This window comes from Cucurbita moschata, unplaced genomic scaffold (assembly GCF_002738365.1).
Source record: "Cucurbita moschata cultivar Rifu unplaced genomic scaffold, Cmos_1.0 Cmo_Scf00016, whole genome shotgun sequence".
NCBI lineage: Eukaryota > Viridiplantae > Streptophyta > Magnoliopsida > Cucurbitales > Cucurbitaceae > Cucurbita > Cucurbita moschata.
Window position 1 is genome coordinate 2,326,019 of NW_019268532.1, and position 136,618 is coordinate 2,462,636.

A 136,618-nucleotide genomic window follows, 5' to 3' on the forward strand; every position below is an offset into this window, starting at 1 on the left:
ATCGGTTGGAGAGGGGAATGAAGTATTCTTGGGTCTCCAAGGGGGTGGATTATGAGATTCCACATCGGTTGGAGAGGGGAACGAAGTATTCTTGGGTCCCTAAGGGGTGGATTATGAGATTCCACATCGGTTGGAGAGGGGAACGAAGTATTTCTGGGTCCTCAAGGGGTGGATTGTGAGATCCCACGTCGGTTGGAGAGGGGAATGAAGTATTCTTGGGTCCCCAAGGGGGTGGATTATGAGATTCCGGTTGGAGAGGGGAACGAAGTATTCCTGGGTCCTTAAGGGTGTGGATTGCGAGATCCCACATCGGTTGGAGAGGGGAATGAAGTATTCCTGGATCTCTAAGGGGTGGATTGTGAGATCTCACATCGGTTGGAGAGAGGAACGGAGTATTCCTTATAAAGTTGTGAAAACCTCTTCCTTTCCTTGCAAACATGTTTTAAAATTTTGAGTGAAGTCTTTGAAGTAAAAGCCCAAAAAGGACCATATCTACTAACAATGAACTTGATCTGTTACATGAACTATGCCTATCTCTTGTCTCTATCATCCATGTTATCGGTGCAAGTGACATGAAACATTCTTAGATCTACTTGATAATTGGGTAAGAAATTAGAGTTCAAGAAGAATGGTTAGTTTGTCTTTTCTCAATCAAAGTCCACATGATGATATATAAGTATTTAGTTGAAGTTTTTAAAAATTCATCGGAGTTAATAGACTCAATGTCAGACTCAATGTCAAAATTATGAATGTATGGTTTATTTGTTTTAAATTCTAAGTTTAATACATGAACGGAAGTTTGCGTTTATTTAATCTCTAAACTTTTAAAGTTACTAATTTTATCTCTAAACTTTTAAAGTTACTAATTTTATCCCTTATATTTTAAAATAAACTTTTTCAGTAAAATTTAAATTGGTATCTTATAGTTTTATTAAATTTAATTTTTTTTTAATTTGTCATGGATTTATTAATGATGATATATTTAGCTAATAGATTAATATTTGAACTTTATTGAACTAAAAAAATGTATATTTTGGAAAAATTAATAACAATCCTACAAAATTCTTTTGAAATTATAGTCAAATATTAAAAATTTATAAATATATATTTCTAGCCAAAAGTAGCCGAAAATATTTTCGAGGTTAATTGTTAGAATCAGTTACTTACCAAGAAAATAAAGCATATTTGTTTTTTCTTTTAAAAAATATTTTAATTTTAAATGTATTTTAACCTTTATTTTTATTTATTTATTTATGAAACTAAGAAAATTATTTTTCTAAAAACATGTTTTAAAATAAAAAGAATAATTTATTTCCACGCAACGTCACTGCGGATGTGTAAGCGTCTAAAGGGATCTAGAAGCCCCCAAGGAGCGGATGTAACAAAAAAATCCCAATTTTGTATTCTTCCACGCCTCTGCAGCCAGTAATCACCGCCGCGGGAGTGGAAATAACAAATTAATTTGTTAAAAAAAAAAAAACAAAAACAAAAATTGTTTATTTTTATTTTCAATTTTATTTTAAAAAAATTAATTTGCTTCCTCACCAAGGCGGCGGAGTCTATTGGCGGGCGAGGACCGTGCAGTATTTTATAGGACGGAAGTTGAATCGCAGAAGAATGGTTGAATTTTCATTCGTTCATGACCGTAAATCGATTGCGGATTTCGAGCTAAATTGCTAAAATGGCGGAAGAAATCAGTAAGGCCGACCTCGGAATTTCCACTTCTATCGCAGACAGCGCGAAATCGAGATCTTTTTGGCCCTCTAGTCTCCGTTGGATTCCCACTTCTACCGATCATATCATCGCCGCCGAGAAGCGGCTTCTCTCTCTTGTCAAGTAATGCTGTTTTCTCTCTCTCTCTTTTCTTCTCCTGAAACCCTAGTTAATTCTTAATTTGGTGTTTGGAATTGTGGCTGGGACCAGATTCTTAAGATGTGATTGAATTTTAGTTGCCTTGCACCTGTTAGAATTTTGGATATTTGCGGTGTAATTTGTTGTGATTTTTTAAAAACGTATGGAGTGAATTGCAAATTTCGAGTTTTCGAAGACGACATTTCTCATCTCTTTGAATTTGAAGTTCATCTCTTACATTTGATGCACTTTGGAAATTTGGATCAAATACTGATTAGTTATCATTTAGTAGCTTCACTTGGAATGGAAATAAATATGATTTGCAGTCCATTTCGTGACAATTTATTCTCTCTTTATTTATGATATTAAATTTTGTTCAATTTCAGGACTCCGTATGTCCAAGAACGTGTTAACATTGGTTCTGGTCCACCAGGATCGAAAGTTAGATGGTTTCGTTCTGCGAGTAACGAGCCTAGATTTATCAACACCGTGACATTCGACAGCAAAGCTGATTCTCCGACACTTGTAATGATCCATGGTTATGCTGCTTCTCAAGGATTCTTCTTCCGGAATTTTGATGCTCTTGCCAGTCGCTTCCGGGTCATCGCCATCGATCAACTAGGGTGAGCTCAATCTTTTAAGATAAATCTCATAGTTAGATGGTTTAATTTGATAAGATATACCCATGTTGTATTCCTTCGCTGTATTCTGTGCCCATCTTTTGTTTCATCTGCACATTTGTTCTTCAAATGACTCCTTGAATATCAGGTTCTTGGCCGTCAATAAGGGCTGTCTATTTCATTAAATTTTTTAATGTCTGAGCAGAGCATAACTTTGTTCTGAAGTTTCTTTACTTGCGTGTTTGTAGGTGGGGAGGATCTAGCAGGCCTGATTTTACATGCAAAAGCACAGAAGGTTGAGTAATTACTTCCATTCGTATCTCCTATTGCTTGTAATTATTATTACTTGGAAGTGAAATAAGCTTTATACCTTTCATTTATAATGATTTATGTTCTACTAAGGTTCTGATTATTATATTGGTGATGCAGAAACTGAAGCATGGTTTATTGACTCTTTTGAGGAATGGCGAAAAGCAAAAAACATCAGCAATTTTATTTTACTTGGGCATTCATTTGGTGGATACGTTGCGGCTAAATATGCTCTCAAGGTGATTGCGTTTTCTATTCAACTTTTGAAAATGAAGTATTTATGATCGCATTTGTGATTTCTGAGGTCTCTTTCATTGTCTTGTTCAGCATCCTGAGCACATCAAACACCTGATTTTAGTAGGACCTGCTGGATTTTCTTCAGAGTCAGATGCTAAGTCTGATGAGACGATTACCCGGTTTAGAGCTACTTGGAAAGGAGCGATTTTGAGTCATTTGTGGGAGTCAAATTTTACTCCACAGAAGCTTGTGAGGTATTTTATATTTTTATTTATATTTTAAGTTTCCAGTTTATTAACTACTTTGACTAGATCCGTTGCCATACTTTTAAGTGTTGGGATCTTTTCTATGAGATCCCACATCGATTGGAGAGAGGATGAGTGTCAACAAGGACACTGGATCGAAGGGGGGTGGATTTTGAGATCCCCACATTGGTTGGGGAGGAGAATGAAACACTCTTTATAAGGGTGTGGAAACCTCTTCCTAGCAGACACGTTTTAAAAACCTTAAGGGAAAGCCCAAAGAGGATAATATCTGCTAGCGGTGGGCTTTCCTTCAAGGTTTTTAAAATGCGTCTGCTAGAGAGAGGTTTCCACACCCTTATAAAGAATACTTTCGTTCTCCTCCTCAACCGACGTGAGATCTCACAATTTCTTGGTTTGTTCATACCAAACAAAATAAGAGCTCACGGTTTCTAAGGTCATCATCTGACCTTGTAAACTCAACAGTATTCAGTAGACTTAATGAAGTTTGTCTTTCAATCAATTTCAATTTTGGTGTAGGTAGTTGGTACATTTTGGGTGAAAGTATTATAAGGGGAAATTTTAGACTCATTCTTAGAATCTCAAGAAAAGAAAAAAAGAAACTAGCCTTATACTGTTGTTCTGTGTCATTATTTGGTATATTCACAATATTGAACAATAATTTTTAGGCCGTGCCACTATATTACCTTGCTTTTAGCATATTCAAGTTACGACTGCTAATCTCATGCACTCTAAATTTCTCAGAGGTTTGGGCCCTTGGGGTCCTAATCTTGTTCACAAATATACAAGTGCTAGATTCGGGACATACTCAATTGGGGACATATTGAATGATGAAGAATCCAGATTGTTATCAGGTAATGGATTGATGAAGAGTTGAGTATTTGGCACAAACATATGATTTGTTTTGACATTCCTTTTTTCCAAATGAAGATTATGTCTACCACACGTTAGCAGCCAAGGCTAGTGGAGAATTGTGCTTGAAATACATATTTGCTTTTGGTGCATTTGCTCGGATGCCTCTTTTACAAAGGTTTGATAATATTAATTCATTTCTTTAATTTAAAATTGTTTTATACCCCTTTTGGTTGAAATTGTGTGGAGTAATTTTTCTTTCTGGTCCAATTCTTTGCAAAAAAGTATGATTATATTCATGAGAAATAAATACCATTGATGTGTTGAAATACACAAACAAAAAGGGAAATTCGAGCGGTAGAAGTTACAAAAGGCCCGCCTTAAACCATAACTAGAAAAAGAGGAGAAAAATGTGAAATCCCATGTTAGATAGGTTGGGGAGGAGAACGAAACATTCTTTATAAAAGTGTGAAAACCTCTCCCTAACAAACGCGTTTTAAAGACCTTGAGGGAAAGCTCGAAAGGGAAAGCCCAAAGAGGACAATATCTACTAGCGGTGGGCTTGAGCCGTTACAGATTGTGTACTCTAAACCTCGATTTTTGGATTTGAATTGTGTTGGATTATCCGATTGTTCAGTTTTTTAATTATACTACATACATGTTTGGTTAATAACTAAAATCTCATAAACCTCAAATATCAAATATAATTTTTTTCAGTGCATCGGAATGGAAAGTTCCTACAACATTTATATACGGTTCTGAAGATTGGATGAAATATCAAGGTGCTCAAGAAGCTCGGAAGAGTATGAAGACACCGTGCGAAATACTACGGGTCCCTCAGGTTTTCCCATCCTTTCCTTCTTGCTCTCTTTACATACATGACTGTTGTCTGTATTTTAGGCTCCATCTTAAGGGACTATTCTGCTGTGGTTATGAGTGCAGGCTGGGCACTTTGTGTTCATAGACAACCCTACAAGTTTTCACTCAACAGTGTTCTACGCATGCCGGAGATTCCTCTCCTCTGACCCTCATAAAGACTCCTTGCCTGAAGGTATAATATCTGCCTGAAATCTTCACCATACATTTTGCACACAAAATTCAGTTATGCATGTATTATTTGTAGTTGTCTATGGTCATTTACATAATGAGTATAAATGAAATGTAATATTTTCTGTTCACATCCTTCTGTATACCAACAATATTTAAAATTTTTTCTTGGTCTTCTTTTTACCCGGTCGAACTAATCTCGAAGGTGAATGATGATCTGAATGTCTTAGGACGACACGACCGCTGTGTTTAATATTTCTCAATTGTTGTTTTAGTAACAAATCATAAATCTTTCATCCTATTATGTTTCTGTCTGAACGGACATATTCTTGTTATAGTACGATCCAATATTCTCCATGTATGTCATACACAATTATTTATTTATTTATATATATATATATATATATATATATATATATATATAAAAGTTTACAAATTGAGTTGTCGTTATATGTATAACACAAAGATAACTTTACTATGTTTACGAACTGAACCAATTCTGACGTTGCTGTTATTGTCAAACAATGAAATGAGACCAAGCTTAATTTGTATATACACCTCCATATCATTATATTTCCACGATAGAGTATTATGAAAATGATCACCGATATTGTCTCTTTTGTCCACGCAAAGAGAAAGAAGTGAGTTTTGTAGCCCACGGTAAGTTGACTTAATTAGCTCATGGACAACTTATTTATGTGTTTCGAGATCATGAGTTTCTAGATTGGTTCTTGCCTTTAAATTTTTATGACGTAAAACATACCATTGTTGAGGATAGAGTTTTTTACGAGATGAATTATTTTAAAAATAATAATAAATAAGACCATAATATTTGAAACACGTAAAGGACATACTGTATTAAAATGACGTTAATCAATATAACACAGTATATATCGGTATAATGCTGAACAAAACATAAACAAAGCGGAAGCAAACTAATTTTCATGTTAATATTAATATTGATATTGATATCAATGATATGACAAAATAGTTTTAAAAATATACTATTAGGAATAAAAGAAATACTAAGAGAACTTAATCCGTTTGGGAGAAATTATTTTTTAAAAAAATTGAAAAAACATTCCGTTTCCGGGATTCGAACTGGGGTCTTCCGAGTGAGAGCCGAATATTTAATCTAAAATTATATTCAATTGAACTGAGCCATTTGCAGAGGCAGAGACTGAGTTATTCACCGGCGCTCACTGACGGACAAGAGGAGGCCTTAAGTTTGCTCCGCCATAAAATACTCTCTCCGGCGGAAACAATGTTGAGCCAATCAACCACCGGTCTCCATAGCCGCTCACTCTTCACATTTCCACGACGGGTCAATCACTCCGGCAGCGGTAGAGCCTCCGTGACGTGCGCCGCTAGCAAATGGGCCGAGCGACTACTCGGGGACTTTCAATTCCTCTCCGATTCCTCCTCCTCCGACCATTCCCATTCTCTCTCCTCTTCCACTGTCACTCTCTCTCCTTCTTTCCCTCCCCCAATTGCCTCCCCCGAGCGCCAAGTTACCATCCCCATCGATTTCTTTCGGGTTCTTGGAGCTGAGATGCATTTTCTTGGGGATGGGATTAGGAGAGCGTATGAAGCTAGAGTTTCGAAGCCGCCGCAGTACGGGTTTAGCCAGGAGACTCTAATAAATCGCCGGCAGATTCTTCAGGCGGCTTGCGAAACCTTGGCGGACCATACTTCGCGAAGAGAGTACAATCAAGGCCTGTCGGAAGATGAAGATGCTACCATTCTCACGCAAGTCCCTTTCGATAAGGTAACATTTAGTTTTGGTTTTTGCTATGTTATAATCAATTTAAAACTCGATAATGGTTGGTTTGAATTGAATTGACCTCTTAAAACGAATCTGAATTGGAAATGTTTGATATGTGAGCAGATTTTTTTAGATTGGAATTGTTAATTTGTAGGTTCCTGGAGCTTTGTGCGTGTTGCAAGAAGCTGGAGAGACAGCCCTGGTTCTTGAAATTGGAGAGAGGTTGCTCAGAGAGAGGTTGCCAAAGTCATTCAAGCAAGATATTGTCCTGGCCGTGGCTCTTGCTTATGTTGACATATCAAGGGATGCTATGGCATTAACTCCACCTGATTTTATTCAGGGTTGCGAAGTGCTCGAGAGGGCCTTGAAATTGTTGCAGGTAAATGTTTGATTGCAACTCTTCAATCTCTCCATTGAAAATTTTCAGATGCCCTTCTAATTGCTTGCACAGATTAGCAATCAATAGTTTTGGATGATGTTCACATCTGGAGTATAAATTAAATTATGAAATGGTTAACGTAAATAAAGATGATGATTGATCACCAATGTATTGTACTGAGTTGTGAAATGAGGAGAAAAAGGCATAAAATCATGCACGGAATATAGTTTATATTATGCTGATTGATGAATACCTTCGGAAACGTAGGAGGAGGGTGCCAGTAGCCTTGCACCAGATTTGCTTGCACAAATTGATGAGACATTGGAAGAGATCACACCTCGATGTGTTCTCGAACTCTTGACTTTACCTCTTGGTGACGAGTGGCGAACGAGAAGGGAAGAGGGTCTTCATGGAGTGCGGAATATTCTGTGGGCTGTTGGAGGAGGAGGAGCAACAGCTATTGCTGGTGGATTCACCCGTGAAGATTTTATGAATGAGGCATTTGAAAGAATGACAGCATCTGAGCAGGTTTTTGCAGAGTTGAAATGTTCCTAAATTGTAATCCTTGCCTTTTTCTTGTTACATTAAGCGTATCATCTCTTTTTCTTGTTGAAAGGTTGATCTCTTTGTAGCTACACCAACAAATATTCCAGCAGAAAGTTTTGAAGTCTATGGAGTCGCACTCGCACTCGTGGCACAAGCCTTTGTTGGTAAAAAACCGCACCTTATCCAAGATGCTGACAACCTCTTCCAACAGCTTCAGCAAACGAAAGAAGCTGTTGTTGGGACTGCTGGGACAGCATATGCACCTTGCGAGGTTGATTTTGCTCTTGAGAGGGGGCTATGTTCCCTACTTAGTGGTGACCTCGATGGGTGTCGATCATGGCTGGGCTTAACCAGTGAAAGTTCACCTTATAGAAATCCAGCTATTGTAGATTTTATCCTCGAGAATTCAAAGGGTGATTATGAAAATGATCTTCCAGGGCTATGTAAACTGTTGGAGACATGGTTGGCAGAAGTGGTGTTCTCCAGATTTAGAGAGACAAAAAATATTTATTTTACTCTTGGAGATTACTATGATGATCCTACTGTTCTGAAGCACTTAGAGAAACTGGAAGGAGTTAATGGCTCACCCCTAGCTGCTGCAGCAGCTATAGTGAAGATTGGTGCTGAGGCTACTGCAGTTCTAGACCATGTGAAGTCCAGTGCAATTCAGGCACTGCGGAAGGTGTTTCCGCTCGGTCAGAACAGTTCTAGGCGTGAGGCCGATGCAGAAATGGAATATCCTTTTCCTGCTGTTAGTAGTCAGGTGCCTTTAGTGAGCTTTGATGAGAATGAACATACTAACTTACCTGAGGTTTCTGAGAGTGCTAAAGCTGGTGAAAAACCTATTGCTGATGAAATTAAAGATGCAAGTGTGAAGATCATGTGTGCTGGTGTGGCAGTTGGGTTGCTGACTTTGGCTTGTTTGAAATTTTTTCCTGCTAGAAACAGCACAACTGCTGTACTTAATGAAGCTGGGGCATCCACTACCAGTATGGGTATGATCTAAATACTCAAATATAACAAATAAAAAAGACTAGTTTCAGTTTCCTTCGTTTGGAGTTTCTAGATACTAATCTTATATTATAAGGTATTTTCATGTAATGTTAATGTGAGATCCCACGTCTAGTTGGGAGGAGAACGAAACATTCTTTATAAGAGTGTGGAAACTCTCCCTAACCGATGCGTTTTAGAAACTTTGAGGGGAAGCCCAAAAGGGAAAGCCCAAAGAGGACAATATCTGTTAGCGGTTGGCTTGGGCCGTTACAAATGGTATCAGAGCCAGACACCGGGCGATGTGCCAGTGAGGAGACCGAGCTCCAAAGGGGGGTGGATTGTGAGATCCCACATCCGATTGGGGTGGAAAACGGAACATTTTTTATAAGGGTGTGGAAATCTCTCCCTAGCATACGTGTTTTAAATATCTTGAGGGGAAGCCTGTAAGGGAAAGCCCAAAGAGGACAATATCGGCTAGCAATGGGCTTGGTCCAGTTAAAATCATTAGTTGCAAATGGTTTTATGCTTTGGAGAATTCTTGGAGGATTGTAGTTAGGCACAATCATTCTTGTTTGGATCCATGGTTTGTATCATCTTCTTCCAATGGGCATTATCTCGATTTGACTAAGTCACAAGCACAAAGCACTTCATACTTCTATTTTATGAAATCATGTTGGATCTAGGCTTGTTCTGGTTGATTTATGGCGTACTTGATGTCTTTTAAATTCCAGTTTTAATTTAAATTTACAACTTTAATTGGATATCTATATCCTAGATGAGGTCTTATAAATTTTCCTCGTTAAGTGAGGTTTATATTGTTTTTTTTAGATGCTGTTCTGTAATAATTCCGGCAGATTTAAAGTGTAATAGAAGTTTGATGATTTTCCAGCGGATATTTTCTGAAATGATTGTGACACAAGTATAAGGTCTAACTGTTTAAGTGGATTCATATGGTGTTTTTGTGGATTCTATAACTTATTTTCTGTCGTTTTGCTGTTTTTTTTCACTATAACTAGTGATACTCAATCTGATTTCAGATATCAATAGCTAACTTGTTCCAATGTTATACGAACTGCCCTCCTGTGTTACTTTCATGGGAGGAAACCTGCTCTTTGAGTTTCATACCATGATTTATAATTGTGCAGCACCTGAAGTTGAGTCCAGCGAGGAACCATCCAGAATGGATGCACGGATTGCAGAAGCTCTTGTTCGCAAATGGCAGAGCATTAAGTCTCTGGCTTTTGGACCTGATCATTGCCTAACGAAACTATCAGAGGTAAGAATGTTCCATTCATACATAAAAGATTATCTATTTTTGTTGTTTCATTACTAGTTGAGAAATGTGAGATCCCACGTCGGTTGGAGAGGGGAACAAAGCATTCCTTATGAAGGTGTGGAAACGTTTTAAAACTGTGAGGCTGACGGCAATACGTAACGGATCAAAGCTGACAATATCTGCTAGCGGTGGGCTTGGGCTGTTACAAATGGTATCAGAGCTAGACACCGAACGGTGTGCCAACGAGGATGTTGGGTCCCATAAAGGATGGATTGTGAGATCCCACGTCGATCGGAGAGGAGAACGAAATATTCCTTACCAGGGTGTGGAAACCTGTCCCTAGCAGACACGTTTTACAATTGTGAGGTTGATAGCGATACATCAGGTCAAAACGAACAATATCTGTTAGTGGTGGGCTTGGGCTTGGGGTCTACCCCCTCCCCTTCCACGTAAAATAAAAACAAAATAGAATAGAAACCCTTTTTAAGTTTGGTCATAAATGTACAAGATTGACTTGTTAACATGGTTGATCATAAATCTTAATTCTTTTGCTAGGCTGTTTTATCTTTCCAAATGGGTTCCCACGGTTAGGAATCACGAACCTCATAGTATCCACTTTGAGCATAAGCTCTCGTAGCTTTGCTTTTGGTTTCCCCAAAAGACCTCGTACTAGTAGAGATACATTCCTTACTTAAAACTATGATCATCCTCTTAATTAGCCAACGTAGGACTCCCTCCCAACAATTCTCAACTCCCACCAGCATCAATTTGCTGTGGTAGTTCATGATTTTTAAAAAATAAACTATTTTAAATCAGACATATATAACTTGAATGACTTTCTAAACACCTTAAACTAATTTTAAGTGTATAAACGTATTTTCAAACACCTACAAGTTTGCGCTACTTATTTATTCTTTTAGGTGATTACAATGAATTGAGTTCATTAAATTTCTGAGCATTGTTTCTCACACAATTATGTGTAGCCTCTTATCATCCAATGAATTCAAACTTGCTCGTCTTGTTTTCGACTGAATGCATCAGCAAGTTGATTTAGATTGAATGGATTGTTTCTCTCACGTTATGTTTCCACATGCAGCAAACATGATAATCTTATATGTTTTCCAGATTTTAGATGGTGAGATGTTGAAGATTTGGACAGATCGTGCAACCGAAATTGCAGAACTCGGTTGGTTCTATGACTACACCCTCTCAAATCTGACCATTGACAGTGTAACGGTATCTTTGGATGGTCGGCGTGCCGTGGTCGAAGCAACTCTCGATGAATTAGCCCATCTCATTGATGTAGGCCACCCAGAACACAACGATTCCAACAGAAAAACCTATACAACAAGGTATGAGATGTCATATTCCAATTCTGGATGGAAGATTACCAAAGGTGCTGTTCTTGAATCATAATTGGATAGTTGTAATATATGAATTAGCCTGTAAATGCATCATTCCTTCTGGACTGTTGTTTAGCGTAGCTTTTTTGGTGTCTGTGATGAGGAAGAGACGCTTTGTCAATGCTTATGGAATTTATTGTGTTAATAATCCATTTTTAACTTTGTTTTGAGCAGTTCAATTCTTGTTTAGGAGAAATATTGAACTCCGGAGTGTTCTTGAGGAACTACATTTCAAGCAAGGATTTACTACTATTTTTTTTGTTGCAAATTTTCAATCTTGAAGTTTGATAGATGGATGATAGGAGTATAGAATCAAAGTGTGAGATCTCACGTCGATTGGAGACAGGAACGAGTGCTAGCAAGGACGCTGGACCTTAAAAGAAGTGGATTTTGAGATCTCACATCGATTGGAGAGGGAAACGAAACATTCTTTATAAGGGTGTGGAAACATCTTCTTAATAGACACATTTTAAAAAGAGGGGAAAGCTCGAAAGGATCTCAGGCCTGAAAGGATCTCAAAATCGGGAACAAAACATTCTTTATAAGGGTGTGGAAACATCTTCTTAATAAATAGTTTTAAGTAGACAATTATCCGTTAGCTATTACACAGATTTAAATCGGGAACAAAACATTATTTATAAGGGTGTGGAAACATCTTCTTAATAAATAGTTTTAAGTAGACAATTATTCGTTAGCTATTACACAGATTTAACCGGCAGCTAATTCATGTTAGCTATTACATAGATTTAACCGGCGGCTAATTCATGTTAGCTGTTACACAGATTTAACCGGCGGCTAATTCATGTTAGCTGTTACACAGATTTAACCGGCGGCTAATTCATGTTAGCTGTCACACAGATTTAACCGGCGGCTAATTCATGTTAGCTCTTGCACAGATTTAACGGGCGGCTAATTCATGTTAGTTGTTACACAGATTTAACCGGCAGCTAATTCATGAATTCCATCAATTCTCTTTAGGATAACCTCAAATCTTTGTACTAAAAAGAGAGACAGAAAATAGCCACCTTTATGAACATGAAAATTAAAATTCAAACAAATGATAAAAATAGAAACTCAATTATTGAAATAGAATAGAATGAAGCCCTTAAATACATGAACTAAAATAATATTTTAATAAATTTTTTTACCCATAATTGAGTGGTTCATAATCCTTCAATCCTTCACCTATAAAAGTTCCTCTCACTCCCCCATCACAGGAGGGGAAAAAAAATGGTCCTCTTTCCAAGTTTTTATATACACATGAACAAGAAGAAGTCAAACAAATAGATTGACAATAATACATCATCAACAAAGATGAACACAACACAACATTGTCCATCTTCTAGAAAAATTTTCATTACATAGTTGGATTCTACAGATGAGTAGAGACACGTCAAAATATGTACTAATAAAATAATGGTTCAAACCTCAAAATGGAAGAGACATATTCCTTTTCCATGGAAAAGATCTCTGATCCAATGATTGTAGCGAGAACGACAGCCCAAACATCTCCCTTGACACCTGCGACGGTTCCACAAATCCAAGCAGCTTGGCCACAAGGGCTGCACTCTCGTGTATATGGTCGAAGTCCTTTGTTCTTGTCCATAGCTTTTTTGCCAATTGTATGCTTCTTTGCTTTGTCTTTAAGTCTATTCCCCACTTCTTGTAAAGGGTGTCTCTTTCTTTCGCTGAGAACTTCTTCTTCATTCGCTTCGCCAACATCTCTCTCTCGCGGTTTAGAGTCTTCAAGCTTCATTGTTTAACAAAGTATTTTAGTGTACTAAGGGAGTGAGTCCCACATTGTCTACTTTAGGGAATGATCATGGGTTTATAAGTAAAGGAATACATCGTCATTGGTATGAGGCCTTTTGGGAAAAGCCCAAAGCAAAACAATGAGAGCTTATGTTCAGAGTGGATAATATCATACCTTTGTGGATGGTCGTGATTCCTAACATGGATATTGGTTGGTCAAAGGGTTTTTTCTTTTATTCTGCAAATAAGAACATACCTTGAAGCTTGTGTGATGGCGTCATTCCTTCCTGATCCATTGGTTGATCGAGAAATGGCTTCCCTTATAAAGAACAACCTTCTAAGCTCTACTTCCATGTATACTGCGTCTGAAGGGTCTCCTTTGAAAAGGATGAAGAAATAAGATCTGTGAACCAATGGTACGTTGCATGCATCCCAAAGCTCAATTATGTCTCTCTGTTGACCTTGGAACTCCAAAAGCCAATCTGAATGCGATTGAAAATCTTGTTCCTCCTCCAATTCAAGATCTTGTGTGGTTTCTTTAGCTTCTTCCCTCTTGGGGGTCCTCCCCAGCCGCTGTCATGCACATACATTATGATAGTAAGATACAAAAATCCCGAAAAGAGTTCAAACCCCACATTTCTTGTTGAGAATTGTTGGGAGGAAGTCCCACGTCGACAAATGAAGGGAATAATCATGGATTTATAGGTAAGGAATACATCTCCATTGGTATCAGGCCTTTTGGAGAAACCAAAAGCAAAGCCACAAGAGCTTATGCTCAAAGTGGATAATATCGTACCATTGTGGAGGTTCGTGATTCTTAACATGGTATCAAAGCAATGCCCTTAACTTAGTCATGTTAATTAAATCCTCAAGTGTCGAACAAATAAGTTACTACTCTCAAAGGTGTAGTCAAAATTGACTCAAGTGTCGAACAAATGGTGTATTTTGTTCCAAGGCTCCAAAGAAAGGAGTCGAGTCTTGATTAAGGGGAGGTTGTTCGAGGGCTACATAGGCCTCAAGGGAGGCTCTATGGTGTACTTTGTTCGAGGGGAAGATTATTGAGAATTGTTGGGAGGGAGTCCTACATCGTCTAATTAAAGGGATGATCATGGGTTCAAGTAAGGAATACAACTCCATTGGTAGGAGGCCTTTTGGAGAAACCAAAAGCAAGGCCACAAGAGCTTATGCTCAAAGTGGACAATGTTTTACCATTGTGTTGGGTCGTGTTTCCTAACATGATTCTTCAAGGAAAAATGTAAAATACAAAAGAAATGAAAACTCACCGAACCGTGGTTTGATCGCTTCCTTAACCGATTTTTGCTCTTTCCTTTTTTCCCAGTAGCGAAGTTGAGAACACTGGTATTATCATCGTCATCTTCTTCTATTATTTCCAAAGCCTTATCTTCCAAAGGACGATTACATACCGATTGTGACTCCTCGGTTTCTAAATTTCCGCAGCTTAAACCGCGCTTTCTCCTACTACCTTCTGCTAGTCCAGAGAAGTTTATTTCAGATCCATTGTGCTGAGCTTTCTTATCCGGCTCTGGCTTCTCAACCCAAGTAGAAGGTGGGAGTTCCATTAGAACAGTCAAACAACTTTTGCTTCTGGTCAACTTTAAGTTTTGAAATCGATCTTTTGCTGCTTCAATTGAGCTGAATGATTGCTCAGCAGGATAAAAATTTACAATACAATTTAATGTTCTCTTCGGCTCCGCAGTGTTCGGCATAAAACCACCGCTAACATAATCTTTGTTGATTGTAACTATCTCCTTGTTCTTCCTTTGTGGGGATGTCACTTGATTAGTGCGAGAACTACTGATCATCTGTCCTTCATTGTCTTCCAATCTAGCTAAAGCCAACTCAATATTTTGATTTGGTGTTTGGTTTGATTCCTCCAGCTCAATGCATTGAACATCCTTATAACTATCTTCGGAATTTGCTCGAACACGTTGAGCAACCTCTTCCCAGTTGTTATAAGGATCAGGTCCAGCCAACTCAGGAGTGCTGCTATCTAATAGAAAATCATCATCATGACTCGTAGAAAATAGAGGATTAACCTTGTGAGGGCTATTCTCTTCTTGTCCTTCTTGTCCATTAAATGTGTCAAAAGTCTTGAGACTTGAGTCATCAGAACGTAGATCTAGATCTAGCTCAACCAGATCCGGCACTGTTTCCGGCACTGTTTCTGGCACTGTTTCCGACATTGTTTCCGACATTGTTTCCGGCACTATTTGGACTGTGCTTTCACTTCGCTTAAATATCCTATCTTCTCCAACCGAATGCAATAAATTCTCGATTCGATACTGAGCAAGATCACGCTGCCGAGTCAATTCCTTGATCTCTTTGTCCATCTGAGTAGTTGTAAATGAAATAAAATAAGACACAATTACAAGAGTGACCACATAATCACATAAATCAGATGATCAAGAAAAAGCTTCTATCTTCTACTTGGTTTTGACTGTTCTACTCCAAATTGTTGGCTCTAGAACCATTCCATTTCATTTAAGCGCTCTCCTAAAGCATCATTTTCTTTAGAGTCAACAATTTGAAACAAACAGAGCTGATTTCTTGTTTCATTGTTTTCTGTTGTTCCATGTTTGAAATTACATACGAGGCTCTTTAACCAAATTTCGATGCAGAGAATGTAGTATACTCTGTTCTGCCTGATTCAATTTACTTTTCTTTTTGTGGAGAGAAATAGTTTCAATTAGATTTCATGTATAAAAAGAACATCTACTATCTACTTGAATAGCAAATGGAATAGTAGTTGGAGCCAAATCCTCACCTGCTCAATTAGAATTTCCTTCTCTTTCAACAAGGAATTAGAATCACCTTTGACAGGAAGTGGTTTTATGTTCTTCATCTCACTCTCAAGTCTAGCCAATTCCTTTTGCAACTGCTTCACCAATGCCTTATCTGACACTACCACATTTACATGTGCGTTTGTACTCACCTCCTTTGCACAAGTAGCAAATAGCAATGTGTTTCTTGATTGTTCAACATGGCTACGTGCAGGACTCATAGTACAAATGATAGCTGTTCGACCATTCCCACCTAGAGAATTCTGCAGTATGCGTGTTAACTTGGAATCTCTATAAGGTACGTGCCCAGTCCTTCCTTTGCTGCATTTCATTCATAACAGAGAATAAAGGATTACATGTTGAAGATAGACCACGCATTTGATTACTATTTTTTGTTTCTTGCTATATATTTCTAAGAAATATTCCCAAAATCTGTGGAAACAAATCTTTGGCCTCATTTCATGGTGATTTTGTTGAAATTTTCTATTTCTTCTTCTTCTACTTGATAGTGTGATGGGTAATTAAAGACGAAAGGGAAAGAAAAGAAAACCTTAATTTGCGAATAACAGTTCCCAGAGACAGCAAACTCCGGTTAATATGGCAACCTTCTTTGAGCCTTGTACCAGCCGACATTGTTTGGGAAGCCCGTTCACTTCCCGCAAGATCAACAAAATTCTGTACAAACAAGAAACAAATATGAAACCCCAAGTCCAGATTATTATCCCTTCATCTTGCCCTTCCCTACAGGGCTTCACTTCCAAGAATGCACCCATATTTACCACTGTAGCCGTCAGGCTGCTCCCACTTTCAGACTTCTTAAATTTCCGAGCTGAGCTTTCAATTGTCTGTAAAAAAAAAGAAAAAAAACATAACCATAAGCTTTAACACATGAAATATTGTTTGTTTATTGTTTCATGTTTCTTAAGATAAGGTTCGATTCCCTATCTATATTTTTTTGGTATTTTTTATTTGAAGGAAAAGAAAATGAGTAAATTTAGTGGCATGCTTACTAGTCTTAAGATTTGATGGGATCTGGAGCTAGCTTCATTCAAAGTCGTCTCCCCAATCTTTCTTTGAACTGCATAAAATGTAATCTTAAAATTGTTCACAAATGCTCGTGGGATGACTAATAATAATAATAATAATATATTAAAAAAAACTATATTAAAAAATTTCAATTACGGTTGACTAGTAGAAATTTGAAAGACAAAAACGTTCAAATTTCTATCAATTTATGTAACAGTCCAAGCTCACCACTAGCAGATATTGTCCTCTTTGGACTTTCTCTTTTGGGTTTCCCCTCAAGATTTTTAAAACGCGTATATTAGAGAGAGGTTTGCTACACTCTTATAAAGAATGCTTCATTCCCCTCAAGAAAACGCATATATTAGAGAGAGGTTTTCTACACTCTTATAAAAAAATGTTTTGTTCCCCTCTCTAACGATATGGGATCTTACAATCCACCCCCCTTCGGGGCTCAGCGTCCTCGTTGGCACTCGTTTCTCTCTCTAATCGATGTGGGATTTCACAATCTTTGGGTCCCAGCATCCTCATTGACACTCATTCCTCTCCCCAATCAATGTGGGATCTCACAATTTCTCTCTTAAATGTCTTTTTTCTTTTCTCTTTTAAAACTTCATCAATTCTCTTAATATTATGTCACACAAATTTATCATCAACTATCATGATGATAAACTAAATTTAAAAAAGCATAAGATAATTAAATGTAACTATTCGAACATTAGAAATTTAAAAAGGTTAACTATTCGAGACTAAATTTACCATTTAACAAAAAAAAAATGATTGTATGATACTAGTAAAGGAAGAGTTACAAATTATTTTCACCTTCACAAAAGGAAAGAAGCTCTTGGAGATGGTTCCTATCTTTCAATGTCTCCTCCGTAAGTTTCTCAACAACTGTTCCTTTCTGTAACATATCAAGGCCATGCCATTAGAATCTCAACGATTGTTCTATATCAACAAAAGGGAAAAAAACGCAAGCTATGCACCTCAGGATCATCAAGAAGTCTAAGTGGGACATTTTCAAAGCTAAGGAGATCTCTCACAGCTTCATTGTATATCTCAATCGCTGAGAACTTGAGCACATATTCTCTTTCTTGGTGCTACCGTCCATAAATTTGGATATTAAATTTGATTCAACATCAACAAATTGATAAACTGAGATGTATCTAAAGTAAACTTACCGTCTCCATGTAATTATAAATGTCTGCCACAGAATACTCCGTGATTCCATTCATGGTGTATGTCTTTCCACTGCTTGTTTGCCCATATGCAAAAATTGTTGCTGAAAGTAAGAACCATAGCTAAATATTTTGATGATGTTATAATATGAAAGGCATATCCAGAAACAGAAAGAGAAGAGTTGTTGTTTTACAGTTAATGCCATTGACGACTGAAAGAACAACTTCCTTAGCCCCTTCTTCATAAACTTGCTTTGTCGTACTGTCACATCCAAATACTCTATCTAAACCACCAAATGTATAATCAATCAGAAATTTGGAATTCAGATCTCAAAAATTCATAAATCAGCCAAACAAGCATTTATGTTCTTACCAAATGTGTAAGATTGGGGATACATAGCGCGGTCTGGTAAAGTGCTTCTAAATATGATGGAGTTGTTGTTGAGACATGCCCAATCGGACGAATCGTTCTTCGTCAATTCCTTTTCGTTCAAAGGCCTTAACCTAATAGAAACACGAATCGTCTCTTCTAGACCATTGGAGGCTTGAATAACTCCTTGTACTGGCTCCTTGGCTTCCATTATCGTTCTAGGATGCTCAAAGCCTCAAGAATCTTGAAACAGAAAACGAGATTGATAGAGAAATGTACCAGAAAGTCGGATCGAGCGGGGAAAAACGAGAAGGAAATTAGGCTTCGTCCCGCCTTCTCGTCCTTGTTTTCTCCAGAAGAAGATCTGAAAAGGAAAAACAGAGGAAAAGGAGAGGAAGAGGGGGAGGAGAAACAAAAATGGCGGAACACCTACAGAGGTTTTGCCTCCATTCCCGTCTCTCTCCGCTTCCCTCCTTCCTTCCCTCTTTTTCTCTTCTCCCCTCTCCCTAACTTTGGATTGCAACTGACCGTTGAAGAATAACAACCATCTCCAACTGTATCTATTGTCTATTTACCTTTTTGCCCTCCATCTTCGTTATATTTTCGCATCTTCATTATATTTTCGAACCTCTGACATTTTGGTCGAGAACATATTCATTTAGTCAATCGACCATTTTCCTTAATTAATATTGCTTCGGTTTAGGTTTAGTTTTAATTTAGTAAATATGTATTTTTGAAATATAAATTCAACTCGAACATGTTTTCAATTTTAAAGATCACAACTAGATAGGATCTAAATATTACCGAACTAAAATTAAGGGTTAAATTGGTAATTTAGTTTGAATATATCAGATAGACTAAATTTTACCTCGAGCTGTTCTTTGTTGTTGTATAGCTGTAAGAGAGAAGAAAATTTGATAGTTTTGATATAAAATTATTAAATAATGAAAAAATATTAAAACGTTAGATAAAAAGTCAACGTATTTAAATGACATTCTTACAAACTCTAGGTAGGTGTTTTTTTCATCACCGGGTTGGTCGAGGTCTTTAATTTTTTTTTTAAATAATAATTATTATAAAAACCAAATTTTCGTAGAAAAAAAATGGAAGAATACAAAGGTATACAAAAAGAGGAACTGCGAAAACGGAAGGTAAATTATAAAAATCACCTCCGATTACGAGAAATAAGACCTAACGAATAATTTCAAAAAGGGTTTGGGTTAGAAAAGCAGACCATACATAAAATCTAACAAAGGACTAAACTTTGCTCATCAGCGCCTGACCCTAAGATGTGGCGAGTAATGCGTAAGAACCTGCCCTTGAGAGGGGAACAATAGCTGGAAATGGCTGGCTAATACCCTGTATGCTGAGGAGCAAAAGGAAGAATCCACCAGGGGCTCGCGTCTGATTAGCCACTCCGAGATCTCCCAGCCCAAAGACCGTATTCTAATGTTCTTCGGACTCCAAAGATCCCACATAATGTCGCACTTCAGTGCTTTTCACAAAAACTTGGAGAAGGAAGTATTCGATCCTCGCTTGCAGCTCCTATGCGATTGCACCAGTCTTTCTTGTATGCCATATTTATGCAGGTGGCATACCCGACCTTAAGGATATAAAAAGACAATGTAACAAAGGTCCAAGCGTACCTCCTTGGGGTTATCCACTGAGAATTATGGTAGAGCAGTTCATGAATATCTATACCGTGGACTTGATTTCACCAAAGATGATGAAAATGTGAACTCTCACCTATTTTGTGCAGAAACCATTTATAAATCACATACTGAAACAGGTGAAATCCAAAGGCATTACTTGAATGCAGCTGTCGTAAAGTTTCGTTGTTCGTTCTGGCAACGCCTAAGCCAAACTCTACTACCAAGAACAAAATAATGTAGGAATCAAAATTACCAGTAATTACCGCACGAGCATTCGCCGTTCTTGAAATGGTGGAACCTCTTTCCATCTCTCACAACTATCTCCCTCCGCACCACTTTAGACATGAACTTGAATGCATTATGGCAATCCCCACAGATCCTAAGGTTCTTGAACACCCTGACCGTGGCGCCTGGAGGGAGCTTCATTAGCCCAAACCCAACCGCAAGCCTCTCGCTATGAGTAGCCAACGCATACTCTTTGTGCTCAGATTCCATATCATGTAACACATACTTTGTGTCTGGAACATATCCTGCTTTCTTCATTTCAAGGCTCAATTCCTCTAGATAATTGTACACAGACAGCACCTCAGGGTGCACTGTATCATCCACCAAGAACACATGAACCTTGTTTTCAACCTCAGTCCAACTACAAGCAGGCTCCTTTTTAACCCCTCGGTCCCTCATTAGTTTTCGCACCCGAGCGACATCGTTCCACCGGCCAACATTGGCGTACATGTTCGACAAAAGTACATACGTCCCGTCGTGTTGTGGCATTAGCTCGAAAAGCTTTTCAGCAGCTTCTACTCCTAAATCCATGTTCCCATGAATTCGACAACCAGCAAGAAGAGCCTCCCATATTGGTGCCCCGGGTTTGCAAGGCATGGAGTCGATGACATTCTTTGCATCAGAGAACTTCCCCGCTCGACAAAACAAATCGATCATCCGAGCATAATGATCCTCACCAGGAGTGATACCATAATTTTCGAACATTGAGTTAAAATAGCGGCGTCCTTCTTCGACCAAACCTGAATGACTACACGCAGAGAGAACTGTAAGAAATGTTATTCTATCAGGAAGTATACCCTCTTTCAACATTTGTTCATATAGTTCTGTTGCTTTTACGCCATGGCCATGTTGTCCAAGTGCTGCAATCATTGCATTCCACGAAACCGAGTCGACGAATGGCATGGTGAGGAACACAGATCTGGCAGCTTCAACGACTCCACATCTTGCATACATTGAGATCATTGCATTGCCAATAGAGAGGCTTGAATCATGGCCAAGATGGATAAGCTGAGCATGGAGCTGGCGGCCATTCTCCAATGATCCAAGCACAGAACAAGCTGTAATTGCTCCTGCAAAGGCATAATCACAGGGTTCATAACCATCTAACCTCATGCGGTTAAACAGATTCAAACCCTCTTCTCCAAATCCATTTTGAGCTAATCCTGAAATCATCACAGTCCATGTAAGAAGGTTTTTCTCTGGCATTTGAGCAAAGAAAGACTTCGCTTCTTCCATACGCCCTGCATTGACATACCCTGATAAGATTGCATTCCAAGAAACAATATCTTTAACAGGCATCTCATAAAAAATGTGCCGAGCCCCATCAACTTTACCATATTTCCAGTACAAAGTAATCAATGAATTACTCACAGACAATAAAAAATCATGATTTGGGTTCAGCTCATTTTTAAGAATGTAAGCATGCAACTCTTTTCCCAGTTGAAAAAAACCACCGTTGGCACAAGCACTGATTACACTCGTATAGGTGAACTCATCGAGCTCGACACCAAGAAAACGCATTTTCCTAAACAGTGTCAAGGCATCCTCGAAAAGACCATGATGCACATATCCAGAGATCATTGCATTCCAAGCTACCCCGAGCTTTTCAGTCATCGTGTCGAGAAGTTCACGAGCGCCATTCAAATCATCATTCCGCACATACCCAGTAATCAATGTTGTCCATGTTAACTCATCCCTTTGTGGCATTTCATCAAACAGTTTTCTAGCTGATGCCATCAGTGACGAAGATGACACCAATGGCGAAGAAGCACATTTAACATAAACAGATAGAAGAGCATTCAACACTGAAGAAACAAGCCCAGTTCCAGATTTCACCACCGCACCATGCATTTGGCCACACTGCTGCTCATTATCAACAATAAGCGCTAAAGCACTGAGCACGCTTGTAAATGTAAAGTCATCAGGCCGAAAATTGCTTCGTCTCATAGCATGAAACAGTCCAATAGCAGAATGACCATCAACGTTATGCGAAAACCCAGTAATCATTGCATTATAGAAAATAGTATCCCTCATATTCAATGGAGTTCCATTGAATATTTCTCGAGCCATATTCAAATTTCCCAAGTTAGAGTATGCCGTAATCAATGTAGTCCTGGCTACAGCATCTGGATTGGGAATTTCGTCGAACAGTTGGCGGGCATACACAAGATTAGACGATTTCCAGTATATATCAAGCAGACGATTCACAAGGTGGCCACGAGGCTTGAATCCCGAAACAATCATGTGGGCATGAACAGTCCGAGCAAGTGAAAATGAAGAGGGATTTTGTGGGCAACAGAGTTGCAATTGTGCGGCGTAACGGTTTGCCAAAACTCGGACATCTATGGCATTTCTCATGGTGTTTGAAGGAATTAAAAATCATCGTTCGAACTTACAGAGTAAAATCAAAGTAGAGAGTGAGAAATGCATCAAAGGCGTGGTGATGAAATATGGACAATCAACATCAAACCTGAAAATGCTCAAGATCCTCCATAATGTTGCTGAAGTTCCCTCCATAAGCGATGCAGGATTTCAAATTAAATTTGACATCATTCCAACTTTACCCAACTTCCGAATGAAATCAAAATGATGTATACGTACTCAGCAACAAACGATTGAGAGAGAGGGGTTGCAGAAGAGTGAGTTTTTTGGACCTTGACCGACGAGCAGAAGAATGCAGTGGGCAATGGTGCGTGCCGGCGTGGTTGAAGGAGAGAGGAAGATAGGGAGAGGAAAAGAAAAGCACGATGCCGATGCCGATGCCGATGGAGGGTGCGACTGCAGCGGAGAGGGTGCGCGGGCGTGGGTGGTAGCGGAGAGGGAGTTATTGAGAAGAAGTAAAGTGGGGAAAGAAAACTGTGCAATGAGCCTGGTGTCACAATTGCACTTCTAAAGGCAGCGGATTTGTGATTGTGCGATACTCACCTTCCAACGACAAGTGAGTTAAGCCAATTCGTTCTTGCGTCGTCTACGACCAAACGACCTATGTTCGAGCCCCTGGCCTCGATTTTAAGAGAAAGTTTTAGAAAACGAGGGCAGAGAGATTTTTGAAAGATACATCATATAAGCAACCAAGAGAGAAATAACAACCGCTTACAGTATATAACTAGGGAAAAGTTGACAACTAATTGTATCCCCTCTAATACATTCTGAGGCATTTCATGTCTCACACGCCTAGACATGATATTTTTGAAACGTCATACTTCCTAGACATATAAAAATAAAACACTAGAATATGAAAAAGATATGAAGGGTTGGTTGTGTCATGGGCATGCTATGGGCAACATGCCTTCGACCAGCATGACCGTGACACGTGGCTGCAACAACCGGAGGGAGAAGAAAGAAAAGGGTGGGGAAATTATATATATATATATATATATATATATATATATATATATATATAATACGTTTAAAATTCTATAAATTTTGAGAAAACATCTTTAAAAAAAATACTTTTAAATTAAAAAATGTTTTTAAAAAAATATGAAACACTCCTATAGATTTCAAAAATACTTTTAACTTTTAAAAGCGGTTTAAAAATATATTCTTAATTTAAAAAAAAAAAAAACTTAAAGGGTTTGAAGAAAGTCGGGCATAGACTAATTTAAAGAATTTTATGAGTATTTTTATTAATTTAACTTATTTTAGAATAAAAGTGCAGAACCCTAACCTTCTCAATCACACTGAAATTTAGGAAGAAAATTATTAAAAATATGAAAATTCATAGTAATCAACTTTGGAGTGGCACGTCCTTGTGTGAATATTTGTACGTCTATTTAAGCACCCATCATTGACTTGGGTCGACATTCTATTGCCCGGAATCAAATTCGAGTCTATCGAGTGAAAGCTAAGTATCCTGGCTAACTAAACTACCCGGTTGATTAATGGATTGCAAAATTGCATATATTTATTTTATTTCAATACTTAATATAAAGTAGAATAATTATTTATATAGTTTGGATTAGGTATAACATTAATATAACTATTATATGAAAATTAATTTATATCAATCCATACACTCTGTATTAGGTTCATCGTTGACAAAATTGATATACCTAAAAAGGAAATTAAAAAAAAATAGTTTTATTATTTCTCTCTTGTTTTCTCATTGTTGCTTGATAATGATAATTAAAAAATAATAAAAAAAGCTTATAAAATTATTTTTTATTTTAATTTTGAAAACGTGTATAATAAGTAGATATAACAAAATGGAGGAACTTGGAGGGAGAAATAGTATTTATAAATTTAATTTTTTAAAATAAAAAATAAATAATTACATATTCAAAAATTGTGTTCACATTTTCATAATTTATTCACAACGATTTTTGTATTTTTTTTTTAAAAAAATATATTTTAATTTTTATCAAATTCTAAAAAAATGTTATAAAAATCTAATTCTTCTAGTTTTTAATTTTTCAAATTTTGTTTGTTTTTTAAGAAAACATTTGAATTATTATTCAAATTATAAAAACAAAACAAAATTTTAAGAAATATTATTTTTAGCTTAGCTTATTAAATCTATGTAAAAAGTAGACTAGAAAACAAGAAAAAAAAATTTATAATGAAAATAATATTTGTAGACGTGATTTTTCAACCCGAAACCAAAATTCAATGTCTCGATTTAATAACTAATTTATACCAACGATTTTTTTTTTATTTTATTTTGTTATATACTGTTAAGAGCATAGAAGCCTTTCCTTAATAGATTTATTTTAAAACTGTGAGGCTGACAACGATACGTTACGAGCTAAAACGAACAATATCTACTAGCAGTGAACTTGAGTGGTTAAAAATAGTATCAGAGTTAGACACCGAACGATGTGCCAAAATTGTAAGATTTCAAGCGTCACTTAAGGAGGTAGATTATGAGATCTTGAATGACGACGATACGAGCCAAAGTAGACAATATCTACTAGTAGTAGACTTAATCGGTTACATGTAGGCTAGTATATTATACAAATTCATTTAAAATTAATGTGTAATTTATGTAATAATATAGGGTTCCCTAATAAACATAATATAACAAATAAGGAATAAATTTAATTTAATTTAATTTGCACGCTTATTTAGGGAGAAAGAGAAGAAAATATCAGAATATAATATTAATAGAAAGCCGCCATTGTTGCCTTTGCAAGCTGGGAAAAGCACTTCCACTACACAACAGAAAGCACTTCCTTCCACCACAAAGGCCTCATTCAAGGCTTGTTCAACGCACTTTTCAGTAACTCAATTTTCAATGAGAATGACTCCATTGAAATTACAGTTTTGAGTAAATAATAGTACCATAGAAGACCCATGAACTACAGGTGAAAATTTACCCAAAAAGTAATACCCACCCGACAAAAATGTAACGAGTTTATAGGTGAGGAATACTATCTCTGTTGGTATAAGGTCTTTCGAAAAAGCCGAAAGTAAAACCACAAGAGTTTATGCTCAAAATGGACAATATCGTACCATTGGAGATTCGGAGATCCTAACATGATATCAAAGTCATGCCCTTAACTTGATCGTGTTAATAGAATTCTCAAGTGTCGAACAAAGAAGTTGTGAGACTCGAAAGTGTAGTCAAAAGTGACTCAAATGTCGAACTAACGATGTATTTTGTTCGAGGACTCCAAAAAAAGGAGTCGAACTTTCAAGAGCTCCATAGGCTCAGGAGAGGCTCTATGGTGTTCGAGGGCTCCAAAGAAAAGAGTCGAGCCTTTGAGAGCTCCACAGGCTTAGAGGAGGCTTTATGGTGTGTTTTGTTCGAAGGCTCTGAAGAAAGGAGTCGAGCCTTTGAGAGCTCCACAGGCTCAGAGGAGGCTTTATGGTGTGTTTTGTTCGAAGGCTCCGAAGAAAGGAGTCGAGCCTTTGAGAGCTCCACGAGGCTCAGAGGAGGCTTTATAGTGTGTTTTGTTTGAAGGCTCCGAAGAAAGGAGTCGAGCCTTTGAGAGCTCCACAGGCTCAAAGGAGGCTCTATGGTGTTCTTTGTTCAAGGGCTCCAAAAAAAGGAGTCGAGCCTTTGAGATCTCCATAGGCTCAGAGGAGGCTTTATGGTGTTCCTTGTTCGAAGACTCCAAAGAAAAAGAAGTAGTCTTCGAGAGCTCCATAGGCTCATAGGAAGCTCTATGATGATCTTTGTTCGATGGGGAAAGATTTTTGGAGGGGAGGAAGGCACACCGCTCAAAGTGGACAATATCATGCTAGACAAAGCGGACAATATCATGCCAATTATAGAGTTCCTGTGTCAAAAATTACACAAAATAAAAGGGCCCAGACAGAAAAAAGAGAGAAGAAGAAGAACCCAATATATTACAGCTGCAACTTTTTTCTTTTGAAAGCAAAAAGTAACAGAAACCAGAGAATGAACCCAGTAAAGGAGAGGTGAAGCCTAAACAAAGTGTAAGAGAAACCCATTAAAATTACAGATCAGAAGCAAAAAGTAAAAGAAACCAGAAGAAGAAGATGATAATAAACAAACCCAGATCAGATGAACAAAAAAAGGGCAGAAGAAACGAGGGTGTTTAGTGATTGTTATACCATAAAGATCTGGATCGCTTAAAGCCTGCAGATGGGGCTGCTGTACTTGTAATCTGAGGAACAGTGAAACAGTCATCTGCCCAAACTCTATTGACTTTTGATGAGTTTACTACCAAATCCTTTGTGTCCTTCACCCCACTGTTCATCATCAATCCTGAACCATAAATCGGCCCCTGAGGGACCCAAAGCTCCAAACGCTCCGATGGTGAAAGGCCACTGTTGAAATCACCTTCCTCAAATGGTAATCCCAACCCTTCACACTGCAAACAAGAAAAAGAAACACAATCTATCAATCAATATCATTAACCACATCAGTTCTTCACAGTAACAGTGAATAAATCAAACCTCCATAAAAGGGGGAGGAACAGAGGAATCGAGTAAATCCTCAAAGTGCCACCCAGGAAGTGTCTCCATCAAATATTCCGATATGCTACTGGCTGAGCCACCGCCTCCTGTCGGAATCTGACCTCCGCCGCCCTTGTTCATGGCCACTGCCGGAGGTATGTTGGTTGAGGCATTAACACAAACACTTGATGTGCATCCTACCGGAGCAGCAGGAACAACGGTTGGTTTCTTGACTGAACCCTTTGATTTGTGATCAGAACCAGTACGATGACCAGTTTTGATCGGTTTCTCGTCGGAGGGAGGCGGCGCGTACAGAGCAGCGGTAGTGGAAAGCTTAATCCCAGTCAGAAGAAACCTATCGTGTTTCATAGTGAGTTCATTAGCCGAATGAATTGGATCATCGCACTCTCTACACAGAATCGCTCTATCCTGTTGACAAAACAAGAACCCTCGCCGCTCCTAAACAAAATCAAATTCAAAAACCAAAATCAGACCAAACAAGAAACAGAACAAAACCCAATCCACCCAAAAACAACAAGAATCAGATCTCGGCAAAATACCCGGCACACATCGCAGACAGGTGCCTCCGCTGCAGCAGAGCGGAGCAGAGAGAAGCGGCGGTGCTTCGAAGCGAGCTTATTCGCATGGTGGACACGATGGTCACAGAGATTACAAAGCGCCGCCTCATCCGCCGTGCAGAACACTGACGCATCGCCTTTTTCACAGACATCACACTGAATCTTCATATCAAGATTAGAAGAAACTCGCCGGAGCAAGAGAAGTCAGGGAAGAACCTGGAGAGAATTGGAGAAGAAAATTACAAAATATAATAAGAATGATCGTACATCTCTGTCGATCTTCCCGCGGTGAAGAAGAGAGATTAATGATATTAAAAGAAGCGGAAGTAATTAGTTTAATTAATCAACAAACTAAACCCATTAAAACCAAAAGAATCATTAATCTAATGTTCATCGCCACCTCAAAAGTTGCACTAATTAATTTTAAATTTTTTAAATTATAATAATTTAACCACACGAGTTCGTTTAACCTGTGTTCGAGAAAACGACCCACATTTTTTATAACTCAAAACAAATAACTTTTTGAGTCGGGATTCGATTTTAATACATAATCGTCAACGGAGGTACGGATGAAGAGTAAGAGCTAAGTTTGAGAGAGTGACAGAAGTGAGACAACAAGCGAGAAAACTATGAAGCAAGTGGAGCTCGAGTTGTCATACTACCGAGCCTTAAGAGTCCCTCGATGGAACTCACTGTCTCGTACGATGCTCCCCTCGTAGCCGTTCAGCACTAAAATTGAGTCGAGAAAGTAAAAGATCACTAGGACATAGAGTGAGTTTGTCATTGTTTAACTAATTCTCGTCGTGTCGTCACTACTCGTACCCACTGTTGGATGAAAAGTCCCACATCGGCTAATTTAGAGAATGATCATGGGTTTATAATCAAGGAATCAAAGCCATAAGAGCTTATCCTCAAAGTGGACAGTATCATATCGTTAGGAGAGTCGTGTTCATCTAACACGCACACCATCGATGACCGCAACGAGGACACCAATGATGTCCTACGACGAGTGAGATAAAGAAGAGTTGACCACACCTCGTTCACCTTGACTTTTAAGTTCATACAGTCACACCTAACTTTTTTAACAATCTTAACCGGTATAGTGAAAAGAACTATATTTCTATTGCACCGAGCATGCACCTCACTATTTAAACTATCACGTTTTTAACGGTCTTAATTACATTTTTAATTAACTTTGAATTTTAATTCTAATTATTGATGGACACAAATTCAAAATTTGTTCAGAGCCGTATTAATTTAATTTTTTCAATTAGGTCATTTTCTTCCTCTAAATATTAATTACGATATCATTAGTACATTTAATTAACGATATATAAAATTAAATAACCTTTCAGTTCATCGGTCTATTATTATATGCATTATGAAACGCTATCGAATATAAATATTAGCAATTTATATTAAATAAAGTTTCAAAAAGAAAATAATTTATATTTTAAAATATTTATAAAAAAAAAAAAAAAAAAAAACATACACACAAGTATGTAGTATGACCATGTTATGTCTTATATGAAAAGGCCTATCTTATCATATCATATTGTCTGTCTTCACTTACCATGATTTAATTAATTTAATTTATACATTTTTATTAATAAAAACTATATTCCGTCCTTAATATTTCAAATTTTTATATAATTGATCTCTCGATGTGATTCTACGTGACAAAATTATATTTATACCAAATAGAACCCTGTATTAATATGTGAATTAAAAAAAAAAAAGTAATTTTCACAATTGAATAATTAAACCGACGCTAATCCCAAACTTCACGGAATAACTTCATAATTTGACAAATTATTTATTTTTTTAAAATGGCTCGAACTTTTCAATTCCGTGTCTGATTAATTTAAATCAAATCTTAAATTTTGATCGGGAAAAATAATTTAATAATATTTAGGTAAGAGAACTACCAATATAATTATAATACTATAATGATATACCTACTATAAAATAATAATAATAATAATAATAAAAAAAAAAGCTTCGATATCATTGACTTTTATAAAGATGTAACACGTTGATAATTTATTTAAATTATTAATCGATAATATATATTTTAATTAATTTAATTAATAAAAAAAATATTTACCAAACTTTATAGTTATCCTTAATATAGATTAATTTAATTATATATATATATATAGTGCTAACATTCCACGTGTAAATTATTCAAGGGTTTGCCATGTGCCCTTTTCTTGGAATGGGAACTATTATTAGAAAGTCAAAGGAGGCCAAAATAATAAATAAAATAATAATAATAAATAAATAAATTTAAAGTGATATAAATATATTAATTTAATTACCATTTTTGTTATTGTATTTAAAATATTTATTTTTAATATTTAAATTTAATTTCTATTTACAAGATCCAAAAATATAATTTAATTAAAAAATAAAAGGAATGGGTGAAGATGAGAGTTGTTGGAGAGTGTGAGTAGAGAAAAGAAAGGTTATCTTATCTTTTGTATTGGGAAGAGAAGAAAAAATGGGAGCATATTTTAAGGGCATTAGAGTGAAAAAGGGGACATTAAATGCCTAAAATAAGGTCCTCTTGGAGGGAATCGAGACGATATTTTAATGGTTATTACTTGTACTTTTGGGACCGTCTCTTTCGGCGCTACTAAATTGGCCTGCTCTCGAGAATTCTCGTTTTAAATGAAGAATAGAAGAAAGTGATGAGAGATTTCTTTGTGTTGTTTAATGGGTGCTCGTCGAATACATTCTCGAACCCTGTTGAGAATTCTCGTTTAAATGATAATGAAGAGAAAGGGATTAGAGATTTCTCCGTGTTACCGAAATGGTTCGATGACACATTCTCGAACCCTGTTGAGAATTCTCATTTAAATGATAATGGTGCGAAAGCGATGAGAGATTTCTCCATGTTACCTAAATGGTGCTCATAGAACCCATTCTCGAAAACCCTGTTGAGAATTCTCGTATAAATGATAATGGATCGAAAACGATAAGAGAATTCTTGTTTTTTGTTCCTATCAACACCCGTTTTATTATATATATCTAAAAATCAAATTAGAACAAGGAATTGGGTTTGTCGAGAGCTTAAAAAACAAAAGATAATTCCAAGTGATCGCTACTCCCAAGAGTCAATTTCTAAGACTTAGGGGATCGCTCGCTTTGTCATCGTCCCGAGAGGGTCGATCTTTTTTAATCCTCCGAAGGTGGTGGCCCACTACGACATACTCTCAAGAGGGCGATTCATTAAATTCTTCATTTTGCTCTTGAGTCATCATAATTACAAGATAGTCTTATTTAATCCCTCATGTTTTAGCTCAACGAGATCTTTGAGTGTCAAATGGTTAGCCATTAGCCAACACTTGACCGTCTCTCACCCATAAGATCATTTTTTCTTCCAGGTTCACCAAGAGTCACCTGATCGACTTTCAAAGGATCGATTGAAACCTTGGCCGACTTTAAAGACTTAGTCAAACAACCTAGAATGGTCCCTAGTGGAATGGCTACATACCGATATAAGTCTGACTCCTCAAAGGGTCAACCAATTAGGTCATATAGTCGACCCCTTGTGAGATCGACAAAATGGGTCTAGTTCGATTTGTTGGGTTGGCTCTACGATAGACTTGAGTATTCAAAGTCGTGTATGATAGGTTATGGGTTAAGTTTGGGAAACATATTTAAAGAACTAAAATAGAATGTTCGGAAATTTATAATAACTATTTTATAAATTTTTGTATTTCAATAATAGTGATTTTTCTTTAAAAAAAATTACTGTGGCTGTAATTATAATTTATTTAAAAATCATTTTCAAAAAATAAATTATCTACGTATGTATGTCGGTTGGACGGTTGTGATGGACAGGGCCAGCTGGATTATCAAACTACCGTAGGATATGTAATAATCCAATAAATTTTTAAATTGAAAAATTGAGTGTGAAGACAGTTCTGCTAATATATATATATATATATATATATATATATTATTTATTATTATTTTTAATCTGGAACCTCGTGTCACCCACGTGAAGAAGCCCACACATTTCAAATCAACCGTTTAATTTAAATATTTTTAATGTATATATTCTTTTAAAAAATAATTACGATCTTTTTTTTTCTAAATTAATAAAAATACATCTTCCATTTTCTTCCAATATTATTTTTAAATTTTTTAAAATCTAAAAAAAAATCTAAAATATTTACTTTACTTTATTTAAAAAATATTTTTCTAACTCTAAAAAATGTTTCAAAATACTGTTTTAAGTTTCAAAAGTATTTTAAAAAATTCAAAATCAATTTTCTAAAATTTCACTAATACTTTAAATTTATTTAAAAACTTAAAAAATAACTTTTTCTTTTTTTAATTTCAAAAAACACTTTAAAACTTCTATTATTATTAAAAGTTCAAAAATGTTGGGTCGCGTTTTAAAAAATTTTTAAAAGTAACATTAAAATAGGGATAATCTATGAAGTGCAATTTACAATTTGGGTCTGATAATGTTTGTTTAATTCACCTTACCTAAATGATGTGAAAGTTATTTAATTATAATCAAACAAATTATAAAAATATGAAAATAATAATAAATTGAAAGATACCTATAATAAGAAGGCAATATTTACCTTATAATAAAATGNGGTATTTTTGAAAAAAGTATTTATTATTTATGTTTTTTTTAAGTTTAGGGTATTAGTGAAACATTTGAATAAAAAAAAAGAAATTTATGATTATTTTTATTAATCTATTTTTTTTTTCTTCTTCTCAATTCACCTTACCTAAATGATGTGAAAGTTATTTAATTATAATCAAACAAATTATAAAAATATGAAAATAATAATAAATTGAAAGATACCTATAATAAGAAGGCAATATTTACCTTATAATAAAATGTCAAATATGATATATATGGTAAATTATAATTTACCACTAAATATCCTTTACAGACCGTTTTTATTTTATAAAAATTAATGATATTAATACTATTTTTAAAATTTATACTTATATTTTTAAACAGATGATAATAATATCTCTAAATAATTTAAAAGATTTGAAGGATATTAATAAAAAAAAGGGTATTTTTGAAAAAAGTATTTATTATTTATGTTTTTTTTAAGTTTAGGGTATTAGTGAAACATTTGAATAAAAAAAAAGAAATTTATGATTATTTTTATTAATCTATTTTTTTTTTCTTCTTCTCACATGGATTTTCAAGCCAAACTTCCACATCTAATTTTAAAATTTTTAGAATAATGTTTAATATATTTTTAAATTTTATAAAATATATAATATGTTATTAAATATTTAATTTTATTTAAACGAATTTTAGGTTATTTTTAATAGGAATACCATCGGACCTAGCTTTTTTAGTTCTTCGAATAACTGTCGTTCAAACCTTTTTAAAAAAAAATGTGGTCTTAAAGTCTCATTAGTTAATTAAAAATAAAAATTCTGAATACATAAGTAAGAGACACGGTTTCCGTTTTCCGGAGGCTTATGTTTTATTATTACATCATTAATGGCCATATTAAAATACTCATAATTGTGGTAATTAAGTTAATAATTAAGGCAAATAATAAGAATTAAGTCATTAATATTAAATATAAATAAAGAGCCAACGATTCAGATTTTGGGCCTGATTTTGGATTCCAATATTTCAAAAATGGGCTCTTAAAAATCGAATATTTACATTATGTGCCCCTCAATTCTATGTAAATTTTGGCATAGCCCAGTATTATTTATTTCATTAAATCTGTCTTTCGTATACTTTTTAAAAATTATATAAAAAATATTAAAAAATAACTTAACTTTAAATAAATAATTTATTTAATTTAATATTTGTTAAATGAGAACAAAAATAAAATATTTAATTTTTTCTTATAGAAATTTCTAAATATTAAAAAATTTAAACTTAAAAATTATACGAAGGGAACAATTTTAAAAATATTAACGTAAATTAATAGTTTTTTTTTTTATCCCTAAAAATGTAAATTAAAAAAAAAAAAATATTATCTCTCTCTCTTATTATTAAGTCATGCTTACGTGGAATTAAACACTTTTTCGTTCTTTTTTGGATCTGGGGGCCCAACGAAAAATGTGGGCCGAATCTGGGCCTGGAATGTGGCCCATTCTAAAAACACGTTTCACGCGACAAAATTAAGGATGTCTTTTGTCCTATTATTATTATTATTATTATTATTTTTTGTGATGGGACAATTAAGAAAACATTTGAACCAATAAAGAAACGCTTTTGGTGAAGTGAGTGAGAGATTCCTTTAGAATAATTAATTTTAGTTGATAGGACGTTAGTTTATAAAATGTGGAACTTCGAGTCAATCAAAATTCATCCAATAAAAAAAAATAAAGCATATAAAATATCGATATGATATACATAATAGTTACAATTGAATTATGTATGCTCTTCCAAAATAATATTTTCACTCATTTTTACGATTAAAGAATAAAGATAATATTAGGGATGTTCATAGGATTAAATAACACGACCGATCTGGACTATCCAAACCAAACTACGACGGTTAGATTAGGTTAGGTTATATATATATATATATATTTCCATTTGAGTTGGGTTGAATTTTTTGAAAATTGAAATTTTAGATCAATTTGTAAGTGTTGGGTCAACTCATCCAACTCGAAAATAGTGTTCCAACCTAATCTAATTATGAAAATTAAGAATATTTAACGTTTATAACTGATGGTAGTGATATGTTGTGACGGGTAAATGTTTGATATTTGAATTTTTAAGAGATTTTAGTTATTTAAAAGTACTTGATAATTTTATTTTTTAAAATTAATTTAAAAGAATAAAACAACTCAATTATATTTAGATTGCTAAAGTCAACGTTCGATACTTTCATATCACTTATTGTGTCGTAAGGCCACAACCAAAATGCTCTATACCTAATTATTGTAGCGAAAACGGAAGTAAGATTGATTGCACTCACACACCCACACACATAAATTAAACAAAGAGATACAAAGATTTACGTGGTTTGGAGAAAAAAAAATTCCCCTACAGTCATAGCCAATCAATATAATCAAAATGTTTACAACTGTATTTCTCATGCCTTTACTCTCCACAAAAGTTCATCCTAATTGCCTTTAGACAAATACAAAATAACAATGACTTCATGTATAGGTACAATAATACTAATTCTCATACATGAACCAAATAAACGAAGAATATAAATCAAAATAGTTATAAACTAAAAGAGAGTTAATAACCAAAATAAATGAGAATATTAATCGACACTACGACAGCTAGCTCAACAAAATAAATAAATTAAAAAAAAAAACTTAAAATCAATCACAATTCACGACAGAATAAACAAAAATAAATAAATAAATATTTTTGTCGAGATCAAGTCAAATCAAACAGTGGGGGAAAGTCAAATTTGAATTTTGCCTCGGGCCCCTAATTATTATACAATTTTCATTTTGCCCCCTATCTTTATTAAACTTTATCAAATGCCACGTCAAACATCAAGGACGGCGAATGTACGGTAACTACGGCCGCCGGCGGGGTGGTGATCCTAGTCAGCATTCAAATCCACGGCCAACACAAATTTTTATATTATTTATATAATTATTATAATTGGAACCCAATTATTAGTGGACATTACCCACTAAGTTTCAGCGCAAGTCACGTGCTTGTTTGCATAAAAGGGATGGAGTCTTAATTAACCTCCTCTAGCCTTCCTTTTCTACCCCTATTTACACGTAATTAACCTCATTTTTTATTTATTTCTTCTCAATTTTCCACGTCATATATTCTTCAATTTTCTCTTAAATAATTTAACCTTCCTACATTTGTAATAAACCATACCTTTTCTATTATTATTAATTTTTAACTAATTATTTAAGAAAATTTCCCGTCCCACCCTATTAATAGAAATATATTTTCAACATATATTAATATATATATATTAAAAAATTAATTAATTAATTTTGATAATTAATGGTAATATTAAAAAATACTCGTCTGTAAATTCGACCCACAATTTTTTTAATCCCTACTCTCATAATAATAAATATTAAATAAATAATGTTTAGTTATTTATTTATTTTTTTTTTGTAATAATTGCTTAAGAATATTAAATAAATAATTTAATTATTTTGTGCAAAATCCTCTATCCAATTATTATTATAATTATGATATTATAGTAGTAATAATCATAATAATAACTAATGTAAAAAAAATATTTAAATTTTTAGTCAAATTTTAAGGATTCAACCTTCTTTTTAAATTTAAAATTTAAAAGTAAAAACAAAATTGTTGAATAAAACCATTTTCGTAGTCTTTAAAAATTAATTATGTTTTTGAAAACTTTGTCAAAAGTAAATTACATAAATCAATAATTTAAAAAAGAAAAATAATAGACACAAAAGCGTATGTCTGAATGTCGTGAATGACGACAATCCTTTTTTAAAAAATAAAATAAAATAATTTTAATTTATGAGGTGAATTAAAAAAATAATGGAAAATAATATATGTCAGGTTCAGAGGGTCCTGTCGTGGAGATATCCGGGATTTGCATGTGACAATAACATTCCTTCTTCGGTAGAGTAAATTGATTGGTGTGAGGATTATGAGATTTTAAAAAATAAAATAAATAAATAAATAATTTTAATTTAATTATTTCAATAATAGTGGGGCGAAAAAGGAAAAATTAAAAGGGGCCTGCGGGTTTTACGGTGCAAGGACGAATAAGAAAAAGTTGAGTTTTTGACACGTGGACAGATGCTAACCATTGGATCGAGATTTTAGCTCGATCTTGTTCATTGAAACTGGAAGACAGACAACAGTCCATGAAGTGCCCACTCCTAGATTTTCATGTTCCCTCTCCCTCTCTCTCTCTAGAGAGAAAGTAAGAGATACACATGTACACTTACCCTATTGGCCTAACTCGCTAGGAACGGGCGGAGAATCTCGGTTTAAACAATGAAGAGAGAGTCAAGGAATTTTAGCTAAATGAGGCCAGTTCTCGTTCCCGTCCCTGATTCCGCCCCACTTTATATATGTACCTACTGTTAGTTATTTTTTAATTTTTCCTTTCGAGTTTGTCCTCAAGATTTTTAAAACGCGTATGCTATGAAGAGGTTTTCATATCAAGAATGCTTCATTCTCCTCTCCAACCGATATGAGATCTCACAATCCACCCCATTTCGAGACCCTGGGTTCTCGCTGGCACTTGTTCTCATCTCTAATTGACGTGGGATCCCTCGAATTCACTCCCCTTTAGAGCCCAGTGTCCTTATTAACACACTGCCTCGTGTCCACCCCTTTTGGGGCCCAGCGTTCTCACTAGCACTCGTTCTCTTCTTCAATTGACATGGGATCCCTCAAATTCACCCCCATTTAGAGTCCAGTGTCCTTACTAGCACACTGCCTCGTGTCTACCCCTTTAGGGCCTAACGTCCTCACTAGCACTCGTTCCCTTCTCCAATTGACATGGGATCCCTCGAATTCACCTCCATTCAGAGCCCAGTGTCCTTACTAGTACACTGCCTCACGTCCTCCCCCTTTGAGCCCCAACGTTCTCACTAGCACTCGTTCTCTTCTCCAATCGATATGGGATCCCCCCAATCCACCCCCTTCGGAGTCCTTAACATTCACGCTGACACTCGTTCCCTTCTCCAATTAATGCGGGACTCCCCCTCCAAATCCACCTCCACTCGAGTCCAGCGTCCTTACCGACACACCATCTCATGTCCACCCCCTTTCAAAGCTCAACCTCCTCACTGACGCATTACCCAGTGTCTCATTCTGATACCATTTGTAACGGCTCAAGCCCACTACTAACAACTTAAGCCCACTACTAACAAATATTGGAATTCAATACAAACACATACAATCATAAACGAGACCTATCCCTTCAATCTAGATGAATATCTCGAGTGAGAGGATATCATTGGTCTACTTATCTTAAATGAGGAGTTTTTTTTTATTTTACAAAGAGGAGAGAGAAAGCCGGCAGTTTCCATGGCGGCGTTGCAGAGCTCTAATTCCGTGCCATAATTGCATCGAAATGAGAAAGAAAAGAGGAAAAAAAAAACATTTCTTTTATCAGTTTGAGTTTATTAAACATTTATTTAATAAAAAACCCATTAATAATTGTTTAAAAAAGAGAGAAAATGGATGTTATTTTCAGATATTAGGGCAAAAAAATGGCTGAATTGTTCTATGTAGGAGGAAGAGAAGAAGGCCCACCAAACAAAGAAGAACAACAACAACACAAACAAACACAACCCACCTTGTTTATGTACCGAAACGACCAACAAATCCACCACAAAGGCTTCGAAATATGGCCTCCACATTACCAAACCCACTTCTCCTCCGCCGTTGGTCAGAGCCGCCGCACCGACTCCGATCACCCCTCCAGATCCGCCTTCACCGCCACCAGACCCGCCGCAGCCACTGCCGGAGGCATCAATTGCCAAGACTGCGGCAACCAAGCCAAGAAGGATTGTGCTTATTTGCGGTGTAGGACTTGCTGTAAGAGCCGAGGGTTTCACTGCCAGACTCACGTGAAGAGCACGTGGGTTCCGGCGGCTAAACGCCGTGAACGGCAGTTTCGTAGTGGGGATAATTCCAAACGACTTAGAGAAACCCAATCCGCCACCGCCACCGCCACCCCTCGTTTGCCCTCCTCCTTCACCTCAGGTAAAAAATAAAAAAATAAAAAAATAAAAAAAACCCTAATTTTTCTGACTAATTAATTAATTAATTAATTACACTGTTGGGTTAGAATTGGAGAAATTTCCATCGGAAGTGAACTCACCGGCGGTGTTTCGGTGTGTGAAAGTAAGCGCGATGGACGATGAGGATGAAGAGTTTGCATATCAGACGGCTGTGAATATCGGAGGCCACGTGTTCAAAGGAATTCTCTACGATCAAGGCTCTGAAGTCCATTACACCGCCGGCGAGAGCTCCTCCGGCCACGGAGGAGATGGATCAGTACACCCACTTAACTTAATTGCTGGACCCTCCAACGCCGCCGCCGCTTCCACCACTACCTCGGCTGCAACCAGTTCCAACCCCACCGCCACCGCCGCCGCCGTCGCGCCGTTGCTTGACCCTTCTATATATCCAGCTCCTCTTAATGCATTTATGGCTGGTACGCAGTTCTTCCCACCCTCTAGATCATGAGAAAAAAAAAACCTTAAAATCCCCCAAAAAAAAATGAAAATTTGCCCTAAATTATAAGTGTTCTTTAGCTTTTTTTTTTTTTTTTTTTTTTTTTAATTATTATTTATGAAGACATTGTTCTTTGTATTATGAGAAACTCGAAGCTAGCTGATCTTTTTCTCTTTCGGTTCGATTCATCGAGCTAGAAAATTAAGAGAGTTATGAACACGAAAAAGTAAAAAAAACTCAGAAAAAATAATCAATAAACAAAACATTGGAGATATTGGTCGTTAATATTTTCATGCAAAATTTGGAAGATTGAAGCTTCAAATATATGATTTGTCTCTCTACCATTAATTAAGGAGCTTAATCAATCAATAAGATGAAGGTTTAGGCAAATTTTGACTAGAAAAAACAAGGAAGCACTTTCATTCTAGCCATGATGTCGATCGACCTCGTCATCGTTGACTTTCTTCCTTATCTGTCATTCATGGCTGATAGTCCTATACCGTTGAATATACAATGAAGATATTACCAGTAGAGGATATAGAAAGTTCGAAAAGTATATTCGACGATAATTAGGGGCGTTTGAGTACTTTCCCACGTGTCAGGGTGGCGGTGATGGAGGCGGCAGCCATGGTCTCCGTCGATTCTCTCTCGATTTCCGATTGCATTGATGTTGGTTGTTCTTTATTATAGCCAATATGGAGAGTTGGTTGCATTAGTGAAGGTGACCTTAAAGATTTATGACTTTATAATTAGGTTTTTTTTTTTCATATAATTCAACTCACTTATTACAATTAAATGTCATTTATGAACTTTTAGGGTATAAAATTGGTCCAGTTAAAAAAAATTATTTAAATAAATTTAAATAAATTATATTTTATAAATTCAAAAAAATATATAAAAGATTCAAGTCGATTTCGAGGTGAACCTAATCAATTAAATTGACCCGATCGATCAATTTAATAAATTATTTTTAAAAAGTCAACTTAGTCGATTTGACATTGGTTCAAGTGAAAAATCGAGCTCGAGTGACTACCAATGCTTACCTATTTTTTAATACATTATTTTTCTTTTTCTTTTTTCACTTTAAAAATTAATTAAAGCTTGCTTTATAAAAAATAAAATAAATAAATAAAACCAAAAGGAACAAAAAAAATAACAATTCTCGAAAAAGTAATTAAAATTTTTTCCCTCACAAAAAGTATGCATTACCATTTCCACGTCATTCATGAGTGTTAGCTGTGCTTCATATTTAAAACTTTGCATGTGAGTTGCAATAATGCCGAATAAATAAATATAATAAATAAATAAATAAATTAGCCAATATCCATACGTCATGCTTATTTATAATTAAATTAAAATTTATTTCCAAGTACATGAATTTTCACAAAAAAATTTTTTTTTCTAAATTTCAAAAAAAAAAAAATATATATATATATATATATATATATATATATATATATATATATATATATAACTCCTCCCTATCAAAAGTTATATTGCGAGCTGTTGTTGTTACTCTCTTGCTTGCTTATATAACGTTTATTTCAAAATCTCTTTTCCAAAAATCTCTCTCTGCCCTCGTTTTCTAAAACCTTTCTCTTAAATCGAGGCCAGAGGCTCGAGCATACGCCGCTTGGCCGTAGGCAACAAAAGTCCGATATTTCCTTACAACATGGTCACGTTACTTACTCTTCGCTTCTAAGAGTAAAAAGAATCTACAAACCAACACGAGTCCTGTAACTATAAAATTCTTATGATTGAGCTACAAAAAAAAAAATGAAACGGCACGTTATTGGTATAAGTAACAACTTTCCATTTTTTTAAAATTATTTTTAGTCATCTTATCCTGAAGATCGCTATCATCGGATATGATCTAGGTTCATTTATGTATCCTTATTTTCACGGGTATCACAAATTATTTTATTAAACAAAAATTAATTGTCATCGTATTTTTACTTTTTTTTTGTTTTATTTTTTAAAAATAATAAGAATTAAAAATATATAGTGAATAATTATTAATTTTGTTTCAACTAAATTAATATTTAATAAATAATTTGTTTCGGAAAGAATTATTTGAAAAACAGAAAATAAAATAATTATCACAAGCATTTAATATATTAAAAATATAAACATATTAATTTATATGTACAATTAATTGTGATATTATTGTTTTCTGAAGGATCTAAAATTGCTACCCGTACTCCAAAAATCAATTATGCTGAATTATTCTCTGATTCATCACCATCATTATCACTATCATCCTATTCATTCAATCTTAATGAGTCAAAATTTTGGACATAAAAATTGTGCCCAAATTTCCCGAGAAAAAAAAACGCTAGCCTTCGACCCCAAAAAGACTACCTCGAACTAGTCTACGATAGGGATGTCGAGAAATTATTGGAAGTAGTCATTCGGTATTCTTTATCGCTCATTGATTCTTAGAATATGTATAGTTAAATTAACCTAGCTAGCATTATCAGCCTTAATGATTTGTCTTTGATTGGTTTGTAATAGCACGATCGGCCTTAAAATTATTGGAGACCCAACTTTCTACGGTCGAGAACGACAACTTTTTGATCGTCTTACCATTGCTCAACCTTGATTTTTGTGAGATTTCATATCAGTTGGAGAAAGGAACGTAACATTATTTATAAGGGTGTGAAAATTTCCTTAAAAGACGCGTTTTAAAAACCTTGAGGGAAAACCCAAAAGGGAAAGCTCAAAGAGCACAATATCTGTTAGTGGCGGGCTTGAGGTGTTACAAATGGTATTAGAGTTGAATATTGGATGGTATGCTAGCGAGGACACTAAGCCCTAAGAGGGTGGATAGTACGATCTCACATCGGTTGGAAAGAGAAATGAGTGTTAGCGAGGACGTTGGATCCTCGAAGGGGTTGATTGTGAGATCCCTCATCGGTTGGAGAGGGGAACAAAACCTTTTTCATAAGGGTGTGAAAATCTCTCTCTAACATACGTGTTTTAAAACCATAAGACCGACGACAATATGTAATGGGTCAAGGCAGATAATATATGCTAGCGGTGGGTTTGAGTTGTTACAAATGGTATCAGAACCAAACACAAGACGGTGTGCCAGCGAGGACGTTAAGCCTCGAAAGGGAGGGAAACCTATTCCTAACAGGCGCATTTTAAAATCGTGAGGCTAATAACGATAAATAACGGGCCAGAGCGGACAATGTCATATCATTGTTGTAGAGATCATATCCAATAATTTCTCGGGTGTACGCAATTGATCAAACAAAGAAAAGGGAGTCGAGAGCGAGCAATGAATGAGCGTGGTACGAGGGAGTAGGGTTTGGGAGGAGAAGGCAAAAGGGGGTTTAGGGCTTAATGTGTGGGGAAGATGTAGTTTGGCTTAGCATTGTGTAGTTAAAAGAGTAGGGGGGTGGGCATGGGATGGCATAGCAACATATGTCCCATGCGCATGCACAAAAGGCAGGCAACCAGGCAGCCCGGGCGGGTGGGCTGCATTAATGATATCTATTTTGCTAGGTTTGGGTAGCGATTCTGCGGGAAGAGTACACAATGGAAGGGTGGTCCAAACGCCAATCGCATGCTTTAGCTCTTTGTTGCTGCTGGCGGTGGCCTGCATGGCTCTTGGAAAACAGTACATTCTTCATTCACTTTTATGCTTGATTTGGAGACACTGTGGTTCATTATTGTGTATTGCCATTGGTTTTTACACACTGTTTTTGTGTCTGTCAATGCTATGCTAACCCTCCATAAATGCTACTCTCTTTGTCTCCTAATGCCTAGGATGGAATTTGCCCACTCTCTCTCCCATTTCCAATTTTTTTTTTTTTTTTTTTTTTTGGTAAGGATATTGTATCGTTCGGAGTATGGCAGTGTGATTTTGAAGCGATGAGCATTGGTGGGTTTTTTTTGTTCGGTAATATTTGAGAGTGAAAATTCGAACATTTGATCTTTTAGATCTTGGAAGTGTAGGAACTCAGCTTGTAATTTCACTTAAGTTCAAAGAATTTAACATACGACATGAGACAAGATGTAAAATTCCTTATAAGGGTGAGATCTCATTTCAGTTGGAGAGGAGAACGAAACATTTCATATATGGGTGTGAAAATCTCTCCGTAGAATTGGGAAAGTCTGCAATAGAAAGCCTAAACAGAACAATATTTGCTTGTGGTGGGCTTGGGCTGTTACCAATGGTATCAAAGTTAGACATTGGACGATGTGCTAGTGAGTACACTAGACCCCCAAATAACTGAATGTGAGATCTCATATCAATTGGAGAGAGGAACGAAGGGTGTGGTTTTAAAACGTAACTTTGAGGGAAAGCCCAAAAAACTGTTAGAGGTAGGCTTGGACCATTACAAATGATATCACATTGGTTAGAGAGGGAAACGAAGGGTGTGGTTTTAAAACCTAACTTTGAGGGAAAGCCCTAAAAGTTGCTTGAGATAGGCTTGAGCCAATACAAATGATATCATAGCCAGACACGAGATTGTGTGCCAGTGAAGACGTCAGACCCCCTAAGGGGGTTGATTGTGAGATCCCTGATGATAGTAAGATCTCACATTGATTGAAGAGGGGAACGAATGGTGTGGTTTTAGAACCTAACACCAAAAGGACAACAGCTAGCAATGGGCTTGAGCTCTTACACAATATATACTACAACAATTGTGGCCTATGGTGAAAGATTACAAAATGAAAGATTACTAAATCCTTATATACATGATTACGAGATACCCACGAACAAGGGCAATACAGTACTTAATGCTTCTTGCAAGAATCTTATTACAAATGAGAGTGAATTGGTTCGGATCGATATGGACTTATTACTCCATGTCCATTCTTCGGGTCAATGCAATTTAAAAAAAGAATCGCTATGACTTATGGGTCTCTGTTTTTTTATTCTAGAAATTTTACACAAACTGGCGATCTCACATCGGTTGAAGAGAAGAACAAAACATTCTTTATAAGAGTGTAGAAACCTCTCCCTAACATATGCATTTTAAAACCGTGAGGCTGACGACGATACATAACGGGCCAAAGCAGATAATATATGTTTGCTAACAGTATACTTGGGCTGTTACAAATATACATATCTAGAGATGGATAAAGTATGAATATGCATGGCTCAATAACGCAACCGACCAAAATTAGGTAGGTTAATGATTATTATTCCGTATTATTTTATGCGATACTTATTAAATCATACTAAATTTTTTCTAAAAAAAAATTATATTTTCAGTTATGTGAAAAAAAAAATAGTCATATTTATGCTGTCGTATTTTTATATTGTTTTATGGTGTTAAAAAGAGTGCGTTTAAGGCAGGACAAAGTCAAAGCGTGGTGGGAAATTTATAAATTTTAAACCTTAAAAAGAATTAAGGATAAATTATAAATTTGGTGTATAGTTATAATTTAAATTTAAATATTAAATTTAGGTATTTAAAGGGATTAAGTTCTTAAATTTTATAGTTGCTAAATGTGTAGCTTAACAAAAAATCAAATTACGCGCGGCAAAAGAAGGCACGTCGAAACACCGTTGAAAGGGAGCGAAATTGCCCAACGGTCCGAGGCAGAACGATAAATTTCATGATTCTGGTTTCAGTTTCTGTTCCTTCCGATCTACCTTCATCGCCGGACATTTCGCCGGGGCCTGGCATTTCTGTGTATTGAGTTTTTACGCTAACCGGAGTTCTTGATCGTTTTTCCATGGATCTACTGCGGTCGGAGCCGATGCAATTTGTGCAGCTGATCATTCCTAATGAATCGGTGCACCGGACGGTTTCCTATCTCGGCGACCTCGGTCTCTTCCAATTCAACGATGTGAGTCACGTTGTATTCGAAATGATCTTCTGGTGATGGATCTTTTTGTTTATCATCTTAGGTTCCGTTTCTTTGTTCTTATTTGTCATTTGATTTTGATTTTTGTATGCGTTATTGTAGATTTTTTAAGCTTTCTACCTGATCTGATTTTTTTTTTTTTCCTGTTGATTATTCCTGGACTATACTTTAGCAATTAAGAATTCACTCGCTGATTTCGTTTGGCGCACAAAACATTTATTTACGTATTCAGTGGATCACTTTGGTTATCTTGTTAGGTTCTGTTTCTTTGTTCGTGATTGTCAATGTCATTGTTATTCTGAGAGTATTACTTGAATTTAATTTTCGTAAAGGCTAGTGTAGACCTCCAAAGTTCTGAACGTGATCTTTAATTCCTGTAGTATACTTTACGAATTTGAGAATCACGAGTGGATTTAATTTTGTGTACAAAACATATATTTACATTTTCACAAGTGGATTGCCTTTGTTATCATGTTAGGTTCAGTTTCTTTGTTTGCAATCGTCAATGTCACTGTAATTTTGACTTTGCTGCTTGAATTTAATTTTCGTAAAGGCTTGGCTAATTTAGGTTTCTAAACTTATGTACGATTATTTTCAGTTTTTTCTTTTGATGTTAATTCATCGACTATAATTTAACATTTGAAGATTCCGAAATAAATTCTATTTTGTTTATGAAATGTATACTTACTTGAATCGATTCAGTCTTATTTCATGTGTTATAGGTTGGCAGACAACATTGAAAATTTGTCTTATTGACATCATCACATGCTTGAATGCTCATTCTGTTTTGCATTCCACAATTTCTATTCTTATTAATAGCATCTGATATTTTACTTTTCCTTTTTAGCTCAATGCATCTAGAAGTCCATTCCAGCGAACGTATGCTGCTCAGGTGTGTGTACTGTTTCTCTGATTTTTGCTTAAAGCCTGGTTCCTTCTTGGAATCAAGCTTTTAGTCAACTTGAGACGAGGATTTTATGTTCTAAACTGAAAGTCCTAATCCTAGAAAGTGGTAACAATAATTATCGTAAACAGATGGTACTACAGCTTATTAAGGGTTTTGAATATAGAATAATGAGTTGCCTGTAGACTCAGTTTTATAGTTGACTCAGAGTACTTTGATGCCAAAGGAACTTCCTATCATCGTTGGTTCTATAACTTACATGATACTTCATCAGCTTTGTATTCAAGACAAGTGAGGTGTACAACATTGATAGAAATTTTGCCAACCTGAGCATACTAGTTTGGGCATTATAACCTAAAAAGTTCGAGGGTTCGAATCTCCTCCCCATACGTTGTTGAACTAAAAAAAATTGATTGAAATTTTTGAGAAAATATATTTTCTTATTTATCTGGAAATCTAGTGGTCTTTCTTACCTGAAAAAGTTATGGATTTATCGTGTTTTTGTATTTTATATTCATAGGTATTACACGAAAAACAGCAAGTTATAGCTTTCATCATAACGTCACCCTCTGCTTATAGAATAAGCAACTAGATGGCTGTGCAAGATTTTAATATGAAAGAAGAATGCAGAGTATTCTGGAGAAGCTTGAACCTAGATGAATTTCTAGCCAGTACGATTGGAAAACTGTAGCTTGGACAAAAACAGTTGGTTAAAACTTTCATCATTGCATTGTCCTCTGCTAAGAGATTAAGCAATTAGAAAGTCGTAAAAACTTGGCATAACTTCAAAGAAGACCTATGGTTATGAATGCTAAACAAGTGCTACAGATTTTCCAACAACATGCTTAGAAGTAGTATGTGGGCACAACATTTGAATATTTTCCCTTTTCTTTTCCCTCTTCGTTTTTTTTCGTCCATACATGTGTGGTTCTGGATGTTGCTTGGATCTGTCTGCTCTTTCTTTTAGATAACACTTGAATTGCCTATACTTCTGCTGTTAGATTCGTATCTTACAAGACAAGTTTCTTTACAGATTAATAGCTATATGAAGCTTCCATAGTTGATAATAGGTTCTACTGATGTATTATAGTTGCAGTGACATTTGTGGCATAAAGCTGAAGGGTTTAATTTAAGATGCTATGTAGTACCATTCCGTCCAATTATTCTGGGGAATTTTCTAATGGCTAAAAGAACTTCAAAACGTTTAGCTGGAATGCTATCAATTTTCTGAATTAGCTCCCTACTTCCCTTATTGGTTGCACTGTGAAATAGAACTTTTAATCCCTCACTCTGTAATGAGCATGACGACCCTGATCTAGGAAAAAAGTGAAAAGTGCAATGTATCACTGTTTTTGTCCTCCTTTCTCTTTGAATTTTGTCAGTTAACATTTAATTGACAGAGGTTATGTGCAATCTTTATTTTAAAAAATCTCTTATATTTAGTATGATGGTGTTTGTTTGCCTGCTACTTTACCAAGCAGATTAAAAGATGTGGGGAAATGGCCCGCAAGCTACGGTTTTTCAGGGAGCAAATGGCAAGGGCTGGTTTATCACCGTCATCAAATTCTCTAGCGGTTGCTGATTTTGATCTGGATAATTTGGAGGTAGTTAGATATATAATGTGGAGTCCTCTTTTTTCATTTTCTTCCTCTTTTTACTCTTCCTCGTTCTTCTTCTTTCTCTTCTTCTTGATTTAAATCCAGTAGCTTTTCCTTGACTTTGGCAGGTTAAACTTGGAGAATTTGAGGCAGAATTGTTAGAGATAAATGGCAACAATGAGAAGTTACGACGCAATTACAGTGAGCTATTGGAATATAAGCTTGTACTTCAGAAGGTGTGGATGTTTTTAATGATAGGATTTTTCTAGAATTCTGTTGGTCTTTACTGTTTAGTAATATTGCATAGTACTGCATTGAGGGCGTTTTATAATCCAAGATCAATAGAGCTAGTATTTCATCAATTTTTTGGCAATTACATGGAATTCCTGTTGTAGGAGATACTTTACCACTATTTTTATGGTGTCAGGTTGGGGAGTTTTTCCATCTAGCTCAAAGCATAGCTGCAGCTCAGCAAAGAGAACTGGAAGTGCAACAAAACGGGGAAGGGTCCATCGACAGTCCTTTACTATTGGAACAAGTATGTTTTTCTTGTCCTAGTATTGGCTGGACATTAGTTTTGCTCTTTTGAGTAGTAGCTGGAACTTTGTTGTGTCTTGTAGGAAATGACAACGGATTCAACGAAACAAGTTAAGCTAGGTTATATCAGTGGTCTAGTTCTGAGAGAAAAGTCAATGGCTTTTGAAAGGATTTTGTTCCGTTCAACTAGGGGCAATGTGTATCTAAGGCAAGCTGTGGTTGATGGTTCCGTCACTGATCCTGTATCTGGGGAGAAGGTTAGCAACGGGAATCATTTAGTTACAGAAATCAACTTTACAAAAGAGTGAATTCTACTTGTTTTCTCTTTCTATAATTTGTTTACAGTAAAAAAATATGGAGTTGGGCCAAAATTTTAGTCTTCTTTCTGAAGTTTTTTTTCATCGTTCCTGAATTAATTCATTACCCCAGTTGTTCTTTAAGGTCTTCAATTTCAAAACTCACATCTCAATTCCAGGTCGAGAAAAATGTGTTTGTCATATTTTATTCCGGAGAGAGAGCAAAGAATAAAATTCTGAAAATAAGCGAAGCTTTTGGCGCAAACCGTTATCCATTCACTGATGACTTGGGCAAACAACTTCAGATGATTACAGAGGTAATGACTTCAAATGCATCCTTAGAATTTTAGATTTAGGATCCAATTGCTAGTTTCTTGTTACACCTAATCACCATTTGAAGTTGTGATGACATTTAGGTGTCTGGAAAACTCTCTGAATTGAAGACTACCATTGATTTGGGGCAAGTGCACCGAAGTAAACTCTTGCAGATGATTGGCCATCAATATGAGCAGTGGAATCTTTTGGTTTGTTTCATATATCATCCTTGAAATTTAGTGAGCTGTGAATCCTTGAGATAAATATTTTTTGTATCCTTTGCTCAGACCTTGATTTTTCATTTTAGGCGTGCATGTATGTGTGTAAACTTCTCCATTCTCACTGAACTCTGTTCTTTTGACTTTGTAGGTAAAGAAGGAAAAGTCAGTTTACCACACTTTGAATATGCTCAGTGTTGACGTAACAAAGAAATGCCTTGTAGGTGAAGGTTGGTGTCCTGTTTTTGCAACAAATCAGGTTTGTTTCGTGTTTAATTTCTGTAATCAACATGTTCTTATAAATCATTATGGTCTAACGTGCAAGCAAAACATGTTGAGGTAATTTTTAGTTAACTTGGCCTAAATTCCTAGCAGATTCAAAATGTGATCCAGAAGGCTACCTTCGACAGCAAATCACAGATTGAGGCTATCTTTCATGTTCTGCAAACGAAGGAAGCACCACCAACATATTTCCGCACAAACAAATTTACTTCTACATTTCAAGAAATTGTGGATGCATATGGGTAAGTTCTTTCAATAGAATTCTGTTGTCTTTTAATTCTTTCAGGAGTCTGGTTGCATACTTTATTTATTTATTTATTTATTTTTAACAAGGAACAAAACATTTTATTGATATAATGAAAAGAAACTAAAGCTCAAAAGATATAAACTCCACAAGGGAGAGAAAGAGCACAGAAATAAGCAATTAGGTGAAAATAAGCATTTTTGTTAAGACATAAATCTTGAATAGAATGGCTAGAAAAATGTTTAGAAGGAGAACTCATAGAAGAAGCGTTGAGACCAGCCGGACTGAAACAAACTAACTAAAGGAGCTGCTTGTTGTGGAAGATCCTTTGATTCCTTTCAAACCGTAGTTCAGAAAAAAAAAAAAAAAAAAAAAAAAAAAAAAGAGCTAACAGCATTGGACAACAAAATTTTAGATTTAGGGTCCAAAGAAGGACCAATAAGCAAATGGAGAATATTTTCCTTGAATGAACTGGAGAATACCCACTAAAGATAAAAAAACCTAGAGTAGCTTAAACCAACATTGCCTAGAATAAGGCAATCAAAGAAAATATGTTGTAGAGCGTTCGCATCTAAGAGAGAGAGCAAGTTGACGGAGAAATATAATTCTTAGGATGACCACCAAGGGGAAGACTGAGATACATAAAAGGCAAAAAAACAATCTGACAGTTCAAAGAGAGGCCACTGATGAAGCTTGGAATCGTCTACATGAACTCCACACAAAGCAGATCTTTCCCAATTGAGTTTTGACCGGAGTACCATTCAAATAATTCAATTGTGTTAATAAGAGTATTAAGCATGGAATCATCATACCCACAAAACCGAAGCATATCACCTGCAAATTGAAGAATAGGAACGTGGAACACTAAAGGATGGTGATATTTTCTTTTATTTAGTTTGATTGTTTGGAATGGAAAGGATGTATAAGGTTGTGACCACATTTGTCCGCATAGTTTTTAACTTTTGAGCACCCTATGAGGTGCAAAGGATAAAGTTTAACTGTTGCCTATACTACGCCTAAGAAGAAAGTACCACCAACTCAAAATTGGAGTCATTTGATATCAGTAGTTATTTTTGCATCTGCCTGCAGTGCAGAAAATATCACCATGCTGAATGTCTAAATTATTTTGTTTTAAGTTATCCATGTAAATTGGCAAAAAGAGGACATTTTTTGTCCTGGAGATTTACCTAATATACTCTTTACATTTGATGTATGTTGTTCTTTCATTTGTATTTCATATTTTCAAATGTATTTACTGTGCAGATGCCTAAGGTAAATAGTAATTTGCAGGATTGCTAAGTATCAGGAAGCAAATCCTGGGGTCTACACGATTGTCACCTTTCCGTTCCTTTTTGCTGTAATGTTCGGAGATTGGGGCCATGGAATATGCTTGTTGCTGGCAACATTATATCTTATAATAAGGGAGAAGAAATTTTCCAGCCAGGTAATTCCCAATGTCTTGGAGTGTGAATTTCATGTCCCTTGTCTGTAAGCTTATTTGACATTGTTAATGACAGAAACTTGGAGATATCGTGGAAATGACTTTTGCGGGCCGTTATGTTATCATGATGATGGCACTTTTTTCAATCTACACAGGACTGATTTATAATGAATTTTTTTCTGTCCCTTTTGAATTGTTTGGGCCTTCTGCATATGGTTGTCGTCATACTTCATGCAGGTACAAAACAATGCAACTCTTTTTTAGCTTACTTTCCTCCGTGCCAGTGATTTACATCCCTCGTTTTTCAGGGATGCCACTACCATAGGTTTAATAAAGGTTCGTGATACATATCCATTTGGTGTGGATCCTAAGTGGCATGGCACTCGAAGTGAATTACCTTTTCTCAACTCGTTGAAGATGAAGATGTCGATTCTACTGGGAGTTGCTCAAATGAATCTTGGAATTATATTGAGCTACTTCAATGCGAAATTCTTTGAAGAAAAAATTAACATCTGGTGAGTTGTAGTAAGACGGATCTATCATGTTTGTCAGTAAAATCGATTGAGGGTTATTGGGAGGGAGTCCCACGTATGCTAATTTAAGGAATACATCTCAGATTGGTATGAGGCCTTTTGGGAAAATCAAAAGCAAAGTCATGAGAGCTTATGCTCAAAGTGGACAATATCGTACCATTGTAAAGATTTAGGATTCCTAACAAAGTCATAAATGTTTATGACACGCTTTCTGTAGGGTTCATTGTTTGAAAATTCGTCCTGATGGTGGATTCTTGCATGAAATCTATTTACACGGTTATATATCATAAGATTTTTATTTCTTTCTTCTAAAATTGTTAAATTCTATTTCATTGTTGTTCAGGTACCAATTTGTTCCGCAGATGATATTCTTGAACAGCTTATTCGGCTACCTCTCGCTTCTCATAATTGTAAAATGGTGCTCTGGATCTCAAGCCGATCTGTATCACGTAATGATATACATGTTCTTGAGTCCTACAGATGATCTAGGTGAAAATGAGCTTTTTCCAGGGCAGCAGTTTGTTCAGGTTCTTGATGTTTTAATGTCACTCAAGTTTCTTTTCGTATTACTGAACTGGAACCAACTCTAAATAATTATATCTTACAACGCCAGGTTCTTTTACTTTTGGCTGCCCTCACTGCCGTGCCATGGATGTTGCTTCCGAAGCCTTTTCTGTTGAGGAAACAGAATGCAGAAGTAAGTCATGTTATGTTTTTTTCTAGTCTCTTATAGCAGCTTCTTTCCTTTTTTTTTTTTTTTTCGTACCTGGCATTCACGGGCCGTTTCTGATAAGTTAACCCTGACCAGTTGAATCTAAGAACCCTCGTAGGTACTTAGACATGCCAACCCTTGTTCACAAATGTTAAAACCCCAAAATCAATTTGATTTCCCCCCAGGGAAAGTAAGACTTAGATTACCTGGGTGATCATCAAGGAAAAAAAAACTTTTTTAAGATTCAAATCACTCCACAAGCAAGATCGATCAAGCTTGAATGATTCTAAATATGCAATCTAAACTACATAGAACTACAAAGAAATTTGGTCTCTGGATAAGGAGAGCTTCAAAATGAAAACCTTTACCCTTCGTGAGACATTTCAAGAGTTAATAAAAGTCTTAAAATACATTAAAATTTTAACGTTCCAAGAATCTTCTATATTACATGATTGAGATATCTTGGTTCATATCCGTTTCTATCTTATCTTTGCCAGAGGCACCAAGGTCAATCTTACTCCCTACTTCACGGCACGGATGACAATCTTGAAACAAAACAGCACCACAGTTCCCCCAGCCACGATGACTTTGACTTCAGCGAGGTCTTTGTACACCAACTTATACATACCATAGAGTTCGTACTTGGTGCAGTTTCTAACACAGCATCTTATCTACGTCTATGGGCCCTCAGGTAAAAAAGAGCATTTTATCACTCTTTTAACGTAAATGCTACTCTTGGTGCATGAAAATTTCTTGGAATCTGTCAATCTCCTTGGCTGATTGGTTTTTACCTGATAATTGGATCTACTTTCTGAAATTAAAAACTACTAAATTATGCCTAGGTTGGTGACCGTAAATTAAGTCTATAAATACTACTTTCACCTTGGTTTTCCTAATTTGTTATCTACTTTCTATGCATGTTTAAAAAATTAACTTGAAAACTTATAAAATAGCTCTCAGAAACTTGTTTTTGTTTTTGAAATTTAGCTAAGAATTATACAAAACAAACCTAATTTTCAAAAATCAAGAACCAAAAATCAAATGAAGCTTTAGTACTATGAGGACCCTATTGTGTTTTACCTTCTTGACAAACTAAACCCGGCATTTTAAGAAAGGATTTAAACATCATTCAAGTTGTTTGTGCATGTAAGCATCATTTCTGTCAATTAGATTTAATGAATCTGGTATTCACAGCAAGTGAAAAACAGATCCAAGTATCGAGCGGTCAAACCTATTAAGCATTTAGCATGTTTGAACTATTTTTAAAGCATTGGAGTATGTGTGATTTGTAACAATTCCTTTACTTATAAATTTGGAGCCGAAAAGGCCCTCTGCATATTCATATTTTAAGTAGCTATCATTTATAAGCTTTTTAGTCGAGATGCACGTAAGCTAGCTTAAGCATAGTTAAAGTACCATCCACCCTTGATTGTGCTTGTGAGATCTCACATTGGTTGGAGATGGAAACAAAACATTCCTTATAAGGGTGTGGAAACTTCTCCCTAACATACGCGTTTTAAAACCGTGAGGCTGACGGCGATACGCAATGGACCAAAACAGACAATATCTGCTAGCAGTGGGCTTGAACTGTTACAAATGGTATCAGAGTCAGATACCAAGCAGCGGGCTAGCGAGGACGCTAAGCCCCAAGGGGGTGGATTGTGAGATCCCACATTGGTTGGAGAGAGGAACTAAACATCCCATATAAGAGTGTGGAAACCTCTCCCCTAGTAGACGCAGTAAAAACCTTAAGGGGAAGTCCGAAAGGAAAAACTCAAATAAGACAATATCTGTTAGTGGTGGGTTTGAGCTGTTATAGTGACGTTGTTTACAGTTAAACCTTCTTTGACTAGTTATCTACTTATTTTACGTTCTTCCTTTCATTCAGCCTAGCTCATTCGGAGTTGTCGAGCGTATTTTACGACAAGGTTCTACTCCTAGCTTGGGGGTTAGTAGTAGTGCTTCCACATCTTTTTCTTTTGCCCCATTGAAGGAAAAAACTCACAAGGTGATTGATAATGTTCAACTTCTTAAACATCTACAGGTTCGACAGTTGGAGCATCCGAATAATAGGAATAGCAGTTTTTATATGTGCAACTGTGGGAGTTTTACTAGTGATGGAAACTCTGAGCGCATTCCTACACGCCTTGAGGCTCCACTGGGTGGAGTTTCAGAACAAATTCTATGCAGGAGATGGATTCAAATTTTCCCCTTACTCCTTTTCTCTGCTTCGGGAGGAGGATGAGTGACACCATATTTTCGAAGCATGGTCATCAACTCAACTCCTAGTTGAAAATCATGAGGTTAGTTCCAAACACTTATTCAATTATTTCAAGTTTTGTTGATATTATTAATTTTTGTACCTGAAGTGTTTGTCCACACACACACCTACACAATAATGTTTGAATATAATACAAGTGTAAATGACCGTTAATAAAAGTATTTTTAAAAATTTTAATTTTCTTTGTAAACTCTTTGGTACGTTGCTTCAAATATAGTTTAGTGGTTGAGGTGTATATAATAAATTATTCGATGAGGCTGTCACAATGTGACGATCTCTTTGAAATCGATTTTAAAATTTCAAAATCAAGGTATTTTTACAATTTTTCTCTCAAACATCTAGTAGTGTTTCTCGAATAATTCCTTTGTTTGTAGTATGGTATTTCAAAAAGAAAGCAAAGGGGTTTTAAGGTAAGGTAGATTAATTGATTTTGAAAGGTTGATTAAATTTTACCACTTCATTTGGATTAAAGTAATTTTGTTTATATTTTTTCAAAGAAATTTAGCTGGTTGTTTGTTCAAAAATTCCTAATTAGTTTTTCATATTAAAAAAAACGTGTAATATTATTAAATTTTAAAAACAATAGTTAATTTCCCAAAGGCCGCTCTCTTTATGAAAATGGCTGTTATTGTGGTGGGTTTTTTTTTTTTTTTTTTTTTATCTCGACGCGTGAGAAGCCATCAAATCTTAAATTAAATGTATTAAAGATTTTACCAACATTTTAGAAAAGTAGATTACCAATCTTTTATTTAAAAAAATTGCACTGAGGTCTATTTCATATTATTGAAAACTGATTATTTGCTAAGTTTGTTATTTGTTTTTAACATGCTTCTAAAATCATTGCCGATATTTTAAAATATTTAAATAAATAGTTTTAGAAAATAAACCTGATTTTTAAAAGCTAGAAAAAACTGAGCATTAAATAGAGTTTTCACTAATTTTGAAATCTTAAAAACAGAACACAAAAACAATATCAGATCGGCCTAAACTTACTGTCCAAAATTATGAACCACATTGGTTTAACTTTTAAGGAGAAAAAAAAAAAACTAAGGTGAAATCACTTTATTTTCAAACCAGAATCAAACAAATAAACAGCCAAACGGGCTAAAATAGAGTAACGACCCAGATCCACTGCTAGCAAATACCGTCTTCTTTGGAATTTCTCTTTCGAGCTAACCCTCAAAGCTTTAACTACTGGGGAAAGTTTCCACCCTTTACCCTCAAAGCTTTAACTGCTAGGAGAAGGTTTCCATACCCGATGTTTCGTTTTCCTTCGGAACCAATGTGGGACTCCCACAAAAAGAAACAAAAGAAACATTGAAACCAAAATTTACCAACTATCAGCATGATGTTTTTTTTTAAGGCTAAAACCTATACTAACATAGACAAGACAAGGTAACACAAATATACATAGCATAGCAATCACATGGTATAATAAGAATGTCTGCATTTCTAGAATCCAAAATATATAGAAATTAGACAAACACAGTAACTAGCCATACCTATCAGCCAAGAGAAGAATCAAGTTCCATTAGCTCTGGCTGTAACATAAATACAACATATTTACAGAGCCCCAGTAACTTACCTTGATATAGAAGCGCCAAGGCAACAATGGCTCAGTTTTGGGTAGCAGCCACGGACGAGACCATCGACTCAACTCCACAGATATTTTTGCCCTTGCAGATTAAGTAGTACCCATTTTCTCCCCAGTTTTCTCCCCAAGAATTCTTTATGATCCAGTAGGGCTTCTCCTTGAACCGTATCGGAGCATAGCCTGCAGATCCATACCCTACAAGCAGTACTCCATGATTTAGGTTTCGTTTAGAGCATATGTATGGGCACGAAACTCCCTTCATGTATGTCTGCATGAAAGCCGCATTGATTCCAACTGCAGGAGGGAAATAAGAAATTAAAACCATTATCAAACTACTAAACTAGATCTAGATGATGAAAAATCCTGAATAAATGCATTGAAGTAGTGAAGAAGAAGAAGAAGAAGAAGAAGAAGAAGAGTTTTGTTTACTTGCTAGAGGACCATTCTTGAGCAAGTTCGCTGCAATTTGGTCGGCATCAAGAGAAATGACACTGAAGTTGGAAACAGAGGCTGCGATTTTGGCATTTTGGAATTTGCAAGGGCCACGATCCTTCCCAGTGTAAGGATAGTCCTCCTCTCTCTCTAATCCACCTGCTTTCAAAATGTACTCGAAAGCTGAGTTCATTAGCCCCCCGTTGCACCCCGCGTCGCATGCACCAGCTTCCTCAGGATCACACTGCAAAAACATTCGTTTGATTTTCAAATATTCATGACATAATCACTAACATCTCTATATAATTTTCTTCCAAACCATCTCTAAGATGACAATATCAGTGGTCAATTATTGATCAATAAGTTTTAAGTTCAAGCAATATCGTAACCACCAAAACTTTGTTGTGCATGATTTGAGAAATGTGAGATTGAATCATTATGCTTTTTCATTATTATTTAATAAACTTTGATAAGAAAATTAAAACAATTTGAAGACTAAATTTTAACATTTAAAATTACATGACCAAAATTGAATGGAACTCAAGTCTAGAAAACGAAACTCAAAATCTAGAAACAAACAAACAAAAAAAAAAAAAAAAAAAAAAAAAAAACTCCAAGTCAAGAAACCAAAATAATATTTTAAGTTTGCAGTACTTTTAAAATTTTAATTAAATTTCAAAAATCAAGAGGAACAATTTTTCAAAATTTCGAAGTTATTCTTAACAAAATGGAAAACAGCCAAAAATGACTTCTGTAGCTAAAAGTAGTTTTTTACCAGCTATTAATATTTTGTAAGGATGTGGATATATATATATATATATATATATATACACGATTTAGATATGTATATACGTGTGTATTGTTAGATAAAACCTGATTTTTCCTTATTTAGATTCACCATTTGACCATTTGACAAACACGTCGAATATTAACTAAGTTTTAGACGGCAATTGTAAGGAGTGGCACAGATTGAGTTGGCCACTCCTCCGCCATTTTTAGAATTGAGTTATATTTAAATAGAAATATGTTCAGAATATTGTACAACAGTCAAAATTTCATCATTCTCTCTCTTTCTTATTTTAAGCACTTTATTTTTTCTTCCAACAACCTGTTGTCGACAATTTCCTCTCACCCAAAAGAAAGGATTTCCAGGCCGATTATTGAAATCCAACATGTATATTATATACACTTAAAATCTTGTAATTCATATATATTTTTTTTCAGTTGATTAATTCCTACTCCAAATATAATTATTCATTTCTTTCCGGAAAAGTAGTTGTAGTGAAGTATTCATTTATTGCCAACAGCGAATTACTAAAACGTCAACATGTTTCCCGTTAGATCCATAAAATAAATTATAGTTTATAAAGTAATGAATAATCAGAAATTCAAACAAAAAGGCAATAAAACCAAGGCAGGGGATTAGGAATGGGAGCAAACCTCATGATCGCAATCCACAAGCTGTTGCTCGCTCAAACTAACAAGTTGTCCAGTTGACAAGAAATTAGCTCCCTCTAGCGCTCCAACAGCGCTAAAAGACCAGCACGAGCCACAAGAACCCTAAATAATCCAGAACACACACTTCTCTCAGAAAAAACCGAAGAAATCAAAATCGGATGTCAAATACTGATCTATAGACTTATCTTGAACAAGTTCATGCCGAAATAACTCATACCTGATTTTTGACCGGCGTGACGGCACCGTGGTCGCGCCAATCGAAGTCGGAGGCTAGGTTATCGGTAGGAAGGATCGGCGCCTTCTGAGCATCGGCAGGAAGACGGAGCCGATTTACTCCAACGAAATTTTTACGGAACTCGTCCTCGGTGAGATCGGAAAACTGAGTAACGCCATGGACGGCACCAGGATCGAGCTTCTGGTGGCGCTTGGCTTTGCGGAGATTAGCCTTGAAGATACGGAACCTGTAATCGTGCTCCTCATCGGTAGCATAGGTCTTTCCAAACTTCAGTTTGAAGTTCTGGAAGTGTTGCTCCGCTGTTAAGAGACGATCATCGGCTCCGGATACGACTTGACGAATCAGAATATCGTCATCTTCGGCGCCATTGATTTGGTCGGAAGATTCGCCGTAAGCTACCGTCGCCGATAGTAGAATGGCAAACGAGAGAGCTATTACAGTGAGGCGCTCCATTGGTACCGTAAAAGAGGGAGACGGAATTCGTGATATTTTGGGGCTCATCGACTACAAATAAATGGAGAAATACCGCGATGGATTGAACGGCAACAGTGCTGCCACGTAGCCGATTCTGATTGGCTAGGTTCCGTGCGAGTTTGAAACAAAATTGACGGATATTATATAAAAATAAAAATAAAAATTATATCCATTTCTTCTATAAATAAATAATATCTTAATTTAAGTTGAAATCAAATAATATTTTAAATTAAAAAAAAATATATGGTAATCTATTTTATTCATTATTTCTAAATTAAAATATTAATACGGTTGAAAAGGACTTAAACAAACTGAAAATACCAACCAAACTGGTCGATCTACAAACTTTAGCTAATGCACGGTGTACACAGTTTCTTCAAAGTTACTTTTTCTCGAGCTGATAATTATACGTTCCTCTACAACAAGCGTTTTCCTTCAACAGAACCAATAACCTATTTTACAAGCTCCAACCACGGCGGCTCGATGTTGGGACTGAAAGAATGTAAAAGGTAAAATTACTGACGGTTTAAAGATGAAAATGAGAGAAATTAAAGTTTTTGTTATTTAAAAGTTTTAAAAAAATAAAATTTTAAAAATTTAAACAGAATAATGTAAAAGTTAAAACAAATTATTAAAAATAAATAAGAAATAATAAAAAAAGGAGATATTTTTAGGTAGTGAGATATAATTAATGGATAGACCGCGATGTGATTGGCAACCTTGATGCCACGTAGCGGTTCGGTTTGGTCCGAATGGAAAAATACAGTAACTGCAATGTCCGGTCCAAGAACAGATATTTTGGATAAAATATTAAAGAATTTTTTTCAGGTTTTTTTTTTCTACTTTCTCCATTATTATTATTATTATTATTTTATTATTTATTTTACATTTTTTTCCTTAATATTTTATAATTTATTATTATTATTGTTTATTCCAACCAGTATAATTATAATAAACTTAAATTGGCCTCAATACCACCGTGGCAAATCTATTAATACAAAATATTTTATATATTTTTATTTGTCTCGGATCTACTCGAAGGTTTTGCTCACGAACTCGAAACCAAACCGATTCTGTTCGGGTCAAAAGAAATGAACCCAACCCTACCCGAAATGCTTATTCAGCCCAACCCACACACTTATAGTTCAGATTGGGTTGGGTTGGTCCGAGTTATTGGGTTGAATGTACATCTTTAATAACCATATAACTCTTTATATTAAAATTTTGTATAATTTTATTAAAATCATCTATTTTGAAAGGCTAAATTATTAACATGTGTAATATACTTATTAATAAATGAAAATCAAATTAAACTTTAAGGTATATTATTGTTTTATCAATAATTATAAAGTTTATAACTATATCTCATTTAATATAATTTATTCTACCCTGTCACATTAGACTAAAGGTTTAGTATTGGAAGTTTATATAATTTTATTAAAATAATTTATTTGACGATAATTATTTAGATTTATTACCAAATAAACTCAAAAGCCTAAATTTAACGTTATATTTAAATTTAATTAGTTAAAATTATTTTCTCGTGCATCATAAACACAAACTAACAAAGTTGAGGCAGAAAATATTAAAATCTCTAATTTTAAGAAAATAAGTACATGTCGATTATTGAGTTATGTTCATTTTAACGATCGAATATACAATTTATATTATTGCGTTATACAAGCTTCGATCTTATTATTAATAATAATAATAATAAAATTGAAAGAAAAATATTATATGAATTTCATAATTAAAATTAATTTGTCCATGAAATTTGTAATGACACGTATCCATTGCTAGCAGATATTGTCTTATTTGAGCTTTCCCTTTTGGGCTTCCCCTCAAGGCTTTAAAAGCGTTGGGACATCGTCTGGTGTCTGGTTCTGCTTCTCTCTTTCGAGCTTACCCTTAAAGCTTTAAAAGTGGTGGCACATCGTCCGGTATTTGGTTCTAATACGATTTGTAACGACCCATTTTCCCTTTCGGGCTTCCCCTCAAAGTTTTAAAAGTACTGGCACATCGTCTAAGTGTCTGGTTTTGTAACGACCTAGATTCACCGCTAGTAGATATTGTCTTATTTGAGCTTTTCCTTTCTGACTTCCCTGAAGACTTTAAAACGCGTCTACTAGTAGAAGGTTTCACACCCTTATAAATAGTGGTTTATTCTCCTCCGAACCAAGGCTATATACAAAAAAACGAGGAATCCATTATATATGTAACCTAAATCTAAATATCATCTAAAGAATGTTCCTTTGGTTCAGAGCAATAATCAGAAGCGGTCGGTAACACAGTAAATCACAATCCCCATCACAAAAAAGTCAAAAATGGATACGAGGACGCTTATTTCAGTATCCAGATTAGAGCAGTTGTACGATAACTCCTCTGGTATCGATTGCGTAATATTAAAGCTCCTTCCGACCACCGCTTCCAGTTCTTTAGGGTCCAGTCCAGTTCCGTCTACGGACTTTTACGCCTCCGTCGTCTCAACAAAAACAGAGTTGCAGAAATCTCGCCGGCGAAAGTTCAAACGTGAGAGAGAGGGAGAGAGAGGGAGAGAGATTCCGTAATCTGATTAGATATGGAAGATGAGAACGGCGGCGGTAGTAGCAGTAACTTGGATACCGGGAAGGCGGATAGATCAGTGTGGCTGATGAAGTGCCCGTTGTTGGTCGCCAAGTCATGGCAGTCTCATCCTCCATCTGATCCTCTTCCTCTCGCTAAGGTCATTCTCTCTCTCGATCCTCTTCAATCCGACGAGTCCTCTTCTCTCCAGGTATTTTTAACAATTGATGTTTATGCAGCGAACTAATTAAACTCTTTCTCGAGTTTTCTCAGTAGGTTTAATTGTTGTTGGCTTTGAATCTCGTGAATTATATTGTTTCTGATTGTGAATTTGATCGAGACTTTGATTGTGGAAGGATAACCCTAGATTTTCTCTCGTTTGAACTTTGATCTCTTGGGAGGGGTAGCTTGAATCTATGATACTTGTTGCAAAGTTCTTTATTAGTTCATTTATCGTAATTACTGAGCATTGGCCTCAAATTGTGCAAGATTTTAGTCTTTTTTTGAACTATTTGAATCATGAATCTTAAATCTTCATGAAAGGTTGCGTACTTGGATAACGTCTCCATTGGTTTGTGTTGTGAAACCTTGTTTTTTGGCTGTGGTTAAGGCCCTCACTTCCCTTGATGCGTTTGCTTGAAATCACATTTGTAAGGTTTTAAGTGTCCTAAAAGAGTTAACATCTTCACTTGGGAGTTCATTCACGGTGGTATTAACACTCGAGACAAATTAGAGCTAGGAACACTCTTTTCACTCTATGTTTGGTGCATGATGTGCAATGAAAGTGAAGGGACAAAGTACAGTTCCCCTTCATCTTAGTTAACAAACATTTTGTCGGCGTTTCTCTCACTCGAAGAGATCACAAAAAGGCTTCTCAAATGGTGTTAATGAGAAACAAATTATTATTACTAAGGATAGTGGAAAGGGTACACCATATTGAGGTGTTAAACTGAGCTTTCTCCCATATGTACTTCCAGTTCTTCTTCCTCCATCAAAATTATTGGAAGTTGTTTCTCTCCATATTGACCAGAGAGTGCTCATAACGCGTCCATATTGGATCCAAATACATTTCTTCGTTGGATGGCTCTTTCCCAACATGTGAGACACACATGTGAAACCCAATTAAATTGTAACTTTACAACAACTAACAAAAGAAGCTGATTGCAATACTCATCAAGTACAAAAAACTGATTGATCAAATTAAAAGTTCAAGGGTATGATTGCAACATTTAACAAAGTTAAGGGGGCTAATTGATCAAATTGAAAGTTCAAGGGTGTGATTGTAACACACTCCATAGTTCTGGGTGGTTCTGCAGTTTTTCCTTTTTGTATTGTTTGGCTCTACTCAATATTTTTTCGATTATATTAATGAAATTTTGGTTTTTCATCACAAAAAACAATCATTATGTTCTGTTATTTCTATGTCGCTGTTCTATATTTTCTGCTTTTTTTTCTTTTTTTTCTTTTGCTTTGGTTATTTTTTTCTTTCCGTTGTTTGTGCTTGCCAGTTCTGTACTCTCTTAGTCTTTGTTGGACTATACACTCTCAGATATACACATATGATGCATATATATAGAGGAAGCAGATTATTTATTTTACATATCCAGCAATGATGGTGACTGTAGCCTGTAGCTCATTATTTATTGTTTTTTTTTTCGACACTATTTTCCCTTACATGCTTCAAAATGTACCCCAGTTCAAGATGGAGATGGCTGGAACTGAGACTGGAAACGTGCCAAAAAGTTTTTCCTTAAACATGTTCAAAGATTTTGTCCCCATGTGTGTCTTTTCTGAGGCAAGTCAAGGTGAGCATCATGATCCACATCTGAAATCCATTATTTATTTTTCCGGCGTTACTGTTATCCTGAATGTGGCTTTATAAGAATATCCCTGATTTCGAGAAGTGTTTCTTCCTGTTTTGGTTATTGGTTTCTGTTAAGAACATCAATTTTGACTGAGGTCTGTTAACAAATAGTAATAAAACATCAATTTTGACTGATGATGATGTAGATTCTTCATTTCATTTTTATTGATTTTGTATTTTCTTAAATAAAGAACTGGGAAATTCATTGAAACAAAAAGGGATAGAGCATAGAGGCCAGAAGGAAAAGGTATCCCTTTGCCAAGGAGGGTATAGACAGGCTTTCTCCTTAAACTAACAAAAAATGGTTACAAAAATTCCATAGAAGAAACACTCCAAATGGAGAGGCCACTGTGGGGTTAAATTTAGTCCTAAAAGTATCACCAAATGTCATATTGGCCCTTTTTGTCTAAATAGACAGTAAAAGTGCTATACCTGTGGTTTTCAATAAGATTAGCTTTTAAGTCAATTCTATGAGAAAAGTTCTGGGAGATAATCAGCAATATTGTTAGGGAACCAGAAATTGAGCCCAAAATTTTTCGGAAGGGATGCAACCTGTTAGTCACAAACTCGTAATGAATGAAAAACTGGTCTTTACCCTCATATTCTTTCTTATTTTTAGGAGTGAGCGGAGATAGTGGAGGAGATATTTTCTTGAGTTTTTTAACTCCTTAATGCCATGGATGATGGACCTGATGTGGAACTTTTTTTCTTTTTGGGAACTTGCCACCACAAATGCACGTTTTCAGTTGGATACTTAACTTAGACTTCATGCAATTGGATTCAAGTTGTTAAGTAGTTAAGTGCTCAATTTACAACAAATGAGCTGTTTCTTTAAGTCAGAGCCTGATCGTACTTAATTGGTTGGAGTGGTTCCTCTTCTCAATTTCTCTGTGAAAAAGGACAAATTAACATCCCTGCCTTGAGAATTCTCTCTTCAAATGTCTTTGATAAGAAATCTTTAGTATTTGGCATAGTATAAATTTTGGGGAGGAGGTTCTCTGTATACTAGAATTGGTTCTAATATCTTCCAGAAAACGAATTTTGTTCGATTCCAAACTTTGATATATATGCATCTTTTCTCATAAAAGATGAAGCCTCAAGGCATAACGTCTATGGTTACCTCCAATTTTCCGTATGAATCACCCAAGAGAATTGGAACCAAGTTTGCTCCAATGAACTCTCTTCTATAGGGCATTCTCCTCGTTTCCATGTGAATTTTATAGTCTTTCTTTGTCTCTAAGATTCCCAACCCCTATTCTTCCATAAGAAGTTGAGACTTGAGAGTCGTTGATTCCACGCTTCTTCCAAGTGAAGTCTCCCTTAGGGTTTTCTCCATACTTCTAGTCTATGAAAAGGCTTCTAAATAGGGAGCAATAATATTTTGGAATTGGATGGAGGGAGAACCATTTGAAATTTTATGTTCGTCAATCCGAGTTATTATTGTTGTTTTTTGTGGTAAATTTTATGTTCCTTTCAACACAGCCTAAATTCTCTCTGTTCCAATTTCAGAAAGCTTTCTGTAATCTTCCTGGATTGGGGCCCGGGCTCGTGTTTCCTTCCCTTTTGTAATTTGTCCTCTCTAAGGACTTCCCAATCAACTTCGTAGCCTTCATTTTATACAGGGAGTTAGCTGAATTTATTGGTCTACTCACTATAATATTTTTTTTTTTTGTTTTGTTGGTGCATTTGCTGATGACCCACTTTCCGAAAAGTGATCTTGGATCTCTCTGCAATCTTCTTTGAAAATGTTGGGTTTTCATTCCTTTTCAACACTTCGGCACTTATACCGCATTGGCCTGATCTAGGGGGCTTTCAATTTACAAGTCTTTAGCTGCTTCATGGATACCCTCCTCCCCAATAGGTCCCTCTATCCACTCACTTCAAGTTGAGAAAATGGCTCTGCAACAAACATTATAGAAGAGAGACCTCTTATTGTTGTTTGTTGAGGATAGCTTGCCAAAATAATCTATTGCGTTGTTCACTAACTCTTCTTCAACACTGATTTTTTACCTTTAACATCAATTGACAAAAGTATGTACCCTCGACCAGGCGGTCAAAGGTTCAAATCTCACGCATATTTAAAAGTTATGGATAATGGTTTCTCCAACGAATCTTTCATAGAAATCAGCTTGAAAACTATTTTCTTTAAGTTAGAATGAAGATGCATGCACAGAAATCAGCTCATGAATTATCATTTTGATTGTTCGTTATTGAATTTGACTCTTTAAAGATTACTCCAAAAAAAATTCTTTTGTAGGTAAGATGTCAATGGAAGGGAAGGTAGAACATAAATTCGATATGAAGCCTCATAGTGAAAATCTTGAAATGTACGGGAAATTGTGCCGTGAAAGGACAAACAAGTCCATGGTCAAGAATAGACAAATTCAAGTACATCATCAAAACCCCTTTTTTTCCATACTTCCCTTTTAGCATTCCATGTTTGCAATCAATTTTACATTTTACGTTTGCTTTATGTGGTGATAAGGTGATAGACAACGACCGTGGGGTGCATATGAGGCCAATGCCTGGTATGGTCGGTTTGATCAGTTCAACTTCAAAGGTACATCTTTTCTCTGCTTTTACTTTCATCGTTTTTCTGAACTTTCGTGTTCGAAGTAATGATTCTATGATTAATCATTTATGGCAGGATAAGAGGAAGGTGGCGCCAGTTAAACAACCAGAAGTAAAAAGAACTAGAAGGGATCGTGGGGAACTGGAAGATATAATGTTCAAGCTATTTGAAAGACAGCCGAATTGGGCCCTAAAGCAGCTAGTCCAAGAGACTGATCAACCTGCAGTATGTCTATTCATCATTTCCTCATTTATCAATGTTTTCGAAAAAATATTATGCTTTTTCGGACGATATTGACTGAGAAGATCGGCATATTACCCTCTTGACATACACGAGACACCATACAACCTTCCCTTCCCCAAAACTCAAAACTTCATTATAGATCAAAAAACATAAGAGATTATAAATTTTGTGGTTATATAAAATGTTCATCATATTTGTTCTTGGCTTTTGTGTTATATAAAATGATGTCAGAGTGCTCAAAACAATTGGTGTGCCTTTTCTATGCAGCAATTCTTGAAAGAGATACTGAATGAGCTTTGTGTCTACAACAAAAGAGGGACTAATCAAGGAACGTACGAGCTTAAGCCTGAATACAAGAAATCGGTCGAGGATACCGGCGGAGACTAGGTTCGTTTTCGACTGTATCATTTTATACATTCCCTTCTCTTTGGGGTAGGTGGAAACGATCTGGAATAAATCTGCCAATTAAGAAGAAAAAAGAAAGGATTTTGCTTTTGTTATAATTTCATGGGAGGGAAAGATGGGAGGATGAAATGAAATAATTGATAGGCAGCTTTATACTGAAGTGAAACCAAAGGTGAAATGAAAGTTGGGGGGAAGTTCTTATGTCATGTTTATGCATATTACGTACATGGTCGGAAGTTGCTAAATGTATCTGTATAATGACTTTTATGAGCATGCCAAGATCTTGATTGATTGTTCATTATCTTAAAATTTGCTATAGTTTCTTCAAGAATTTGTTGTTTGATTGGCTGTTTGATTTGAAAATATATCTTATACTTATTCATATGAGATATTTAGGCTGTGTTTGGTTGGTTATTTGATTCTTTTGTTTGAAAATTAGGAATTTAGGGTCCGTCTAATAATGTTTTTGTTGCCCGTTTCTCGTTTCTTTGTTTCGTTAAGAAAAATAGGAGTTTTCTTGTTATTTACTTTTAATGAAAAAAATGAAACGGTAACATGTTTAGGGTAGGGTAGAGTAGAGTAGAATTGGATTAGATTGTAACCCTGTTTTTAGGTTGGTTGGGTTGACTCAACAAAATAGAAGTCAACCTACTCGCAACTTGAACGGCAAAAGAAAAAAAAACTAATTGAACCCAACTTTTATGGTTTGGGTTTGACAATCTAGATTGGTCGAATTCTTGGGTCATATGTATGCTTGATGACCATAATATTCTTACGTGATAGGGTCATGCTACTTGCTACTCACTCCTCACTTTTGAGAGTGAAAATTATCCCTCGTGGACAAACCCGAGTCCTTTCAGCATGTTTTGTCTTCTCTCACATGTTTTTTAGGAAGATTTTAAAAAAAATCACACGACATAAAATTGCTTGAAACAAAACATGCAACTTTGGAATTTTTATGATTGAGCCACCGAAAAAGAAGATGTACATTGGTGGTATAAGTTGTGACTTTCAATCATTTGTAAACTTTTTTTAGTCATCCAATACTCGATGACAGCAACTTGCAAACCCTAATCCGAGCCTTGCTTAGGGAACAAGTTATAATTTGCATGGCTTTTTCTCCATGATAAACTCTATTCAAACTTGACATCATGACACCACCCATTTATCATCGGTCGAAAAGGGACTTAAAACGGTGGAGGCTCATTGAGTGGGTGTTTGAATACTCCATTATAGTAATGTTTCATTTCAACTAATGTGTCAATTCTCACTTTTAACACATTTTCAACTGCCAAATCCCCTCTCTTAACGGGGCATAGAATAGAATTCCCATTTAGACTGAGAATGTGAGAGGGAGTGAAGAGAGGTGTCAACTAAACAGATCCGAAGACTGGATTATATATTTCATTCCCGCACAAATTTCCACCTACATTATAAAATACTATTGGATTTATTAGAATATTATACATTGGAAAATGAAAACTAGTCGTTAAAAATGGAAAAATTCTATCTAGAGAATCCGATATTCGTGAATTCTCCATAGAGTATCTCCACTTTGATCATGCAAAAATGAATGAAATTTTCTAGGGGATGAGAGAGTTGAAATAGGAGGTGAGAACGAGAAGAAGGAAGGGTTTCTAGTCTCACTCTACCCCGTGTCTCTAATTATGTGTAGAAAACTGTTCGAGATTGAGAAAAAAAGGATAAATTACAATCTATTGGTCATGTCATACTAAATTAATTCATATTTTTTTCGGGAGACGAAAATCGACATTATTTAGCTAAGAAATTGACGATTTAGTAAATTTTTTTAGTGCTTCTATTATAATTACGCTTCAATTAGTTCTCACATTAGAATTATTTGTCGTGAATATTGACGTGATAGGACAAATCTTTCAGAAAGATACGAACGTATAAAGTAAAAACAAAAAAAAAAAAAAAGTCCATTTTGGTTTTGATGACATATTCGAGGAGAGATACTCACACTTATCTTCTTCCACTACCAAATAGATGGTTGTGACGAGAGCCATAACCCACAAACAAAAACTGTATTATACGCCTTAGACGAGCTCGAGAAAGAGAAGTACCATTTATTCGGAGATTAGGGTTTCTTAATAAAAACATAATAGTCGGTGGCTTGCAAATTGCAGCTACCCATAACGTTTTAGAGACATGACTATTTTGTTTTTAAACTTTGAAAATTAAGTTTATAACTATTACTATCACCTAGGGATCCATTTTATCCGCGGGGTCGAGGAACCACCCTGAAGGAGGAGGGAATTCCTCGTTTAGACAGGGAATGGGGAGGGAGTGGAGAATATTTTTCCCTGTTACGGAATTATAGTCCCCGTCCTCACCCCCGCCCCACTTAAGCTAAGTTATGAAAATTGTAAATGAAACCCATTATAGAGAAAATGACGTTAAAACAAACCCAATTCTTTAAAACAATTAAACGGAACCAAACAACACAATTCCTTTTGTCTTTTTCTCCCAAACTCAACTCTTAAATACGAAAACGCCGACCTAACCATCTCTTTTTGCCACGATAAAACACAAACTCCCACGTAAATTTATAATAACTTTACCTCAGCTTAACCTAAACGCGTCAAAAGATGTTCGATGTTGCTCGAGTATGAATCATTATAAAGAGCACGAAACGAAAGCTTCTCTATATAACATTCCAACCAATAGTCCCAAAAGGGGATCATGTGGTCTCATTTAGGGTTCGTTGGTTCATACGTCTAATTCTTTGTCTAAGACATCATCCAAACATGTTCTAGTAGCTGCCCTTAACTTGTCGGCCAGTGAACCTAGCCAATGCCTTGCTTACTCCATTGCTTATTGGACGTCCTTACCATGTCCCTATCACTTTAGGGTAAGATAAAGAATGAAAGAGAAGGCCATGAAAAAACCACTAACAAATGCCCATTACGTGCTTCGAATTATAGTTGCAAAGTACCGAACCCGAACCCTAACCCTAACCTATTATTATTATGATTCTAAGTGGATCGGGAATCGTATTTGAGGTGTTAAGGACGTTTGAAGTTTTTTTGATCTTACGAAGATAATGATGAAAATATTGATATCGATCAGTATCTCGAAAAGAGATACGTGAAATGTCGTGTTAGAGACACATCAGGGCTCGAGATTATGATTGCAAATAAACTACCAAACCCTAACCTTAGCCTATTATTATTCTAACTCTATATCTCTAGGACTCGGAGTCTAGATTCAGCATCTGATAGCTCTGATATTTTCCTGCGACATGGTCACGTTACTTACTCCTCGGTTCTAAGAGTGAAAACTATTCTCACAAACCAACACGAGTCCTTCCAGAATGTTTTGTCCTAACTCATGTGCATCTTAGAAAAATTTCAAAGAGGTCACCAAACATAGAATTTCTCTACGCAAAACATGTTTAATTATGATTGAGCCACTGAAAAAGAAGGTGCACCTTGTCGGTATACGACTGATATAACGATGAAAATATTGATATCGATCTGTATCTCGAAAAGAAATACGTGAAATGTCATGTTAGAGACACATCAGGGCTTGGGATTATGATCGCAAATAAACTACCAAACCCTAACCCTAACCCTAACCCTAATCCTAACCCTAACCCTGGACCTAACCCTAACCTTAGTCTATTATTATTCTAACTCTATATCTCTACAATTCGGAGTCCAGATTCAGCATCTGATGGCTCTGATATTTTCCTGCGACATGGTCACATTACTAGCTCTGCGGTTCTAAGAGTGAAAACTATTCTCACAAACCAACACAAGTCCTTCCAGCATGTCTTGTCCTAACTCACATGCATCTTAGAAAAATTTCAAAGAGGTCACCGAACATAGATTTCTCTAAGCAAAACATGCTTAATTATGATTGAGCCACCGAAAAATAAGGTGCACATTGTTCGTATACGTAGCGACTTTCAATTCTTTTGAGTATTTCTCAATCAGAATCTCTCTAATTCAGATGATTCTTAGTTTATTCATGTACCCCTCATTTACTCGAACGTCACATTTATTATCCAACGTCTTTAAATTATGTAAATTAAACTATATTAATTACTCAAAAAAATTAATTAAATTAATTTTCCTTGTTAAATAGCTACAAATATGGTTGGGAGAAATTAAAGGCATGTTTGGAAAAAAATGAACAAAAATCAATTTGCATTCAATTTAGTTATTGATTTTGTTCCCTAAAATGGAGAAATAAGCATGCAATTTTAATTAATCAATGCTTATTATTATTATTATTATCTTATAACAACATAATTATTGCTAATTATTCACTTTAATTTTAATTACCTCTGCGCCTTTCATTATTACTCCCCAACATTTTGCTTTTACCTTTTCCTTTTAAGGTAAAAATTAACGTTAATGAAAACTATATAATATTATCATTTAATATTAACGTTAAAGGTAAAAATTAGCGTTCTCGCTGACACTCATTCCCTTCTCCAGTTGATATAGGACCTCCCCTCCCTCCCAATCCACTCCACTTCGGGATCCAGCATCCTTGTTGTCACACCACCTCATGTCCAACCTCTTTCAGCACTCAGTCTTTTCGCAGACACATCGCACAGTGTCTGGCTCTGATACCATTTGTAATAGCCCAAGCCCACCGCTAGAAGATATTGTTCTCTTTGGACTTTTCCTTTCACGCTTCCCTTCAAGGTTTTTAAAACGGGTCGGCTAGAGATAAACTTTCACACCCTTATAAAGAATGTTTCGTTCTCTTCTCTAACCGATGTGGGATCTCACACATTCTATTTTCAAGATCGCTCTCATTCAGATGTGATCTCGGTTCATGCATGTATTACTTTATTCGAATGCCGCCGAATTTCGAAGGTTACGGAGAGGTTAAAAACTTCCCCCAACTCGAAAAAATATATTTTTAACAAAAAAAAATTATTATATGATTCAAATAGTATAATAATTATTAATTTTTTTACGTTTAAAAAAGAAAATGAATTTAAGGGGGAAAAAACTCATAATAGCTGTCGGGCGTGTGAGTGTGAGGGCCGACCGACCAACCCGAGTCAAAGAGAAGATAAGACTGCGGGACAAAATTGAATGAAAACATTCACAACTGGCTTGGTCGGGCCGGTGTCCGACCGGTTCATGCTCTCCCAATACCAAATACTCGCTTTTATAATTACACAAAAAATATGGTTGTCACATATATTAAAATAAATAATTTCCATAAATAAAAAAGCTCTTTTTTAATCATCAAAATATCTTATATATTATTATTATTATTATTTTCAAATATGTTTATTATTTTTACTATTGTGCATGAAATGATTATGGTCTGTATTAAGGGGTACAGCTTGTTTGGTAAAGGGAGGTTAATATTATATATATATATATATATATATATATATATATATATATGTAGAAAAATAAATAAATAAATATTTTTTTTCTTATTTAATGGCTAAATTATAATTTAATTATTTGTATTATTAAGATTTAAAATAATAAGAGCATGCATGGGAGTGCCCACCACCGGCGCTCGTGCGCGTAACGCTATTTTGTTCATTCTTTACTTTTTATTTTATTTTATCGTATTATTATTTATTATTTGTTTTATTTTAATATTTTAATATTTTAATATTTTTTTCTCCATGACCAAACACACTTAATCGTCATTAATTCCATTATTCCTTTTCTCCTCCTTCCTCTCTCCTTCCTCTCATTTTTAATATTAAAAAAAAATCATAAAATTTTCATAGTATCATAATTTAAATAATATTTAAGAATTTATTTAATATTTTTTAAAGTTAAAAATTTATCAACAAAAATAAATTTAAATTTCGTAGAAAAGTCCGTGAGCTAAATTAACAAAACATTTGTTATAATGGTGTGGAAACCTGTTCTTAATAGACATGTTTTACAACTGTGAAACTGACCGCGATGGGTAATGGACAAAAGGAGACAATATCTCTAATGAGTGAACAATATCTGCAAGCAATTTAAGCCAAGGTAGACAGTGTATTTTAGTGTTTGAGCCAGAGTAAACAATATATGCTATTAGTCGGGTCAAAGTGGACAATATATGCTACTAGTCTCGGTCAAAGTAAACATTCTTGGCTAGTAGTTTAGGATTAGTGGACAATATATGCTACCAGTTTGGTCAAAAGTGGACAATAATATCTGCTAATTATTTTATTGTTAAAAGTAGACAATATTTACTAGCAATTTGGGTAGTGGACAATATTGGCTAGTAATTTAAGGTTAAAGTGGACGATATCGACTAGTAATTTGAGGTTGAAGTGGACAATGTCTACTAGCAGTTTGGGGTAAAGTGGACAATATCTAATGGCCGTTTGAGCTAAAGTGGAAAATATCTAGAGGCAGTTTGGGCTAAATGGGACAATATTTGTTATAACTTGGACTAAGGTGAACAATATCTAATAACAATTTAGACTAAATTAGACAATATTTGACACCCAACTCTTCCCCTCTCCATATATATACCTCACCGTTACCTCTTAATTTTCCTCATCCATCACCACCGTCATCTCCTTCTTCTTCAAGTTCCATCCATGGCGGACATCGGCTCGGTCTCGAACAAGAGAATGTCGTGTTCGATCCCCGAGAGGTTCCAGCTCCACGCCGCCATGTTAGCCTTGCAATTCGGCTACGCTGGCTTCCATGTCGTCTCTAGAGCTGCCCTCAATATGGGCATTAGTAAACTCGTCTTCCCTGTCTATCGAAACGTCATCGCTTTGCTCCTCCTCCTTCCCTTTGCATATTTCATGGAAAAGTAATTTAACTTTAGATAATACTCCATTGTAATCTGATTTAACAGTTTTACAGCGTTGTTTTTACTGTGTTTTTGTGTGGGCAGGAAGGATAGGCCTGCGCTTACTCTCAACTTTGTTCTTCAGTTCTTCCTCCTCGCTCTCGTTGGGTAATTAAAAGTGAAAAAAAGGTAATTTTAATCTTATGGGATTGGTTTAAATCACTAATGATTGTGTTTTTACGTGGGCAGAATTACTGCAAATCAAGGGTTTTACTTGTTGGGTTTGGATAATACTTCCCCAACCTTTGCTTCTGCTATTCAGAATTCTGTCCCTGCTATTACTTTCCTCATGGCTGTACTTCTCCGGTACGAAATTATTCAACGAAGCTACTACAATTTTCGTTCACGAGAATTTAATAAACTAAACTATATAATATATAAATAATACTTCGTTCTCCTCTTCAACCGACGTGGGATCTCACAATCCATCTCCGTTCGGAGTACTGTGTCCTTGTTGGCACACCACCTCTCGTGTCAACCCTCCTCCCCAATTGACATGGGATCTCACAATTCACCTCTCCATGGAGTTCAGCGTCCTCACCGACACTCGTTCACTTCTCTAAGCGATGTCGGCCCCCCAATTCACCTCCCTTTTGAGATCCAGCATCTTTGTTGGCGCACACCTCTCTATGGAGTTCAGCGTCCTTGCTGATACTCGTTCTCTTCTCTAAGCGATGTGGGCCCCCCAATGCACCCCCCTTCGAGACCCAACGTGCTTGTTGTCACACACCTCTCTATGGAGTACAGCACTGACACTTGTTCCCTTCTCTAAACGATTTGGGCCTTCCCAATTCACCCTCCTTTGAGACTCAGCGTCTTTGTTGGCACACACCTCTTTATGGAGTTCAGCGTCTTCACTGACACTCGGTCTCTTCTCTAAGTGATGTGGGCCCCCCAATTCACCTCCCTTCGAGATACATCGTCCTTGTTAGCACACACCTCTCTATGGAATTCAGCATCCTCACTGGCGTTCCCTTCTCTAAACGATGTGAGCCTCCCAATTCACCCCCTTTCAAGACCCACTGTCTCGTGTCCACCCCCTTTGGGGCTCAGTTTTCTCGCTGGCACATCGCTCGGTGGCTGACTCTGATACCATTTATAACGGTCTAATCTCATCTCTAACAGATATTGTCGAACTTCCCCTCAAGGTTTTTAAAACGTATCTGCAAGATTTTTACACACTTATAAATAAACCAACGTGGAATCTAGCATTTTTTTGTTTTAGGTTATGTTTTAGATGTGAGTCTTAAAATTAAGCCTCATTTTGTATTCACTTTCTATCGATATTTTAAAAATAAATTAAATTATTTTAAAAATTAAATTTTAGTATGATAAATATTTGATTTTTATTTTTTAAAATTAAGCTTAATATTTTGATTTTTATCTATATTTTAAATAATTAAACAAAATTAACAAAAAAATTGAAGTCAACCCATGATTTTATTAAACCATTTTGTTTATATTTTAACCTTAAATTAACAACGAATTATTTCTCAATATTAATTCTTATTTTTTCCAACAGGATAGAACAAGTTCGACTAAACCGGAAAGATGGGATAGCGAAGGTGGTAGGCACTCTATGCTGCGTGGCCGGAGCGACGGTGATCACATTATACAAAGGCCCCACCGTCTACAGCCCGGCAACGACAGTGACGGTGCACAGCACGGCGGAGACGGCGGGGATGCTGATGGGGCCGGGAATGTTCCCGTCACTAGGCGACGCAAAGGGCAAAAGCTGGACGTTAGGGTGCATGTACTTGATCGGACACTGCTTGTCGTGGTCGGCGTGGCTGGTTCTACAAGCTCCGGTGCTGAAAAAGTACCCGGCTCGACTCTCCGTCACGTCATTCACTTGCTTTTTTGGCCTCATCCAATTCTTCATCATCGCTGCCGCGTTCGAGCGCGATGCTCAGGCTTGGCTCTTCCATTCCGACGCCGAAGCCTTCAGCATTGTTTATGCGGTGAGTAAAGATTGTTGGGAGGGAATCATACATTGACTATTGGTAAAAGGTCTTTTCATAAACAAAAAGTAAAGTCACAAGATTTTATCCTCAAAGTTGACAATATTATACCATCGTGAAGAGTCGTTATTCATAACATGGTATCAGAGTAGTGCCCTTAACTTAGCCATTTCAATAGAATCTTCGAGTGTCGAACAAAGGGTGTACTTTGTTCGATGACTCTAAAGGAGTCGAGCCTCGTTTAAGGGGAGGTTGTTCGAACGCTCCATAGGCTCCAGGAGAGACTTTATAGTGTAATTTGTTTGAGAGGATGGTTGGAAGGGAGTCCTACATTAGCTAGGGCTCCATAGGCATCAGGGGAAGCCCTATAAGACACTTAGTTCGAGAGGAGGATTGTTGAAAAGGGGTCCCACGTAATTTAGAAAATGATCATGAATTTATGAGTAAGAAATACATCTCTATTAGTACAGATTCTTTTCCCTTAAACTGGATAATATCGTACCATTATGAAGAGTTGTTATTGCAGGGGGTGGTGGCTTCCGGGATAGCGTTCGCCGTACAGATATGGTGTATTGACAGAGGTGGTCCGGTCTTTGTGGCTGTCTACCAACCGGTTCAGACCTTCGTTGTTGCGCTCATGGCTTCCTTCGCTTTGGGTGAAGAGTTTTACTTGGGAGGGTGCGTCCCCTTTCTCTGTATCTTTCTTTCTTTTAATCTCCACCGTTCATTTTTTCTCACACGATCATCACATGATCAATTTTGTCATTTTTATATTTATTTTGAGAGTTTAAGAATATAATTAAAAAAATTTAAAAATAAAATAGTATTTGATTAAACGTGGGGTTGGATGTACAGGATCATAGGGGCGGTGCTGATTATATCGGGACTATACCTTGTGCTGTGGGGCAAGAGCGAAGAGAGGAAGCTCTTATTGGAATGGGCAGTAATCCAGTCTACTCCGGACCATGTTACCAGCAGAACAAGCGGCCACATCAAGCCGTCTCTTAACCAGCCACTCCTGCATCCTACGGCTGAAAATGTTTGACTTGCCTTAGAAAAAACACACCCAACTTTTGACTCCCTTAAGACACGTGTTCTTTTACCACAACAAGCTTCTTTCTTCTAGAAGGAAGAGGAAAGAGATGGTGGGGCCAGGGGTAATATTGTGATTATCCAAAGTGTGGGGACCACTATATATATATATATCTATCTATATATATATTATATGCTTTGTATTGTTAAATTAATGGTTTGATTTAAGGTCACAATATAATTTCTAATTGTTTTGATGAGGTGAATTATATTTTAATTTATATTTTATTTTTAAATTATTACTATGATTATTCAATAAATATATATATATATATATATATATATACGAATAATTATTTACCAACCCTCTTAGGTAGAAATGAATGGATAAACTGTTTCTTTCTCTTCTTCAACTGATATGGGATCTTACAATCCATCTCTTTTCGGGGCTAGCGTCTTCGTTGACACTCATTTCCTTCTCCAATCGATGTGGGACTTCCTAATCCACCCCTTTCGGTGGCCCAGTGTCCTTCCCTGCACACCACCTCGTGTTCACTCCCCTTGTTGGCACATCGCTCGATGTCTGACTTTGATATCATTGGTAACAGCCCAAGGCCACCGCTAGCAAATATTGTCCTACTTGTAAAGGACAAGCGAGAAAATATGTTGATCCCCTGTGACAGAAATGGATGGATTAGGAGGTTAGGTTCGATTTTCAAGCCAAATGGGAGGAGTTAGATTGAGTTTTAGCTCGTTCTTTAATTCAAACTCGTGCTAGCTAATAGAGCCACCCCAACGTAGGAGCGTAATAGAGTTTCATGGACCGACGACTTGAGCAAGAGCCCGGACCATAACGATCTTAGAGACTTCTCTCCCGACTTCATTTCAAGAGGACAATAATTTAATATATAAATGTTGGGTGCTATGATGATGCCACGTAAGTAATAACTACTAAGAACCGCATATTCTTTTCATGAACTGCATATTCTCTTCCAAGAAGATATGGAGAAAATTTGGATTTTAATCAAACTTCTGCAACTGTCACGTTGAAATGGCAGCAAACTGATTTCTAAAATCTCTCCCACGCGACCACATCCCTGGATCATCATTTTCTCCAGTTTCTCTTTAAATTTCTGTTCGTTATCGATTGAACCAAATCACTCCCATTCCTTCACGTGTGGTAAGAATCAGACCACACGGAGATTAATTTCATTTACATAAAGGGATTTGGAGATTTGGTTTTGGAATCCGGCCGAGATCGATGGGTATTAGCATGTTTCGTGCTGGATTTTCTGTTCTTGTTATTTTGGGTTTTGTAGTGTGCGATTTGGGCGTTTGTAATGGCGGATTCACGAGCGGTTACGTTAGGAATGACTATGTGGCGTCGGATATGCCGCTCGATAGCGATGTGTTCAAGCCTCCTCCCGGTAGAAATGCCGCACAACAGGTGTTTGTTGTTTTGCTTTGTTCTGTTTCTTCGCGCCTTTGAGTTTTTCTTCGTTGCATTTGATTGTTTTGAGCTTAATCTGTGAATTATTGGAAATCCATCGTATTCTTCAAATTTTACTCTGAAACATATCTTTAATCCATCTCGATCGATTTTTATCTATGAAAATCATGTTTAGAATTGTAAAACCAATGCTTAAATGGAGATTAGGTCTAATAAATCTTCCATAAACGAATTATTGCCACTAAAATCACGAATTCTATTACATGACTGAGTTTTTCTTGTGGCTGTTGATTGAAGGTTCATATAACACAAGGGGATCTTGAGGGAAAGAGTGTAATTATCTCATGGGTTACACCGGAGAAACCTGGTTCAAACAGAGTGGTTTATTGGGCTGAAAACAGTCCGATTAGAAACAAAGCTGAAGGCTCTGTTGTTTCCTATAAGTACTTCAACTATACATCTGGTTTCATTCATCACTGCACTATTGAGAATTTAGAGGTCTGTGTTCTGTTATTGATTGAGCTTCATTTACATTCTGAATTTGAAAACGATATGAATACACCTGATTTGCTTGATCATTCTATGATCCTTTGCAGTACGACACGAAATATTTCTATGTGATCGGGTTCGGAAGTCTAACACGAAGGTTATGGTTTGTTACCCCTCCTAAAATTGGCCCTGATGTGCCTTATACTTTTGGTGTTATAGGTAACGTTTTGGTTGAATCACAATTTGGTCTCGGGTTTGGAAGTTAAAGTTTAGTTCCTATGATTTTAAAAGCTAGAAGTTTGTCCTTATAGCTTGATGAAGTGTAACGGCTCAAGCCCATCGCTAGCAGATATTGTCCACTTTGGCTCATTACGTATCGTCGTCAGCTTCATGATTTTTAAAACCCGTCTACTAGGGAGATGTTTCTACACTCTTATAAGGAAGAGTTCTCCTCTCCAACCGATGTGGAATCTCACAATCCACCCCTATTATTGTGAGATCCCACATTGGTTGGAGAAAGGAACGAAACATTTCTTATGAAGGTGTGGAAACCTCTTTCTACTCTTCATAGTAGACGTGTTTTAAAATCGTGAGGCTGACGACGATACGTAACGGGCCAAAACAGACAATATCTGCTAGCGGTGAGCTTGGGCTATTACATAAAACATCACAAATACTTCTATCTCCTATCGATAGAAGTGATTGATTACGTGATAATTAGTTATTCATATGTCAATGAAGTAGTCTTTTGTATTTAGCACATTGTGTGAGTTAAGTAGCCGACTGGATACCAAATGGGTTAATGCAAAGGATTATCTCATTGGCATATGGCTAGCAAACTGCCTGATATGTGTTCTTAATAATAGAACTATTAACGAGGTTTTATCGAACCATAAGAACGAAATTCTAACTTATTTCAAATTATACGGACTAAATTTATAATTTAAACCTTACTTTTTGTATTGAATATTGCTTTCGGTAGGATTTGAGTTGCTTAAACATGTGATTATTCGACTCTCTTTGAGCAGGAGATCTTGGCCAAACATATGATTCCAATAAAACACTTACACATTATGAATCAAACCCAACAAAAGGACAGGCTATGTTGTTCGTCGGGGACCTGTCGTATGCAGACCGTTATCCCTTCCATGACAACACCAGGTGGGACACATGGGGGAGGTTTGTAGAAAGAAGTGCAGCTTATCAACCTTGGATTTGGACTGCAGGGAATCATGAACTCGACTATGCTCCTGACATTGTATTAATCTTATACATCTTTTCTCTATTGTTGATATGGTTGATTGGTTCAAATCTTTGGAGCATACCCTCACCAGAATTGATTTGATCATTTTCCAGGGTGAAACCGAACCATTTAAGCCTTTTTTGCATCGCTACCGTGTCCCATATAATGCATTGGATGGCTCGTCTCCGCTTTGGTACTCCATCAAGAGAGCTTCTGCTCATATAATTGTCTTGTCCTCTTACTCATCTTATGGTACGTAAGTGTCCCTTTTCTGTTTAGCTTCATTGTTATAGATTATGTTGGCATTGTTTTGCTATTATGATACTTCTTGTTCCTAATGAGATCGTACGTAAACCTCGAGAAAGTTTTTATCTAGTGAAGAGAATTGTTCATGTTCATCTTGTATCCAACACAATTAGAATCCTGAACTTTAAATAAATCTATATCGCACGCTCAAGCTTGTGTTTTTGCCTCCTTTCTCTCGCAGTGAAAAGCAGCCCCCAATACAAATGGCTGCAGAGCGAGCTGCTAAGGGTAAACAGGGACCAGACTCCGTGGCTCATAGTTCTTATGCATACTCCAATGTACAGCAGTTATGTTCACCATTACATGGAGGGAGAAAGCATGAGAGTGGTCTTCGAGCCATGGTTCGTGAACTATAAAGTTGATGTTGTCTTCGCGGGTCACGTTCATGCCTACGAACGATCTGTAAGTAGTACTTACCAGCCTTATCTTTACCCAAAAAAAAAAAAAAAAAAAAAAAAAAAAAAAAAAAAAANTAAGTAGTACTTACCAGCCTTATCTTTACCCAAAAAAAAAAAAAAAAAAACAAACAAACAAAAACAAAAGTGATGGGAAACAAAACAAAATAATTATCAAATCCGTGAGATCCCACCTCGGTTCGAGAGTAGAACGAAACATTTCTTATAAAAATGTGGAAACCTCTGTGTGGAAACTTCTCTCTAGCAGACGCGTTTTAAAATTAAAATCGTGAGACTCACAGCGATACGTAATGGGCCAAAGTGGACAATATTTGCTAGCAGTCCAAAGGGCGTCAGAGCCAGACAACGAATGGTGTACTAGCGAAGACGCTTGGCCTTCGAGGGGGTGGATTGTGAGATCCCACATCGGTTGGAGAGGAGAACGAAACATTCCTTATGAGGGTGTGAAAACCTCTCCCTAGCAGACATGTTTTAAAATTGGGAGGCTGACGGTCATATGTAACAAACCCAAGCTAGGACTTTGACTGGTTACATAAATCCAACCATTTTATGCAGAAAAAACAGGTTGTTAATGTTGATGAATCATAAGAATGATTGATCATATGAATATCCGATCTTGCATAACAGGAACGAGTATCAAATATAGCATACAACATTGTAAATGGGTTATGTTCCCCAATGCGTAACCAAGATGCTCCAGTTTACATAACCATTGGAGATGGAGGAAACTCAGAAGGATTAGTAACAGAGTAATCACTGGAACCCTTCAACTTCTCTTTTCTTAATCTTTCAACTCAACAGCTAAGGCTTTTTTGACTTGGTTTTTGAACCATGCAGGATGACAGAACCACAGCCAAGATACTCAGCTTACCGTGAAGCCAGCTTCGGCCATGCCACACTGGACATAAAGAACAGAACTCATGCCTACTTCGCTTGGCATCGCAACCAAGATGAATATTCTGTGGAAGCTGATGCCCTATGGCTGCACAATCGTCAATGGATAGCTTCAAAATTGGCAAAATCTGCTCCGGTGAGTCACCTTTCATCAGCTGCCTGAATCATCTCTTCTTCTTCAACCCATCACAGAGCTTTTTCCATGGCTTAATGTGCAGAAGAGAAGAGAAAAAATAAAAATAAAAAACCCTTAGAATTGAGCTTTTTCCATGGCTTAATCTGTTTTGTTTATTATAACTTTCTTTGAATGTGTGTTTTATAGTCCATTTGGCATGTTCTTCTTTTGTCTCCATCTTATTTGGAAGATTGGAAGTATAAACAAAAATAATTTCATATAGCTTTCAATCCGAACAGCCCCAAATCAACAAAAATCAAAACAAAAACGAATCAAGAGAGAAAAAAATGAAACATTTTGGATAAACAAGACAATCCCACACGAGAAAACAACGATACAACTTAGAATTACAAGTGTTATCCACCAAGCCTTGTTCATATGTATATCATAAGCACCATTGTAGTGTGTCCCATCCATTTCCATCCACCAAATTCGCAGCCAAAAGGCTCTGATCTTCCATGACAGGGAAATCCAAAGACATGGCTGCATCAACCCAAATGGAATCATCTAAGCTAATACTCATAGACCTCCAAAGCCCACCATTTTCGTCCTCCTCCCCAAACCCCATCCCGCCATTGTTTACCACAGACTTCTCAGGCTCTGCAGCAGAGGAAGGAAGATTGAGCTTGGCGTCAGAGCCATAGAGGCGACGAGCGGCATTGTCATAAGCCATGGCAGCATCATGAGAGGTATCAAAAGTGCCAAGCCAAAGACGAGCCCCACGATTAGGCTCACGAATCTCAGCAACCCATTTGCCCCAAGTTCTTTGACGGACACCTTTGTAAGTGCAGGAAGCGTTTTCAGGCCCTCCTTTGCCCCTCATACAGCCCTTTCTTGAGCTGGGATGGGCAGAAGAGGAGGCCCTTTTGAGCTGCTGCTGCTGCTGCGGCGGCGGTTGCTTGGCTCGTGGATTCAACATGGAAAAGGATAGTGCATGTGGGATTGTTGGAGGGATGTGTTAAAAGAAAATGAATGAATTGGGGGAATTAGAGCGAGAAAGTGGGAAGGGATGAAACGTGGCTGAAACAGGGGATGGGATGATACTTGGCAGGATGAACTGTAGAAATCGTGTCGATAGGAAGAGGGCTCTTCTGGGTTACTGTCTTGCACACACATGGCTTCATTTTCGTCTCTACACGAGCACAACAAAAATTCCAGTTCACCTTAAACTTCACCCTTTTTTTCTTTTCGAATTCCCTTTTTCTTCATTTTATTGGTGTCAGTGTATGTAGTCTTTCATCCCAAATGGATATAATTTGCCTGGTAGAGTCATTTAAACAGGTTTGATCGAGCTAATTTGTGGAGTAATTCGAATCACGAGCTTTCTCTACTCTTGATCTTGATCATGAAGGTAACCTATTCCAAAACTTTTCTTTTAGATTGATTTCTTATCTTTTTGGAATTTGTTCTTTTGGAACATTATTAGATTGAATTTTTAAGAGTTTCGTATCATTTGGAATGAAATCAACTTGATTCGAAGATTTTAACCTTTGTGAACTAGAGGTTTGCATGTCCGATGAAAATTCTTAGATTCAACTAGCTAGGGTTATCGTAAATCGAATGTAGATTGATTTATTTTGCTTAGTTTAGGAAGGAATTTAGAATTGAACAATTGAGAATTTAGGAATATGCTAATGTGGTGTTAACTTAATGATTTAAATAGAAGAACGATCGAGTCTTAAAAGTACAAAAACAATCTCGAGGAAGTTTGATCCTACACCTTTAGCTGATCGTTCATGTTGTTTGTCTAGGTTAAGACAAGTTAGCCGTAATTTCAAGATGTAGTATGCCCATGAGTCAACTTCTTCCAAAAAGTTTATTCATTATTGAGAATGATACGACCACATGATACAAAGATAGAGTTGAGTATACAAATGTGGTGTCTTGTAACACTCAGAGCATTGAAGTGGTATATAAATGAACTGACCCTATATTCGAATGAGAGAGCGGTCCTAAAGAACTCCATGACTAAGACACACTTAAAAGAAATGAAGGTTACTATTTGTATTATAAGTTTCACTTTTTTTTTTTTTTTTCAGTGACTCAATTATAAGAACTCTATGGATAAACGTGTTTCACCTAAAACAATTTTATGTCAAGTGACTTCCTTTGTATTTTCATGAGAAGGACTGGTTAGTGAGGATAGTTTTCACTCTTAAAACGCGAGGAGTAGGTAACGTGACCATATCGTAGGAGATACAGGGGGAAACGTGAAGACCATCAAATGCCACGTTCGGATTCCAAATCTTTGATAGAACGTTTTAGTATTATTTTCACAAGATGCAAAACGTCAATTCATCATCATATCCTCTCTATCAATAAATTCTCCATCTTTTGAACACGTGGGCGAATCTTCAATACCCAATTGTGAGGCTTTGCATCAATGGAGATCGAAGGCATTGAGAAAGTCACTTTCTTTAGAGCTCAATTGAAGTGTGAACTAAATAAATATTAGATTTTTCGTACATCTCACTTGGAAAGCCAAGTGCTTGGAAACTAGAGAGCCACGTCCGGTGGGTTGTGGGTTGGGTGGAGATTAACTACAAAACATTGAATAGACACAGACTATTGAAAGAGATATGAATGAAAATATACTGTCTATATCAAGAAGGTGTACTACGAAGAACCATTAGGTACCAAATTCAAATTCCAAATTATTTCAATAAATTATCGATATTTAATCGTAAAATATGAAATTAAACTAAACTTATATTTTAATCTTAATCATCACGGGATATTTTCTTCTTAAATGTTCTTTAAAATCACGTTTTAGAAATACCAAAGCAAATTGTAAACAATTAACAAACAGGTCAAAATCATTCTCGAAAAATCCAAAAAATCCAAACAAAATCATTCAAGTTCGACGATTTTCGTGAGTTAATTGCCTGTCAATTGCCGATTGGTTTGGACCATTGTTCATCGAAGATCGAATAACCAATCCTCTGGTTATTTGATAGCAGCCATCTACGGCGGCCGTGTACCGACTCGCCGGCGATTATCCATCACCGCCACGCTTTTATCTCGGCAAAGAATGGCCAATCTCAGCTTCCATTTTGTGATTACCTTTCTCTTTCTTCTTCGCCATTTTTCTGCTACTTCGGATATTTCGGAGCTCTTTGAAATCTGGTGCACAGAACATGGAAAATCGTATTCCTCCGCGGAAGAAAAGCTTTACAGACTCGGTGTTTTTGCCGATAACTATGAATTTGTTACTCATCACAATAATCAGGGAAATTCTTCTTATACTCTTTCTCTCAATGCTTATGCCGATATTACTCACCATGAGTTCAAGGCCGCTCGCTTAGGTCTTTCCTCTGCTTTGCGGAGCTCGCGGCCGGTTTCGCCGCAAGAACCCTATCTTCATCGGGATGTTCCTGAATCGTTAGATTGGAGGAAGAAAGGGGCTGTGACTGCTGTTAAGGATCAAGGAAGTTGTGGTATGTTTAATTTCTGTTTTCGATTGTTTTGTTTGGTGAAGATCTTGAATCTGATTGAACTACTCTGTTCCGTGATTTTGAATTTGATTGAAACCCCAGGACACTAGGGTTAGTTTTGACGATCGATGCATTATTAGTGGAAATTTCTATAAATGGCTTCATGAACATGGGGTTATCTCTTACAAATCCAAACAAAGAAATCATTATAAGTGGAAATTGTGCTTCTGTTTCTTGAAACCAAACATTATTGCTTGGCCATATGAGTTTAAGCATTTGTTCTTCAGTCTATTTTAAGATTCTGTATGTAGAATTGCAGAAATCTAGTTCATGTTTGAGCTTAACTTCAGATATTGTCCTTTTTGTGCTTCTTCTCCTCTCCTAAGGAGAGGTTCCACGCCCTTATAAAGAATGTTTGGTTCTCCTCCCCAATTGATGTAGAATCTCACAGTCCACCTCCCTTTGGGGCCCAGCGTCCTTGCTGACACTCGTTCCCTTCTCCAATCGATGTGGGACCTCCCAATCCATCCTCTTCGAGACCCAACGTCCTTGCTGGCACATCGCTCCTAGCCCACCACTAGCCGATATTGTTTTCTTTAGGCTTCCCCTCAAGGTTTTTAAAACGCGTATGCTAGGGAGAGGTTACCAACCCTTATAATGAATATTTCGTTCTCCTCGGGATCTCAAACAAAATATAAAGAAAAGTGTTGAAAATGTATTAAATTATGAACTATACTCTAGCTGAGTTTTGGATCTAGTGATGATTTTGTCACATAACCTGATATTGATCATCAAGGTAGTTAAGTTGTATCATCATCTCTTCATGATAAGCTTTGAATTATGTGGAAGCTTTGCTCATCTAAATGGGAAAGAACCAATATCTTTTGTTTTCACTTTTCAGGTGCTTGCTGGTCTTTCTCAGCAACAGGAGCTATTGAAGGGATCAACCAAATTAGAACAGGGTCTCTTATCAGTGTTTCTGAACAGGAATTAATTGATTGTGACAGATCGTATAATTCTGGCTGTGGAGGAGGACTGATGGATTATGCATACCAATTTGTTATAAAAAACCACGGGATCGACACCGAAGATGATTATCCTTTTCAGGGTCGTGATGGATCGTGTCATAAGGACAAGGTAATATAATTCATCTCTTCCTCACATCTTCCAAATACGTTCACAATATTAGTAAATCACTTTTTATGGACTCATTTTGAATGATTCATGAGCTCACCGTAAGCAAATATTGTTCTCTTTGAGTTTTCCCTTTCGGGCTTCATCTCAAGGTTTTTAAAACGTGTCTACTAGGGAGAGTTTTCCACTCCCTTATAAAGAATGCTTCGTTCTTCGTTCTCCTCACAATCCACCCCCTTCTGGGCGCAGTATTCTCGCTGGCATTCATTCCCTTTCTCCAATCAATGTGGGACCCCCAATCCACCCCTTCAGGGTCTAGCGTCCTTACTGGCACACTGCCTCGTGTCCACCCACTTCGAGGTGCAACCTCCTCGATGTGAGACTCCCCAATCCACCTCCCTTCGGTGCCCAGTGTCGTTGCTGACACACTGCCTCGTGTCCACCCCCTTCGGGGCTCAGCCTTTTGCTAGCACATCACTCAGTGTCTAGCTCTGTTACCATTTATAACGGCTCAAGCCCACCGCTAGCAAATATTGTTTTCATTGGGCTTTCCCTTTCGGGGTTCCTTTCAAGGTTTTTAAAACGCGTCTACTAGGGAGAGGTTTCCATGCCCTTATAAAAAATGTTCCGTTTTTCTCCCCGATGTAGGATCTCACATAGAAGATGGATTCCTTACGCATAGAAAAAGATTGCTTGCGCTGAAATGCATTTTGTGTCTATTGAGCTTGCAGCTAAATAGGAAGGTCGTTACCATTGATGGCTATTCCGATGTTCCTCCAAACAATGAGGAAAAATTACTGCAAGCAGTAGCAATTCAACCTGTGAGTGTTGGTATCTGTGGCAGTGAGAGAGCTTTTCAATTATATTCAAAGGTTGGTTCTATTCTCCACTAATGTTCGAAAATTCCATCATACGTGAAATTATGACTAAAATCAAGAATGGTACTTGTTTCTGTTAGGGAATTTTCTCTGGTCCATGTTCAACTTCCTTGGATCATGCTGTGTTGATTGTAGGATATGGATCAGAAAATGGTGTTGATTATTGGATCGTGAAGAACTCGTGGGGTAAACGTTGGGGAATGGATGGTTATATTCACATGCAGCGCAACAGCGGAAATTCTGAAGGCGTTTGCGGAATCAACATGCTTGCTTCATATCCAACTAAAACGAGTCCCAACCCACCTCCCTCCCCTCCGCCAGGTCCAACAAAATGCAGTTTTCTTACTAGCTGTGCTGCTGGGGAGACCTGTTGTTGTGCGAAGGAATTTTTTGGCCTTTGCTTGTCTTGGAAATGCTGTGGACTGAGCTCTGCTGTCTGTTGCAAGGACGGTCGTCATTGTTGCCCCTTTGATTATCCCATTTGTGATACTCAGAGGAACCTATGCCTCAAGGTTTGTTCCTTTTCCCACTTCTTATGATTTTTTGTTTGAGATGAAAATATCATTTTAGTGTTGGAAGTAGCTTGTCTGTGTGTTGTTTTCTTCCTTCAAACAAGTTTAGTCATCTGGAAATGGATCTGTTTTCATAAGCATATGTTAGAGAGAAAAAGAAGAGAAGGAACATGCTATAACTCGTCTCTTGTTGTGAGATCTTACATCGGTTGGAGAAAGGAACGAAGCATTCTTTATAAGAGTGTGGAAACATCTCCCTAGCAAATGCATTTTAAAAACCTTAAGGGGAAGGCTGGAAGGGAAAGTCGGAAAAGGATAATATCTGCTAACGGTGGGTTTGGGCTGTTACAGATGGTATCAGAGCCCAGTGAGGATGTTGGGCCCCGAAAAGGGATGAATTGTGAGATCCCACGTCGATTGGAGAAGGGAATGAGTGCCTGCGAGAACGTTAGGCCCCGAAGAGGGGTGGATTGTGAGATCCTACGTCGGTTGGAGAGGGGAACGAGGCATTCTTTATAAGAGTGTGGAAACCTCTCCCCTGTAGATGCGTTTTAAAAACCTTGAGGCAAAGCCCAAAGAGGACAATGTTTGCGAACGGTGGGCTTGGGTTGTTATAGATAGTATCAGAGCACACCAGGCAATGACCAACGAGGACATTGAGCCCCGAAAGGGGGTGGATTGTGAGATCCTACATCGATTGGAGAGAGGAATGAGTGCCAGTGAGGACGTTGGGCTCCGAAGGGGGGTGGATTGTGAGATCCCCACATCGATTGGAGAGGGGAACGAAACATTTTTTATAAGGGTGTGGAAACCTCTCCCTAGCAGAGCAGACGCATTTTAAAACCTTGAGGGAAGCCCGGAAGTGAAAACCCAAAATGGACAATATCTGCTAGCAGTGGGTTTTGACCGTTTCAGTTACCGTCTTTTCTTGTACCTGATAGACAATTGTCACACTCTGTCTCTATCTAATAGTTAGTAACCATACCAAACACTCACCTGTTTACAGCTGCATAGCGACACAACTTCTAACAAAAGAACATTTTCCAAGAATGCATCAAAAAAATCAGTTGAAACATGTTCAAGTCATATGTTTGAAGTGTTTCTTTGTCTATGTTCTCTCTGTTTCCATATTCTGGGCTAACAGAAACATCATCTTGGCAGAGAACGATGAACGGTACAAGAACAGAAGCACTCGAGAATCGGAGTCCTTCGGGAACATCCGGTTCGTGGAGCTCTTCCTAAGGTTTGAATTCTATGAAATGGCTCCATCTGTAGAATGAATAAACGCTGCCATTCTAGTTACCACTGTATTCTACTAGCTTTTAGCTACATTTGAAGTCTAAAAAGGAGGTTCAGTCATTAGCTTTCTGCTATGGTCCTAGAGCTTCCATGGATTAGCTTTGGAGAGTTCTTACCTCGGCCGAGCTCGGAGTTTTATCGGGTTCTGGCTCGTCACTGTTCTTAGGTTTCTGATCAGACTGCTGCATTTCAAGTTCTTAAAGTTGCATCTTACTCGATGCATAGATTTGTTCTTGAATATTATGGATTGGTTTGGATTTGAATGTTTGTGATTAGTTGTAAGAGAAATTTGGTTCATATATTGCTGCCTCATATGCTCCACCATAGTTTTTTTTATGCTTTTCTGTTCCCTAAATCTTTAGGACGGAGTTAGCGATGACTTCCGGTTCTTATTTTGCTTTACAATACCTTGCCATATTCGATGAAAGTAGTATATACGGCTTGGAGGGAGATCTTTCAAATCTTTCGAGATCCACCCTACAATATAGGTTCAGAAGTCAAAATAAATTATTTTAGCTCTTGTAATTAAAAATTATTCTCGGTTTATGTTTTTTATTAAAATAACATTTCATTAAAGTTTAAATTTAGGATATTTAAAAATAAAGAAAATAGGACGGAGGCAAAGTCGACCACGATGACAAAGTTCACGGGTAATTTTTTTGTTCCTCTACTTCCTTGCCAATTCATAACGAGACGATTCATGCAAGATGGGTCATACCAGAGAAACAAACATTTCTAGTTTGAACCACCGTTTACGAGTATCTTAAAAAATAGTAATTCAATCAAATAGATAAGAACGTGTTTTATCCTATCTAAATTAAACGTGCGACTATCAAAAAAATTTAACGAATAACTTTTTTTTTTTTTTTTTTTTTTTTTTTTTTGTATTTTCATATTTTAGATATACTATCGAATATATATTATATTTACTTTCTAAAAAGAGAAATATAAACTTTAAATACTAACTCTATTTTAAAAATAAATAAATAAATATCAATCAAATATGCTCTGAAATATTTCAAACCATATGAATGAATTTAGAATTAATTTAATTTTTTTCAAGATAATTAAAATAATTAACCATAGATTAAAATCTAATTCTTTTATTATTATTTTTTTAAATTCATTGTATATATATTTGTATTTATTTATTTTTTAATTCGACGAAATTTAAAATTTTGAGATCGAGAATAAATGTATTGACCGTTGAATTATATTGTACGGCAAATTTGAGGCATTTTAAAAATAACAATGAATTATAATGAATTATTTATTTATTTATTTTTATTCTTTTTATCCGTTCCCATTCAGAATAACGACATTTTTATGGATAAATGCATTCACATTTTTGGCATAGGCGCTCGCGTCATGAACCACTGAGATTATCTCGTAATAAAACTCAAATATGAGGGTAATTTGGTAAATTGATACGAACGACATCTAGGGCCATTTCTCTCTCTATATAAACCCCCTTGCTCCTTTCGTCTTCATCCATCGCTTCGTTTTCAAATACAGTGAGACCTTTGCAGGATACACACTCGTTTTTCTTTGAAGCAATGGCTGTTGAAGGTCAAGTGATTCCACTTCGCGATGCTAAAGAATTCGATGTGATAATCGATAAAGAGAAGGAATCTGGCAAACTGGTATGATTTTTTATTTCTTTTCCTCTCCATTTCTGCTTTCCAATTTCTGATTTCCTGATGTTCTTGTCGTTTCAAACGATTTTTGTTGGATTTGTGTTGTTATTGTTGGATATTGTTCATGATTTGGAGGAAATCGTGATTGATTCGTTAGGATTTGTGATATTGACTTGTATTTGTGTCTAGGTTTCTTTTGTTTAATCTAATTTATTGAGTCCTGGCTAGCTATGTTTGATTGCCTCGGATTTTATGATTTCTAATCTTCAATTCTTCTGTGTTACTCGCTTCGTGTCATTGAATTTGATGATTCCATCCTCCTTTGACAGTAGTAGTACTTCACTGGATTAAATATAGTATCACCTCTATAGTTTTGGGGGTTCTTTTTGTTTCTGATGTATATAAAATCTTCTTTGATAGATTGTGATCGATTTTACTGCTTCCTGGTGCCCGCCATGCCGTATCATTGCTCCAGTATTCGCAGAGTTGGCTAAGGCGCACGTCAATGTCACTTTCTTGAAAGTGGACGTCGATAATGTCAAGGTAAAGCAATTTGAGCCTTTTCAACTCTTCCAAACTTTTTATATTGTTGATGCAGTGGAATTGAACTGTTCTGTTTCTTTGCAGGAAATTGCTGAGAGGTTCGAGGTGAATGCGATGCCGACCTTTGTTTTCCTGAAAGGAGGAAAAGAAGTTCACAGGATTGTTGGTGCCGACAAGGTGGAGCTAGGGGTTAAAGTACTGGAGTTAAGCGCTGCACCTGCTACTTCTGCTGCTTAGATGGTCAGCTTTGATGACCATTTTCCCTCTTAATATTATCATTATGTTGTAATAACGATTCTGGTTTTGGGGTTTGTTGTTCTTGTGGATTCCATGACAGTATCTCTCTGTGATGCTAAGAATGTTTGTAAACGATATATGTAGAATAAGATTTAATGTTTCATAATGTATCTCTGCTCATCAAGCTTTTGAATTCAGTGATCGTTGCCTCAATGTTCACAGATTACTTAAGAACAGCTTACTTTTTCACCTTTTTTCTCTCATGTTTAGAAATGTCTTGATTCTGAAAAGGGTTTTAAGTTTTATGATTGGTTGAATTTGTCAACTTTGTCAATTTTGTTCTTGGCTCTCCAATGTTGTTCTTTATGCTTACTTAGGTTGGGTAAGGATTTTGGGGCCCTATGTTCATATGGGAATGAGAATAAAGTTCACAAAATGGGGTATTGGAATAGGATATTCCTAAGCATCTTTGTGTTACCCCTGCTATATCCATGACCATACATCTTGGCTTTTCCCTATTCGTTTCTTCAATTATTTATATTATTTTAATTAGCTAGTGCGAGGAATGGAATATGAAGATCTGAAGTTGGAGGAATATGAAGATTTGAACTTCTGATTTCAAGACCACTGAGTATATATTAATATGATTGAATTAAACTAAGTAAAATACTAATGAATAATTGGTTTTGTTCAAATAATACAAGTTTGATCTTTAAAAGATGTCTAAATATTCTATTATGGCTCGGTTTTAGCTAGAAATGCTATAGTTTTATTTCGATAATGTTTCGAAATACTCGTAGGTTATATTTTGGCTGGTTCCTTGACATTTAATTGTGTTCGTAGAAGATAGTTCTTATGTTTTCTTGACTCGAGAATTATTTGTATATCAATCTTAGTTGTCTCTTAATTCTCGTGCGTTGCATTATGTAAAATTTGTTAAAAGGGAAACCTAGAAGCTTCATATTCGTGTGTGAATAACTGATCTAGACACATGGGTACGTTAAAAAATTTATCATTTATACGTTTATCTGGTTTTTACTTATTATGTTTTATTCTCTCGATTTTCAATTAATCGTTTTAAATATTAATAATATAGAAAAAGAAAAAGAAAAATTGACAAAATTCCAATTAATCGTTTTAAAATATTAATAATATAGAAATGGAAAAAGAAAAAGAAAAATTGAGAAATTCCAGAATCTTCTTTTTCCTAGTGGACGGGATTTTTCTCTCTTTTTTCCCTTGTTTTTTTTTTCTTTTTAATTATATTTTATTGCTAGTTAATGGGCCCAACTTTGTGGGCCGAATTTGCACCTCAGGAGCCCACATATTAGAAAATAATGGGCCGAAGTACTCGCATTATGGGCCACAGCGGAGAATCCAATTCCTTGTCCTTTCCAAGTTCTAGTTTATTTATTTATTTATTTATTATTTTCATTTTTTCTATTGTATGGTTGAGAAAAACGATAATATATTTCATTTTAATATTATTTTTCATTTTTTTATATTTGAATTTTTAAAAAACCTTCCTTGTAATTTAATTTAATATTAATTATATATAAAAAATTATGCGATTAAGTGTTACGAAATAATCATATTTATATTTATTTAAGAAAATATATAATGTAAATAGTTTTTAGTTATTTATTTATTTAAAATAACCATAAATAAACAATTAAAACTAAATGCTATTTTAACCTAAAAATTGCGATTTTCTTTGAGGCATACATATTCTTATTTTTCTACCCGAACCGAAAGAAAGGCGAAGGGTACTTACTGCCCACTGCTCGCTATATAAATACCTGCCCGTCGCCGTCTCCCTCCATCGCTGCAGTTTTCTTATACGGATAAGACTTTTCGCAGGAAAGCGATTTCTGTGTATTCCAATGGCTGAAGAAGGGCAAGTGATCGCATGCCATAAGAAAGCTGAGTGGGATGCTCATTTAGCGAAAGCGAAGGAATCTGGAAAACTGGTATCGTATTGTTGTTTTTGTTTTTAAGGCTCCTCATTTCTAGATTTCAATTGATTTCGATCGGATTTTGGATTTACTGGATATTATGTGTATTGAAGCATTTCACGTTTATGATTGCTTGTTAGGAGATCGTTTGATGTTTTGGTAAAAGTCGCGATGGATTCGTTAGGGTTTCTGATCTCTCTTACGCTAGTAGTAATATTCGATTTATCTCGATTGAATGATCGTGTTGAAATTGATGCTTTCGAGTTTTCCTTTATAACGTTTTGTGGAATCTTTTGATTTGTGTTATTCTTTAATCATTCTCTGTTACTTTTTTCGTTCTTTTTGGTAAGAAATTGTTGATTATTCTATTTTGCGTTGACCGAACTTGAGTGATTCTGTATTACAGTTTGTGTCTGTTTTTTTGTTCCTGATGATTCTTAAGTTTTGTTTGATAGATTGTTGTGGATTTTACTGCTTCCTGGTGCGGGCCATGCCGTACAATTGCTCCATATTTCTCAGAATTGGCTAAGAATCATCCCGGTGTCGTTTTCCTGAAAGTGGACGTCGATGAATTGAACGTAAATATATTGAATCTCTTTTAACTCTTCTCAATCTATGATATCATATGTCAACATTTCTGTTCCATCGCGATATTGCTGATTACTGTAGCATGCAGTGGAGCTGTTTTCTTTTTGATTGATCAAACAAAGGCTTCTGTTTCTCTCTGCAGACTGTTGCTACCGAGTGGGAGATCAATGCAATGCCGACATTTGTTTTCATGAAACGAGGGGAAACAGTTCACAAGATTGTTGGTGCTGATAAATCGGCGCTGTTGAAAAAAATAGAAGAGCTCAAGACTCCAACTGCTGCTACTACTTCTTCTACTGCTTAGACACAATCAGCTTGGAGGATGTGGCCTCGTTGATTAGTATGGTGCAATGATGCTTCTGTTTTCGAGTTTGATCTTCTTGTCAATTTCATACGTTGTGTCTATGATCTCCACGGTTTTGTTTTCCCTAAAAGAAGTTGGATTATATGCAGAACTCTGAAAGATGATTCTGGTTCTTGTTATCTAGAACTTGCAGGTTTCAATGTGGAATAAATGGGGCTGGAATTTTTGTTGAATTCTCAAGTCTCATGATTTACACATTCTACCAGCAGGCTTCCGTAAGATCTTGACTCTATTTCTTATCTAATTCTCCATGGATGATGTTGTTTCAGCTTATTCTCATAGTAACTAAGAAGAATTGTTTCCTATGAGAAGAATCGTCAACATACACTTGAATTCCGTTCATGTCTAATACATGTTTGAACTTTGAAACTTTTAATTCCATGTCTATCTCTTATGTTAAGGACTTTATAAACACGAAATTGAATGTAGACGTTCTACGAATATCATTAGTTGATTTTTAATCTATGGTTTACTGAAGAACAGGGTGGCTGTGTGGCCTCGATAGAAGCACATCAGCGCATATGGAAAGGGGCTTCATATCCTGCAAGTTTTTCCCTTCTCTAGTCGTCGTCAAAAGAAAATAAATAATAATAATAATAATCATAATTCCCTAAAGAATGAATTTTTTAGCTTTTGGTTTGATGTGGTGGTTCGCTTTAGTTTATATATATATATATATGTTTTTTTTTTTTTGGGCATAATGCTGGTCTCATGTTTTATTGAATAATTTTGTAATTTTACTTTAAAATATTATATTTTGAAATCGATAGATTAATTAAAATTACACCCCGAGGATCAAAAAGATATATATATATATATATTGGAATGTAAAGTTTTTGTAATTAATTAAAAGAATAAAGAGAGGAATTAATTTGAAGCATAAAGTATGGAGCGACCAAAACAATAAAAGATAAATTAAGAGGTAAGGATGGGTTGATTGGTCAAATTCAATTTAGAATCTAACTATAATTTCCATCAATTCAAGATAAATCATTCCTTGATTCTTTTATTATTTTTTCTTTTTTAAAAATGTCTCTTTATTTTTGGACCAGATAAATTTGGCCCTTACTTTATTCGGTCTGGAATCAATTTCAACTCAAATCATTATAAAAAAAAAAAAAAAAAAAAAAAAAAAAAAAAACCCTTCCTAAAATATGGTGCTCAACTTCTAAAGTTTTATATTTATTTTATGCACGCTTCAATTTTTTTTTTATTTTTTATTTTTTATTTTATTTTGGAGCATAAAATAGTGAAAAAAAAGATACTAAAGGGTTACTGCTGCTGGCTGATTATTGGCTGATTTATACATTTGTGTAAAAATTAGGATGTTTATTTTTCATATTTATGTTTATTTGGTCTTCAAACTTTTAATTTTGTGCTCGATAATAGAAGGTTAACAAAATTTAAGAAATTTTTTTAAACTTTTAATTTTGTGTCTAATAGGTCGTTGATTTATTTAAACGTTCAAACAATAATAATAGTATCGGTGGTGGTTAGTTTTTTTAAAATTATTTAAATTATAGATATTTAGCTCTCAAATGTTTAATATTTATACTCATCGAAAAGTTTCTTTGAAAATAATTACAAAATTAGATGGGTATTTTTTGAAAAGCACATTTATTCCAAAAAAAAAAAAAAAAAAAAAAAAAAAAAAAAAAAGTTTCCAACCCTTAAATTCTCCTCAAAACCAAGTAAAAATTCAGTATCTTTCACCCAGAAAATTACTACAAAGTTCAATGACACGACCATTTGAGTTAACATTGCAGCAATGGGCTCCTCCGACAAGCCATAATAGCCATTGATGGAATGTCTAAAATTGGGTCTAAGGTAAGCACCCAAGCGTATAGCAATTTGCTTCAACTTTCTTAGATGTTGATTCTATTGAAGTGGGTCGTGAGCTCCATGTTCGTATGTGTTTATACGAAGCTAACAAGCATATATGCGAAATGTGGATTTTGATGCACATAAGGTGTTTGATGAATTGCTGCACAGGATTTGTACACTTGGTCGGCAATGATAGGTGCATATTCGATGTGGGATGAGTTGTTATATGAATAATTCGTTCATAACACATTTGGAGAGGTGCACCATCTATTTACAGTTAAGGGAATAAATTTGATTAGAACATATTGAATTTGAAGTATTTGATTCATGGTACTGATTCTTTTCTGTTTTCCTTTTCTTTTTTCTCTGTGTTTACTAATAATTCTATTTCTTCATTGAAACAATTCATATAGATTCTTAATTGTGGTTAGTTGAGCATGTAGACATACATGCCTGTCTGGGTGCATAGTTTACTGTTTCTTGCAGATGTCTGATGGCATGACACATTCAGCTTGAAACTGTGATATTGTATCACCTATTATGATGAAGTCATACGAAATAAGGTGTCTTAATCATGCCATGAATGATTTAGATTTAAGAAGGCTTTATTGTATTTTTTAAGTTTTAGAGTATTGTCTTTAAAATAATAAATTACAATTAGTTAGTGGCCGTTATGGTATTGGAAAGTTACAACATTTCAATTAACAAAATAGTCATTCATGTTATTGTTTTAGTATAAAGATTTTGGATATTATAACGAAAGTTGTATATTATGCTTCGTAAGCCATGAGCTTGTTCCTTTACCTTTCTTGTGTTTAGATTTGCATGCTAGATTCATTCAAGTAGTCTTGATTAAGCTATCTTGTGGAGTGATTTGAATCACGAGTTTAGAATCGAGTTTTCTTTACTTTTGATCTTGATCATCAAGGTAATCCGTTTCCTATTCGAACCCGTTTACTTTTGATTTTGATCTTGATCAAGCTACCTCCTTGGCTTAGATGATGCTCACCCAAGACTGATATGTCCAGTCCATCTTGATTTATGTTTGCCTTTGGTTATCAGAAATCTTCTTAAAAGATGGGTGTTTAATAATAGTTCGGTTATGTTCCTTTACGAGTGAACATACTATTATTGATTGTCAAGCATCTTCTTACTTGTCGGGTATCATTTTCTGCAGAGTCCATGATAGTTACGCACGTTTGAAGAAAGCTTGTGCATCTAAACCGCGTATGCTAGGGAGAGGGTTTCACACCCTTATAAAAATACTTCGTTCCCCTCTCCAACCGATGTGGATCTCACACCATGCCTACTTAAGTCACATTTAGGTACAGAATGTCAAATTTCACACTATTAAACTTTCACCTTCAATGTTTGTTTATTAGATGGAATGTGCATAATGATTAGCTGGTGCGTCTCTAGTTAAGATTCCATACCTAGGATACTAAGCGAATCACCATATTTTAAGCTAATGTCGATGAGAATAATAATGATGCCAAACAGATTAGACTCCATTGCGAAGAGCCACTCTTTGTTCTGTTTTCTTTAACATTAGATTCTCTACTAAATCTTTCCACTCCATAGTGAAGATTGGAATCTAACTCCCATCATTTGCAAAGCTTTTAAATCCTCACAATTGGTATTGCACACTGCAGTTGTGCACAGCCATCAGAGTTCAAGAGAATTGTTGCTCTGTTCACTCTTCCATTGTTGTTTCCGTCACAAGAATGGTAGCTGCTATTCATTTCTTTTGTATTATTAATTGCATACACTTTGTTTGTTTGTGTGATATTCCACATTGGTTGTTGGGGAGGAGAACGAAATACCTTTTATAAAGGGTGTGGAAACCTTTCCCTAGCAGACGTTTTAAAAACCTTGAGGGCAAGCCTGAAAGGGAAAGCCCAAAGAGGATAATATCTGCTAGTGGTGGGACTGGACCGTTATAGTTTTTTAGCCAGCTAGTTAGAAATTTGCTTTTCCTCGGCAGAGTTCTGATGATTCTCAAAAGATCAAGCCAGTCTCGGCTGGACCCTTTGGAGGACCAGGTGGGAACAAGTGGGATGATGGGGTTTTTTCGAGTATCAGGCAGTTGGTAATTTCTCATGGAGCTGGTATCGACTCCATTAAGATTCAATATGATGTGAAGGGAACGCCAATTTGGTCTGATAGACATGGAGGAAATGGTGGCACTAAAACAGACACGGTACATATTGGTTCTAGTTTGATCATTGATGAAAAACACAATTTTCTGTGTACTATGTGGTTTCATTTTTTGTTTTTCAGGTGAAACTTGACTTCCCGGATGAGTACTTGACGATGATCCGAGGACACTACGGTAGCTTTGTGTCATATGACCAAATTTTCGTTCGATCCCTGACATTTATGAGCAACAAAAGGAAGTATGGACCTTACGGGGTCGAACTCGGAAGAGTTTTCTCATTCCCAACGACCGAGGGCAAGCTTGTCGGGTTCCATGGCAGGAGTGGATTGTACTTGGATGCCATTGGAGTTTACCTAAAGCCTATGCCAATACAAACGCCATCTAAAGCAATTATTCAATCACAGAGTTATGTTGCTACTAAGACAGAAAGTGAAGGCTATTCAATTATACAAGGAAGTGTTGGCCAAAATTATGATATTGTTCTTGCTGTAAAGCAGAAGGATGAACTCAAAAAGCCCCTTCCATCAAGCTCCTCAAGCTCAGAATCAAGTGATGATGAATCCATAACCAAGGTGAGTTTCCTTTAATCGTCTCGTCATTTCGAGTATGTTTCTTTTCCCTCGCACGTCTACTCCTTCAGATAGAAATATAATGGTTGGGAATGGTCATATATCTCAGAGGCCTGTTAAGAAAGGACCTTCTAAAGCTGAAAATGTTGTGCCATGTGGACCCTGGGGTGGCTCAGGAGGAACTGCATTTGATGATGGATGTTACACTGGCGTCAGACAAATTAATATATCGCGCAATGCCGGGATCGTATACATAAAAGCTCTGTATGCTTGCGATGAGGAATCGATATGGGGAAGCCGGGCTGGTGGAAATGTAGGCTTCAAACATGACAAGGTGAATGTATTTTCTACGTATTATTCTGTGATATCCTACATTAGTTGGGGAGGAAAACGAAACATCTTTTATAAGGGTGTGGAAACCTTTTCCTAGCATACGCGTTTAAATCCTTGAGGAGAACCCCGAAAAGAAAAGCCCAAAGAGAACAATATCTGCTAGCGGTGGGCTTGGGCCATTATAAATGATATCAGAGCCCGTCATCGGGCAATGTGTCAGCGAGGAGACTATTCCCCAAAGGGGGGTAGACACGAGGCAGTGTGCCAGTAAGGATACTGGGCCCCGAAGAGGGTGGATTTGGTGGGGGTCCCACATCGATTGGGGAAAGGAATAAGTGCCAGCGAGGACGCTGGGCCCTGAAAGGGGTGAATTGTGATATCCCACATTGGTTGGGGAGAAGAACGAATCACCCTTTATAAGGGTGTGGAAACCTTTCCCTAGCAAGCGTTTTAAAGCCTTGAGGGAAAGCCCAAAGAGGACAATATCTGCTTGCGGTGGGCTTGGGCCATTACATATTCGATCAGACGACATGTTATTTTGGGTTTTAGTTATTACATTTCTTGTTATCTTAGTCGTAGCAACCGTTTTGCAGGTTATCTTCGACTATCCATACGAAATCTTGACTCATGTAACTGGACACTATGGTCCTGTAATGTACATGGGACCTAACGTTATCAAGTCACTCACATTCCATACTACAAAAGCCAAGTATGGACCATTTGGGGAGGCACAAGGAACCCCTTTCAGTACCAACGTCAAGGAGGGGAAGATTGTTGGATTTCATGGCAGGAAAGGTCTGTTCCTCGATGCTCTCGGCGTGCACATAGTAGAAGGAAAAGTGACCCCGGTGTCTCGTCCTCCATCCAGTGATATCGTTCCTGCTACACAACCACTTCTCGAAAACGAGAGCGCCCATTGGACTAAGAAACTTGCTCCTTCAAATGGAAGACCACTTGAAGAGGTACTTTCTAACTCAGCTCATCATTTTAGATAAGTCTGGTCATGAAAGAGCTTATGGATGGATTGGTTACTTGTTTCGTAGATGGCTCGTGTAGTAAAAGAACCAGCTCCCTGTGGACCGGGACCGTGGGGCGGGGATGGAGGGAAACCGTGGGACGATGGAGTGTTTTCTGGCATTAAACAAATATACTTGACCAAATCTCTTGAAGCTTTTTGTTCAATCCAAATTGAATATGATCGAAACAAGCAATCAGTTTGGTCAGTTAAGCATGGAGGAAACGGTGGAACGACCGTGCATCGGGTACCGATAAATTTAAAACCTTAAACGTGCGTTCACAAGCACACGATCATTTATTCTGGCTGTGTATTTGCAGGTAAAACTAGATTATCCACATGAAGTGTTGACTTGTATCTCGGGATATTACGGTTACGTCGGTAAAGATGAACGACAACAAGTTATAAAGTCGCTTACTTTACACACAAGTAGGGGGAAGTTTGGACCGTTCGGGGAGGAGATAGGAACCTTTTTCACGTCGACAATAACCGAGGGGAAGGTGGTTGGCTTCCATGGGAGGAGCAGCTTGTACTTGGACGCCATTGGAGTTCACATGCAGCACTGGCTAGGTAGCCAAAGATCATCCAAGTCGTCCATGTTTAGACTGTTCTGATATGAAACTGAAGAACAAATAAAGCTTGGATGGAGCAATATGGTTCCATTAACAATCTATTCTGAATGTTTGGCTTAGTCAAAGGAAGCCTCAGTTTGATATTATTAGTAAAATGTAATAAAAAGTACTATAAAACCGGACGGACAAAATGAGTCGTTCCTAGCTCGAGTTTTAGATAAGCTTCTTCCAATCATGTTTGGTAATAGAACAGGACGGACATTTTTTTACATCTATATGTCCCTCCCTTGTGGCGACATAGATCGAAAAAGGGGAAGAGAGGGATGGAGTCACGTAGGGGTATTTTTGACTTTTTGCTATGATCAATGATTTGACGTTTATGTTTAGTGATAGAACAGAACAGCTTGCTCGGGCATCCTTTACATCTCCATGTCCCTCCTTATGGCAACATGGAGCGAAAAAAGGAAAGACGAGGGATGGTGTTAAGTAGGGGTATTTTTGACTTTTTGCTATACGTAGTGATTTTCCAAGCAGTGGGAGGAGATCAGGACTCTGACCGCGTGCCTGTTGAAGAATGAGCCGACCTCTCATAGGCAGTGGCTTGGTTAAGGGAACCCACCTGAGTCGTAGCAAAAGCAAGTCTTCATGGGGTAATTGTCATTGCTTATGGACCCGAACCTGGGTGATCTATCCATGACCAGGATGAAGCTTCATTTATGTTCCGTCGAGAGACTATCTAAACCCTAGCTTTAGGTTGCATGGGCAAACTACGATGAATTGAATTTTAGCCTCAAAGCGTTTTTTCTTTCACGTTAGCACCTCATGTCGTATAAGCTACCCGAAAAATAGCCTAATAAAGAAAGAGCCTAGGTGACAATGTGACATGTCAACAAACTTTGGTATGTAAAAAATGAAAATAAAAAATAAAATAGATATTAATTATTTTGGGCCTTGGAAAGAAAATGGTAATGGGCCTAAAATTCTTCCAATCCTTAAAAAAAATGCTTATGGGCCTAGAAAAAACAAACAAATAAATTTTTGGTTAGCTAAATTGCCAATGGACTAAAATACCCTCAGCCTGGTGCTCATGACGTGCTACGGAACCTCCACCGTGTCGAGGGACCAAGCAAGACATAGCTAGCAGCATAGGAGCCGACTCGGCGTCAGCGGCTTCGTATCGCACTAGACTAATCCAATATGTGGTTCCACACGTGACATTGAGTCAGCTCCTATCAACGACTACCACCGCCCTCGTTTTGTCTTATTACGCTCAAATAATTTCTTCAACATAAGTAACACAAAAAGCCATCACAGAAGGACGTTGTCATTCACATCTTGATAATAATAGTAGATTTGACGTTGATTTTGGCCAAACTTTGACTCGTCTTGACCTTAGAGGGATAGATGAATCCTTCCGATCTCGTATGACAAATACATACAAATCCATGAGTATATATAAAGCAATTCCTATCTTGAATTTTTATCTAACTCGAACGTTTGTTTCTCGAGAAAGGAATATAACTTGTACTAGTTTTCCATTTGGTCGGATTTTTGGCATTCCAAGCTTCATAATGTTCTAAGTGAAATGAATATGTAAAGAAAAATCATATGGTCTTCATGCATATAACCTTATAAGATAGTGACATTTTTCAAGAACCAAAATATAGTGTGTTATTATTGCCTTCCCAAACATCTCCCTTTCTTCATTTTTCTAACTTACCATTGCATCTTTCCATACTTTTGTCCTTTTAACGTTTCCGTCTCGTTTCGTAATAATTTATCGATACTTTTTGGATTACTTCAAATAGTTGTTTGTCGTTCATTACTTGAAAGCTAAGTTGTCGTTATTCTATATTCATAATTCCAATACGTGTTTGACGTTAGTACTTAGTTTCAATCTCCTACTTGGGTGGATGTGTGATACCTGAGTAGAGATGTCCACAGGACGGGACAGGAACGAGGACCTTCCCTCTCCCCGTCCCTGTGAAATTTTCTATTTATTTTTTGCAGGAATTGGGTTACATGAATGAATCGAGATCGCATCACCCGAGTAAAAGAAGGTTACATGAATGAATCGAGGTCACACCCGAGTAATTCTATGTCAAGTGACCTCCTAGAAATTTTTAAAAAATGTATGTGAGTGAGAATAAAACATGTTGAAAGGATCCGTGTTGATCTATGAGAATAGTCTTTACTCTTAGAAGCGATGAGTATAACGTGACCATGTCATAGGGGATCATCGAGGCCATTAAGTGCCAAATCCAGATTCCAAACCCTCGTACGAATTCTAGGCATGAGACATTACAAATGGTATCAGAGCAGTACCGCTCCTAAAAAGATGTGATTCAGGGTCGAACCAAGGTGAAAACTGGTAGACATACGACACCCGGACAAAGGAGGAATACATGAATGAGCCTAGACCACGTCAAAATAAGAGCTTTTTCAAATTTAATATTATATAAAATGAAAAACAGAGAGAGCCCATGGATTGTATGCCCACTGTAAAGTTAAAATCATGTGTTGCTTTTTTGGGTTTAGAGAGAGAAATTATTAACTTTTTGGTTAAAAAGATGTGTAATATTTTACTTTTTAACCCCTTTAACTAAAATAGAAAAAGATTTTATTTGTGAGTAGGAGAATAAAATCCCTTTCTCTTTCCTTTTTCTTCTCTCACATCATGCCACTATCTTTAAACACGGACCTCATCGACCCTATATATTGTAATGGTAACGGTCCAGGTCCAGGTCCACCGCTAGTAGATATTGTCCTCTTTAAGCTTTCCTTTTTGGGCATCCCCTCAAAGCTTTAAAACGCGTCTGTTAGGGGAAGGTTTCCACACCTATAAACGATGTTTTGTTCTCTTCCCCAACCAATGTGGGACGTCACAATCCACACCCTGGGGCCAGCGTTCTCGCTAGCACTCATTCCTTTCTCTAATCGATGTGGAACCCCCACCAAATCCACCTCCTTTGGGGCCATTGCCCTTACTGACGCACTGCTTCGTGTCTACTCCCCTTCTGGGAACAACGAAAAGATTGCCACATCATTCAGTGTCTGGCTCTGATACCATTTGTAACAACTCGGTCTACCACTAGCAAATATTGTCCTCTTTCAGCTTTCCCTTTCGGGCTTCCCCTCAAGACTTTAAAACATGTCTACTAAGGGAAGGTTTCCACATCTATAAAGGGTGTTTTGTTCTCCTCCTCAACCAATTCAACATCACAGTAACAATTCGATCTCGAGGTTAAAATTTTGTTCAGGAGATCACTCAACATAAAATTGCTGCAAGCAAAACACATTGAGTTTTAAATTTTTATGATTAAGCTGTTCTCGAGATTCCTCCCATCTGGGTATACTCTCATATCAGTTCATTCATGCATCCTTCATTTACTCGAGTGTCACATTAACTGTGTGAGCTAAACGATCACGGATTATCTGGTCTCCACAACAAGCAGCACCAACCACCAATAATTTTCTCGCTCCTACCTCGAAAAAAATCTTTTAATGAAAAAATAATAAAAATTAAAAAATAGATACTTTTTTCTTCTCCAAGAAGTGCTTTTACTCAGCTCAATATTCTTTAATAATGGTTAATTATGGAAATTAATAATCCAAATTTATTAAAATTCAACTAAGTAGCTGTTGACTGCAACCCTATTCACATAAAAGCATATTTAAAGTAATTATAAATATTTAACCTATGTTCTCTTTTACCCTCAAAAGCATATCATATAGCCATTATAATTAAATATCACTTTACCCAATTCACATAATATTTTATATTCACCTTATTATAAAATTTGTAAGATAATAATGCATGATCAACGATAACATAGGGTAAAAAAATAAATACGGTTAGACGAACACGACTCTCCACAATGGTATATGATATTGTCCACTTTGAGCATAACCTTTCATGGCTTTGCTTTCGAGGAGTCTCGACTTCTTTTTCTTTTTGGAATCCTTTGTTCAACATGGCTAAGGATACCATGTTAGATGAACACGACTCTCCACAATGGTATGATATTGTCTACTTTGAGCATAAGCTCTCATGGTTTTACTTTCAAGGAGCCTCGACTCCTTTTTCTTTTTGGAGTCTTTTGTTCGACATGGCTAAGTTTAGGGCATGACTCTGATACTATGTTAGATGAACACGACTCTCCACAATGATGTGATACTGTCCACTTTGAGCATAACCTCTCATAGCGTTGCTTTGGGTTTCCTCAGAAGGCCTCGTACCAATGGATATAGTATTATTTGATTATAAACTCATGATCGTTTCCTAAAATTAGCCGACGTGGGACTTTCATCATTCAACAAATACTATTTTTTATTTTGAATAACGTAGTTAGTCAACAGGTAGGAGGGAGCGTTGGAAGCGAGTAACGTAAGATAAAAGACATGAACTAAAATAATAAATTAAGACATTATATTTATTATTTAGAAGAATAATTAGAAGCATGCAAAACAAAGCAAGATGTTCATGGTATAATTTGAATATTTAGGAAAGTACAATTATGTTTTGTTTTTTTAGACCAACGAGGAAAATGCCACTTCCTCTTTCCCAAATTCCAACATGTTTGGTCAATTTCTCCACTTTTTATCAATAAATTTTTTATTTTTTATTTTTTTCGAATTCGATAAATTTGATTCAAATTGGATCCGTCAAAGGTAATTCAACTATTTAATCACTCGAGATTAGTTTAACAAATCTAATTATTATACCCTTGAATTTGTTTCATTTTGTTTCATTTTGGTCCCTTCGTCTTGAATCTGGTACCAACGGGTATCATCCCTCCTACAACAACGTTAAGACCTTTCAACTAAGAGATGGGCTTTTGCTAAAACTCGAACAGTTTCTTTCAAACTTACTTCGTATATGCAAAAATGAGTATTTAGAGATTCTTTCGTTATACCCAATAACATGGCTCAATAACAGGTCGTGTAACAGCTCAAGTCCACCGCTAACAAATATTGTCTTGTTTAGACTTTCCCTTTCGAGTTTCCCCTCAAGATTCTTAAAAATACGTCTGATAGACAGAGATTTTCACATCCTTATAAAAAAAAATTTGTTCCCCTCTTCAACCGATGTGAAATCTCACAGACCACTTCTTTCAAAGGACCACATTCATTTACACTCGAAGCAATCTAATAAACTAAAGAAAAAAAATACAAAAATTAAAATAAATATTTTAAAATTAACTCACCAGCTAGGTAAGTAAAGTAAAAAAAAAAGGTAAAAAAAAAAAAAAAATCTATTTTTACCCCTTGTTTTGGCCATAAAACACAACACCCAACAGTAAAAAACAATCCACTCTGTCTCTGTGTAAGCAAATCTTATAGATCCTCTGTTTTGAAAGAAATATTTAATGCATGGGGCTTCTTTAAAAATAAATAAAAAATAAAAAAAGGACAGATTCTGTCATTCTAGATCTTGTTTTAATGGGTAAAAACCAAGAAAAAAAATCTGGGTTTGATTGGGAGATGCTGTCTGAAAAGACACAAAATTATTCTGCTTTTTACACTCTAATTTCAAACACACAAACACTTTGGTCACCCAAATGTTTCATTTTTCCTCCCCGTCTCGTCTCTACGTTCAACCATGGTAGGTATCGAGCCAAATCTTTCGCCTCGATGTTCGGTTTACGGAGGGGACACGTTAGCTTAAGTTTGTTCGATCTGGTCTCTAAGTTGAATCTTCAACTTTGTACATGTTTTATTGAGCTACTTGAATTGTCGGTTTGTGATTCTTTTGGTGGAAACATTATGAAAACGACTATGTGGTATAATAAGATTATTGATTTATATGTTACTTATAAGATCAAAAAATTGGTGACGTGGAAAATGTCTTAACTGTTCCCTATGTTGAGGATATTTAGCCTTTTATTACGGTATACATATGTATCATATTTAACCCTTGATTATAGGCTAATATCTTGTATTCATTTATGTTTCTTAGAGAGAGGTTTCCACATCCTTATAAATAATGTTTCGTTTTCCTCCATAATCGGTGTGGGATCTCACAATCCACCCCCCTTCGGGGCCTAGTGTCCTTATTGGCACACCGCTTCGTGTCCACCTCCCTTCGGAGTGCAGCCTCCTAGCTGGCACATCGCTTAATGTCTAGCTCTGATAACATTTGCAGCAATTTAAGCCCACCACCAGCAGATATTGTCCTATTTGAGCTTTCCCCTTCGGACTTCCCTTCAAAGTTTTTAAAATACGTATGTTCGAGAGAGGTTTCCAAACGCATTATAAAAAAATCTACTTTTTTTTATCTTTTAACACGATTTCTTCCAATAAAATCCTTTATAAAGAAATACATGAAATTTCTTCTAAAGTTGGCATGAAAGTCCGACCAATAAGAGTAACATAGAATGGTAAATTTAAGGAATTTAACTACGTCCAACAAGGGTGAAAGTAAATAAACAAGACCGTAATTTACATCCAATTAAATTTTGACACGTAGAGAGAAAAAGTACGTGGCAATAAATTATTAGTGGTCCCCACCTATGCCTTTTGGTAAGAGAATTAAAACATAGCACTCATTTATTGGCCAATCATTTTCCTTCTGCCCTCGTGGGCCCCACCCAATTCACACCAATACTTCTCATCAAATTTATTACATTATTATTATTATTATTATTATTATTAATTTATTATTTCAATATTATAAATAAATAAATAAAAACCATAATTAATTATATATAAAAATATAATCTTAGGCTTAGATACTGTTTGTTTGTTTTTTTTTTTTTTTTTTTAACAATTATTTTGCTTCCAAGTGGATTGTGAGAGGATATAATATATAGGGGCCTATAAAATGAAAAAAATTTAGTTTAGGGATTTTTATGTAATTTGAAAACCACGTGTCGAGGGGTGATTGGGGGAAAAAGTAGGTTTACAGTGTTTGTGGAAACACGTGATAATAACCCACACTCGTACCCCAATGGAGATCCTCCGTATCCACCAGTGGGGCCCGTAGCAGGGCTCTTTTAATCTTCCTCTTTACACAGTTTCCTCCATATCACACGTGTCGCCCTCATCCTTGCACGTGAAAATACCACGTGTCAGACTCTTACTTAACCAACCTCAAAAAAAAAAAAAAAAAAAAATTCAATTTATTTATTTATTTTTTCTTTTCAACAAATTCCAACTTACCATATTTTTGAAGAATTTAAATAATTTATCCATTTGGAGCTTTTACTTACTCTTTATTCCTTCATATGAATAAGATCAACCGAATAAAATATAATATTATACTTGATAATTCGAATATTCACTATTATATTTATACCGCTCGACTTTACTATAATAAATATTTAATAAATAATATTACATTATGAATAAAGAGCGATGGTCCAATCAATATAAAAAGATATAGATGTTCAACCACTCGAACATAGACATTTAAATTTGTTATAAAATTTTAATATTTTTTTAGTTGAATAATTTAGTCAAAATATATATTTTAATTAATTAAAAATTTTAAATTTTAAATACGAAATCTTCTATATATATTATTTATATATTTATTTATTTGGGGTTAAAGGTGTTCTTTTTCGGTTTGTTTTCTGGGGACTTTCCCTTCTCCAAGAAAAAAAAACATTAAAAAAACATAGAAATAAAAAATAAAGACAAAGAATCTGTTTAGTGCATGTTTTTGCGTACAAAAAAATCTTTAAAGCACCAATAAATAAATAAATAATATATATATATATATGGTCTTACGTTACCACACACGAACCGTCCTATCTTTCTCCAATTCAAGATTGTTTTTTTTTTTTTGGGTTTTTGCTGTTCCCTTCCCATGCAACGTTGCCACTGCGACCACCACCACCGCCGCCGCCACCGCCGTTCCATTGCCTCCGCCGCCGCCGTCTATTTCAAATTGTTGTTTAATAATAATTCAGCAATGATGGTTTCTAAGCTTCTATTGGCCTTTGCCTTCTGCCGTTTGATGGCCACCGTCGGACTCAACATGGGTCCGGCAGTGGAGCTTTCCCGTCTTGGAATTGACGGCCTCCTCACCATCGACCCCTCTGCGGTCGAGACCGCCTCTATCGATTTTGGCCTCATGACCCGCAACCCCCCTCTCGCCGTCTTGCACCCGGCCTCCGCTGATGATATCGCTCGATTAATCCGTGCTGCAGTGGCGACACCGGAGGAGTACGGTGGGTTTACGGTGTCGGCAAGAGGGCATGGACATTCAATAAACGGACAGGCGCAGACTGGAAATGGGGTAGTGATTGAGATGAGCAGTGGCGTTGGCGGCGTAGACAGCGGGAGAGATTTCCCACCGCCGCCGATTGTGTCGGAGAAAGAAATGTTTGTGGATGTTTGGGGCGGAGAATTATGGATTGATGTACTGAAATCTACGTTGCGGTATGGCTTGGCACCGAGATCATGGACCGATTACTTGTATTTATCGGTCGGCGGGACACTGTCGAACGGCGGAATCAGCGGCCAAGCTTTCAACCATGGTCCTCAGATCAGCAATGTCCTCGAACTCGACGTTGTCACAGGTCCATTTCTCTCCCATGCAAATGCATCAAAATTTGAACTTTTAATATTTTGGTCAGTCGTAAATTAATACAAACTGATAGAACAGGGAACGGAGAGCTAACGACGTGTTCGAACGAGGAAAACCCAGATCTTTTCCACGGAGTTCTTGGAGGATTAGGGCAATTCGGGATCATTACACGAGCGAGAATCGTTCTCGAACAAGCTCCACAACGGGTAAAGAAAAAAACCCGATCTTTTTTTTTTTTTTTTTTTTTGGCAAGACACCTATGTTCTTAATAATTGAGTTTGCAATGACAGGTGAGATGGATAAGAGTATTATACTCAAATTTCACAGCCTTCACTAGGGATCAAGAACGGCTAATATCTCTGCATGCAAAACCAAAGAATGAGAAATTTGATTACGTGGAGGGGTTTGTGATCGTTGATGAAGGGTTGATCAATAATTGGAGATCGTCGTTTTTCTCACCGGCCAACCCGGTCAAAATCTCCTCCTTGAAGAAGGCTGATGGGGGAGTTTTATACTGCTTGGAGATCACCAAAAACTACCACGAATCCCAATCTCTCACCGTTGATCAGGTTAATCATCATCATCATTATTCAATCATAGCCATTGTCTTCTTTACTCGAAAAAACTACACAAACATGAGCTATCTAAGCTAGCTAGAGCAGAAACAAAGAACGAGGATTTGAACCCATGATCTATTTAGTCAAAAATATAATATTTTAACTAGTTGAATTTAAGTTCGAGACGTTTTGCACGCTGTATCTGATTTATCTTGATTTTTCAAATGTGTTGCCTTTTTCTCTACTTTTTTTTTTAAAATTTTGTTTGAATATATATACATTATATATATATATATATACATACAGAGAGAGAGAGAGAGTTTTAAGGGAGGGTGGGCCAAGATGGTTGTATAATTTATTCAATTATTTTTCAACTTTTTTTTTATATAAAAAAAAAAAAACAAGAAAAGTTGAATTTAAATAAATATTTATAAATTTAGTGAAAATTTGCTAAAATATGATTTGGAATCTTCCACTGCCATCTTTGTCTTTCCTTGTGGTTTGTTGTTCGTGTTCAATAATTCATCGATGTTTTGGTTCGGTTCGGTAACGATTTTGTTTTAAAATATGTTTGATAATAATAAAGAAGAAGAATAATATATGGAAGATCTTATGGGAATCAATTATTCTATAAAATCCTAAGACAGAGAAAGAACATAGCTTTAAGGATAATAATAACACTAAATCCACAGCCTTTCAGCTCCCAAATTATTCTCTTTGTTAACAGTGATTGGAATAAAATAAAGTAGTAGCTGACGAAACTACTTTGTTTAATCAGGAAGTTGAGGCGCTGCTGAAGGAACTCGACTACATACCCGAGTCGGTTTTCACAACAGACCTAGGTTATGTGGACTTTCTCGACCGGGTTCATACGGCCGAGTTGAAGCTCCGATCCAAGGGGCTGTGGGATGTCCCGCATCCGTGGCTGAATCTCTTTGTTCCGAAGTCGAGAATTGCTGATTTTGATCGAGGTGTTTTCAAGGGTATTTTGGGAAATAACACCAGTGGACCCATCCTCATCTACCCCATGAACAAGCATAAGTATGTTCCCTATTCTTTTTTTTTCTTCTCATTTGTAGGTTAAGAAGTCTGCAAAAACGACATCCGATTGTTTGAATTTCTAACCTAAAAAATCTTATTTACTGTAAAGCCGACTCGGGTTTTAAAAAGAAATGGTAAATTTTCTTTAAAAATTCCACAAAATACAAGCTTAGCCAGCTTGGAGGGTGGTGATTGTCCCATGGGAGAAGATTCTGGTGTCAGGAGATCTTCTCCGTTGGACCCCTCCGATAGGGTCCGATGGGGTCCGATGGGGATGTTACTATCGTCCCAGTCGACGTACTCAACTTTGCAGTGTTGTAATGGAGACATTATTTCACTACATCTTAGAATTATCAAGTCCAGGGTCCATACCTCTCTTGATGACAGTTGGTTCCACTTTTTTGTTATGTAGATGGGACCCGAGGAGCTCCGCTGTGACCCCGGATGATGATGTCTTCTACCTGGTGGCGTTGTTGCGCTCGGCGATCGACAATGGGGAAGAAACACAGTCGTTGGAGTATTTGAGCAATCAGAACCATCAGATAATAGCATTCTGTTCTAACGAGGGGATTGAAGTGAAACAGTACCTGCCTCACTACACGATGGAGGAGGAGTGGGCGGAGCACTTTGGCGATAAGTGGCCGGAGTTTCAGCGGAGGAAGATGAAGTTCGATCCACACCACATTCTAGCCACTGGGCAGAGAATATTTTCACCGTCCAAGTCGGTAGACATGGCGGTATCCCGGTGATCCATCAAGACCTGAATTGTTAGGAGAAAACAGCAAGAAAGGCAGCAGTATACAAATATACTGTAATGAATATGAAAGGAGTAAATGTATATAGTGAAGTAGAAAGAAAGGGCTGAAGAATCAATCAAATGTTCTTGAGAAGAGGGCAAGGACGATGGATTTCCAGCAACATGGACGGGGTCGGTCCTCCACGATCAACAGATCAAAACGCTGCACAAATAATCACTGCTGAAACGGATTCCCTCCGTCCCGTCCCTTGCCTCTGGCTTCTGATCATCGGCAGTTTGGTACTAGAATAGCATATTCAAAATCTCAGATGAGATTCCAGAAAGCCACCTAAGAACCATGCATGAACACTTAAAGTTGTGTTAATGTAGCTGTGTCGACCATATGTCACACGTTCCGATACTCGTTGAACATGTTTCACTTGTATTTTTTCATATCAGTGAGCGCTCAAGTTAGTAGCGCGCATCTCTGGTATTAGACACGTCACACTTCACATATTTTAATAAATGTGTCCCAACCATGTCCGTATCCTAGACGAACCAATATTCCAACGCAAATCATACATCTTTTTCCTACCGACCCGAACAATACCTAATGAAACGATTAGAACAAGACGCAACAGCTGCTAATGAAGAATATGGAAAGGCAAGTTGTTCTTCAGATGGTACCCCAGAGAAATCAATATGAGCAATTAACCACTTACACCTCTAGCAAGCATGCTACAGAGACATTATTTGCACGAATCGTTCTCCGCTCCAAGCTGATTCCCGAATCTTCGTAATGCAATTGAATAGACAGTTTTCCTACTAGCTGACGTTTTGATAGCGACCAATTTGACAGCCTTCATGAAAAAAGAAAATAAGTTTGTTAGCATTCAAGGTATACAATATTAGTTCAACCACTATTTTCATCTCTAAACTTTCAAGACTCGTTTTAATTTATTTGCTAAACATTCGAAATGCCTATTTAGTCTTTGAATTTGAACAAACTATTCATTTTGGTCGTTGCCAACTGATATCGGTCCCATTCAATAACATGATAATAAGAGCATGGAGATCATCTCAGAGTAAAGCTTGAAGTATTCTGTATCTTTATCTTTATCCTATAGTCCAATTCAAGCCATTACCATAGAAAGCCTATGCCCACTGGAGATCAATTCTTCCAACTCCTTTTCCAGCTGTGATTCCGATGGAGTTTCAACTTCAGAATTGAGCTTTCCTTCGATCAGCAGCGTAATTTCACCCTTCGTTTGGTGCAACGAGAAGTATTCTTTAGCTTCCGCCAGGGTACCCCGCCAAAACTGTTGCAACCAAGGAACTCAATAGAGCACAGAGGAAATTGGTAGAATGACATCATACAAGGTAAATAAGTAACAGTGTGCAGAAGAAACAAAGAAGTGGTCGGCAGTAAGCATAAGTATTGGGAACTCTACCAAATAAAGATACAAAAAAACATGGTGAGGAATAAAGTTACCTCCTCGTGTATCTTGGTCATTTCACGAGCTATGACGCATTGCCTGCAAAACAGCTCAGAAACAAAAATACTCATCAAGTTGGCATTGATGAAACCATCTACAAACAGAAGACAAGTCTGCTTGTTCAGTAAAGTAATTTGGATCATAATATAAGTTTAGACTATCTGTTACAAGAAATGAAATGATTGCTTTAAGATATCACGATTAACGAAGCATCTTAATACAATCTGTTCCTTCAAATATTCCAAATCAGATGTCATCAGTAAATGAATGATATAGATAGAAGCAGATAGTGGTGAACTGCACTGATACATTGGAAGAAATATAATGTAAGATCCCACATCGATTGGAGAGAGGAACGAGTGCCAGTGAAGACGCTGGGCCTCGAAGGAGGGTGGGATTGGGAGATCCCACGTCAGTTGGAGACGGAAACGAATTATTCTTTATAAGGGTGTGGAAACCTCTTCCTAACAGACGCGTTTTAAAAATCTTGAGGGGAAGCCCGAAAGGGAAAGCTCAAAGAGGACAATATCTACTAGCAGTGGGCTTGGACTATTACATATAAGTTAACAGATTAGAGATAGACATATATGAAGTACCTTGATTCACCAAATAATGATGAAGTTTCCTCGAGAAACTGCTTAACTTTGTGCGGAGGAACATAGAATATTTGCGTCGCCTCCTCATTTGCTGAAACCATCAGCCTCTCTCTTCTAGATGCAGCATGCTTAGGAACAAATCCAACTGCACAAATTTACTTATTGAGAAACTGTTGTGAGCCTGAAGGAAGCCATAGCCAAAGGGCCAAAAAATCTCAAACAAAGGTGCCCTCACAGCACAAGTACAAGAACCGGTACAAATTTTACCGAAGGTAAATTCATCGGTCGACAAGCCAGAGGCAGAAAGAGCAGCAATGACAGCAGAGGGTCCAGGAATAGGAACAACGGGTATGCTTGCATTGACACATTGTCTTACCTGTATTCACATGGTACAATTATATAAATACCACCATTCATAATTAAATCATTAAAATATTAAGGAAGAACGAGCATGCTCACCAACTCAGTACCAGGATCACTAATGCCTGGAGTCCCCGCGTCACTAATTAGTGCAACAATTTCACCCTCTTTTAACCTCTTCAAAACTGTTTGCTCCCTTTGAGACTCATTGAATTTGTGAAAACTCAACTGAAATCTAAAAGTCTTCATCAGAACAAATGGAGAACGAAAAGAAAACTGATATATCAGCAAACAAATGCATCAACAAACTTACAAGAGGGGTTTTAATACTGAAATGTTGAAGCAACTTTCCTGAGTGCCTTGTATCCTCCGAAAGAATGACGTTTGCTGATTTTAAGACACGTAGAGCACTGTATAATAGAATTTTAAGGGCATAAAGAGACTGATTATTCAAAAGAACTGAACAATTGAAATAAGGAACAATATAAATGCAAAAATCTTGAAACATGGAAATTAACATCCTACTTAAGGTAGTGACTCAGTTAGAAATATCACAAGACATAAAGTCCATTTTCCAAATCATGCGTTTATATGTGTACATATCATTTTGAAAGAAAAAATATATATATATTCGTGTTGGTTGCCAAACTTTCAGTGTATACATACATACGTTGAAAAGAAAGTAACAGATTTTGTCCGCTTTGGCCTTCTATACATATCGTCGTTAGCTTCATGATTTCAAAACATGTCTACTAGGGAGAGGTTTCCACACCCTTACAAGGAATGTTTCGTTCCCCTTTCCAACCGACGTGGGATCTCACAATCCACCTTCCTTCGGGCCCCAACATCCTCGCTGGCACACTGCCCAATGTCTGGCTCTAATACCATTTATAACAGCTTAAGCTCACCGCTAACAGATATTGTCCACTTTAGTCTGTTACGTATTGTCATCAGCCTCACGATTTTAAAACGCGTCTACTAGGGAGAGATTTCCACACCCTTATAAGGAATGCTTCGTTCCCCTCTCCAACCGATATGGGATCTTACAATATTAATGTTGGGGCTTGCTATCAAAATTTCATACCGTAAGGTGATATCTTCAAGATTACCAATTGGTGTGCTAACTATATATAACCCAGGTTTCAGGGGACCCTGCAAGGACAAGGATACCTGTCAAACATTACAAAACTACGTAGAAATCCTAAACCAAGAAAGCGGACAGAATATATCTATATTTTCATTAAAGGACTTAAGAAGTTACAATAACTTGTATACAATCCAGTACAAAATGAGACAGATATAGCAAGTTTTGTAGTTGAATCCAATACAAGTATCAACATGGAGAGGCAAAACATTACTGTTAAGAATATATATAAAGATTAAACATACCATTAACACACATTGAGCTTTTGCGGTTCATTCTATGTTCATTCTAGCCACAAGGAAAGAGTTAAGCAAATAAATAACAGGAATTAAGCTCTAGGTTTTGCATGATTAACAATGGCCATATAGAAAAAGTTATAAGGAAGGGATTGGTTCGTGATCTTACACGCTTCGAGGAATCATCCAGATGAGTTGGTTCAGCAACTTCGGAGGAGAATTGTGAAGCGGAACAAAAGGAAAGTAAACAAGTTTTAGGGCAAAAAGAGAGCAATGAGTGGAATTCAAGCGGCGTCCTGGTGTTGATTGAATGAGGTAGCCCACGACGCCATGGCAGAGCTTGCGGGAGATAAACTGCCACGGAAGGAATTCTACGCGTCAACATCAGCTTCCCTCCGTCGCTCTACGGCGGAAACAGGCCGAACTGAATTGAATTGGGGGCGACGGTGGGAGGAAGGAAGAGTACAAGATTACACAACGAAGACCGAAGATTTCACCATCTCCGAAGAACCGCCAAATCCAAGCAAAAGGCCAACAAAATCGATGAAATTATTAAACTATCGATTATTTTATGTGTAAATTATTGTACAAAATTGTCAGGATGGCCGAGTGGTCTAAGGCGCCAGACTCAAGTTCTGGTCCTCGAAAGAGGGCGTGGGTTCAAATCCCACTTCTGACAACATTTTTATAATTTGCCTTGATAACTGGACGACATGACGTTCATATTTCGTTATTGGGCTGCTTTCTACGGATGGGCTTAGCCCAATTTCTGCCTGAACGACATGATGTCTTTGTTTCGCTCTGTCGTTCAAAAATAGGGTAAAGGTTAAAACGTAATTATTATGCCTTTCATTATTTAAATTTCATCAAATTAGACCAAATTATATTCCATTTTTACTTACAAGTAATTTTAATTTTTTATTTAAAATCACATTAAATTAGTTAATTCTCGTATAATGATTATTTAGTTTTTAAAAATAAAGTTTATAAATAATATATTTATTTATAAAAATAGAAAATAAAATTTAAAAGTTAAAAGAAATCTTAAAAAAAAAAAAAATCCTTATTTAACAAATTCGCGGAAACGAAGAACTAAACTTAGTCATATATTGATAGGCCTGTTTCTGGGACAAGGTTTGAGATTTACTAGAAATAGAAGGACTAAATTGCAATTAGAAATAAAACGGTTAACCTAATTTCTTTCAAAGGCGTCAGGATGGCCGAGTGGTCTAAGGCGCCAGACTCAAGTTCTGGTCTTCGAGAGAGGGCGTGGGTTCAAATCCCACTTCTGACAGTTGTTTTTGAATATTTTTCGCTTTTAATTTGTGTTCCATTTGATAACCGGACGACATGACGTTCACATTTCATTCTTGGGCCTTTGGGCCATTTTCTACTCATGGGCTTGGCAGAAGACCAACGACAATCAGTCTCTGTTTCGCTAGTTCTTAAGTATTATGTTTAGAAGGTTCATGAATTTTTTTGACACGTGTAGGAAGTAATTATTAATTATTTTAAGATTTGTTTTTTAATTATTAATTATTATATATTGTCAGGAGCAAAATGAAATGGGGTGAATAGATTAATTAACTTAAAATTTGTAATTATTGTACAAAAATGTCAGGATGGCCGAGTGGTCTAAGGCGCCAGACTCAAGTTCTGGTCTTCGAAAGAGGGCGTGGGTTCAAATCCCACTTCTGACAAATTTTCCTTAATTTTCTTCGTTTTTCAATTTGCCTTCTCCCCTTTGATAACCGGACGACATGACGTTCACATTTCGTTATCGGGCCTTTGGGCAATTTTTATTAATAAGCTTAGTATAATTTCTGTCTCAAATTATTGTACAAAAACGTCAGGATGGCCGAGTGGTCTAAGGCGCCCGACTTTGGTCCTTTAAAGAGGGCGTGGGTTCAAATCCCACTTCTGACAATAGTTTTTTAATTTTCTTCGTTTCTCTCCCATTTGATAACCGGACGACATGACGTACGAAATATACAAGTGAATATTTGTGAAAAAAATAAATAAATAAATTTTAGGATGATGGACCCTTTTAATCTAATATTTTTAATAATAGGATTTTTAAGTCTAGTTCGTTCACCATGTTATTACTTTATATTTACATATAACTGCATTGATCAAAGTAAAAGGTACTTTAGATGCACGTGGTTCCAAACTAATGTCGGATAAAAAGAATTTTAGTTCTAAATACTACTGATCGTCTAATGAGAGGAATGGAAGTAGTTGACGCGAGAGCTCCTGTAAGTGTTCCCATTGGTGAAGCAACTCTCGGCCGAATTTTCAACCTTCTTTAAGAGCCTATTGATAATTTGGGTCAGGTAGATACTAGCACAATATCTCCTATTCATAGATCTGCCCGACATAATAAGTTCACATGTATGTTTTCATATTATTTAGTGTTATCTACTCAATAGAATACTAAGATAATTTTGCATGAAACAAGTGGTATAAAAAATCTGTAACACGAAACTATGCATAACCCAAATCTTCGACATGAAGACAGGTCAACCCTGCTTACACTTTAGAGAGCGTGAAGCAATTTACGTGGAGATTTTTGTAGTTTATGCTTTAGTAAATGCTGATGGATGGTCAAGTTCGAATTATATAGATTAATATGATAATATTATTAAGCACTACATCACCTACGAGGGGGTATCTTATGATCGAGCAATACGAAATTTGATCAAATTTTTTGTTTGTCATATAATTTGAAGAAGTCACGCTTCATACAAATTCGAGATATTTCAAAGAATTAGAGACTTTTAACTCATGCAATAGCACGGACAACGAACATTCATTTAGAAATTATTATACAAAAATTATTGAAAAATAAACACCAATATAAAAAATAAAATTGATATAAAATAGAGTTTGAGTTAGGGATGCACACGACTTGAAAAAGTTCAAGTTCACAATCCAACAGTTTATGCTCCGGTTGCGTGTTAGAATGCATAAACAATAATTAAAGAGGATCATAACTTTGTTGAGATTTGCACAAAATACTCCCTTGAACAGAAATAATTTCAACTATGGACCCCATTTCTACTTCCTCCAACACATCTGAATCTGATTAACATTGTTCCAATAATCCCAAGGAAATCACCAGAAGATCGATACATATTTTTCCAACACACAGATCTTATCAAGAAATTAAACCTTCAGAACTCAATAATGGAAGATATCAGCAGTGGCCATGATCGGCTGGTTGACATACAGAAAATTCATCGAGTTCATGAAGCTATCGGTGGCCGCATTAGTCTGAATCTGAAATGCTTCCTCCTCCGCTTCTCCAAATCCGCCATTGTTGCCGCCGATGTCGATGCAATTAGAGATCTCCTCGAGCGATTGCAATCTCTGCGTCAGTTCCTCCATTTGAGCTCTCAGAATCGAGTTCTCTGCCTCGACATTCATATAAAGCTGCGATGTAATGTTGATATTCGAGAGAATCTGAGCGTTATCCTTCCGTAATCGAGCCACTTGCGCCATCAATTCGTCCAGATGCTGTTGCTTCCGCATTCGAGATCGCCTCGCTGATTCACGATTCGATTGCATTCTTTTCCGTTTCCTCTGATCCATCAGAATCTGCAAATCCTCTTCAGAGCCTGAGTTTAGAAGCCTAGTGGAACCAGAGGAATTTCCGCTCGAAGAAGCCATAGAGATGAAGATGATAGATGATAACAATGCAACTTACAGCAGAGCACAACACAAATTACAGAATATCTAATCTACCGCAGAAAGAAAAAAAACCTAAATCGAAAACGAAAATAAGAACAATACAAAGAAATTAACAATCTCCGAATCAATAACCGATCTGGTAATCTCGATAATTTCAGGCAGAGAAATCGAGGAAGTTCACGAGAAGACGTAGAACCAGTAGAGGAAGACGACGGAGAAAGATTGAACCAAATGCGTACGGCGTCGGAGAGAAGAATTGATCATAAAACCGGAACGGAGAATTTCACTAAGAATCGGAAACATGAATCTGAAACATCGAGAACAAGCGATTAAACATCTAAGAGGAGGAGCGACGAGGTAAGGGGATGAGATTCCGAGAAAACGGCGGAAATCCGACGGCAGATAGAGAAAGAGCGGCGGAGACGAGAGGAGGCGGTTGGAGAAGGCGGGGAAGGGTGAATTTATAGGAGAGAAAATGACGGGAAATGATTTTAAAATACGAGAAAATTTAGGAATAAAATAAATAAAATAATTAGTGAAAAAAAAAAAAAACAAAAACAAAAAGTGCGGAAAAAGGACAAAAAAATTTCCCCCAACTCAATTGGGTCCGGCGGGATATACCAAATATATATTATTTAATTAAAAAAATAATTTTTATAAACCGTGCACCCGAGCGATCGAGCTTCTCGATCAGAAATATATATTTTACCTGATTGAGCTATACTCGTGTTAATTAGTTAACCCAATATACAAAACCCATATATAATCTTTTAGGTACGGTATATTAACCGTACAGTATATTCAATAGAACACACACATACACAGAGAATGATCAATATCCGAAACACGTCAATTGTCCATACGTTTAGTAAAAAAGTCGACTGCCTCTCAAAAAGATTAAAAAACAGCAATAATCTACTAACCTTAACAAGTGAATCGAACATATGTACGAAAATTTTCAAGACCTCTATGGAAACTCCGATATAATAATGAAAATAAAATAGCTCGAGGAGAGGTGAGAACGCTTTGGGAATGATGGCTTATATTTATAGACATTCAACGTACACTTTGTGAGTAGATGTGTCTATTTGTAGATTAATCTCAACCGTTTATCTGTTACGTTTCACACTGATACATTTTATTATACTGCTATATGGGTTTCATAGTATTCTCTAAAGTGTCTATTACAACTTTTTGCATTGTACATCGAATAACGAGCACGTGGTCAAGTTTAACTGTTTGCCCGTTGTCCCCACATGATTGAGACTATAGAACATGAAATCTTTTTAATGTGCAACAACCGTATCTTTGTCTATAAATGTTTCTTGTTTTAAGGATGTTGGAGATTTATTATAATATTAAATTAGTGACTAATTAATCTAATAATCTGTTTAGTCGGACTGGGGAATAAAACATTCTTTATAAGGGTGTGAAAACCTTCCTGATAGACGCGTTTGAAGCCTTGAAGGAAAAACCCAAATAAGACAATATCTGCTAGTGATGGACTTAGACGTAGACGGTTGCTCAATGTTTTTATTTAGAGACCTTTTTACTCGATGTTTAACTCAGTTTTGTTACACGGGACGGTAGATATTGGACCATTGGACTCTATTAGTAGTATTGGTCCAAATTAATCGACTTTTTTTTCTTTTAATCTTTGACCGATGTTGTTTTTCTCTTTAAAATATAGGTTTGTCCCGTAAAACTGTTGTTGTCAAAATTGAGATAAAGTAACCTATCTGACCATTACCTAACGACTAGAGTAGAATTTGTTTGAAATAGGAAGAATGTGGCCAGCAATAGAAGAAGAAAAGCGATACATTAGTGTAGTGATTGTCACACTAGCTCCGAAGCTTAAGTTAACAAAATTTGATTTAGAAATTGCCTTCTCGGTTAAAGCAGCATATTTGCATGTCTATTTGAATTAGGGTTTCATCTGTTTCTTTTCGAGTTAGGTTAAAAAAGGGACAAGACTGATAATTTGACACCCGAGTCAATTAGTACATGAATGAACCGAGACCATATTTGAATGAGAGCGATCCTAAGGACATAATGACTAAAAAAGGCTTAAAAGAATTGAAAGTCACTACCTATACCAACAAGGTGTATTTTTCTTTTCAGTGGCTCGATCATAAGAACTCCATCTTGAAAATACTAAAAGAACTGTTGGTTTGTCAGGATGTCGAGGCCAACAAGTGTCGAGTCTAAAGGCATGCAAGCGAGTACCCCTTATGAGGTCGACCCAAGTGAATTTACGCTTCGGTCAAAACTCTCTTTTTCTCAATGGTTCGGTTCTTCTTGTATTTTGTTTTTAAGCTTCAATTTCACCAATAATGCATAATTTTTCTCTCTAAGTTGGATAAGAAAATCTCGGAAAGTTAGCCAATTTATTTTATTAGTGGATTATCGTTACGGAAATATTTGGTTATATAAATATATACCCGACATGATAATCAATTACAAATTACTAAGCAAAAATACATTTTTTTAACCATTTAATTGATAATCAATCTTTCAACCACATATTCTTTCGTTCTCAACCATTTAATTGATTCAAAAATAAATAAAATTTAAAATAAATCTTTACCAGAAATAAAACACGATACATAGAAAACTAAAACATCAGACAAGAGAACGAGACGTATACGACTTGAAACCAATTAAATTAACACTAAATATTAATATTTCTAGGGACGACACTCAATCATATAAAATTTTATTATAAAAAAAAATTATTATTATTATTTTGTGATTTTTTTAAATGCAAAAAAAATATATATATATATATATATATATAATTCTAAAAAATTAAGATAATTCATAATTTAATTAAAAAATTATTAAATAAAAAAAAAGGCAAAGTTACTGTTTAGCCCCTCTTTTTCACTGTCAAATCTACTTGAATACTCGCACGCTGATTCCGATTCTGATTCTATTTACAGTTTCCCACAACTATCCCACTTCGGAAAAAGAATCCAATGGAGGGGCATTTATGTCTTTTCATTTTATAATTATTTAATATTAATTTTTATGTCCGACCGTCTATTTAATTTTAATTTTTATCGGTTATTATGAACACATAAATCATCAACTTACATCCGACAGTTATTATTAGTCGATCACCTTAATTAAATGAAATAAATATTTAAAAAACTTTTTCAATATGATTTTTTAATGATTATTTAATTATAAAAATATATTATTTACTGACACGTCGCTTCAGTAGTATTTTTAATGATTTTTTAATGAATTTAATGCAGATAAATTGGAAATAAAATGGCCAGCTATAAATTTTGTAAATAAATAAAAAATAAATTAGGGACCATTCTATAAAGGGTAAAATACCATTATGAAATTAGACGTCATCCCCACCCTAACAAAAAAAGAAAAACAAAAAGAAAAAAGAAAAGTGATTTTGTGGGGACGGAAAATCTTTATTGTTCATAGTCCACAAATTCATAACGACGTAAAACTCTTGATTGATAGAACAAATTTTAAGTTCTATCGAGCTGTTATATTTTTTAAAGATTAATTTTGAATTGAAATATAAATAAGATTTTAATTAAAATATATATTTTTTCGTGTTGGGTGAGTGGCACGTGTGATGGAATACAAAGATATAAAATAATTTGTGGTAAATGATGTTATTTATTTAAAAGTATAAATTAAAAATTAAAAATTGTACTTGGTTGCAAATATATTATAATTGTTAATAAAATATAATAAATAATTATGGTGTACAACATATATTATTGTACTTTTGCTGTTTAATAAAATAAATTACTTTCCAACATATATTATTGGAAAGCAGAGTTTGACAAAGGTTTTAAGAAACGAATTCAACCGCTGATCATTTACGAAGAATATTTAAGTATCAGATCAAGAAAAAAAAAAAAAAAAAAAAAAAACCAGCGACAATCAATATCACTTGATGTTGGAAAATGATTTGATGACTTTTTGTCTTTGGTTTAAAATGATGGTGGAATACAAAAACCTTATGTTATGTTTCTTTCGAACCTTGTTTTAGGATTGATGTTAAAATCGATTCATTGGATTAATCATGATCAAGCTAATTCTGGAGTGAGTCGTCTTGAAACTAAGAGTGACCATCATAGATTTCAAGTTCGATCTAAGAGTTATTCATCATTCTAACCGGCGCTAGGTTGAAATCATTCCTTAAGTGTGCTTTTATTGTGAAAGTTTGTAAGGATACTAAAAAAACCTCTAACTTTGAAAATCCAGTATTGTTGGCACTTATCATTTGATATCAAAGCATTTGGTCGACGTTCTTTGGCCAGCTCTAGAACTGAAATATTTTTACTTCGTGCTTATCACATATAATATTTATTAATCAGATAACAATAATTAATTAAATAAAAGAAAAAAATTGGAAAAGAAATTTAAAAAAAAAAAAAAACTTTATATTATATTATATTATATTATTATTTATTTATTTATTTTGGGGAAATTAATGAGGCATATTGCTTGAATTATTGAAGAGGGGTAGGTTAAAGTATTGAAATATTTGTACCGTGTCTGTCATCAGAGATATCCGAAGAGACTGAAAGTGGTCCCAAAATAATAATAATAATAATAAATTTCTTTTTTAAAATAAAAAAAATTTACAAATTTTTTAAAAAGCTAAAAATTAATAATAAAATAATTATGAAACGAAACTTTAATTTTAAAATAAATTTAATCATTATACGGCGCTCCCTTAATTAAAATTAGAGTTTCTTTTTATTTTTTTTTTCGAATATAGACATTAGAAAATATATATTTTTATTTTTTATTTCTCGATCTTATCTAAATATTATGTGTTAATATTATTTTTTAGTTTATAACATTATATTTTAAATACTTCTAAATAATTCGAGAAAAAACATATATTAATAAAAAAAATACATTATTTGAGTTATTAATTTTTTTTTCTAATGTTTATTTTTATTTAATCATGAAAATGCTTGAATTTTAATTTAATATTTTACCCTTTATATATATACATATAATAGATGTCCTTTTTTAAGCAATAAATAATTCATTAATTAAATTTGTTAATTGAGATTAATATTTGTTAAGATGATCATATACGGTTTAATTTTAATTTTGAATGAATTATAAACTGAGGTCTTGTCTTTTGATTTTCATGGATGAAAATGGCTCTTTTTGTTGATTTAATGCCTACTATTTTGTTATGTACTTGTAATATTGTTACTAACAATCAGAGTTGACCTCGGTGGTGGTCAAACACGTTAGAGGTGACTACAGAAGTTTAAATTTGTTGTGACTACGAAAAACTCTAAGAACCTGTGAGATCCCACATCGGTTGGAGAGGGGAACGAAGTATTTTTTTTTTATAAAGATGTAGAAACCTCTCCCTAATAGACACATTTTAAAACCTTGAGGAAATCCCAGAAGGGAAAGCCCAAAGTGAACAATATCTACGGGTGGTGGGCTTAGGTTGTTACAAATGGTATCAGAGCCAGTCACTACGCGGTACGTCAACAAGGCCATTGCGCCGTGGATTTTGAACATTCCTTATAAGGGTGTGGAAACCTCTCTCTAGTGAACGCTTTTAAATCCTTGAAGGGAATCCCAAAGAGAACAATATCTACTAGCGGTGGGCTTAGGCTGTTACAAATGGTGTCAGAGTCAGTCACTGGGCAGTATGCCAACAAGGCTGTTTCGTCGTGGATTTTGAACATTCCTTATAAGGGTGTGAAAATCTCTCTCTTGTAGACGTGTTTTAAAACCTTGAAGGAAAACCCATAAGGAAAAATCTAAAGAAAACAATATCTACTAGCGGTAGACTTGAGCTGTTACAGAACCCGTCGGGATTTAGTTCGTTAGTAACCAATAGAATCCATCGGCCAACTTCAAAACCCTAGATTCATTTAGCAAGTTCCATTAAAGTTGTGATTCAGACTCCATTCAGCTTCATGTTTGGAAAAACTGTATGAAAGTCAATGGTGTTTGACAGCCTCCATTCCATTGTCCTTTTGAGCTTCACTTAAAAGTAGGTAGCAAGCAGACACTTCCATGGTTCCATGTCTGTTCATAATGTTCATGTTCTTCATCATTTCTACCAAAACTTAAAGGTAGATTCTTTGTTGATCTTTTATTTGTGGTTTAGAATGAACCCAAATGGAATCCTATCGCCATGGGAAGATCTTTAGCTTCAACTTGGCTGCATTTTGGTGGACAATGATGGGGTTTAGCAACAGCCACAAGAATGGATAAAGATGTCAAGACAACAATGATGTTCTAAAGATCTTGTCCTTTTCTTTCCTTAATCTTCTCAAATTGTGTTTATCAAGTAGTTAATCTTAGACCTTTGATAAGTTTAAGGATAAACTTCATTTTGATTTTATTTCTGGGGTGTAACGACTTATGCTCAAAATTCGGGATTTAAATTTAGCATATGATAGCCCCGACATTCCTTTGCATCCCCTAGAATATGGTCAGGTTCTTTCGGAATTTGAATTTGACACTTGATAGCACTAACATTCCTCTACATCCCCTAGAACATCGTCACATTACGTTGGAATTCGAATTTGACACTTGATAGCCCCGACATTCCTCTGCATCATCTATAACATGGTCACGTTATTTCAAAATTCAAATTTGACACTTGATAGCCTCGACATTCCTCTGCATCCCTTAGGACATGATCATGTTATTTACTTCTCGTTTTTAAGAGTGAAAACTATTCCCACAAACTAACAGAAGTCTTTCTAGTATGTTTTGTTCTCACTCACATGCTTCATAGGGAAATAAAATTGCTTCAAGCAAAACACGTTTAATTTTGAAGTTCTTATGATTGAGCCACCGAAAAGGAATGTGCATTTTGTTAGCATAGATAGTAACTATCAATTTTTTAAGCCTTTCTTAACCCGTCTATCCTCAAGATCGCTTCATTCGGATATGCTCCCGATTCATTCATGTAGCACTCTTTTACTCGATGAATTCAGTGGATATTTTTAGAGGACCCCGCGATGACAAATAAAACCTTTCCTAAATAAGTTTATTCCTACATCGTCCTATCGATGCAATTATCAAGAGTGCACTCTGCCACTGAATTAATATCCGGTTGTGCGAGCGATGCCCTATCTTTTCGAATTTGAACCAGCAAAGATATAGAAACTACAATATGGATACCCAATTGTAGAAAAATGCAAGGCTAGTGGAACTTTTACCTAATGTACAACAAACAAGTGTGTCAAAAAGAAAGCTGAAAATGGTAACCCAACAACAGCCACTAGGTTTTTGTGTGGCTGAGGAAGGCCATATATTATTACACCCATAGTTTCACAACAAAACAGTGTGCCCATCAGCCATTGCAAACAAGTTCGAGGAGTTCTCGACCTAAATTTGGGTAAAATTACGGAGCCCACAGTAAATAGATATTGTCCGCTTTGACCCGTTACATATTGTCATTAGCTTCAAGATTTTAAAACTCATATACTAGAGAGAGGTTTCCACATTCGTAAAAGAAAGATTCGTTCCTCTCTTCAACCAATGTGGGATATCACAATTCACCTGTATTGAGGCCCAACGTCCTCGTTGCCACATCGTTCAGTGTCTAACTCTGATAACATTTGTAATGGGTTAGTTCCTTTCTCCAACCACTAGGGGATATCAATCCACCTGTAATGGAGCCCAACGTCCTCGCTGGCACATCATTCAGTGTCTAACTCTAATACCATTTGTAATGGGTTAGTTCCTCTCTCCAATCAGTGTGGGATATCACAATCCACCTATATTGGGGCCCAACGTTCTCGCTGACACATCATTCAGTGTCTAACTTTGATACCATTTGTAATGGGTTAGTTCCTCTCTCCAACCACTGTGGAATATTACAATCTACCTGTATTGGAGCCCAATATCCTCGCTAGCACATCGTTCAGTGTCTAGCTCTGATACCATTTGTAATTGGTTAGTTCCTCTCTCTAATTACTGTGGGATATCACAATCCACCACCTGTATTAGGGCCCAACGTCCTCGCTGGCACACCGTTGAGTGTCTAACTCTGATATCATTTGTAATGAGTTAGTTCCTCTCTCCAACCACTAACTCTGATATCATTTGTAATGAGTTAATTCCTCTCTCCAACCACTATGGAACATCACAATCCACTTGTATTATGGTCCAACGTCATCGCTGGCACATCCTTCAATGTCTAACTCAGATACCATTTGTAATGGATTAGTTTCTCTCTCCAACCACTGTGGGATATCACAATCCACCTGTATTGGGACCCAACATTCTCGCTGGCATATCGTTTAATGTTTGACTCTGATACCATTTGTAATGGGTTAGTTCCTCTCTCCAGCCACTGTGGAATATCACAATCCACCTATATTGGGGCTCAACGTCCTCACTGACACACCGTTCAATGTCTAACTCTGATACCATTTGTAATAGGCAAGCCCACCGCTGGCAGATATTGTCCATTTTGGACCATTATGTATCGACGTCAACCTCAAACTTTTAAAATGAGTTTACTAGAGAGAGGTTTCCACGTCCTTGTAAAGAACTTTTCGTTCATCTTTCCAACCGAACGTGGGATCTCACAAATATTTTTAATAAAATAATATTATATATTAAATTTATTTTAAAAGTATTTTAAATAGACAAAACACACCCTCACAAACAAATACTCAACAAAGTCTCAACATATATAAAACACACATAAAAAATTAAAACAGAATGGTTCCACGTACTCAAAATTACGAGGGGATGCCGCCTACCATTAAAATTCTGGTTTTACGACAGTTGTGTTCTTTTATGCAAGAAGACTTGGAAAGAATAAAGAACTTTAGTCGTTGATTATCTTTTTGTCACAGTAAAAGTAGCTGCTTCAACTTCAATCACTCGAATTTAACTAATTATTATAATGACTCATCCGAGATTCCGATCAAGATTCAGAATCTAGATGACCCCAACATTCTCCTGTATCCCCTACAATATGGTTAGGTTACTTACGCTTAGCTTTTAAGAATGAAGACTCGCAGATCAACACGAGTTCTTCTAGCATACTTTTGTCATCACACACATACATTTTAGGAAAATACAAAAGAGGTCACCCAGTAAAGAATTGCTTGAAGCACAACATACTTAACTTTAGAGTTCATACGATTGAGCTTCTGAAAAAGAAAGTGCATCTTACGGGTATAGATAGTGACTTTCACTTTCCTAAATCTTTTTTTGTCATCTTATCCTCACAATCGCTCTCATTCGAATATGATTTTGGTTATTTTGAGAAAAAATGGAGATTTTAAATACACAATTTGAAGTTGCATGAGCATAGCTCAAATATCAAAATATTACTTACCTCTTTAGAAATTGGAAGCTCAAACTCTTCAACCCGTACAATCTTAACGTATATATACACATACATACATACATATATACATGAATACATACACGCATGCAAAATTACTCAAATTTTAACGTATGTATACATGTATGTATGTATGTACGTGTGAGATCACACATAGATTGGAGAGGAGAACAAGACATTCTTTATAATGGTGTGGAAACCTCTCCTACTAAGAAGCCCAAAAGGGAAAGCCCAAAGAGGACAATATCTACTGGTGATGGGCTTGAGCTATTACAAATGGTATCAGAGCTAGACACCGAGCGATGTGCTAGCGAGGAGGCTGAACCCCGAAGTGGGGTGGACACAAAGTGGTGTACCAGCAAGGACGTTGGGCTCCAAAGGAGGTGGTTGGGGATTCCACATCAATTGGAGAAGAGAACGAGCGTCAGCGAGGACGCTGAGCCCCGAAGGGAGGTAGATTGTGAGATCCCACATTGGTTGGGAAGGAGAACGACGCATTTTTATAAGGGTGTGGAAACCTCTCCGGAGCATACACATTTTAAAAATCTTGAGGGGAAGCCCGAAAGTTGCTAGCAGTAGACTTAGGCCGTAATTATTGGGGAAGTTTGGAATGCAAGATTGCATGCAAAATTAGCATATCTAAGAAACGTTCTAATTCACAGACAAAAACATGTTCCATAATCCAAACCAGCATATACCTATTTACAAGCACAGACAAGACCAGCCAAACAAGGTTCTTGAATACCAGAAAGACAGACATGCTACAGCAGACAAAACCCTCTTATGCATGCTTGTTTCAACATTATTAATTATTACAAGACAACCATTTTCCCCAAGTGATGATAATGGCAGGGCGGTCAAGACAACCATTTTCCCCAAGTGATGATAATGGCAGGGCGGTCAAAGGAAGTTACCTGATAATTACCGAGCTGTTCGATATAGGAAGGAACTGTCTGTTTGTCACCGTCACCACCTTCCAAGGTCTCTAAGCTGGATTGAGAACGAGGGATTGGTCACGAAAACACCACGGCACTACTCGTAGTAGGTTCGGGGTGGAAACATTTCATTTCTGCGTGCTCTTCCAGACCTTCGGGATGGTAATGAAGCATTTCTTTCCACATCATCTCTCGTATCATTTCTTCTCCAAGTTCCTCATCTATGTCGAGGTCGATCGGTACCTGAGCTGGAAGGTTGCTGTTTGGATCATACAGTGGAGACATGTAAGGATGTTGCAATGCTTCAGTTACACTGATCCTCTTTGATGGGTCAAAGACGAGCATCTTTTGTAGCAGATCGATTGCAAGAGGATGTGCGTTTGGATAAAGACGGGAAAGCGGAGCCCCGGGAGAGTACTGGAGGGATTTTATGTACCTCCTTGCCTTTGGATTGTCTATAAACTCGAGATCTTCCTCTCTTTGGCTACCCAGTATGTTAATTATCAGTTTGAGTTGATTCAAACATTCAGTACCTGGGAAGATAGGTTTCCTACCAAGAAGCTCGGCAAAGATACATCCTACAGACCACACATCGATCGATGTCCCGTAATTCTCACAGCAGAGAAGCAATTCTGGGGCTCGGTACCAGCGAGTAACGACATACTCTGTCATGAATTGATTCTTGCCGTTGCTCGTACGGGCTAACCCGAAATCACATATCTTGAGGTCACAATTTGCATTGACAAGGAGGTTCCCAGGCTTTAAATCTCGGTGTAGGATGTTTGCAGAGTGCAGATACTTTAATCCTCTGAGCAACTGCACTAAGAAGTTTGAATTAGCGGGAAGCAAAGTGTCAAGTGAATAAAGAAATTCAACTATGCAAGCACATTGGAAATAGCTAATTGTCATTAACTGCATTCATGGAAGGTACTAAATAGAAAAACAATTCATATAATTAAAACCTTTTATTGTTTAGATACTAAATAAATACACGGTTCAAAAGGTTCGTGACTAAATTTATAATTTAACTGTAATAGTCTAAGCCCACTGCTAGCAGATAGTGTCCTCTTTGAGCTTTCCCCTCATGGCTTTAAAACGCGTCTACTAGGGAGAGGTTTCAACACCCTCATAAAGAATGTTTTGTTCCTCTCTCCAACCGATGTGGGATCTCACAATGCACCCTCCTTCGAGGCCATGCGTCCTTGCTGGCACTCGTTCCCCTCTCCAATCAAGGTGAGATCTCACAATTCACCCTCCTTCGAGGCCCAACATCCTCACTGACACTCTGCTTAGTGTCCCCCTACGAGGCTTAGTGTACTCGCTAGTACACCACCCAGTGTCTGGCTCTGATACCATTTGTAGCAGTTCAAGCCTACCGTCAGCAGATATTGTCCTCTTTAGGCTTTCCCTTCATGGCTTCCCATCAAGGTTATAAAACGGGTCTGCTAGGGAGAGGTTTCCACACTGTTATAAAGAATGTTTCGTTCACTCTCCAACCAATGTGGGATCTCACATTAACCTAAAATTATCTAAAACCCCCAGATCTATGTCGAGGTAATAGCATTGATAAGTGCAAAAATAGAAACAATCAGCATAACTTGACATGTCCAAGAACAGCTAAAGAGTGTACAGGAAGAACAAACAATTTGAAACTATAAAGGCTGTGGCAGCTGTGGCATGGCAATTCAGCATGGCCAGTCAGTTGCTTACTGTTCCTCATTATTTGACATTAATAATCAACAATTCAGGGAAATTTCCTAAGCTACAGTAATATGGGTACTACTCCTATTTATTATCAGTCATGTCAATATCAATATCTTTCAAGAATGATGTAGGGTCCTGCAACATAAAAGCATTAATTAATAAAGCAAAAATTATAATGCGAAGGGAGGGAGTATGCATGTGAGATCCTATATCGGTTGGAGAGGGGAACGAAGCATTCCTTATAAGGGTGTGAAAACCTCTCTCTAACAAATGCATTTTAAAACTGTGAGGCTGACAGCGATACGTAATGGACTAAAGCAGACAATATCTATTAGTTGTGAGCTTGGGCTATTACAAATGGTATCAGAGTCAGATACCAGGGAGAGAGCCAGCAAAGACGCTGGCCCCCAAAGGGGTGGATTGTGAGATCCAACATCGGTTGGAGAGGGGAACGAAGCATTCCTTGTAAGGGTGTGGAAACATTTCCCTAACAAACGCGTTTTAAAATCGTGAGGCTGATGGCAATACGTAACGGGCTAAAGCGGACCATATCTGTTAGCGGTGGGCTTGAGCTATTACAAATGGTATCAGAGTCAGACACCGGATGGTATGCCAGCGAGCACACTAGACCCCTAAGGCGGGTAGATTTTGAGATCCTACATCGGTTGGAGATGAAAACGAAGCATTCCTCACAAGGGTATCGAAACCTCTCCCTAACATATGCGTTTTAAAACCGTGAGGCTAGTGACAATACGTAACGGACTAAAATGGACAATATCTACTAGTAGTGAACTTACGCTATTACAATGCACTACAGGAGTAACTAGAAAATTTTCCCGTCAAATGGGTCAATTCTACTACAAAAAGCTAAGATGGGTTAGGATATAACGATGATGCAAACAAATCTAATATCAAGAAGGCGCTTTGGCATGAGACAAGAACAACCAGATGCTCGGGGTAAAGCGAATGTAACATCGAAACAAAGTTACTATATCAGCATGCAGATCTAAACCAAGTAATGAAGACAAATGATATTATGATCCAGAAGAAAGGCAAGAACATCAAACCTGAAAGAGAAAATATTGGCAGTGATCATTGGTAAGAGTCTGAGAGGACTTAATAATCTGATGAAGATCCGTATCCATAAGTTCATAAACCAAATAAACATCTTTAAAACTTCTCCTATGTATAGGCATCATAACATCTTTCAAACATATCACGTTTTCGTGACGAAGATGCCTAAGAAGCTTCAATTCACGCAAAGTTCGAAGCGCATCGATACGATTCTCAAACGCATTATGTATCCTCTTTATCGCAACTTTCTCGTTCGTTTCCCTATTCACAGAAGAACACACAATACCATATGCCCCTCGACCAATAGGCTTAATGGGTACATATTTAGTATCAATCTCAAATAATGTTTGCCACATTGAATAGTAATGCTTCCCTTGGGATCTAACCCCATTTGGAGGCTCAACTGGCGTAGCCATCCCCTGAAAATCAAAGCAAAACCAACAAAGTTCACTTCCTAAATCAACAAATGCCTTCAAAATCAGGTAAGAAAACTAAACAAAACGATTATATCAGTCAAAATGAAGCTCAACAAAAGCCACAAACACTTATTCTAAGTCAAAACTACAGAATATTGGATCAAAATGTTGGAACAATCCACTGAACTATAAAACAATAGCCACCAGTTTGAGAAATTGCTTACCAATCACTACTTGTTCTTAGACCGGCAAATTTCTCGGAAAAGGGTTACGAAAAGTCAAGCCCTAGCCCTCGTCCTTAGTTTCCTGCTACATCGCTTTCTGCTATCCATAACCATAAGAACTCCAAGAATACAAACAAGATTAAGCCCCAAAGCCATGAAGAAAGCGGAAATCAGTAGATCCCATGATACGATCAGAAGAAACGGAGAAACCCCAAGTCGGGGAAAGTGGAAAAAAAGCCCTAAATTAGAAGAATCCCAGCTCGAATTGGAAGCCGAAAACGTGGAATCGAGTGAATTTAGAGTAAAGAAGTGGAAATATTTGCTAATTCGATCCAGTTTCTAAATGAGTCACAGTCAACGAGGACTCCAAATGATTTTTTGTGGGTTTGATATCGAGCCCCATGCGGTGCGAACGTGAATCCGAATTCGTCTGCCGCAGCTGCGATGAAGAGCCAATTAGAAGCTCACACGCGTGGGTGTTGATTGGTAATCATATATAACGAATGGTATGTGGATTTGGATTATTACTTCGTGTAACCCATTTTCTTGCGTGGATGATAAATATCTGGTGGATTTTATGAACACCTATTGTATTGGTAAATAGTTTGGCACCATATTGAATACAGTGTAACGATTCGACTGTTCTTATGGTCAAACCCGTTACTAAAAAAACTAGCCAAGGATTCAAAAAATTATGCTCCGGTTACCCCTCTAAGTCTAATAATGATTTTAGCTTGTCTTATTATAAGGTATTTATATGACAAAATCTACCGAAAACTTTAGTTGTTTTTTTAGTATAATGTATATATGATCGTCTGACCCGACCTAGACTCTTTTTTTCCGACCTATTTAATCTTCTGGCCTCTTTTTTTCCGACCTATTTGACCTTTTGGCCACTGTTATTTGAGTGGTATCTGGAAATCGAATTCCTTGTCAGGCTTAGTGTAAGAAGATAATATATATATATATATTAATTTTTTTCCTTAAAAGTTGGAAAATAGTAAAATAATAATAAATAAATAAGCCTAAGATCAAGCCCAAGCCCAATAATAAATAAATAAGCCCAAGTTCAAGCACAAGTCCAAGTTAAAGTCGAAGCCCAGGCTCAGGTCGAGTCGACTAGAATAACAGTGGTATTAAGATCGGCCAAAGCCCAGGCTCAGGTCGAGTCGACTAGAATAACAGTGGTATTAAGATCGGCCAAAGCCCAGGCTCAGGTCGAGTCGACTAGAATAACAGTTGTATTAAGATCGGGCCAAGAATAATTTACGGAAGTATTTATGCCAAAAATATATTTTTCAAGGCATTTGACAAATTTATTTATTTTTTTTTTTTAATCTAGATAATGAGATATTGACTCCCTAAAAAATTAAATAAAGATATATTTATTTATATATTATATATAATTAAAAGAAAAAAAAAAAAAAAAAAAAAAAGCATATGTTCGATATTGCCAAAATTTGAGCTACCGAGCGGAACAAGGATTATATATGCCCTCTTTTGAATGTTGACATGGGTCGAGGAGAGGTTCTTCCTCTATTTAAAGCTAGATGCGTTCGTGTTGACCTTTTTCTATTAGTTGATAACAATTTTCTATATATGTTATCGATAGTAAAACGGATAATAATTTAAATATTTATTAAATTTTAAAATTAATAAATAAATAAATGTTGCTTACTTTATTGGGCATGTGAAGTTATTCTGTAGTTGAATTAATATATTGAGAAAGTCTCAATTAGATTTGATATGATCATAACTTTTTTCACGTATAAGAATTGTCTTTTTATCATCTAACTATTATAGATTAATATTCTCCCATTACTTTATTTTTTATTTTATATATATATAAATAAATATTAGCTCAAAATTTTTTGAAAAAATATATAATTATAAAAATTCTCGAACATTATCTTAATTCTTAGAAAAGAAAAGCATAATATCTTTAGATTCCAAAGTCAAATAAACATTTTTTTTATAATTTTTTTAAAATTTATAGTTTATATGTATAGCGTGATTATTGATTTAACCCATTATTTATTTTTTTTGTATATATATAGAGCAAAGCATAATATATTTAGATTTGAGTCTAATTTATATATATATATTATATATTATTTACTTTAGTCTGTTGCATATTTTATTTATATATAATTTATAATAGTAAAGTATAATATTTTTAGATTTTAGAGTCTAATAAATATTTTTTTATGATTTTTTTAAAATTTATAGTTTAGATCTGCTTTATCCCATTACATACTATATATATAAATATTTATATATATAGGTAATATAATATTTTTAGATTTCAGAGTTCAATAAACATTTTTTTACCTATTATATATTAATAAAGCATAACATATTTAGATTTTAGAGTCTAATAAATATCATTTTAAAAAATAAATTAATTTATATATAGATATTGTCCATTCTAGCCCATTACTTATTATATATAAAATAAGCCTCTTTTTATGATTTTTTTTAAAGGGATAGTTTATATGTATAATAAATATGGTCTGCTTTAGCCCATTATATATATATTATATATATATATATATAATAAAATATAACATTTTTAGATTTCATAGTCTAATAAACTTTTTTTTATAATTTTTTTTAAATTTATAGTTTATATGTATAGTAAATATTGTCCGGTTTAGCCCATTACATAATGTATATATATAATAAAGCATAATATATTTAGATTTTAGAGTCTAATAAACATTATTTCTTTTAAAAAATTAATTTATATATATAACTAACAGTATGTCCATTTTAGCCCATTACTTATTATATATAAAATAAAGCTTAATATCATTTTAGAGTCTAATAAGCCTCTCTTTATGATTTTTTTTTAATTTTCAATTTATATATATATAAGTGTTGTAAAACCTTTTTAAAATTTTGAATTTTTTTTTTTTTTTAAATTTAAAATATAAAAAAAAGTTATGAAATTAACGATATAAAAAGAAATAATTAAAATGGGTGGATGAACAACAGTAACGCCCCTAATTTTCTCTACCCTAATTAGTGACGTTACCTTATACTCGTCAAATCAACAGGACAAGAGTTCACGTGGGACAGTCTCAATAACGAAAATGCATTCATCAATATAAGCAGTTCATACCTAGGAAAACAATTGCGACAACCTAGCCCAAAAGTAAACAACAGAGAACTAGAGTAAACAATCGCAAAACTATGAACTCAAAAGAATCCAATAGGCGCCTACGACACTACAGGCTCTCCTCAGGATTTCTATGGCCCTTCGTACCATCCACCGTCACCCGTACATGGGAGCCTTGCCCTTACCTGAAAATATTGGTAGCACGTGGGTTGAATATTAGTTTAGTATATGGTATAAGAATGAAACGTGGTTGACCACGTTGGAATGTCTTGTTTGTCCTCAACTTTCCACGATTTAATCCTCCTCCTCCCACCTTATTCTATTTCAACCAATTGCCCATAGTTTTCATTTTTCAAACATTCTCACCACTAAATTTTAATATATATATATATATATATATATATATATATATTTTACTAAATTATAAATTTAACCATAGAATCTTCAAATTTAAGTTGAGTGGGTGTTAGCATTACTACGAGTGATCTGAGATATATAAGTCAAGATAAACACATATAGAAAACTTATCCTTAAAGTCCTCAACCATAGTTCTCTAATGTCTTTGTGTCCGTTAAGTGTCTAAACCTTAAAAACATCAAACAATATTAATAAAAACGTGTTTTATAGATTTTTAGTTTAGAAGACAGAATAAATTAACTACTTATTAATAAAATTAAAAATTTATTCGACCTTTTTTTTATTTTAATATAATTTGTTAATTAATTATTTATTTAAAAATAAATAAATAATATATATATATATATATAACTTAAGTTCCCATTCCAAAATTAATTGGGAGGAACGAACGATAAATTTATAACTAATCGAACACGACAAGAGCATATGGAAAAATAAATTTATTTAAAAAAAAAAAAACTAGCTTCAATTTCATCTAAAAAGAAAAATCCACCCTATGATATGAAAGGGGAACTTCATTTTCTTACCTCATTTTATTGAAGAATAAAAATAATTTATTTTTCCTTGATTAAATAAATGGTAGAAATATTGGGTTTTTTTTTTTTTTTTAATTTGTTTTATATATATATATATATATATATATATATATATAATTATTATTATTATTTTGAGATGCAAAAAATCTAAATAAAATATTCCATTTGGGGATTGTAATTTAGGAAGATATGCGTTTGGACAAGTTGATTGGTGTGTGGACAACAAGAATCAAGTCTAATCATTTCAATCACTTAAAATAAAATTTAAATGTTTTTATTGCATATAATAACTAATTTACGGTTATATATATATATATATGGGTCCAAATCCACTGCTAGTAAATATTGTCCTTTTTAGATGGATTGTGAGATCACATATAAGGAAAAGTTCAAAGAGGATAATATCTGCTAGCGG

The 136,618-nt window shown here is 36.1% G+C and overlaps 20 protein-coding genes and 3 non-coding genes across 30 annotated transcripts; 15 read left to right on the forward strand and 8 right to left on the reverse strand.

The window, feature by feature from the left end:
• Positions 1–1,528: 1,528 nt before the first annotated feature.
• Positions 1,529–5,480, forward strand: LOC111454566 (1-acylglycerol-3-phosphate O-acyltransferase-like). Its single transcript, XM_023096069.1, has 9 exons — positions 1,529–1,836; positions 2,238–2,474; positions 2,720–2,766; positions 2,901–3,019; positions 3,108–3,271; positions 4,025–4,134; positions 4,211–4,310; positions 4,850–4,973; positions 5,075–5,480. Exons 1-9 carry the CDS (start codon positions 1,682–1,684, stop codon positions 5,198–5,200), a joined length of 1,182 nt encoding a protein of 393 aa, XP_022951837.1. The 5' UTR covers positions 1,529–1,681; the 3' UTR covers positions 5,201–5,480.
• An 850-nt stretch (positions 5,481–6,330) lies between these two features.
• On the forward strand, positions 6,331–11,765 carry LOC111454499 (protein ACCUMULATION AND REPLICATION OF CHLOROPLASTS 6, chloroplastic-like). The gene is made up of 6 exons (XM_023095992.1): positions 6,331–6,947; positions 7,099–7,323; positions 7,591–7,851; positions 7,940–8,864; positions 10,008–10,138; positions 11,264–11,765. The coding sequence occupies exons 1-6, from the start codon at positions 6,444–6,446 to the stop codon at positions 11,552–11,554; spliced, it is 2,337 nt and encodes a 778-aa protein (XP_022951760.1). The 5' UTR covers positions 6,331–6,443; the 3' UTR covers positions 11,555–11,765.
• Positions 11,766–12,700: 935 nt separating this feature from the next.
• On the reverse strand, positions 12,701–19,297 carry LOC111454018 (kinesin-like protein KIN-7E). Of its 2 annotated transcripts, XM_023095287.1 has the most exons (12): positions 18,669–19,297; positions 18,490–18,579; positions 18,299–18,399; positions 18,104–18,217; positions 17,940–18,021; positions 17,105–17,172; positions 16,874–16,939; positions 16,645–16,769; positions 16,079–16,415; positions 14,577–15,644; positions 13,550–13,866; positions 12,701–13,291 (listed from the first exon to the last, which is right to left on the reverse strand). In XM_023095287.1, the coding sequence occupies exons 1-12, from the start codon at positions 18,874–18,876 to the stop codon at positions 12,970–12,972; spliced, it is 2,898 nt and encodes a 965-aa protein (XP_022951055.1). In that variant the 5' UTR covers positions 18,877–19,297; the 3' UTR covers positions 12,701–12,969. The 2 variants fall into 2 exon arrangements, with proteins under 2 accessions (XP_022951055.1, XP_022951056.1); XM_023095288.1 differs by lacking the exon at positions 18,669–19,297 and having other exon boundaries at positions 18,299–18,368; positions 18,490–18,544.
• A 116-nt stretch (positions 19,298–19,413) lies between these two features.
• On the reverse strand, positions 19,414–23,433 carry LOC111454019 (pentatricopeptide repeat-containing protein At1g25360-like). Its single transcript, XM_023095289.1, has 2 exons — positions 19,949–23,433; positions 19,414–19,856 (listed from the first exon to the last, which is right to left on the reverse strand). Exon 1 carries the CDS (start codon positions 22,958–22,960, stop codon positions 20,567–20,569), a length of 2,394 nt encoding a protein of 797 aa, XP_022951057.1. The 5' UTR covers positions 22,961–23,433; the 3' UTR covers positions 19,414–19,856; positions 19,949–20,566.
• A 3,435-nt stretch (positions 23,434–26,868) lies between these two features.
• On the reverse strand, positions 26,869–28,376 carry LOC111454020 (B-box zinc finger protein 20-like). The gene is made up of 3 exons (XM_023095290.1): positions 28,030–28,376; positions 27,470–27,928; positions 26,869–27,384 (listed from the first exon to the last, which is right to left on the reverse strand). Exons 1-3 carry the CDS (start codon positions 28,213–28,215, stop codon positions 27,109–27,111), a joined length of 921 nt encoding a protein of 306 aa, XP_022951058.1. The 5' UTR covers positions 28,216–28,376; the 3' UTR covers positions 26,869–27,108.
• A 9,835-nt stretch (positions 28,377–38,211) lies between these two features.
• Positions 38,212–39,201, forward strand: LOC111454480 (protein SHI RELATED SEQUENCE 5-like). Its single transcript, XM_023095971.1, has 2 exons — positions 38,212–38,707; positions 38,793–39,201. Exons 1-2 carry the CDS (start codon positions 38,212–38,214, stop codon positions 39,191–39,193), a joined length of 897 nt encoding a protein of 298 aa, XP_022951739.1. The 3' UTR covers positions 39,194–39,201.
• Positions 39,202–44,663: 5,462 nt separating this feature from the next.
• LOC111454061 (V-type proton ATPase subunit a2-like) lies at positions 44,664–54,356 on the forward strand. The gene is made up of 18 exons (XM_023095350.1): positions 44,664–44,992; positions 45,858–45,902; positions 47,396–47,518; positions 47,641–47,748; positions 47,940–48,050; positions 48,133–48,306; positions 48,525–48,662; positions 48,762–48,869; positions 49,030–49,137; positions 49,254–49,402; positions 50,695–50,848; positions 50,922–51,082; positions 51,154–51,360; positions 51,722–51,905; positions 51,992–52,075; positions 52,588–52,781; positions 53,979–54,038; positions 54,135–54,356. The coding sequence occupies exons 1-18, from the start codon at positions 44,879–44,881 to the stop codon at positions 54,337–54,339; spliced, it is 2,427 nt and encodes an 808-aa protein (XP_022951118.1). The 5' UTR covers positions 44,664–44,878; the 3' UTR covers positions 54,340–54,356.
• Positions 54,357–55,798: 1,442 nt separating this feature from the next.
• Positions 55,799–58,578, reverse strand: LOC111454190 (cysteine protease RD19A-like). Of its 2 annotated transcripts, XM_023095557.1 has the most exons (5): positions 58,073–58,578; positions 57,838–57,957; positions 56,395–56,641; positions 55,972–56,259; positions 55,799–55,940 (listed from the first exon to the last, which is right to left on the reverse strand). In XM_023095557.1, the coding sequence occupies exons 1-4, from the start codon at positions 58,541–58,543 to the stop codon at positions 55,988–55,990; spliced, it is 1,110 nt and encodes a 369-aa protein (XP_022951325.1). In that variant the 5' UTR covers positions 58,544–58,578; the 3' UTR covers positions 55,799–55,940; positions 55,972–55,987. The 2 variants fall into 2 exon arrangements, with proteins under 2 accessions (XP_022951325.1, XP_022951324.1); XM_023095556.1 differs by having other exon boundaries at positions 55,799–56,259.
• A 2,347-nt stretch (positions 58,579–60,925) lies between these two features.
• Positions 60,926–66,511, forward strand: LOC111454191 (transcription initiation factor IIF subunit beta). The gene is made up of 6 exons (XM_023095558.1): positions 60,926–61,337; positions 62,823–62,931; positions 65,248–65,378; positions 65,476–65,550; positions 65,638–65,787; positions 66,073–66,511. Exons 1-6 carry the CDS (start codon positions 61,143–61,145, stop codon positions 66,190–66,192), a joined length of 780 nt encoding a protein of 259 aa, XP_022951326.1. The 5' UTR covers positions 60,926–61,142; the 3' UTR covers positions 66,193–66,511.
• A 6,221-nt stretch (positions 66,512–72,732) lies between these two features.
• On the forward strand, positions 72,733–76,052 carry LOC111454189 (protein WALLS ARE THIN 1-like). The gene is made up of 6 exons (XM_023095555.1): positions 72,733–72,987; positions 73,072–73,134; positions 73,216–73,332; positions 74,549–74,987; positions 75,514–75,665; positions 75,843–76,052. The coding sequence occupies exons 1-6, from the start codon at positions 72,767–72,769 to the stop codon at positions 76,030–76,032; spliced, it is 1,182 nt and encodes a 393-aa protein (XP_022951323.1). The 5' UTR covers positions 72,733–72,766; the 3' UTR covers positions 76,033–76,052.
• Positions 76,053–77,005: 953 nt separating this feature from the next.
• On the forward strand, positions 77,006–81,225 carry LOC111454187 (purple acid phosphatase 2-like). Its single transcript, XM_023095552.1, has 8 exons — positions 77,006–77,466; positions 77,767–77,967; positions 78,066–78,177; positions 78,987–79,216; positions 79,315–79,453; positions 79,689–79,909; positions 80,551–80,672; positions 80,761–81,225. Exons 1-8 carry the CDS (start codon positions 77,281–77,283, stop codon positions 80,978–80,980), a joined length of 1,431 nt encoding a protein of 476 aa, XP_022951320.1. The 5' UTR covers positions 77,006–77,280; the 3' UTR covers positions 80,981–81,225.
• A 22-nt stretch (positions 81,226–81,247) lies between these two features.
• On the reverse strand, positions 81,248–82,239 carry LOC111454192 (dehydration-responsive element-binding protein 2D-like). The gene has a single exon (XM_023095559.1). The coding sequence runs from the start codon at positions 81,909–81,911 to the stop codon at positions 81,378–81,380; it is 534 nt and encodes a 177-aa protein (XP_022951327.1). The 5' UTR covers positions 81,912–82,239; the 3' UTR covers positions 81,248–81,377.
• A 1,542-nt stretch (positions 82,240–83,781) lies between these two features.
• Positions 83,782–88,561, forward strand: LOC111454188 (zingipain-2). Its single transcript, XM_023095553.1, has 5 exons — positions 83,782–84,429; positions 85,328–85,563; positions 86,292–86,432; positions 86,519–86,950; positions 88,112–88,561. Exons 1-5 carry the CDS (start codon positions 84,024–84,026, stop codon positions 88,190–88,192), a joined length of 1,296 nt encoding a protein of 431 aa, XP_022951321.1. The 5' UTR covers positions 83,782–84,023; the 3' UTR covers positions 88,193–88,561.
• A 1,158-nt stretch (positions 88,562–89,719) lies between these two features.
• On the forward strand, positions 89,720–90,915 carry LOC111454194 (thioredoxin H1-like). The gene is made up of 3 exons (XM_023095561.1): positions 89,720–89,892; positions 90,307–90,429; positions 90,514–90,915. Exons 1-3 carry the CDS (start codon positions 89,806–89,808, stop codon positions 90,664–90,666), a joined length of 363 nt encoding a protein of 120 aa, XP_022951329.1. The 5' UTR covers positions 89,720–89,805; the 3' UTR covers positions 90,667–90,915.
• A 1,506-nt stretch (positions 90,916–92,421) lies between these two features.
• On the forward strand, positions 92,422–93,846 carry LOC111454193 (thioredoxin H-type-like). Its single transcript, XM_023095560.1, has 3 exons — positions 92,422–92,636; positions 93,077–93,199; positions 93,352–93,846. Exons 1-3 carry the CDS (start codon positions 92,550–92,552, stop codon positions 93,511–93,513), a joined length of 372 nt encoding a protein of 123 aa, XP_022951328.1. The 5' UTR covers positions 92,422–92,549; the 3' UTR covers positions 93,514–93,846.
• Positions 93,694–100,313, forward strand: LOC111454185 (jacalin-related lectin 3). Of its 6 annotated transcripts, XM_023095546.1 has the most exons (8): positions 93,694–93,788; positions 94,057–94,104; positions 97,382–97,597; positions 97,678–98,127; positions 98,234–98,458; positions 99,051–99,419; positions 99,501–99,719; positions 99,793–100,310. In XM_023095546.1, the coding sequence occupies exons 1-8, from the start codon at positions 93,759–93,761 to the stop codon at positions 100,084–100,086; spliced, it is 1,851 nt and encodes a 616-aa protein (XP_022951314.1). In that variant the 5' UTR covers positions 93,694–93,758; the 3' UTR covers positions 100,087–100,310. The 6 variants fall into 6 exon arrangements, with proteins under 6 accessions (XP_022951314.1, XP_022951319.1, XP_022951315.1 ...); XM_023095551.1 differs by lacking the exon at positions 98,234–98,458; XM_023095547.1 differs by lacking the exon at positions 94,057–94,104 and having other exon boundaries at positions 93,714–93,788.
• Positions 100,314–107,816: 7,503 nt separating this feature from the next.
• Positions 107,817–111,361, forward strand: LOC111454619 (cytokinin dehydrogenase 5-like). Its single transcript, XM_023096115.1, has 5 exons — positions 107,817–108,569; positions 108,656–108,783; positions 108,868–109,146; positions 109,913–110,175; positions 110,588–111,361. Exons 1-5 carry the CDS (start codon positions 107,855–107,857, stop codon positions 110,922–110,924), a joined length of 1,722 nt encoding a protein of 573 aa, XP_022951883.1. The 5' UTR covers positions 107,817–107,854; the 3' UTR covers positions 110,925–111,361.
• LOC111454620 (ribosomal RNA small subunit methyltransferase I) lies at positions 111,331–115,278 on the reverse strand. Its single transcript, XM_023096116.1, has 9 exons — positions 114,913–115,278; positions 114,448–114,515; positions 113,677–113,773; positions 113,463–113,591; positions 113,271–113,379; positions 113,004–113,148; positions 112,404–112,446; positions 112,057–112,230; positions 111,331–111,771 (listed from the first exon to the last, which is right to left on the reverse strand). Exons 1-9 carry the CDS (start codon positions 115,126–115,128, stop codon positions 111,661–111,663), a joined length of 1,092 nt encoding a protein of 363 aa, XP_022951884.1. The 5' UTR covers positions 115,129–115,278; the 3' UTR covers positions 111,331–111,660.
• Positions 115,279–115,338: 60 nt separating this feature from the next.
• Positions 115,339–115,422, forward strand: TRNAL-CAA. Its single transcript has one exon. It is a non-coding gene; the product is annotated as a tRNA-Leu (tRNA).
• Positions 115,423–115,953: 531 nt separating this feature from the next.
• TRNAL-CAA lies at positions 115,954–116,037 on the forward strand. The gene has a single exon. It is a non-coding gene; the product is annotated as a tRNA-Leu (tRNA).
• Positions 116,038–116,359: 322 nt separating this feature from the next.
• On the forward strand, positions 116,360–116,443 carry TRNAL-CAA. The gene has a single exon. It is a non-coding gene; the product is annotated as a tRNA-Leu (tRNA).
• Positions 116,444–117,660: 1,217 nt separating this feature from the next.
• LOC111454700 (bZIP transcription factor 44-like) lies at positions 117,661–118,892 on the reverse strand. Its single transcript, XM_023096213.1, has one exon. It carries the CDS (start codon positions 118,410–118,412, stop codon positions 117,924–117,926), a length of 489 nt encoding a protein of 162 aa, XP_022951981.1. The 5' UTR covers positions 118,413–118,892; the 3' UTR covers positions 117,661–117,923.
• A 9,493-nt stretch (positions 118,893–128,385) lies between these two features.
• LOC111454473 (mitogen-activated protein kinase homolog NTF3) lies at positions 128,386–132,563 on the reverse strand. Its single transcript, XM_023095964.1, has 3 exons — positions 132,130–132,563; positions 131,483–131,908; positions 128,386–129,527 (listed from the first exon to the last, which is right to left on the reverse strand). Exons 2-3 carry the CDS (start codon positions 131,903–131,905, stop codon positions 128,790–128,792), a joined length of 1,161 nt encoding a protein of 386 aa, XP_022951732.1. The 5' UTR covers positions 131,906–131,908; positions 132,130–132,563; the 3' UTR covers positions 128,386–128,789.
• Positions 132,564–136,618: the final 4,055 nt, after the last annotated feature.

What these genes read in the sequence shown, in the direction of transcription:
- LOC111454193 (XM_023095560.1), top strand. Translation starts at nt 92,550, where the DNA reads ATGGCTGAAGAAGGGCAAGTGATCGCATGCCATAAGAAAGCTGAGTGG. An exon ending in CGAAGGAATCTGGAAAACTG is followed by an intron (nt 92,637 to 93,076) that starts GTATCGTATTGT and finishes TTTGTTTGATAG; the next exon opens with ATTGTTGTGGATTTTACTGC. An exon ending in TGGACGTCGATGAATTGAAC is followed by an intron (nt 93,200 to 93,351) that starts GTAAATATATTG and finishes TTCTCTCTGCAG; the next exon opens with ACTGTTGCTACCGAGTGGGA.
- LOC111454061 (XM_023095350.1), top strand. Translation starts at nt 44,879, where the DNA reads ATGGATCTACTGCGGTCGGAGCCGATGCAATTTGTGCAGCTGATCATT. An exon ending in AGCGAACGTATGCTGCTCAG is followed by an intron (nt 45,903 to 47,395) that starts GTGTGTGTACTG and finishes TTTACCAAGCAG; the next exon opens with ATTAAAAGATGTGGGGAAAT. An exon ending in TTGATCTGGATAATTTGGAG is followed by an intron (nt 47,519 to 47,640) that starts GTAGTTAGATAT and finishes TGACTTTGGCAG; the next exon opens with GTTAAACTTGGAGAATTTGA.
- LOC111454019 (XM_023095289.1), bottom strand. Translation starts at nt 22,960, where the DNA reads ATGAGAAATGCCATAGATGTCCGAGTTTTGGCAAACCGTTACGCCGCA.
- LOC111454190 (XM_023095557.1), bottom strand. Translation starts at nt 58,543, where the DNA reads ATGGAGCGCCTCACTGTAATAGCTCTCTCGTTTGCCATTCTACTATCG. An exon ending in TTGTGGATTGCGATCATGAG is followed by an intron (nt 56,642 to 57,837) that starts GTTTGCTCCCAT and finishes ATGTTTTTGCAG; the next exon opens with TGTGATCCTGAGGAAGCTGG. An exon ending in CAAGAATGGTCCTCTAGCAA is followed by an intron (nt 56,260 to 56,394) that starts GTAAACAAAACT and finishes TCCCTCCTGCAG; the next exon opens with TTGGAATCAATGCGGCTTTC.
- LOC111454473 (XM_023095964.1), bottom strand. Translation starts at nt 131,905, where the DNA reads ATGGCTACGCCAGTTGAGCCTCCAAATGGGGTTAGATCCCAAGGGAAG. An exon ending in GCCAATATTTTCTCTTTCAG is followed by an intron (nt 129,528 to 131,482) that starts GTTTGATGTTCT and finishes TTCTTAGTGCAG; the next exon opens with TTGCTCAGAGGATTAAAGTA.
- LOC111454192 (XM_023095559.1), bottom strand. Translation starts at nt 81,911, where the DNA reads ATGTTGAATCCACGAGCCAAGCAACCGCCGCCGCAGCAGCAGCAGCAG.
- LOC111454191 (XM_023095558.1), top strand. Translation starts at nt 61,143, where the DNA reads ATGGAAGATGAGAACGGCGGCGGTAGTAGCAGTAACTTGGATACCGGG. An exon ending in TCAAGAATAGACAAATTCAA is followed by an intron (nt 65,379 to 65,475) that starts GTACATCATCAA and finishes TGTGGTGATAAG; the next exon opens with GTGATAGACAACGACCGTGG. An exon ending in AAGAGACTGATCAACCTGCA is followed by an intron (nt 65,788 to 66,072) that starts GTATGTCTATTC and finishes TTTTCTATGCAG; the next exon opens with CAATTCTTGAAAGAGATACT.
- LOC111454700 (XM_023096213.1), bottom strand. Translation starts at nt 118,412, where the DNA reads ATGGCTTCTTCGAGCGGAAATTCCTCTGGTTCCACTAGGCTTCTAAAC.
- LOC111454566 (XM_023096069.1), top strand. Translation starts at nt 1,682, where the DNA reads ATGGCGGAAGAAATCAGTAAGGCCGACCTCGGAATTTCCACTTCTATC. An exon ending in CGGCTTCTCTCTCTTGTCAA is followed by an intron (nt 1,837 to 2,237) that starts GTAATGCTGTTT and finishes GTTCAATTTCAG; the next exon opens with GACTCCGTATGTCCAAGAAC. An exon ending in TACATGCAAAAGCACAGAAG is followed by an intron (nt 2,767 to 2,900) that starts GTTGAGTAATTA and finishes TTGGTGATGCAG; the next exon opens with AAACTGAAGCATGGTTTATT.
- LOC111454018 (XM_023095287.1), bottom strand. Translation starts at nt 18,876, where the DNA reads ATGGAAGCCAAGGAGCCAGTACAAGGAGTTATTCAAGCCTCCAATGGT. An exon ending in TTTATAATTACATGGAGACG is followed by an intron (nt 18,218 to 18,298) that starts GTAAGTTTACTT and finishes TATGGACGGTAG; the next exon opens with CACCAAGAAAGAGAATATGT. An exon ending in GCAGCCTGACGGCTACAGTG is followed by an intron (nt 16,770 to 16,873) that starts GTAAATATGGGT and finishes TTGTTTGTACAG; the next exon opens with AATTTTGTTGATCTTGCGGG.
- LOC111454499 (XM_023095992.1), top strand. Translation starts at nt 6,444, where the DNA reads ATGTTGAGCCAATCAACCACCGGTCTCCATAGCCGCTCACTCTTCACA. An exon ending in GGGCCTTGAAATTGTTGCAG is followed by an intron (nt 7,324 to 7,590) that starts GTAAATGTTTGA and finishes TCGGAAACGTAG; the next exon opens with GAGGAGGGTGCCAGTAGCCT. An exon ending in GCCTAACGAAACTATCAGAG is followed by an intron (nt 10,139 to 11,263) that starts GTAAGAATGTTC and finishes TATGTTTTCCAG; the next exon opens with ATTTTAGATGGTGAGATGTT.
- LOC111454619 (XM_023096115.1), top strand. Translation starts at nt 107,855, where the DNA reads ATGCAACGTTGCCACTGCGACCACCACCACCGCCGCCGCCACCGCCGT. An exon ending in TCGAACAAGCTCCACAACGG is followed by an intron (nt 108,784 to 108,867) that starts GTAAAGAAAAAA and finishes TTGCAATGACAG; the next exon opens with GTGAGATGGATAAGAGTATT. An exon ending in AATCTCTCACCGTTGATCAG is followed by an intron (nt 109,147 to 109,912) that starts GTTAATCATCAT and finishes TTGTTTAATCAG; the next exon opens with GAAGTTGAGGCGCTGCTGAA.
- LOC111454194 (XM_023095561.1), top strand. Translation starts at nt 89,806, where the DNA reads ATGGCTGTTGAAGGTCAAGTGATTCCACTTCGCGATGCTAAAGAATTC. An exon ending in AGAAGGAATCTGGCAAACTG is followed by an intron (nt 89,893 to 90,306) that starts GTATGATTTTTT and finishes CTTCTTTGATAG; the next exon opens with ATTGTGATCGATTTTACTGC. An exon ending in TGGACGTCGATAATGTCAAG is followed by an intron (nt 90,430 to 90,513) that starts GTAAAGCAATTT and finishes GTTTCTTTGCAG; the next exon opens with GAAATTGCTGAGAGGTTCGA.
- LOC111454620 (XM_023096116.1), bottom strand. Translation starts at nt 115,128, where the DNA reads ATGTTGACGCGTAGAATTCCTTCCGTGGCAGTTTATCTCCCGCAAGCT. An exon ending in CTTGAAGATATCACCTTACG is followed by an intron (nt 113,774 to 114,447) that starts GTATGAAATTTT and finishes TCTATTATACAG; the next exon opens with TGCTCTACGTGTCTTAAAAT. An exon ending in GTGGGCATAGGCTTTCTATG is followed by an intron (nt 111,772 to 112,056) that starts GTAATGGCTTGA and finishes TTTTTCATGAAG; the next exon opens with GCTGTCAAATTGGTCGCTAT.
- LOC111454480 (XM_023095971.1), top strand. Translation starts at nt 38,212, where the DNA reads ATGGCTGAATTGTTCTATGTAGGAGGAAGAGAAGAAGGCCCACCAAAC. An exon ending in GCCCTCCTCCTTCACCTCAG is followed by an intron (nt 38,708 to 38,792) that starts GTAAAAAATAAA and finishes CTGTTGGGTTAG; the next exon opens with AATTGGAGAAATTTCCATCG.
- LOC111454188 (XM_023095553.1), top strand. Translation starts at nt 84,024, where the DNA reads ATGGCCAATCTCAGCTTCCATTTTGTGATTACCTTTCTCTTTCTTCTT. An exon ending in GATCGTGTCATAAGGACAAG is followed by an intron (nt 85,564 to 86,291) that starts GTAATATAATTC and finishes TTGAGCTTGCAG; the next exon opens with CTAAATAGGAAGGTCGTTAC. An exon ending in AGAGGAACCTATGCCTCAAG is followed by an intron (nt 86,951 to 88,111) that starts GTTTGTTCCTTT and finishes TCATCTTGGCAG; the next exon opens with AGAACGATGAACGGTACAAG.
- LOC111454020 (XM_023095290.1), bottom strand. Translation starts at nt 28,215, where the DNA reads ATGAAGATTCAGTGTGATGTCTGTGAAAAAGGCGATGCGTCAGTGTTC. An exon ending in CTGTCTGCGATGTGTGCCGG is followed by an intron (nt 27,929 to 28,029) that starts GTATTTTGCCGA and finishes GATTTTGTTTAG; the next exon opens with GAGCGGCGAGGGTTCTTGTT. An exon ending in TTCCTCCCCCTTTTATGGAG is followed by an intron (nt 27,385 to 27,469) that starts GTTTGATTTATT and finishes TCTTGTTTGCAG; the next exon opens with TGTGAAGGGTTGGGATTACC.
- LOC111454185 (XM_023095546.1), top strand. Translation starts at nt 93,759, where the DNA reads ATGATTTACACATTCTACCAGCAGGCTTCC. An exon ending in CATTCTACCAGCAGGCTTCC is followed by an intron (nt 93,789 to 94,056) that starts GTAAGATCTTGA and finishes ACTGAAGAACAG; the next exon opens with GGTGGCTGTGTGGCCTCGAT. An exon ending in TAGGCTTCAAACATGACAAG is followed by an intron (nt 98,459 to 99,050) that starts GTGAATGTATTT and finishes ACCGTTTTGCAG; the next exon opens with GTTATCTTCGACTATCCATA.
- LOC111454187 (XM_023095552.1), top strand. Translation starts at nt 77,281, where the DNA reads ATGGGTATTAGCATGTTTCGTGCTGGATTTTCTGTTCTTGTTATTTTG. An exon ending in GTCCTCTTACTCATCTTATG is followed by an intron (nt 79,454 to 79,688) that starts GTACGTAAGTGT and finishes TTTCTCTCGCAG; the next exon opens with TGAAAAGCAGCCCCCAATAC. An exon ending in TTCATGCCTACGAACGATCT is followed by an intron (nt 79,910 to 80,550) that starts GTAAGTAGTACT and finishes CTTGCATAACAG; the next exon opens with GAACGAGTATCAAATATAGC.
- LOC111454189 (XM_023095555.1), top strand. Translation starts at nt 72,767, where the DNA reads ATGGCGGACATCGGCTCGGTCTCGAACAAGAGAATGTCGTGTTCGATC. An exon ending in TTTGCATATTTCATGGAAAA is followed by an intron (nt 72,988 to 73,071) that starts GTAATTTAACTT and finishes TTGTGTGGGCAG; the next exon opens with GAAGGATAGGCCTGCGCTTA. An exon ending in CTCATGGCTGTACTTCTCCG is followed by an intron (nt 73,333 to 74,548) that starts GTACGAAATTAT and finishes TTTTTCCAACAG; the next exon opens with GATAGAACAAGTTCGACTAA.